General features: G+C 43.8%; 1 protein-coding gene across 2 annotated transcripts; it reads right to left on the bottom strand.

The window, feature by feature from the left end:
- Window positions 1–29,788: 29,788 nt before the first annotated feature.
- On the bottom strand, window positions 29,789–128,398 carry LOC118001969 (fibronectin type III domain-containing protein 1-like). 2 transcript variants are annotated; one of them, XM_034992182.1, is made up of 23 exons: window positions 128,139–128,398; window positions 102,868–103,062; window positions 100,462–100,548; window positions 99,968–100,036; window positions 87,532–87,738; window positions 82,333–82,431; window positions 80,667–80,784; window positions 78,598–78,785; window positions 77,757–77,864; window positions 74,873–75,058; window positions 70,764–73,481; window positions 68,929–69,029; window positions 66,191–66,302; window positions 64,866–65,273; window positions 50,986–51,054; window positions 49,068–49,211; window positions 46,790–47,020; window positions 45,238–45,346; window positions 40,292–40,371; window positions 36,524–36,553; window positions 35,599–35,760; window positions 33,443–33,565; window positions 29,789–30,577 (listed from the first exon to the last, which is right to left on the bottom strand). In XM_034992182.1, the coding sequence occupies exons 1-23, from the start codon at window positions 128,245–128,247 to the stop codon at window positions 30,462–30,464; spliced, it is 5,769 nt and encodes a 1,922-aa protein (XP_034848073.1). In that variant the 5' UTR covers window positions 128,248–128,398; the 3' UTR covers window positions 29,789–30,461. The 2 variants fall into 2 exon arrangements, with proteins under 2 accessions (XP_034848073.1, XP_034848072.1); XM_034992181.1 differs by lacking the exon at window positions 128,139–128,398 and having other exon boundaries at window positions 102,868–106,992.
- Window positions 128,399–144,179: the final 15,781 nt, after the last annotated feature.

The following is a 144,179-nucleotide window of genomic DNA, read 5'->3' as shown; positions in this document are numbered from 1 at the left end:
GGCCCAGGATCCCGTGTAAGGGAGCCAGTTTCTTTAGAACCCTCGTGCTTGGAAAATGTGTTTTGAAATTTACCCCAGAAAGGGTACCCGGGGTCCTCTTTAGATATTAATGAGTGAGCAATCAAAAAGCAGGATTTTGTTAAATGATTTCATTTGTCTTTTTTTCCTTGTGTGATTCCAAGTTCAAATCCGGCAGGACTGAATCCATAAATAGTATGGTGTAAGTAACCCATAAGGCTCTCCAGCACTCCCCCAACCAGGCCAAGGCCTGAGCAGCTCTAGACCCTAGAAGGCAAGGACCCCATCACCAGACCCCTGTTTTGCTATGATTACAGCCAAAGATTCTGCTTCTCTTTACACTTAATTTTTTTTACTCTTACATGTATTTGTATTTAAATTTAAAGATTTAAAGAAGGTGGTCAAACACTAAGTGTCAGAGGCCCTAACTCTGACCTTAATGCTTCAGTGAAGTGCAGGATCCAGTAAGTCTGTTTTATGGCATTTTGATAAATAATGGCCATTGGAAAGTCTTTTACTGTGTTGCTGAACTGGTGTCAAGAAGAAAATGTCAAAATACTAAAAACGGACTGAAGTTAACAATCTGGCCTCCAAGTCCACTAGGAGTTTATTCGTTCTTCTCATTTTACATACACAGAGGTGATCTCACACTGTCACGTGGTAGTGGGAGCAAAGTAATATGAAAACAGCCAGATGGGCTGCACAGAAGGTCCAAAACCAGGACCTCGTGAGTGTGTGATAAAGCGAATGGCCAGGAATGGAGCCAAGGGCTGACTATGAGCTCCATCTCCTCAAATTTTTCCCTGAGATAAACGATTTCCAGGTTTTGTTATTTTTTTTTTTTAAAGATTTTATTTATTTATTTGAGACAGAGAGAATGAGAGAGACAGAGAGCACATGAGAGGGGGAGAGGGTCAGAGGGAGAAGCAGACTCCCTGCCGAGCAGGTAGCCCGATGTGGGACTCGATCCTGGGACTCCAGGATCATGACCTGAGCCGAAGGCAGTCGCTTAACCAACTGAGCCACCCAGGCGCCCCCAGGTTTTGTTATTTTTATCAATTCCCAGTACAACTGCTTGAATCACATCTAGCTGATTTAGGTTCCTTAACATGTGTAGAGCTGGAAGAATAGCCAAAGAAACTCTTGTCAAGGAGTTTTCAAACTTTGTTCTTCAAATTGCTAATGTACCTTACAGATATTCCAGGGCCCTCCAGAAGACTGAGCTGGAGGCTGAGGGGAAGCTAATGGGAGTCAGGGCCCAGGCTCCAAGCCTCAACCCCAACAAGAAACATTGCATTTTTATTTGTTATTTATATTAGGGTACTGAATTCAGATCATTTTGAAAAAATGCTTTAAAAATATTGTACTCCCTAACCCCCATTGTGAAGCTCAAATGTTACAGTTATAGCTCAAATTATACAGTTAATTAGTGGCAAAGCACAATGGAATCTTACTCTTCTGAGTCTCAATACCCTTTGCAGATTTGAAATTTCAATCTCAGTTTCAGATTTCAAAACTCTCTGATTAAGCTCTCAGATGCTTCTTTGCAGTAGTGTATGATTCTATGCTATGAGTCAACTGGAAAAAATTCAGTAAAGATTCATGTTGTCTTAATTCATACTCAACCGACAAATCCTTGTAATTACCAAGCTACTTTATTTTCTTAAGCACAAAGCCTGTAGGCCCAGACCCAGATGAAATTCTCCAATTTGGAATCCATCTGAGCTTTTATATAATTTATTTCAGGGATGGATAAAGGTTTAGTTAACATACCAATACTGATCAATTGGTAGTGACTGAATGAGAAAGATCCTGGGGATACCATTGACTACAGAGAACAATGCAGCAATGATTGGCAATGTCCGCCATGGACATGGGAGGGGAGTGTGGTATGATTGCCTTATCGATGTCATTGCCACCTCTCCTAAGAACCATGCTCTGGCTTATAAACTATCTTGAAATTGTCTCCTTTTCCCAATTAGACTATGAGTTTTCAAATTTAGGGACTGTGATAGAAATTCCTAACAAATTGCTGTATATAAATGTAGGTGCTAGTACATAATGTGATGGAACTGAACTACGTTGAACTGAATCAAATCAAATTGAATCAGGTTGAATTAAATGGTTTATTTCCAAAGGACATCAAAGTGAGGAATGCACATCTATCTATGCAGAGACCAAAAAGATATTTTCATCAATACTTAGAAGTCAAAACATTCTAGGGCGCCTGGGTGGCTCAGTTGGTTAAGCAACTGCCTTCTGCTCAGGTCACGATCCTGGAGTCCCGGGATCGAGTCCCGCATCAGGCTCCCTGCTCGGCAGGGAGTCTGCTTCTCCCTCTAACCCTCCCCCCTCTCATGTGCTCTCTCTGTCTCATTCTCTCTCTCTCAAATAAATAAATAAAATCTTAAAAAAAAAAAAAAAGAAGTCAAAACATTCTATATTTCATTTAAGAATATCTCCCAACAAGTAAATTTAAATTGGCACAAGGTTTCCAAAATTTTTTTTGTCTGGAGGGTATCAAAGCACAGGGTCTTGGAACAAAATTAAATCCAAACAAAATTAAATGTATTTATAATTGTGCTCTCCTTGGCTGCTGAATTTCCAGTAGTCATGAAAAATGGCAATGTAAATAATGGAAAATTGATTCTCGGACAGTTTTTAAAGAATGATTAGAAATAGGAATGAATTAGATCACAGAAGGAAGCCAATTTCACAGAGATCTGCAAGCACCATGAGGATAGGATGTTCTTTCCCGTGATATTATTTTTGAGCAAACTCTCCCTTCCCATAGAGCTTTGCTCTCAGCTCTCCTCAAAAGCTTCCTTTTCTCAGTGCAAAGCAGAGAGTAGAGTGTGTCTGAGTCAGTTCAGGCTGTTATAACAAAATACCATAGACTGGTGGCTTAAACAACATTTATTTCTCACAGTCCTGGATGTTGAAAGTCTGAGATGCAGGGTCAGGTTCTGGTGAGATCTCTCTTTCTGGCTTGGAGACAGACATTTTCTGGATGTGTCCTCACATGGCAGGGGAAAGAGAGAACAAGCTCCCTGGCATCTCTTCCTACAAGCACTCCACCCTCATGACCTAATCACCTCCCAAGTGTCCTACCTCCTGATACCATCACACTGGATTAGGGTTTCAACACACGAATTCTGGAGGGACACAAACATTCAGTCCATGTGTAGTGTGGGAAGGGGGGTGCATCTAAGGCTGACCTTCAGGGCAGTTGAGCTTTTCCCAACTCATTTGAAGAAGGCACATCAGCAAAGGGGCAGAAGAGGCGAGGTCACAGAGGCGGGAGGGAAACTAGAAGGGTGCCATGTCGCAAAGGCCATGGAGAAGCACCTGTCCTTCCCCTTCTTGCAGTGAGCCGGCACACTAAAGCGTCTTCCTGTGCCTTCTTCTGCCTCATCAGTGACAGGCTGAGTAGTATATGAATCTATGCTATGAGTCGACTGGAAAAAATTCAGGAAAGTTTATTTTTACTTGCAGATGTGTTAAATGGGCTTTGCTGGTCTTCAACATGGGTTTCAAATACAGAATATCTCTAGGAAGAAATCTTATTTGTACCTAATAGATACAAATTTTAGCCCAGTGTGTGAACAAAAGCATAGTTTTATTTTAAGCCTTGCTGCACTGACTCCAGTGGGTGGCAAAAACTGAATCTCAATTCATTAGGTACCCCCTCCCCTTTCTCTGGGGTTGTAGCTAAGTTCTATGGGATGTACATTGAAGCAAGCCACCATACATGTGGGAGTGTGACAGAGGACATGCTAGTCTCGATAGGTGCTAATACAGACACTGTCCAAGTGAGTGTTTGCTGAGATAGCCATCTTCCCATTGGGTCTGTGGAGATCAACCCATGTAGGTCCCACTCATCTGACCCATTGTAGACTCAGGAGCTCAGCTGTCACTTCTATCCATCCCTCTGGGGCACTGGGATTATTCTGTCCCTGGCTTGGAAACCTTGATGAGACTTGCTCTGTCTGTCGGGATTTGCTGATCCCTTCCCAAAGTCTAGCCACTTGAGCAGGACTCTTGTAGGGCCAGCGCATAGATTCCTCCTCAGAGTCTTCTGATCTACCCCAGGCTTTGTTGCCTTGCCAGGAAGCAGGGTGTAGAACCACTATCCCGGCAAAGGAGGAAGAAAACCAGCCATATTCTTCAAAGCTCCTGTCCCCAGTGTCTTAGTCATGCTTGAACTCTAATTCCCAGCAGAGATGCTGGAAGCACAAAGCCAGAAAAGAGTATGGGCTCCATTATTCCGAGTTTGATCATTAGAACCAAGATCTGTGTCAGGCACATAGCTCAATAAGTATCTATGGAATGAGTTCATACCTGAATAAACAAGTCAATATCTGCTCTCCACACCACCACACCCTCCTGAAACAATGAACACAAAAGCACCAGCCATGTCAGTGGAGGGGAAAAGAGAAGAAAGAAATCTTGGGGAGGAAGGGAGAGATTAGTATTTCTAAAATATTATCCCATCACATGTACTTTGACCTGAATTTGTAAGAAATTCAAAGACAGATCACTACAATTTAAGATTCCACCTTTAAAATAAATTAGACCTCACCTAGAAAATAGTTTCCTTTTGACTAGGACTTATATTTAGTTGAATTGGGGGCTAATCCTTTCTGCAGTAAAAGTATTAAATGTGGTGAATATAGCAAAGATTGGGTAAAAAGGCCTTGACTGCTAACCAGCTGTGTGAATTCCTTGGGCTCAGATTCTTCATTTGTAAGTAAGAGAGTTGGACTCTTCCTTTTTTCATTCAACAAATGTTGGCTGCCTACTTAGAGCTCCAGGCACTGGGCCGGGTTCAAGGATACTGGCTCCCAACCTAGAGAGGACATCAGCTGTTAAACAAACACCTAATTACAATATGTGTCAGGTGTGAAGAAGAAGTCCAGAGGATTGTGAGGAGACCCAAGGCTCCTCCCAGCTCCAACATTCTGTGATGCCGCAGTGATTTCTGTTGTTTCCCATTCTGGGGTCTCCACATACTCACAGGAGGCTCTTTTTAGGGAGTTATAGGCATGATTAAAGGCATGAAGAGATACTGGGGTCCAGCCTCCTGCTGGGATGTCACCTCCTGCTGGGGTGTCACCAAAGGCACATCTCATGAGGTCATCTTACACATTCCTTTTCCTCAAAGCCTTACAAGGAAGATGAAAGTCAGCTGTACTTAAAATATTTTCTTGGATGAGAATATGGCACTTCTTAGAAGAACTTTTATTCTTCCTTGGCTGTAATCTAAATCTCTCTAGTTATATCATAAACCCATCTGTTGCTGCTTGTCCCTCTCGAGATGGAGAACACCTGGCTTATCATCACCCACAAGATCCTCAAGGCCACACTCCAGGTCGCCCCTCTGCCTTCTCTGCAGAGATGCTCCCATTTCTGTGAAGCTAACTTTACAGGTTTCCTTGTCCCTTCCTTTAGACATTGCTCCCCATCCCCAAATTCTTTCCAAATCTCCACAAGGACAAGAGCAAAACTAAGTCCAAAACGTTGGATAGGCTCTCACCAAAAATAAAGAGTATTAAGTCTTAACTGTCTTCTCTGCCCCTTCTTTTTTCAACTTTGGGCAACAAACATTTCTTGATCTACTAGATTTCAAATAACATTTATACTAGTTGGATTATTATTCATTTACTCATAAATAACCTCCTAAACACTGGCACTTGAAGTTCAAGATTTCAAAATAACATGAAAAGTCAATACAACATAATCGCATCACCATAATGGTATTGGCTTTGTGAGCAGAGGGTGCTCTGGCCAGGTCTATGTTACATTTCTGAGGGAATGAGCACATGAGTAAGTCATCATCTGTTTGTACTGTGAGCCAAAATTTGGTCTCCATAAATGTATCCGAATCAGTTAAGACAATAAAAACAAGGGATCTTTGTTTGGCATAGATTTCATTATGAAATGCAACACTTACATTTTCCCAAAAAAAGTCTCTGGATAAAATCAAATCTTTTTCTTAGTCTGTTTTTTTTAAAAAAAGCTATACTCAAAACTCGGATATTTCTATAGTTTCATATTAGTCCTTCCCTAATTCTGCTTTATCATTCTTCTAAGCATATAAATACTGGGCAACAATGAAGTTTGTAGAATTTTTTAAATTAATTAATTAATTTTTAAAAAGATTTTACTTATTTATTTGTCAGAGAGAGAGAGCACAAGCAGGGGGAATGGCAGGCAGAGGGAGAAGCAGGCTCCCCGCTGAGCAGGAGCCTGATGTGGGACTCAATCCCAGGACTTTGGGATCATGACCTGAGCCAAAGGCAGAGGGTTAACCGACTGAGCCACGCAGGCATCCCTGCCAGCATTTTTTTTTTAAGATTTATTATTTATTTAGGAGAGAGAGTGCAAGAGCAGGGGAGAGGGGCAGAGGGAGAGGAAGACAAGCAGACTCCCTGCTGAGCAGGGAGCCCAACATGGGGCTTCATCCTAGGACCGCAGGATCATGACCTGAGCCGAGATCAAGAGTTGGACGCTTAACCAACTGAACCACCCAGGCGCCCCAAAGTTTGTAGACATTTTTGAAGATTTCTCAAGTCAAAACAAAAGTTGTAAATAGAGGAATTAAAATTGAGGAGAAAGAAAGTATTCTCTGCCCTATAAGCTGTGTTCTACAAATTTAAGCAGCCCTACAAACTGTGCTACACAAAATTTATAAACCTAGAGTCCTATGTGATCCATAAACACGCAATGTCAGGTTCAAGGAGCTCAGTTTAAAGGCCAAGTGCAATTTAAAAAGACTTCCATCCTTCCAGCATCTCTGAGGACATTAAAGAAGATCTAAATACATGGTTTTAGGCTCTAGAATAATTTACTAGAATCCTCCATGTTCTCCCATCCCCTGCTCCCCTCAGCTGCCCCAGGACCTCTGTTCCACTCATGAACTCAGCCCATAAGACTCATCTACCCTAGCTCCACGTCACTCAGCATTCACCATGCCAATGCACTTAACCTCTCTTAATTCTTACTTAATAATGTCTTAGGGGGAGTCTAAGATTCAGGGAAGTCTGTGAATTGTCTCATCAATTATGTATTTCCTAGGTGTATTAGTCAGGATTGTTTTCATTTAAAGTCTCAAAAGTCCAACTTGAATTGATATATGCGCAGAAAGCTAAGCTATTGGCTTGTCCAACTGTGATATTACAGAGTGTGTTCCTACAGACATAATTGGATCCAGTTGCTCAAGCCATGTCTTTAGGAATCCATTTCTCTTGATCTCTTGATTTTGGGTTTTTTTGTGTGTTAGCTTTGATATGTGATAGGCTTTTCCCAGTTGGTGGCAAGATGGCCACTAGCAGCATTAGACTTATGTCCTGTCAGCCTGACAACACTGGTGAAGAGATAACATCTCTTTAAAAAATGTTGCAGAAAAAAATCCTGGGCTTGATGCTCATTAGCCTCCTTTAATTGTGGACACCCTGACTTCCAAAGGATGATATACTCTCCTGTACCCGGCTCTTATCTACCCATTCCTGGAGCCAGAAAATGGTGTATCTCCACATCAGATGGACAGTGGATGGAATCCTGGTGATCTCTTAGGGAAAATGGAGGAGAATTTATCTGAAAAACAAAACAAATACTGGGGATGCCAAAACAGCAGATGCCAGTCAGGATAGGCCCGGCTGGTCTGGGGTAACAAATAATCTCCAAATGGCAGAAAAAAACAACAACAACAACAACAGAAGCCAATCTCTTCCCCTGCTGCACATGCAACATGAACTGGTAGGAAGCTCTGCTCACTGTGGTCACCTGGAGTCCAGGAAGGTCAGGGACCCATGGCAGCACTTGCCTTCAGAATCCCCAAAGAGGAAAAGTGAGAAAGATGTAAGAAACTCTTTTATGATGGTAGCAAAATTCAGGTGGTTTTCTTTAAGCAGGTTCTAGCAGCATTGCTTCACACAGGCAATGAAACACTTTTGCCTGGAGGTGATACACATGACTTTTGCTGGAAGGACCAGGAATTACAATCCCACCAAATGCTTGGAAAGAGGAGAACCAGAATATCCAGGAAGAGCTACAATGATAGCCACTGGACATTAGGACTCTGGACATTATGGACACCTTTCTGCAATGTTCACACATCCCATTGACAGATCTGAGTCGACTTCTACAGCCAGAGACCCAACTCAGAGGAAATGAAAACATCTCACCAGCCAGAACTGTCCTTACTTTCCCCCTGAATCAGCAGGATCCCATGTCCCTACGAGGATTCTCAATGCTTTGTCATATCTGAATTTCCTCCTCTCTCCAAAAGAGCAAAGAAACTTTGGAGGTGATGAAATTTAAGATTTTCCTTGCGATGCCTCCGTTTGGAAGGGCCCCGGGTCCCACTTAGCTCTCTTAGCTCTGGCACCTGATCAGCAGGAAAAGATGAAAGCAATCAGTGGTTTTGGGGCATTTGAGTAACTTCGTACATTTAATGAGCAAAGTACTTTGTATATTCTAGTCTAAGTGAAAGTTAGCAGTTCAATTTTATTTCAAATTTGGCAACAGGTTTTGATTATTTGAAATATGAGAAACTGATATAAAGTGGAGAATAAGTTCTTAAAAATCTTTTTAAATATGTCTTTCCACGTTCTTGCTTAGTGTGCATCCTATACACTGTTACATGCATAACCATAGCAGCAGGCATCATTAAGTATAAGTGCCTAGAAAATTCTCCCAGTGTTCAGGACTGGCTGTATGCTGCATTTATAATGCTGAAGACAGTTATACAAGCAGGATTCACTCAGGGAGGGTTTTCCTCCATGAGACACTGTACAAGTAACTTGATTTTTCTGTAGAAACAGACCTGTGTGGCTTCATAATTCCTAGCTTACATATAATATTTTATTTCCATTTTTAAAAAATGTAAGAAACTCTTTTATAATGGTGGCAAAATTCAGGTGGTTTCTTTAAGCAGGTTTTATCAGCAATATTTGATAAGACTAAGGAAAAGTCTTCCAGGATCTTGGTAGCGTTTTGGAAGAAAACAAAGCTAGAGATGTCTGTTTTGCACTAGTTATCACAGCAGAAAACAAGGAAGATGGACGCTAAGTATGAATCTTCCATAAACCAAGGGCTGCCCATATTGGCCCATATCAGAAACCAGTAAAATTAGTGAGGTCATTGTTTCAGACTGAATTAAGATTTTTGTTATTCTCCAGGTGCAAAAATGTAACTTTTGCTTTTTATTTTCATAGGAAAAGACCATCGTTTTGGCTCCAGCCAAATAGAATTTTAGTCAATGAAATATACATGGATTATCAATGTAGGGATCAAGTTTCTGTTAACAGGTGGATGGCATGCAGAAGCAAAGAAAGGGGCTGCACAAATGTATTTGGGGTTTTAATCAGACCCACAACATATGATAATGCTCTGAGTGATTGATGAGCCCCTAACTATATCAGGGTTTTGTCTAACATGGCAAGAGGCAGGAAACGGCATGCATTTATGAACATGTGGCAGGCTCTGACAGACCATAGACCTGAGCAGAGACTATTCATCTGGTAAGAATAGTTGCAATTTATTGAATAGTTACTACATGAAAAGCGCCAAGTATGGTAGACAGGTTATACCGGGAGCCCTCACCATGGTCTCTTGAGGAATTATCCCAGTTTCACCCCTTCCTACTGTGTCACTTTGGGAAAGTTACCTCACCACTTCCGCCTTGGTTTTTGTGCATGCAGATGGCCTAGAACAGAGTCTGGTGTCGATTCATTCAACTGTGTGCCAGACACCATTCCAGGCACTAAGGTACCGCAGATCCTCCCTGTGCTCTTGGAGTTCCCATTTGAGATGGTTAATTTTACATGCCAGGTTGATTGACCAGATATATCTGGTAAAACATTATTTCTGGGTGTGTCTGTGAAGGTGTTTCTGGAAAAGACTAGCATTTGAATGGGTACACTGAGTAAAGCAGACAATCCTTGCAATGTGAGTGGGTTTGTTCCAACCTTTCAAGGGCCTGAATAGAACAAAAGGGTAAAGGAAGAGCAAAGTTGCTCTCTCCTTGAACCAGGACATCTATCTTCTCCTGTCCTTGGACATTGAGTCTCCCATTTCTCGGGCATTCAGACTCTGAATTGCACCACTGGCTTTCCTGGTTTTCCAGCCTGCAGATGACAGACCATGGAACTTCTTGGCCTCCATAATCCTGTGAGCTAGTTTTTATAATAAATCTATCTATCATCTATCTATCTATCTATCTATCTATCTATCTATCTATCTATCTATCCATCCATCCATCCATCCATCCATCCATCATCCATCCATCCATCATCCATCTATCTCCTATTGCTTCTGTTTCCCTGAAGAACCCTGACTAAAACACCACTCCAGTGGGTAGAGACTGAAAGTAAACAATAAACATAGTATGTTACAAGATGGTAAGCGTTGTGGAAAAAAGAAAAAAGAGCAAGGTAAGGGGTATATGGAGTGCCTGGGTGAATGTAGAGGTGGAGATGGGAATCTTAAATAGGGCTGTAGGGAGAGGCATCACTGAGAAGAGACATCTGAACAAGGACTTAAAGGAGGAGAGGGAGTCAGCTTCACAGATATCTAGGAGATTTTTCCAGAAAAGGATATGCTCTAAAACAATGATTGGGAAGCATTTGCAGCATTAAAATGTCCATATTAAGAAGGAGAGAGGTTCCTGCGTGGCTCAGTTGGTTGGGCATCAGATTCTTGATTTCTGTTCCCTTTGTGATCTCGGGGTCAGGGGATTGAGCCCCGCATCAGGCTCTGTGCTTGGGGCAGAGTCTTCTTGGGATTCTCTCTCTCTCCCTCTCCCTCTCCCCCAACTCTCATGTGTGCATGCTCTCTCTCTCTCTCAAATAAATAAATAAAATCTTAAAAAAGGAGAGATTTCTCAAGTCATTGACTTAAGGCTTTATCTTAAGATGTTAGAACAAGAATACATTAAATCTGAAGCAAGAAGAAATAAAATAATAAATATAAGAGTAGGAATCAGTGAAGTTGAAAACATAAAATAGCACAGAAAATAAAAACAAAAGCTTCTCCTTTATTTTTTTAAATTTTAATTCCACTATAACTAACATATGTTATATTAATTTCACGTATATAGTATAGCAAGTCAACAAATATATACATTACTTAGTGCTCATCACCATAAGTGTCCTCTTAATCCCATCACCCATTTCACCCATCCCCCCAACCAACCTCCCCTCTGGTAACCATCAGTTTGTTCTCTAGATTTAAGAGTCTCTTTTTTGGTATGTTTCTTTTTTTCTTCATTTGTTTTTTTTTTTTAATTCCACATATGAATGAAATCATACGGTATTTGTCTTTCCTTGAGTGACTTATTCACTTAGCCCAATGCTCTCTAGATCCATCTATGTTGTTGCAAATGGCAAGATTTCATTCTTTTTTACAGCTGAGTAATATTCCATTGTATGTATATACCACATCTTCTTTATCTATTCATCTATCAATGGACAAAGGGCTGCTTCCATAATTCAGCTATTGTAAATAATGTTGCAATAAACATAGGGGTGCGTATATCTTTCCAAATTAATATTTTTGTATTCTTTGGGTAAAAACCCAGTAGTGGAATTACTAGATCATAGGATAGTTCTATCATTAATTTTTTGAGTAAACTCCATACTGTTTTCCACACTGGCTACACCAGTTTGCATTCCCACGAACAGTGCAAGAGGGTTCCTTTTTCTCCACATCTTTGCCAACACTTGTTGTTTCTTGTGTTTTTGATTTTAGCCATCTGACAGGTGTGAGGTGATATCTCATTTTGGTTTTGATTAGTGTTTCTCTGATGAGGAGTTATGTTGAGCATCTTTTCATGTGTCTGTTGACCATCTGGATGTCTTCTTTGGAGAAATGTCTGTTCACGTCTTCTGCCCATTTCTTAATTGGATTATTTGTGTTTTGGTGTTGAGCTGTATAAATTCTTTATATATTTTGGATACAACCCTTTACCAGATATGTCATCTGCAAATATCTTCTCCCATTCAATAGGTTGTCTTTTAGTTTTGTTGATTGTTTCCTTTGCTGAGCAGAAGGTTTTTATTTTGATGTAATCTCAATAATTCATTTTTGCTTTTGTTTCCCTTGCTTCAGGAGACATATATAGAAAAATGTTGCTGCAGCCAATGTCAGAGAAATTACTGACTGTGCTCTCTTCTAGGATTTTTATGGGTTCAGATCTCACATTTAAGTCCTTAATCCATTTTGAGTTTACTTTTCATGTATGGTCCAAGAAAGTGGTTCGGTTTCATTCTTTCATATGTAACTCTCCAGTTTTCCTGAAACAATTTGTTGAAGAGATGTCTTTTTCCCATTGCATATTCTTGCCTCCTTTGTCAAAGATTAATTGAACATACCATCATGGGTTTATGTCTGAGCTCTCTATTCTGTTCTATTGATCTATGTGTCTAATTTTGTTCCAGTACCACACTTTTGATTATGAGAGGTTTGAAATATATCTTGAAATCTGGGATTGTGATACTTGTAGTTTTGTTCTTTTTTTTCAAGATTGCTTTGCCAATTTGGGGTCTTTTGTGGTTTCCATACAAATTTTAGGATTATTTGTTCTAGTTCTGTGAAAAATGTTGTTGGTATTTTGATAAGGATTGCATTAAATCTGTAGATTACTTTGGGTGGTATGGACACTTTAACAATATTTGTTCTCCAAATCCATGAGCATGGAATATCTTTCCATTTGTTTCTGTCATCTTCAATTTCTTTCATCAGTGTCTTATAGTTTTCAGACTACAGATCTTTCACCTCCTTGGTTAAGTTTATTCCTAGATATTTTATTATTTTTGATGTAATTGTAAATGGGACTGTTTTCTTAATTTCTCTTTCTGATAGTTCATTATTGGTGTATAGAAATGGAATAGATTTTTGTATATTGATTTTGTATCCTGTGACCTTACTGAATTCATTTATCAGTTCTAGTAGTATTTGGTGGAGTCTTTAGTGTTTTCTATATATAGTATCATGTCATCTGCAAATAATGAAAGTTTTACTTCTTCCTTACCAATTTGGATGCTTACCAATTTGGATGCCTTTTATTTCTTTTTCTTGTCTGATTGCTGTGGCTAGGACTTCCGGTACTGTGTTGAATAGAAGTGGTGAGAGTGGGCATCCTTGTTTTTTTCCTGATCTTAGGGGAAAAGCTCTCAATTTTCCCCCATTAAGGATGATATTAGCTCTGGGTTTTTCATATTTGGCTTTTATTATGTTGAAGTATGTTCCCTCTAAGCCTACTTTGTTGAAGGTTTTTATCATGAATCAATGTTGTACTTTGTCAAAAGCTTTTTCTGCATCTATTGAAATGATCATATGGTTTTTATCCTTTCTCTTGTTGATGTGATGTAGCACGTTGATGGATTTGCAAATATTGAACCACACTTGCATCCCATGCATAGATCCCTCTTGATCATGGTGACTGATTTTTTAAATGTATTTTGGATTTGGTTTGCTAATATTTTGTTGAGGATTTTTGCATCTATGCTCATCAGAGATATTGGCCTGTAGTTCTCTTGTTATGTGGTGTCTTTATCTGGTTTTGGTATCAGGTTAATGCTGGCCTCATAGAATGAGTTTGGAAGTTTTCCTTCCTCTTCGATTTTTTGGAATAGTTTGAAAGAATAGATGTTAACTCTTCTGTAAATGTTTGGTAGAATCACCTGTGAAGCCATCTGGTCTTGGACTTTTGTTTGTTGGGAGTTTTTGATTACTGATTTAATGTCCTTGCTGGTAATTGGTCCATTCAAATTTTCTATTTCTTTCTGATTCGGTTTTGGGAAGTTATATGTTTCCAGGAATTTGTCCATTTCTTCTAGATTGTCCATTTTGTTGGCATATAATTTTTCATAATATTATTTTATAATTCTTTGTATTTCTGTAGCATTAGTTGTTATTTCTCCTCCTTCGTTTCTGACTTTATTTATTTGAGTCCTCTCTCTCTCTCTCTTTCTCTCTCTCTCTCTTTATGAGTCTGGGTAAAAGTATATCAACTTTGTTGATCTTTTGAAAGAACCAATTCCTGGTTTCATTGATCTGTTCTGTTGTTTTTTAGTTTCTATTTCATTTATTTCTGTCTAAACTTTACTATTTCCTTCCTTCTACTAGTTTTGGGTTTTCCTTCTTTTTCTAGCTCCTTTAGGTGTAATGTTAGGTTGTTTATTTGAGATTTTTCTTGCTTCTTGAACTGGGCCTGTATTGCTATAAAGTTCCCTCTTTGAACAGCTTTTACTGCATCCTGAAGTTTTTGGGCCATTGTGTTTTCACTTTCATTTGTCTCCATGCATTTTTGGATTTCTTCTTTGATTTATTGGTTAACTAATTCATTGTTGAGTAGCATGTTATTTAACCTCTATGTATTTGTGTTCTTTCCAATATTTTTTCTTGTGGTTGGTTTCTAGTTTCATAGTATTGTGATCAGAAAAGATACATGGTATGACTTCAGTCTTTTTTAACTTGTTGAGACCTATTTTGTGCCCTAATTTGTGATCTATTCTGAGAATGTTCTGTGGTGCACTTGAAAAGAATGTGTGTTCTGATTTTTTTGGATGGAATGCTCTGAATATATCTGTTAGCTCTATCTGGTCCAATGTGTCTTTCAAAGCCACTATTTCCTTGTTGGTTTTCTATCTGGATGATCTATCCATTATTAAGTGGGATGTTAAAGTCCCCCACTATTATGGTACTGCTATCAATTACTTTCTTTTTTCTTTTTTCTTTTTTTAAAGATTTTATTTATTTATTTGAGAGAGAGAGAGTGAGAGAGCACAAGAGGGGGGAGCGGGAGAGGGAGAGGCAGACTCCCTGCTGAGCAGGTAGCCCGATGCAGGACTCGATCCCGGGACCCCAGGATCATGACCTGAGCCGAAGGCAGTCGCTTAACCAACTGAGCCACCCAGGCGCCCCTCAATTACTTTCTTTATGCTTGTTATTATCTGCTTTATGTATTTGGGTGTTCCCATGTTGGGTCAATAAATATTAATAATTGTTATATATTCTTGGTGAATTGTTCCCTTTATCATTATGTAGTGTCCTTCTTTGTCTCTTGTTACAGTCTATTTTTTTTTAAAGATTTTATTTATTTATTTATTAGAGAGCGAGCAAGAGAGAAACAGCATGAGAGAGGAGAGGGTCAGAGGGAGAAGCAGGCTCCCCGCTGAGCTGGGAGCCCAATGTGGGACTCGATCCCAGGACCCTGGGATCATGACCTGAGCCGAAGGCAGTCGCTTAACCAACTGAGCCACCCAGGCGCCTGTTACAGTCTATTTTAAAACCTATTTTGTCTGACATAAATATTGCTACCTTGGCTCTCTTTTCACTTCCATTGGCATGACAAATACTTTTCCATCCCTTCACTTTCAATCTGCATGTGTCTTTAGGTCTGAAATGAGAATAGAATGAGAGATAAAAAAAAAAATAGGTCTGAAATGAGAATAGAAGGAGAGATAAAAAATTTCTTAGACAAACAAAAGTTAAAGGAATTCATCACCTTTATAAAAAAAAACCTTCTATTGTAGGCAGCATATACATGGGTCTTGTTTTTTAACACATTTCATCACCCAATGTCTTTTGATTATGGAGTGTTTAGTCCATTTACATTAAAAGTAATTATTGATAGTTGTGTATTTATTGCCATTTTGTACTCGTTTTATGGTTGTTTTTGTGTAGTTCTTTGTACTTTTCTTCTCTTGCTCTCTTCTCTCATGGTTTGCTGGCTTTCTTTCATGATATACTTGGATTCTTTTTTCTTTATTTTTTGCATATCTATAACTGGGTTTTGATTTGTGGTTACATTAGGTTTGTATATAACATCTTCTGATATTAAGTTGATGGTCACTTAAGTTTGAGTCCATTCTTTACTCCTCTCCTTCTCACGTTTTAGGTATATGATGTCATACTTTACTTCCTTTTATTTTGTGAATCACTTGAATGGTTTTTTTTAAAGATTTTATTTATTTATTTGAGAGAGAGAGAGCATGAGCATGGGGAGGGGAAGAGGGAAAGAAAGAAGCAGACTCCCCACTGAGCAGAGAGCCTGACTTGGGGCTCAATCCCAGGACCCTGAGATCATGAGCTGAGTGGAAGGCAGATGTTTAACCTACTGAACCACCCAGGCGCCCCTCCCTTGACTGATTTTAATAGGTATACTTAATTTTACTGCTTTTGTGCTTCCTACTTTTCTTACTCGTAATTATAATCTTTCCTTTCCACTCAAAAAGTCCCCTTTAACATTTCTTATAGGACTGTTTAGTGGTGATGAATTCCTTTAACTTTTGTTTGTCTAAGAAATTTTTTATCTCTCCTTCTATTCTGAATGATAGCATTTCTGGTTAGAGTATTCTTGGTTGCAGGTTTTTTTCTTTTAGCACTTTGAATATATCATGCCACCCTGTTCTGGCCACAAAGTTTCTGCTGAAAAATCAGCTGATAGCCTTATGGGGTTTCCCTTTGATGTAACTGTTTTCCTTTCTATTGTTGCTTTTAAGATTCTCTCTTTATCACTGCATTTTGCCATCTTAATTACTATGTGTGTTGTTGTGGACCTCTTGGGCTGATTTTGGGGGTCTATCCCTGCCTCCTAGATTTGGATTTCTCTTTCCTTCCCCAGATCTGCAAAGTTTTCAGCTGCTACTTCTTCAAATAAATTTTCTATCCCCTTTTTTCTCTCTTCTTCTGGTATACCTATAATGTGAGTGTTATTATGCTTGATGATGTTGCTGAGTTCCCTTACCTATTTTCATTTTTTATTTTTCTTTTTGCTCTCCCCTGTTCAGCTTGATTGTTTTCCATTATTCTGTCCTCCATATCACTGATCTGTTCTTCTGCTTCTTCTAGTCTACTATTTCTTCCATTTGGTATATTTTTAATTTCAGTTATTGAGTTCTTCATCTCTAATTGGTTCTCTTTTATGTTTTCTATCTCTTTGTTGAGGGTCTCACTGAGGTCCTCCATTCTTTTCTCCAGTCCAGTGAGTATCTTTATGACCATTACTTTAAATCTTTATCAGGCATATTACTTATCTACATTTCACTTAGGGCTTTCACTGTGATTTTGTCCTGTTCTTTCATCTGGGACATATTACTCTGTGTCCTCATTTTTTTCTAACTCTCTGCATCTGTTTCTATGTATTAGGAAAGTCAGTCATGTCTCTTGTTCTAGAAAATACTGGCCTTATGAAGAAGAGGTTCTGTAGTGCCCTGTAATGCAATGTCTCCTGTTCACCAGAACCCAGGGCTTCAGGGGTGTCTCCTAGTGTGTTGCATGTGCCCTTTTGTGGCTGAGCCTCTTTTGTCTTTAATCCAGCCATCTGCAATGACTCTCTTTGCCTGTTGTAGCCAGGGTTTGGTCGTGGGTTGTTAGCTGGCCAGTCTGGGGCCACCTGAGGCTTGAGTTGAGTCAGACCAGGCATTTGTCAAAACTGTGGTAGCTGAAGGGTGCTCTTCCTATATTGTCCCCCTGAGAAGCTTTTATTGGTGGGTGGAGCTTGCCCTCAGACCAGATGTCAGCCCCCAGCCAACTACTGGAGCCACAGATGAACTGATGTGTATGATTTTCTTTCCTTCTCCCCTTGGCAGGAGTCACTTTGGGGTGGTGCTGACTCCTGTTGGAGTTGCTGGCACACTGCCATGCTTGTGGGGCCGATTTGGGTGGACTCCTGCCAAGGGTGTGTTGGAGGGGGCAGGACCACAGAAGAGTGTGGGGACAGGGCACACTGTTAGCTAGGTGGAGTGATGCACTGTTTCCTGCAGATGTCCAGTTATCTAGGCTGGAGCACAGGGAAGGGAAATGGCACCTGTCGGTCTTTTGTTCTTAGAGAAGTCCCCCAAAGATCCATGACCCTCCAGCACATGCTCTGAGATTAGTAAACAAATCTCCCTCCTATATACCTCAGGCATTTTTCAAATGGCTGCTTGTATGCTACATCTCCATGGGCTGCTTTTTGGGCTAGTTCTTAAAGGAGGGAACTCAGTTTCCTATTCTTCTCTGGCTCTCCTAGAACTGAGCCCACTGACTTTTAAAGTTCTAGGTGTTAAACGCCTAGTGATTTTAAGTTTTCAAAGCCAAATGTTATGGGGATTCATTTTTCCAATGCAGGTCCCTCATGCTTGGGGTGCCTGTTGTGGGGTCTGCTCCTCTCCCCTCTCGACATCAGAGGCATCCTTCCCTCCCTCCCACAGACAATCCTGTGGGTCCTTTTAGTTGTGTCAACTGTGTCTCCACCCTTCTGACCCTCTTCAATGTCACCCCTTCTTTACATTTATCTGTGGGGAGTCTGTTCTGCCAGTCTTTTGGTCATTTTCTTGGTTATTTAGACTGATGTGGGTGTTTTATAGGTGAATCCTTGGGATGAGGTGAGGATCCTCCTACTCCACCATTTTCCCTGGAAGTCTCCAAAAGCTATTCCTTTAAAAATATCAATCAAATTAATAAATATCCAGACAGACTAAGCAAGAGAAAGAGAAAGCAAAAATTACTCATGTTAGAAATGAATGAGAGGACACCACTACCATAGAGATATTAAAATAATAATAAAAGAATGCAATATTGGGGCACCTGGGTGGCTCAGTCAGTTAAGTGTCTGCCTTTGGCTCGGGTCATGATCCCAGGGTCCTGGGATTGAGCCCTACATCTGGCTCCCTGCTCAGTGGAGAGCCTGCTTCTCCCTCTCCCGCTCCCCCTGCTTGTGCTCTGTGTGTGTGTGTGTGTGTGTGTGTAAAAAAAAAAACAGCAGCAACAACCTACCAAATTGAGAAGGTATTTGTAAATCATATATCTGATAAGGGATTAATATCTAAAATATATAAAGAACTTGTACAACCCCATAGAAAAAACTCGAGTATATACTATCTCCAAACTCATGGAGTTCTATACGCTAATTATATGCGGGTTTTTTGTTTGTTTGTCAATCATACCTCAAAATGATTTAAAAACCAAAAAATAAAAAATAATAATAAAAACAAACAAGGAATGAATCTGTATTTGGACGAGTCCTTGGCACTTGGTAAGGACTTACTGAAATTGACTATTATGGATGTGTGTATGGATGCATTAATAATCTATACCTTGTATTTTGACTGTGAAAGAATCTATATACAATCATACAATTTATTTTACAACTCAATAATTGCCAGTTAACTCAGAAATACCCTGACTACAGATAAAACCCTATATAAATACCAAGAAAATCTTCTGGACTGGTCAACAAGTTTTGTACCTCTCAGACCACCATTTGTTTCTCATTAATTAGAGCATTCCCAGTGGGGAAACGGCATTTTCCAATTCAGTATCAAAAACAGAACAGAACGCTGGTCACCAAATAAATATTTCCTATAAAACAAGGCAACCCAAAAAATGCTGTAAATGGAATTTAGAGTCTCAAAGCAGCTGTGCTTCACATAGAACAGAACAATCGAGATGACAGCACAGAGATACAAATAAACACAAAGTATTTAGAATTTAGGTGCAATTTTCCCAATCTTTTAAAAAAGTCCAGCTTTTCAAGTTTTGTTTTAGTGTAGACTCTGAACTCTGAGATGGACAGGAGCTATGTATAGACCTACATTGTATGTATACGTATATATATGTGTATATACATACATGTATATGTACATTCATCCATATCCCCTGGCACATATTGCCTTTGAAAGTTTGTTGAATCAAAGAAGGGATGGATCAACACATTGCTTCTAAACATCATCACATGCTGAGGGCACAAGTCAGATTCACCCACTCTCCCAACATTGCCCTAAGTCTGAAGTTGAAGCCCATGAAATCCTGTGTCAAAGTGAAGTGTAATGCCAGGGACTCCGCACCCACACATGCTCATTCCTGAATGAACCTCAGACTTCTAGAGCAGGACTATCTCCCATATAGAACCTTCAAGATCCATCTTGCAACTCACATCAACTTCCCCTACTTTTTCAACTGAGGCAAATCCATAAATTTCCAAACCTTCAAGGAGGTGGTAGTGGGATGGGGCTTATTAAGGTCTTGTAGGGTGCAGATAGTCTGTATGCCATGCCTGTATAGAGCCAAGTGGGAGAGCAGTGAAGACAATGCCCTGGCTCCATACTGAGGCAGGGACAGAAGGGACGCAAAGCTCCTCTGAATCTGACATCACAGGAGGCGGACTGGAAAAGTGACCAGAAGTAATGCCAGGGTTAACCCAGCCACAGGAAGAGTGGAATGGATGCTTTTTCCCTTAAATTTGACTAAATCTTTGAGAGCAACAAACACACCTCTCTCCCTTTGGTCTCAGCGGCAGCTAGCACAGTTCTGACTACATAGCAGAAGCTTGTGAACAAATCCTTGATAAATTGAACTAAATGAGGACTTAGTGCTGAAAGAAGCCAGATTTGTCAACTAAACCCCAAAACTGGACCCTGCTGGGCAGAAAACACTGATTTGATTCAAACAATCATTTCTCCTCAGTTCTGACCACATATCAGGGAGCCTTGAGAGTAGAAGATTAGTTCTTTTTTTTAAATTTTATTTTATTATGTTATGTTAGTCACCATACAATACATCATTCGTTTTTGATGTAGTGATCCACAATTCATTGTTTTCGTATAACACCCAGTGTTCCATGCAGAAGATTAGTTCTTGCCAAGAATCCAAACGAAGAGACATTTACAATGCAAGATAGCAAGCAGGTTTGAACTTGACTGCTGGCACTGTTCAACCAGAGAAATGCCCAGAAATAGACGTTGACAGTGACGCTCTGGTCAAATGCCGGTTGTTGAGGTAAAACCACCTTGACTGATTAGCTGTCTGTCATGGTTCAGAAGAAGCTGAGTGGTAGCCTCTGTGCTCATATTGTCACACCTGCCAGGGAGAAGAGTGGGACTCGGTATGTGGCTTTGGCAGGTTATTTCAAATTTCAGGGTCTCAGTTTCAACTCTATAATGATTCAGGTGAAATGCCCTGTGAAGTCTCCACCAGCTCCAGGAAGAGGAGGGAGTTTGAAGTCCCTTTCTATTTAAACAAGTGCTCTAAAAATTGCCCTTAACTCATATCATAATGTGCTAAGTGTAACTAATGACTTGGAAAAATGAGTTATCAATTCCCAGGTGTGGTGCATGCTTCCTTCACCCTGCTGTCTACAGCAGAGGTGACCTGCTTCAACCTCATCAGCCAGCCTCCTTACCACCTGGCTTCCAGATGGGTTTGGATGATGGGGAGCTGGCAGGAAATAGGAAGAAGAAGGAAGGGAAAAGGAGGAAACCAGGCATGGTCCCCTGAGGTCATGCTTCTCTAAAACTGGACTTCTCTATGAGACCCTCCCTCTGGATCTGCTAGTCATTCTTTCCTCTGGCTCTCCAGGCTCAGGGGCAGTCACAGTCAATACTGATACAGTATTTCGTGGGGTCCCCACCCGCATCTACATAACCAGTCCCCTTTTTCAACCTCTTGAATGATTCTAATTTGAATGTGACATCTGTTCACTGTTGAGATGCTGATCCACCATCACTGTGGCTTATACAAGTTAGTCAGTAATAAATGTTTGCTTAACTGATGAAATATGTATAAGTCTATGTCTGCTTTGAAGGCTGTATCATCTTGGAAAAGGTCTGACTAAGGTTGTGGGGAGCAAGGATAGAAAATTGTGAGCAAACATCCTGGACCAAATAGCTTAGCTCTTCCCATGTGTCTCTTGCTGTCTAAGCCTCCCTCTTGGTGTCACTGTTGAAGTCATGGTGGGCTTTACTCCCTTTATATCTGTCTATTATCTCTCTCTCTCTCTCTCTCTCTCTATCATCTATCTCTATCTATCTATCTCTATCTATCTATCTATCTATCATCATCTATCTATCTATCATCTATCATCTCCCTAAAGGGATAATCTGATGGATACATTTGAGGGTCCCTACAGGCACCCTCTAATTCCAACATCATTTTTGTCCCATGAGACTTGGGCAGGACAGCTCCTTCACAAAGCTTCTTTTCTCAGAGAAAGACAGCAGGTGGAAGTGTAACTTGCAGGTGATTTGAAGAGTCCTGGCCTGTCCAGTACAAGTGGACTGCAAAGGCATGAAAACAGGTCAGGGGAGGAGTGGAAAGACAAGCAATCAGTATAGAGACCCATCTTTAGAATCCTTTCTAGCCATGCCTTCCCTAGTCTGAGACCTAGCTTCAATGTAGACACTCCCAATACCTAGTGTCAACTGGCCTTCTGGAAGACTAGGTTAGGAGGAGATTTGGGGGGGCTGCTATTTGCATGGAGCTTCCTCCTCTGCTCATTTTTTCTTGCTCCTAATTGCAGTTCCCCTGCTTCTTGGCAAAAAGAAAGGAAGCATAATAGCCTTGAGTCACCAAGACTAATTATATTCTAGGTTCTATGTTACAATGGTATATAATGTATCTCAGGTATCAGGTCTCCAATTTCCAAAGGGAAAACATTGCATAAATGAAAAACATTGTCACAGAACTGGAAATAGTCTAGCTGAAGACTTGGAGGAGATACTAACTGGAGACACTGGAGGGATTTCTCCATGCTAGTGGAACTTTCTTGAGATAATGATCCTGGTCTCAAATTCTCTGTCCTTTGAAAAACGCTGAACAGAGCCAGTATATTGAAAGAAGCAGCATACCTAGAAGAAATGCGATCAGAGGAGAGCAACAGAGAATGCATTCAGTTATTCATTTGCTCATTCATTCTTTCACTGAAGACTTACTTACTGAACACCTGCTACGGGCCAGGCTCTGTGTGTGATGCCAGGACATGAAAGTAAATGCAATAGCAGACATGGCCTCTGCCTTCACGACGCTCATAACTCAGTGGGCGGTGGAGATTGGTATGGCAAGCTTAAGTTTCCAAAAAAAGATGGACATCAATTGATCTCTCTGTTGAAGGGGAGATACCCTTTGTGTTGAGAAAATGACAAAAGAGCCTTCAGTCACCCAAACATAAAATAAGTACCTAGTCAGTGTCTGAAAGGAGAAATGAAATCTAGCTCTCTGGTCTCTGGAAGAAAAAGCCTTGCTGTCCCTCCCCTCTTCCCTGGTGATATCTGGGCTTGAAGATGGGTGACTAGTTGGGTGGGTGGGTTTGGACTGAGGTCAGTAGCCCCTTGGTTGGGACATGATCTAGACTCTCTTATTGTGGTGTTAATGTTATAGCAACATAATCAACTAGGGATTGCCTCAGTGGCTCAGTAGGTTAAGCGTCTACCTTCCACTCAGGTCTTGATCTCAGGGTCCCCTGCTCAGCAGGAGTCTGCCTCTCCCTCCCCCCTGATCATCCTCTCTCTTTCTCTCTCTCTCTCTCTCACACACACACACACATAAATAAAATCTTAAAAAAAAAGAACAATCGGGTGCCCGGGTGGCTCAGTTGGTTAAGCGACTGCCTTCGGCTCAGGTCATGATCCTGGAGTCCCGGGATCGAGTCCCACGTCGGGCTCCCTGCTCGGCAGGGAGTCTACTTCTCTCTCTGACCCTCCCCCCTCTCATGCTCTCTCTCTATCTCATTCTCTCTCTCAAATAAATAAATAAAATCTTAAAAAAAAAAAAGAACAATCAATTAGGGTAATCCTACTGAGTTCAAAGGCCAGGAAATGAGCATTATTTTATTTCTACTTGTACATATCAAGTCTGAGATCCCATATGCCCAGGTAGAAACTCTCCAGGCTCAGTCGTTACTGGTGCTCCCTCCTACGCCCCACTTCCCTTCTCTCCCACCAAATGGTATCCTAGGTCTGTCCCAGAACTGAGCATTTGAGCATCCTGTCCCTGGCCCCCAATTGCCTGTGACACAATCATCTGCTTTATTTATATTCATTCACTTTTACCACCTGACATCTTAATCCTTGTGAGGGCAGGGATTGTGTGTGTAGCCACATTACTTAGGGGAAAGTCTGGCACATATCTTGAATTTAACTGACACTAGCTGGATGAATGAGAGAAGGAATGACTGGTCACTAACTCTGCATTCACTCCCAGGCCAGCATGGCTGAAGGCAAACATGCTCTTGCTCCCTGCTGTGTGTCAGTGGGGGAGGGCTCGGGATGGGGGTCAGCTAGAAAGCTGTGAGCCCTTTGGGAAATTTATAAAAATTTCTCCATGAGCCCAGCTCCAGCTTTACTGGCTTACTATAGTCATCCTCATGCCACCATAGCCCCAGGGAAACGGGTAGGAATGGCCTGCACGGTCCATCTAGCATCTACCCACCATCTTGGGGGAAATGTTTCCTTCTCTACAGTAACTCTCAAAGCATTCATCTCCTGCCCTTGCATATCTCTTTAATGTGCTTGGACTTTTGAAAAGACAGTCAGAGGAGAAAGTTGTCTTCTGGTATTATCCGAAGTCCCTTAAGCAAAAACCAAGAAGACTTGGCTGCCATTTTGGAGCCAGGAAAGGCAGAACCATGTATGGAACAGTTCAGGAAGGACAAGCTGGTGAGCAGCTCACCTCAAAACTGGAAAATACTTACCAGTTTCCATTGGGTTGAGCCACCATAGAGACCAGGGCCTGGGGAAGCTGAGTGTGAGGTGGGTCACAGAAGCCTGGGTATGGTGGTGGTGAGACAAATACATGGGAATGAGGTGGAGGGCTGGGGGTTGGAGTGCAGGTGATTAATTCAGGGACTCAGCTCAAAGCAAAGCACAGTGTGAAGAAGTAGCTGAGGGGGCACCTGGGGTGATGGGAAACATTTTTTTAATTTAAATTAAAAAAAAATTTTAAGGTGAGAAAGACTAGATCATGTCTGAATGTTGGGGAAAAATCTTTCAAGACAAGAGGGAGACACCACAGCATAGAGATCGGGGCACTGGGCCTGGGTCTGGGGGCATCTCAACAATAGGATGGGCATGCTGTAACCTCGTGGGAGACCAGTGCTTCCGCCTGCTGGTTCTGTCTGCCTTGAGAGGTGAGGAGTCTCCTGAATAAGGGGCAGTGGAGGATGTAGGTGAGTGATGATGGGGAGTAGATGTCAGGACCCTGGAGACAGTCTGATAAACCTTTGTGGAAAACTGCAGCTTGCTGAGGGAATCCCAGACAGACTGGTGGGCTGGAGGGGCACGTTTTGCTCATTGAGAATCTTGGATTGAAAAGCTTTGTCTTTTCAATTCCCATCTATATCTTAGCCATATGTTTACTCATTTGATGGATATTTAGAGCCCACTCTGTGCAGGTAGGAGCAGAGAGGGGAGGAGACAGGTCAGAGTCATGGCAGGGTCATTGGTGTCAGTGGGTATGTTGGGGGCAGGAGTGGGGTGACCAGATCATGGGGCACCTTGGAGGCTGTGGAAAAGACCTAGGATTTGACTCTGAAGAAGCTGGGTATCTCAGAGCACTGAACAAAGTGCATCCCTTTGTTACTCCAGAGCCTGGAGTAAACTCCTCCAGCCCTTGTAAGTGTTCAGGGCCAGTTACCTCCAGGGCTTTCAAGAACTTTCTCTCTTTTTTTTTTTTTTTTAAGATTTATTTATTTATTTATTTGAAGGGGGGAGGGGCAGAGGGAGAGAGAGAATCTCAAGTAGACTGCCCTCTGAGCACGGAGCCCAATGCATGGCTCGAGACCACGACCCTGAGATCATGACCTGAGCTGAAATCAAGAGTTGGATGCACAACTGAGTCACCCAGGCACCCCCCAAGAACTTTCTATCACTGGCTAACTCATTGTATCTTGTCCAGCTAGACTACGTTAACATCAGTTATTCATTTCATCATTGGCCTGGTAACAGAAAGCTTCAGAAAGACTGTGTATTGCTCTTATTTCTGTTCAAAATTTTAAAATTTTCTGGAGCATCTCAGACAGCAAAATGAATGAACTCATAGTGAACAAACACGAAATCCTCAATATATCCTAAGTGAAATTTTAAAATGACCAGTTGCCTAATACAATGACTCCTTTTTCTTATTTGATTTCTCATTCACCTATGTGTATTTGTCCTAACATGTCAGTGATTATCTTTTTCCACATGTAAACAGCCCCTGTGTAGGGGGCAGGCATAGGTAGCCTCGTTTCCACCAGGTGACAACCCAACATAGGAACAGCTGATTGGATCAGGATGTGGACCCTTGCCCAAGACATCCAATCAGAGCCTGTCGTGATGGTTAGAACTGGATACCGAGAGACTTGGAGAGCTGGTTGAGAGAAGCAGAGTTACAAGATTTTGTAGACAGATCATTGCACACAGGGCGGCAGATGGACACTTATACACAGCAGCCCTATGTGAAGTCTAGGGGCTGGTGGCATTTGGGCATCATGTGTCTATAGAAAGCCATCCGCAGGGAAGAGGATGCAGCCATGCATGGAAAGCAGGAGAGAGAACAGACCGGAGAGAAAAGGAGGCAAGAGCCACTACTCGCCAACCTGTCACTCTCAGCAACTCCCGTACATTATTTCCTGTCCTGAGACTGCGTGGTCCGACCTTACGCAAACCCTTGATTTAGAGCTCTAGAGTTAGTGCTCTTTTGGGCCATCAGATAATCTCTGCCTGCGACAATACTGTTTTCCCAATCTAGACCAAGCATTTGTGTGTGTGTTAAATTCATTAGCTTCCAACTTTATATCAATTTTATTTCCCTTTTATCATAAACCCTTGTGTGCTTGGCTCTCATTATGATTTTTAAATTTTGTACATTAATAAGCTTATAACTAAGATTTAAAATCACACCTCTGTTCATAGTAAGTAGGCTCTGTGGTTTCATACAATTTTACTGAGCTCTGCCTGATCTGAGAATGGTTGGAAATGGATGGTTGGGAAGACTTCTTACTTTCTAAACTCACTTCTTATCTCCACCTGCAAAATACTTCAAGGAGATGATTTTAAGGCATCCACAATATGCAAGATGCTCCACAAGCATGGCCTGATTGATTCTATCAGCAGAATCCTCGTAATAGTGACTAAGAGCTGATTTCCATGCAGAGAGAGGAACCCCACTGTAACCCCATTCATCATCACATTCCCAAATTCCCCAGCCCCCTGAACTGACCAGGACATGTGGCTTGAGTAGGTCAAAGGGGAGAAAATAAGTCAAAACTCATCTGGTAAAAGCTGGAAATTATGTTTTAACCAGATGGTAATAAATATGCATGAAGCCTCCCAAAGACTCCTGAGACTGTAGCACAAACAAAGGGTTTGTCAAACAGGAAAATTGGGAACCCAGGATCTAACACTCCGAGAATTCAGGCGTTAGGCACTAGAGATGGTCAGAAAAAAATATATAACTCAAGTAAGAGAAAACGGAACAGACATCTATTAAGTAGGATGTGCTAGCTTTTAAATTAGGACTATGCTTTAACCTCCTTTCAACCTCAAGAAAACAAATCCGTGGGGACACAAACTTTTTCTTACAGGGTGAGATAGTATTTTAGGTCTTGCAAACTACATAATATGGTCTCTGTCATAGATTACTGTTTTTTTGCTCATCTGTCTACTCTGTTTACAACTCTTTCAATGTGTAGACACTGTTCTGAGCTCACAGATCATAGAAAAACAGGTGGGGGCCTCCAATGGCAAGTTTAGACATTTCCAGGTATACTCGAGGCCTTTCAGTAATGGACATCGCGCTATTTTCCAACAAGGCTCGTCTGCTAATTGGACTCGTCTAAAACTTCATCACATTGAGCCAAATGTTCGGACGCCTGAGTGGCTCAGTTGGTTAAGCATCTGCCTTCAGCTCAGGTCATGATCCCGGAGTCCCGGGATCAAGTCCTGCATTGGGCTCCCTGCTCAGCGGAGAGTCTGCTTCTCCCTCTGCTCCTTACCCCACTTGGGCTCTCTCTCAAATAAAGAAATAAAAATCTTTAAAACAAAGACAACAACAAAAAACACTGAGCCAAATGTTCTTTTCCTTTAATTCCCACTTGTGCCTACTTCTGACCTCTAAAGTTGGCAAGCTCTTCTTTCTCAGAGCCTTTGAAATAGATGAAGCCTTCTTTAGGGAATCAGTAAATTAATTTCCTCCTAACTGGATATGCAATGGTTTTGAGACTCATGGCATTTCTAGAACATGGGCTCCAGACCTGACACGGGACCAGAAACTTATTGCAGCCACTGTGCACTCAGTTGGACCGTTATGTAACCTCGTTTGGACAGAATATCGGTAAGAATGCCACCTACCTATGCTTACCGTCAGTGTTTTCTTTTTTGTTTTGGCTGCTCTGTCATCTGGAGTTTGTGGTAATCTCTATCAAAAAACCGTCAACATTTATTTTTAATAGAAGTTCAGATTTCCAGAATGAATTACAGTCTAAGGATGTAGGCAGGGCTCGAAAGTCATTGCATGAGTGAATGCCAGGGAATTTCTTTGGCTTTCTGTGAGGTGAGCATAGACTCCTTCTGAGGGACCCATGTCTTTTAGGATGTGGCATGAGCATCCGCCCCTTTGGGGTGAGGCAAGGAACGCTCCCTTTAGGTGTGAATCGCAAAGGGGGTGGGGTGCCTGCCTCTCAGTGCTGATCTGGATCTCTGTGTCTTCCAAAGGGGACCCCATCACCAAGACAAGCTTGTGGAACAGACCAAATGGTTCTTCTCTCGTACATGCTAATGAATTATTTATACCCAAGGAGACACTTTCAGGAAATGTGCAATCTGCTGGTGCTCTCCCAACAGGGGCCTCATTTTGGCATCTTTCTCTGGTCTCTGATAGCAGGCGAATGGAGGCTGAAACCAGACAGAAGTTCGGAGGGGTGGGTGGGAGTAATGAGGGAAGCAACTTATGTGTTTATCAGGGAAAGTCACTATATTTAAAGACCATATCTTTTGCTCGGCATTGTGAAGTATGTTTGAATGTTATCTGTGTGAAATATAAGGTTTTTAGACATCCTTTTTTTTTTTTTTTTTAATAATCCCCTTTTCATGGACGAGAGCCCTAAAAGCTACTTAGAAGTTCCCATCCTGTTTTGCAAACTAAACTGTGAGTGACATATGAACTGGGTATCTAATCTGCTCCCTAAGGAATTCTAGTATCTTCCCAGGCTGTCGGAATGCTGCATTTTCTTTACTGCTGTTTATTGTGGAAAGGGGATCATGGAATCTAAGGAGAACATCAGCTTTCACGGCCTCATGGAAAGGACCCTGCCAAGTTTCCTTGTTAAGTTTTACCTTCGAACCCACCAGATACATCAGGTCGCCCCTCAACACGGTGCTGGCACTGAAAGGAATTGATTCCAGGAGGCTGGACTGCATTCTGCCACTAAATCATTCCACAGTGGCCTGGGGGCCCCAGAAAAGGGTACGCTTCTAGCTCCCTTCCCCACCCCCCTACTTCTCGTATGCTGAAACCTTTATGAAAGCAGACAAAACCTTCATGCCACGGAGCTGCCTGAGGACACGGGATAGCCAAGCACACGGAAAGGCCACCATGTTTGAAAAAGAATTAGAATAATGGGTCTTTAAATAAATGTTCTCGTGTTGCCGTCCAAAGGGATAAGAGGCTCATATTTTGAGGAGGAGCTACTCAGGCAGGCAAGGGGAAAGTATTTTCTTTTTTAAACTGGATTTTTAAATCATTTGGGATCTAAAGTCTTGATTATTCTGAAAACATACTGGACATGTCCCCATAGGGGCAAGTGGTAGTTTTCACCCAGGTCTGGACAGATTGTTTCTTTAGGTAGAAAGCACTCGGTCTGCATCTAGGTCACTGGTTTCAGTTGCTGTCACTGCCAGCTCCCCGTCATTCCCAGAGTCGAGCAGCGTTCACTCTGTTGTTCTCATTACGCAGAGCACAGGTCCTTTGGACACTTCCAAAAGACGTTCATTAACAGCACCTTTGCCCCAAAAAGTCCCACACGCATTTATCTAGTGAACAAGTACAAATGTAGCCACTTTAATCAATGTTCTTGCAGACAAGTGAGGATATGTATATGCCTATATACATATATATATCAAAATTGAGAATTTACAAATATAATTTGATACATTTGGTCTAGCAGTGGGTACACCCACGGGATAAATCTTAAGTAGGATATATTTCCTTTGGTGGTGTTTTTAGTAACTCAGTTCTACTGCACAGTGAGATACCTGAAGCTTAAATTCGGCTACTTTTAGAAGAGTCCAGTGAGAAAAGAGAAAGCGTGTAGCATTCCATGAAGCAAGTCCAGCATGTTTATGCTGTTCCCTGGAGACACTGACATGTCTGAATTTTGTGCCTATAAAGTGTGAAGACTGCAGTGAGTCAGTGGGCATCCCCTGTAGCTCTGTGTTTCTGCTGTCTCTGGCAGGTGCTATTATAATCAAAACATGTGGAGAAGCAAAGTTAACAGCAACATTGAATTCTGTGTGTAGTCGAGGCCAAGAAGTAGGACCGCGTTCCAGACCAGAGATGCCTGAGATGTCCAGTGTCCATCACGTGGCCTTGCCGGCACCCAGGGTCGATGGGGCTTGGGACACTATCTTTTCCTGCTCACAGTCCCTAGTGCAAGTTAGTCAAGGCGGCCGGACGGGTGAGCTCTCAGCATGATCTTCCCGTGGTTACCACTTCCCTGGAATGGAGACCCCACACTCATACCAGCCCACGTAGTAGTAGGGGGTTCCAAAACCAATGTTGCCGAAGCTGACCGGCTCCTGGCGATACTGGCGGAAGTAGCCTAGAAGGGTAAATGGAAAGGGAGGGAAAGAAAATGCATCTGTGATATTGTGATTGATAATAAGAAATCTATATTTGGTCTTTATCCCTGTTCCTGGCACACAACTCCTAAAACCCTAGGATTTTCTAAGTGATAAGAGTGGTAAAAGTATCTCAATATTCCTAACATACCTGGGTTTATGATGATGGGATTACTTTCAGGAAGCATCTATGGATGGAACTACTCACCAGAGAGGCCCGCCATGGGATTAGAGGGTGAGACTTTCAGTCCTACCTACTGGCCTCTGCAGAGGGGAAAGGGGCTGGAGATTGAGTTCAATCATGAAGGGACAATGATTTATTCAATCACGCCTCCACAAAGACCCAAAAGAACCAGGTTCTGAAAGTTCTGGGCTGGTGAACATATGCAGATGCTGGGAGGGTGGCGCTCCCAGAGAGGACACGGACATTCTGTGTCCTTTCCCCACACTGTGCCCTATGCATCTCTTCCATCCGGCATCCCCCAAATTGTATACTTTTATAATAAACTGGTAGGTAGCCTAGTGAGTAAAATGTTTCTCTGAGTCCTGTGAGCTGCTCTTGCAAATCAATCAAGCCCAAGAAGGGGGCAGTAGGAACCTCCAATATGTAGCCAAGAGGTCAGATGCTCAGATGGCACTCTGGACTTGTGACGGGCACTTGAAGTTGGTCGGGGGAGGGTGTCAGTCTTGTGGGACTGAGCCCTTAACCTGTGCGATCTGACGCCACCTCTGGGTACATTGTGTCAGAACAGACTTCAATTGTAGGACACCCAGCTGGTGTCCAAGAATTGCTACTGGTGTGGGGGGAAAACCCACACTTGGAACTGGTGTTACAATTGTAGCATCAAAAGCACTCAAACCAACAGAAAAAATTCTCATCCCTAGAACCTCCATTCAGACGGAAGACCTCTGATAAACTGTTCTTACGACAAACGTTACTTCCAAATAAGCACGACCATTTTTATGTGCGGGGGTCACAATAATCCCTGGGGTTTATCCCAGGCATGATTCGGGGGGATAACCCAGTCCCCACACGTGTATGACACAGATGGGAAAGCGTGTTCATTAGTGCCCTAATTCTCTCTCTCCACCAAAGAAAACCACTGGAGCCACTCGCTAGGGAGACTCCCTGCAGGGCAAAGAACTGTCAGAAAGACCCCCACCTGCTCCTCACAGCACTTACGGCCTTGCGAGTCACCTAGAACCTCAAGCCTCCTGGTTTAATTCTTGAAGTCTGTGGTAGGCTTTTAGATCCTTCCGGGAAATCTCTCAAAGGAAAGAATGCTAGAGCATTTTTGAGCAGGTCTCCCTTAAAGTAAAAGGGAGGCCCCAACCTGTTCAAAAAAAGTTTTTGGCAACTCCTCTCTGGCCCTGTTTACTCTTGCCAGACGGAAGGATACACGCCATCCTATCAGTGAGCATGCTGACTAGGCAGCACCTCTGCTCAGAACCAAAACCACAGTCACAAAACACAGCAAAATATAAATCATGCATAGTAACCTTGGGTCAATGCAAGATCCTGAAAAAATTAAGAAATGTGGTATATTTGGTATACTGATTGTGATGGTTAGTTTTATGTGTCAATGGGGCTAGGCTATGGTACCCAGATATTTGGTCAAATATTATTCTAGATGTTTCTGAAAAATATTTTTAGATGAGATTAACCTTTAAATCACCACACTTTGAGTAGAGTAAGCTACTCTCTATAATGTGGGTGGGCCTCATCCAATCAGTTGAAGGACCTCATAGGAAAAGATTACCCTCCCTGACAAAGTGGGCATTCTGCCAGTAGACTGCCTTCAGACTCAAATTGCAACCCGGACTCTTCCTTGGGTCTCCAGCTTACTGGCCTGCTCTGCAGATTTTGGACTTGCCCGCCTCTATAATCATATGAGCCAACTCCTTAAGACACCTCTCTCTCAATCTCTCTTTCTCTCTGGTTCTGTTTTTCTGGAGAACTCTGACTAATACAATTACTTTTCTGTTCTATTTTACTCTACCTTAATTCTTTGAAAATAGGTAATCTGTGTTTACCAGCCTATGTTAATTTTTTTCCAAATTAAAAAAGTTGATAGGACATCTCATGTCTTGATATTGCCAGATCACTAGGAGTTGAGTGCATAATGGAAACAGTGTTGGACTTCATTCAGTTGTTCTGTTTATTTTTTTGTTCTGGCAGTTGAGGGAGTTAGTAGCATACTGCAAGTTGTTAACCTTTGAGATTAATGTATATGTTGTCACCCTGTGATACCATCATGAACTAGTTGTTATGTTACCTCCTAAAGTATATGATAAGCTATGGTTGGTTTGTATGTTTGTTTACCTTTCCTTCTCTGCACCCATGTTCACATTGTCCTCTGCCCAAAAGACTCTATCCTCTGCATGTCTAGGTTTCTTAATGACTCAGCCCAGACTCCACTTCTTTCTTGACAGCCTCAAGTAGCCTGTCTTCCTCGAACTCAGATAGTGACTACAATCTGCACAATTACCTAACAATAGGACAACTATGTGACATAACTCCTATCATTATCTATACTTTAAGTTGTTCACTCCCAGTTACCTTTCACATATCTATTTTCTCTTCCCAGTAATGGAGCAGAGAAGAGATTTTTCTGAGTGTAAGGACAAGGTCTTATATTCCTTTGTATCCCTGCCTCTCCTAGGTTCACACAATTCCAGCACATGGTTGGAATATTTTGTTGGTTCCTTATTTATATGATCCAAAATGCTGCCAACAATTATCTTTAAAAGATAAACAAAGGGGAGAGCTATAGTGACTTCCTCCTTTTATTAGCTCTCCTCTCCCAACCCTCAGGGTAGTATGATCAGGCCTTTGTTTGAATTACCTTGAATGGTAGGGAGAGCTTCTACATAGGACTGAGGCCCTGTTCTTCCATCAAGGTGTGAATCCACAAACTGGCAATGATCTTCACCTCTTCCCCAGCTGTCCCCAATGCTGTAGAATGAGTCTGCATAAGGGAATATCATGGGTTAGTGACTGGTCAAAAATGTACACCTGTTTTAAGATTTTGCACAAGCTTTGGAGACCATTCGAACTGGGTACTTAAACTTGGTGTGTCATACTTTCCATGTTGAAAAAATAGTGATAATGGCACCAACGTCAAAGTATTGTAAGAATTCAGCAAGATCATGTATGCTAAATACTTAACGAGTCCTCAATAAATGGAAACTATTAATATTATAGGCAGTTTCAACTTATAAGTGGTAGGCCTTTTTACTCCTTGGTTTTATTTATTTTATTTATTTATTTTAAAGATTTTATTTATTTGACAGAGAGAGAGAGACAGCGAGAGCAGGAGCACAAGCAGGGGGAGTGGGAGAGGGAGAAGCAGGCTTTCCACCGAGCAGGGAGCCTATGTGGGGCTCAATCCTGGGATCGTGACCTGAGCCGAAGGCAGATGCTTAACGACTGAGCCACCCAGGCGCCCCTACTCCTTGGTTTTAAAAAAGGGATAGTTGAAACTATGATAGGAATATATTATGAAATAATTACAAAAGGCATGAAGATCTGTAAAAAATAGAAGAACCTATTTTCATACATAACTAGAAGTAGGGTGTGTTGTCAGTGCATGAGCTGCTGTCCATGGTCCTGAACCACAGCTGCACAGTAGGGCAGTTGTTTCTTTTTTTTTTTTTAAGATTTTTTTTTATTTATTCATTTGAGACAAAGAGACACAGAGAGAGAGAGAGAGAGAGAGAGACAGAGAGAGAACATGAGCAGGGAGAAAGGGAGAGGGAGAAGCAAGCTCCCCGCTGAGCCAGGAGCCTGATGTGGGGCTTGATCCCAGGACCCTGGGATCATGACCTGGGCCGAAGGCAGACGCTTAACCATCTGAGCCACCCAGGTGCCCCGGGCAGTTGTTTCTATCGTCCCTGGGACACTGGAGCTGGCTGTGTAATTTCTGCCAGGAGTTCTGATGCAGGGGAGCGCAAGCTCAATAATAGGAGAGGAAAGAAAGAGCAGAAACAGACAGTAGGTGTTGGGAGAGGCATATACACTGAGAAACTGCCAGAGTGGAGAATGGTAGGAAAGAATTTGTTTTGACATTGTCTTTAAATGATCACCACTGGGAAGAAAAAAAAAACCTATAGCAGCTGAGGAAAAGTTTTAAAAATGTATGTACTAAAAAATTAAAAGTGTGCAAGTTTAAAAATAAAAAACAGATTTGTGTAGGTGGCAGAATCAAAGCCAGCTGGGTAGAAACGGCGTTTTGAAATGTTAGTAGTTCAAGATGCTTGTGGTATTCTTTGTTTCAATCCCCTGCCATAATGAAAACAATGTAATTTTTATTCAGACACAGAACAAGTAATACTGAGGTATGTTTCACCATCTAAAGTTTTTTCTTCATTAAGGTATGGCAATGGCAAGGACGGGAGTGGGGGGGGGGGGTCCTTGGTGCTTCTAGCTTACACTCATACCTAATATTATTGAATTAATGGCAAAGAAAATTGGCCCTTACATTTCTAACAGAATTTTGGGCCTCGTTTCTAAAATGTAGTGGATTTCTGGGGCGCCTGGGTGGCTCAGTCGTTAAGCATCTGCCTTTGGCTCAGGTCATGATCCCAGGGTCCTGGGATCGAGCCCCGCATCGGGCTCCCTGCTCGGCAGGAGGCCTGCTTCTCCCTCTCTCACTCCCCCTGCTTGTGTTCCCTCTCTCGCTGTGTCTCTGTCAAATAAATAAATAAAATCTTTAAAAAAATAAAATAAAATGTAGTGGATTTTAAAAAATTATAGATATGTATTTCTGGGTGTCAAAGTAAAAACTAGTAACTCCAAAGTAGAGCCTGAAAAACTGATTTGTGTTCAAGCCACAGTGAGATATGATGGGTCCACAGCTCAAATACATTCTGATGCACCTGCTATGTCAAGTTAGTACCTGGTAAAATATGTCAAGTTAGTACCTGATAAATGTCAAATTAGTACCTGATAAAATAAAAAATTTCCATACCTTCTCATACCACACCATTCTCAAAGACCTACCTTTCAGATTGTCACTAAGGTAGATCTTATACCGCAGTGAATTACAAAGAACAACTCCCACGAATTTTCTATACCACGTCCGCTTCACATACTGCCGGCCATGGCAGTCAGTGTAGCTAGGGTCATGTTTGAAAGCAAATGGGATCCAGATGGGCTCACCACCTTGACAACACAAGACACACTCTCTCAACCATGGGATTCCACGATGTTTATTCTCACCCAAAGTATCAGAGAATTTGACTTATTCATTGGCCCTTTCCCTCCTCTCAGGGCTTTTCCCACCTCCCCAGTGGGCACTCTCTCTCTCATTCCCCTTCTTTCTTGGCACCGAAGTACAACTGAGGAGCTCCTTTTACCTGAACATATTTAAAGTATGTGCATTTCTATAAGGGATTCCTGAAGTAAGAAAAAGCCTTCAAACTTCAAGGAAAATGAGTTATAATGGCATTTTTGATCTTTTGGGATATGCTATCCTACCTGCCCCCTCCAGAAGTCCCTCAGCATAGACTCTCACTGTTCTCATCCCTCCCAAAACCTGTCTTGAACTTAAGAAATAGGGCTTTCACAATTTGTTTGAAAACAAAGTAAAAATTTGTTGTACATTTAATGCATTTTGCTACCTTTTCAGCCATTTAAAATATTTAAAGGGATTAAGTAAATAAAGTTATCTATTTTATAGATATTGGCCACCCCATAATGTTTTCTTTTACAGATATTGGCTGCTAGGGTCCTATAAAAAAAAATTTCCAGACCATTCTTTTCCCTAGATCAGGATAAAGGGGGCAAGGAAACCAAAGAAGTTATCAGAAAATCATAAAATGCAAAAATGGTCTAGGATTTCTACTTGTGAGCAATCATAGCAATCTCATATTCACTATCCAACTTGATTACTAGAATGTCAAGTTTGTCAAGAAGAGAAACTTACCTGGTGGCCTCACAACAAGCAGAGGATTGTCTGTAAAATGAGAAAGAAATAATTGACTTCACTATCCTATTTCACAACCATGCAATTGTTGAAATGTTTATCGTGGCAGAGAGAGCTAACCAATGAGCTCCCTGGAATAGATACAAACATAGTTTATTCAAGCAATGCCAAAGTTTTCCTTAGTTTTTATTTTCTAAGCATTTCCTTTTGAAAAATATCCTTTTCTAGCTAAACTGCCTTGATATTTGTACAGAAATTGTGGGTCAATATAGTAAGACTTTGATTTGGGGTATGACAGAATAATTCAATACTCGTCATTTTTAAAAGATGTGTCTATCTTGAGAAAACAGTTTGGTGGTTTCTTAAAAAGGTAAACATATACCTACTCTATGATCTATCCATTCTACTCCTAAGTATTTACCCATGAGGCATTAAAACACATGTCCATGCAAACACTTATACATGAATGTTCATAGCAGTTTTATTTGTCATAGCCAAAAAGTAGAAGCAGCTCAAATGTCTATGAATAACTGAATGGGTAAGTTATGGCACAGTCATCTGATGAAATACTGCTAAGTACAAAAGATGGATGGATCTCAAAATGATTTTGCTGAGGGAAAGAAGCCAGACAAAAGAGTTCAGACTGTATGATTTCATTTATATAAAATTCTAGAAAGTACAAATCTAAAGTGACAGACAGCAGATGAGTAGTTCCCTGTTAACAGGGGAAAAGATGCCCACATGGGGGGACAGGGGAGCTGGGTTGCATAGCAGCAGTGAGCATGTAGGGGTAACAACGATGTTCACCAGTGTGATTGTGGCGATGGATTCAAGGCGGTAAACATACTTTAAAACCCACTGAGTTGTACACTTACATGCAGCTTACTATATGCCACTTGCATCTCAATAAAGCTGTATGTAAAACATCTATATCTTAGCCCAAGTAATGCCACTTAAGAAAATATGGCAGCACCTGGGTGGCAGAGTTGGTGAAACATCTGACTCTTGGTTTCGGCTCAGGTCGTGATCTCAGGGTTGTGAGATCAAGCCCCGAGTTGGGCTCCACGCTCAGCGAGGAGTCTGCTTGAGATTCTCTCCCTCCCTCTTCTTCCGCCCCTACCCCCAACTCTCTTTCTCTCTTTCTCTCTCTAAAAATAAACAGTGTGGAGGTTCCTCAAAAATTTAAAAACAGAGCTATCCTATGACCCAGCAATTGCACTCCTGGGTATTTACCCCAAAGACACAGATGTAGAGAAAAGAAGGGCCACATGCACCCCAATGTTCATAGCAGCAATGTCCACAATAGCCAAACTGTGGAAAGAGCTGAGATGCCCTTCAACAGATGAATGGATAAAGAAGATGTGGTCCATATATACAATGGAATATTACTCAGCCATCAGAAAAGATGAATACCCAACTTTTACATCCACATGGATGGGACTGGAGGAGTTATGCTAAAGGAAATAAGTCAAGCAGAGAAAGTCAATTATCATATGGTTTCACTTATTTGTGGAACATAAGGAATAGCATGGAGGACATTAGGAGAAGGAAGGAAAAATGGTGGGGGGGGGAATTGGAGGGAGAGATGAACCATGAAAGACTATGGACTCTGAGAAACAAACAGGGTTTTAGAGAGGGGGGAAGGTGGATGGGTTAGCCCGGTGATGGGTATTAAGGAGGGCACGTACTGCATGGAGCACTGGGTGTTATACGAAAACAATGAATCATGGATCACCACATCAAAAGCTCAATGATGAACTGTATGGTGACTAACATAATAAAATTTAAAAATAAATAAATCTTTTAAAAAAAAGAAAATATGGAACTAGCTTTTAAGGAATTCTGTTTTAGAAAAAGTTCATTTTTATAAAATAATTCTCCTTTTTTTTTTTTTTTTGAAAAATTATCATGGAGTAAAACTACTCTTTTATGGTAAATATCCTGTGAGTTTCAACACATGCACTGATTCACAGAACCCTACTACAATCAGGATACAGAATATTTCCATCACCCCAAATCCCCCTTGAGCTGCTCCTTTGTACAGACCATTCACTCACTCCCACAGAAGAGCGACCTATTGTTAGCTGTAAGTGTAAATGCTCATTTTGCTCTCCTACTCTTAAGTTTCAATAGTCCGCTGAAACAATCTCAAATGCTCCAGGCTGGAGGGGAGGGGAGGGGGGGGGACATATAGAACAACAGCGCAACACAAACAACATGGAAAGCTGACCCCTTGCTGCAGCCCGTGCTGACATATGCGTTTACTTTGTGTATTTTTATGTTTGGCAATTACCTGATAATTTTCCTGTTGCTCAACAGCAGGGTTGTGAAAAGTGCAGGAGAAACTTGAACAAACTGACTGAATAAAGTGAAGATGGCCAGGGCAAATAATTGTCAAATTTCAAGTAATTGTCGAATTGTCAACTTTTGACAACTGTCAATTGTCAGATGCACGAGGATCTCCAGGGAGCTGATGGTAAAAGAGGTCTGCATGGGGGGGCCCTGGAATGCTGTCACTCACCCTTTGGAGGCCACAAAAGGATAAGGTGGGAGCATGGTGAGGCTCTTCTTGGGAGGGGGATAGCAGAGAGCCGTATTTTTCAATTTATACTGCGGTCTCAGAAATTACATTTATATTTCTATTCTCAGATTTGGGGCCAATTTCTTAAAGCTTTCTAGATTTGAATTTTTTTTTTTCTACAGACTTTTATCATGTTAATTCTGATAGTCGCCAAAGGTCCATTCTCTTTTTAGGAAATGTAGCCATGAATATAGACACGTCCCCTACATTAGCAAATTAACCCTTGAAAATGGCTTTCTTTGACTTTCTTAATGACTAATGAGGAACACATTTTTTAAATGAAAACACTTTTGAGGTCCTTTGCCAACATTTCCAATATGAAGCATATTCTCACAAAAGATTTTATTTTTTTTCCCACTTATTGTGATTCGGTAGATTTCAAAGCATCACACTTAAAAATATCTTCCAATGATCAATATTCTGGGATCAAGCTATATGTGGGAAATAATCTAACCAAATAGAAGGTAGAGCAAGGTTAGTGCACAGCTGGTTCAGCCCGACCTCTGAAGGTGGCTTGGCTTAGAGGCATAGGGACCAGCTCCCAGTGTGGTTTCCTGTGTGGAAAGGCTGTTCACCCAGGACTGTCCCCATGGCCAGCTCTGGGCACACTGGTCAGACCACGACCACAGGAACATCTTACAGAGGGCTGGAGAGCTCTGTATACCAGCATCCCCCAGAGCAGGGCCATCCTCCGAGTAACACTGCTTGTAAGATTGGGTAATATTCCAATTAAACTCTCCGTATTAGGACATCTTTGTCTCCTAGTGAAAGAACCATCTTGGAGATCTGACTAATTGGAAGAAGCAAATACCTCTGAGGCCACATGGCATTTATGCTCTTCAGCTGTTTTTAATAAAAAAAATTAGCTCTGCAACTAAATCTTTTACAGAGAGATTCAAACTTATCTTTCCCACATGGTTGAAAACTAGATTTTTTCCTTTCATTGGAATGTGACCTTTCCACTTCCCAGGCAGCTCCAATGAAGATTACTTTTTAAATTTTATTATCCAGATTTTAACACAGCACAAAGAAAATGATATTTATTTTATAAAGTGATATCCAATATGAACTCACGAAATAGAAAAATAAGGACTTTACTTCTTCAGTTTTTATTCTATTGTAGTCATGATTCCAAATTATTTGTCTTTGAGAAAAGGCAAAAAATGAGAATGTGAACTCGCAGATACCTGATTCTGTAACAAATGAGACCGAAGGGCTGATGGGTCCGTAGCCATGTGGATTTTTGGCTTGAACTTTAAAATAATACCTGAAATTGGAAGAAAACATTTTTTTGAAAGAGAAGCTTGTTTAATTTCTGTATAATAAGACAGATTCCCAAACTATTGAGCACTTACTCTGTGGCAGGGTTTGAGTGTTATTTTGTAACAAATGCATACATCGCTGCTATTCATATTTTTTTCTGAACTTCCGCATTTTCCAATAACTTTTCAAAATAATACAATTCACAGCATTGACTCACGTGGCTGATGGCATCAGAAGGAGCATATTGGGCAAAGAAGTCACGTAGAGAGCGTATGTTCCTTAGGGCATCACGGCTGCGTGGCCCCATGTGGATGGATGCCTCTCTCGTCCTGCTCTCATCCCACCAGAGTTCCACAGCTCAAGCGGGAGAAACTGAAGCAGCAAAACACTTACAGAGCAAAATTCAAACTTAACCTAATTCTTATCACTGGACTCCGTATGAAAAAGCAGGCTGTTTGACCCAGTAATGATGCAACTCATTGTTGGCGGAAGGAAGGCGAGCCAGTCCCGAGGTTGGCCTCCTCAGTGAAATGAACATGACAATGATGTCTTGGGCGCATGACAAGTGCTATGGTTGGCTCTGGAGCTTTAAAAGTCACTGAGTTTCGAGCTTCTGTGCCTCCAGGAAAGAGAAGCAAGTCCAAGAAGGGGAAGTGGAAAAGACCGGGAGAGGTTTTGCTGTCAAGATTTATCCTTGCCTTGGAACAGAGAATGTACTTGTTTGTCTAGAGGGAGACTGAGAGGCTGAGTGGGTGGGGAGTCCCCAGACATCTTGCTCTGTGCTCTTATGAGATACAGGACAAAAGGGGTGGTTAAGTAATATTAGAGACCAACACCGCAGCTGGGACCCAGTATATGCACTGTTAATCTTCGTTAAACACGAAGATTTTACCTTTACCTCTGGGACACCGGACATTATCTATGCTCTCAAAGCCCTGAGCTACTCACAGGTGAAGAAGAGGGTAAGAAACCCCTGTCAGGGGTGGCTCTCTGCCATTTCAGACAGTTCCTAACAAGTCTTTTCCTATGTCAGTCTTGGCACACAGGTTCTATGCACTAATTAAAATGCACTAAATTTTCAAAAAGGTGGATTATTTATTCGGAGAGCAAAGGCATATGTCTGTTACACCACTGTCCTGGGGCCAAGCCTCCGGAGCTCCTGAGATCACCCAAGGGAGCCTCAGGCTTCACAGTTACACGGAAATATTTGACTTTGGGTTTGATTAAACAGAGAGCAAAGAAATTTGGTAAATGTAGTCTTCTTTTCAGCCTTTCAAGAGTCATTCACATCTCATTTAGAAGAGAATCCTTTTTAAACTGCGTTTTTAAAAAAGATATGCACAATTAAGAACATATGCGTTTCCAAATAATTCGCTCAGCAGTCCGTGTTTTCCCAATTATGCATACTTTTATTCAGTGGTTATGGAGTTATTTAAGGCAAAATTCTGCAGGCAGTGGGCTTGGCATACATCAATGATACTGGTCAAACTTTACAGATACTTTTTTTTTTTTCCCTTAAAAAGGGAAATCAAAACCTAAGGAATGATACATCCTCAGAGGCTGCATGAGACGTTTCTGCTGAGCATTTCTTAAGCCATTGCTCAACTGGTCCTGACACCAGTTCCCAAGGTCCACAGAGGGAATCACGGCTCTACAATTGTGGAGAGGGTAAAGGATGCCTGACCGGTCTGATTCCTTCGCTGTATCAATTCTGTCTCCCCACTGAAACCCAAGTGTTCCTCCTCATCTACTTTCTCTGTACACACAGAGATCTTGAGTTTTGAATGTCAGGAGATGGTTATGTAAGATGAAGGTGTATTCATTCTTTCAGCAGGTATGAAGGAGTGCCCCCAATTCCTTCTATATGTACTTGGTGTTTGCTCTGCACCAGGCACCAGGTTATGCACTGAGGGTAGAACGGGGGTTCGGAGCAGGAGTGGGTGGACGTGGTCAGGGAGGTGGGCTATAAAATACAGAGGAACTGTCCTCACAGAGCTCACAGTTTGGTAGAGACACCTTGTTTAGCAAAAGCATAAATATAATCACCAATCCATACCCTGAGGGAGACCGTTGGAGTTCCTCTGTCCTCCAACGAAGCCCACACGACCCAATTCCAAAGACATAATTCCATTTGAACCTCACCTAATGTGTCAAAGCAAATTTAAATACATGAAGCTGAAAAACACGAAATGATGGGGGAAAGTAAGGTTCCCATTTTCCAAACCACATTAAACTTCTTCTAGAAACTAAAATACAGATGCCATACTCTGAATAGTATCTGCCTCACCCAAGTAACAAGAGCAATCCATGCCTTTCCTTCTCACATAAGCTCTTGCACCTTCTTTTGAATAACCCCCCTCCCCAGTCTCAATCTTTGTGCTTTGAAGTATGGATGAAATATGCAGATTCCAGAAAGTGGTCTGGGACTGAGTTGGGTGAACAAGGTGGGCCATGTCCATGTAAAGTCAAACACAAGATTGAGTTATAAAGAACCAAAGCTGGTGTCTGACATTCTGGTTCATCTTGAGGGGACTGACTTCTTGTGTCTCCCACAGACACTTGGAGGTAGGTTCCTGAGAAGCCCCGAGGACGGTGCTAACAACAGGGACACACAGCCTCTGTGGGAGAAGGACCTGGACCACTAATGTGGGCCCTCCGGAGATGCTCTGTATCAGTGTAAAGCAGGGAAACAATGAGCACCCTTCCACCAGGCTGTTGACAGGGGTTTTGAGGAAATCTGTGTAGAGGAGCCCCAAGTGTTCTGTGCCCCCGTCAGCGCCCTCCATCAGAAGCAGGAATAATCGACAGGCATCCCAGAGAAAAGGCTAGAGTAGCACCTGCTGTTTCCAGCCTGGCTATCAGGGCACTAAATGTAGGTGGAGGGTAGGAGAGAAGCCACAAGGGACTCCCAAGGCCCTCTGGGACCAGCCTGTCCAGGCTCCCACCATCCTGGCCTCCTTTCCTTCCTAGAACACACCATGCTGTTAGATATCCTTTCTGCCCAGAACAACTTGGCCTCACCCCACCCACCTTCTTCAAGTTCACAGCTGCTTATCTATTTCCCCAGGGAAGCTCACCTGACTACCCCACCCCTCCCCACAAGCTCAGGAAAAAGGTCTCCCTCAGGGTATGGATTGGTGATTATATTTATGCTTTTGCTAAACAAGCTGTCTCTACCAAACTGTGAGCTCTGTGAGGACAGTTCCTCTGTATTTTATAGTCCACCTCCCCGACCACATCGACCCACTCTTGCTCCAAACCCCCGTTCTACCCTCAGTGCATAACCTAGTGCCTGGTGCAGAGCAAACACCAAGTACTTATAGAAGGAATTAGGGGCACTCCTTCATACCTGCTGAAAGAATGAATACACACCTTCATCTTATATAACCATCTCCTGACACTCAAAACTCAAGATCAGCCTGGCAGCAAAAGTTGTAGAAAGAACATTGGCCAGAAGGGTGGGGGGGGTGGTCAGGAGACAGGGATTCAAGTTCCACTACAAGGAGCCATGCAGCAAAACCTCTCCTGTGCCTCTTTCAGCTTTGGGATGCTGAGGCTGTGCTGGGGAAGTACCGTCACTCTGCACACAGTAAAGAAAACTGGGTGTCGACTCCACTGTCTTAAATGTGTTGTTTTTGTTTGCTTTAATTAATCCATCTTTCCTCACAATTAGGGAAACATAAAGAAAAGTGCTTTCTCAGTTTCCTGTTTCGCTCCTTGCTTTTTATTTGCCAAATCCTCAAACTGATAATAGTTTGTGAACATTTAGCTCAGATGAGCCCACATGGAACCTCCAATGCCCTGAGGAAAGTTCTCAGCTAGTTCAGAAGTACCCAGGGCTATTAACTAATTTCTATGCCCTTTCGGCACATTTCTGTTTAAGGAGAGTATTTTGTTTCAACCTTCTCCATGTTCCTCCAGCTATACAGGAAATGAGAGTCAGGCCACAGACACACCATTTAGAGCTCTTTGCTCCATAAATATGGGGCTTGATGTGACCTTGGGGGTGCTGCACTCATTTGCACGAGCATGAAAGAGACAATCATTCAAGAATCCAGCAGGCCCCCTGGAAGGCTGGAATTGGCCATGGTGGGAATGCTCACACTACAGAAAATGGTAAGCACCATAAACCAGGGACTTTTTTTTTTTCTCCAGAGAGCTGGTTTACACGCACACCATGCTTGACCCTCACGTGCTTTGCCCATTTTCACCGGAAAGCTTTCCTGATGATCATTACTATCAAAACCAGATAGCGTGAAAGAGGAAACGCACACTCACTCTCTTTGTAACCGTGGGAACAAGTTTTGTAGATTTCACACGAAGCATCACAAACTCTGGCTCCCAGATAGGCCTCTGGCCAGCCGAGCACCGCCCAGCTTAGCAAGACATGTTTGTAACCTTATCAATGTGTAAAATGCATCCTTCTAAATGGTCTGAACTTCCACATCATAGAATGTGAGTACCAGTTAACTAATATGTTTAGCAATTGCTGCCCCATTAATGTCACATATGAAGGTTGTGCTGCCTAATGCCACCACCTGGGTGCCTGCACATGGATCCAAGTCCCTTTCAACAAACAGAACAACCTTTCTTTCCCCAGAGGCAGGTACCGTTTAGTCTCTGGAAAATTGGTAACAAAATATAAACACAATAGACTAACAACTATAATAGAAACAGTAATTTCCTCTAAGAGAAATATAATGACACATGGTGGGTATTCATTGATATTCTATGAAAAGTAAACAGAGACTACAAAAGAAATCATAAAACCTTTTCATTGATCTTTTCACTTTCAACCTGAGGATATCTGTGACCACACACACAGGTTTCTCTCTCTCTCTCTCTCTCTTTAATGACTGACACATCATACCTTGTGTTTGGCTTCAGGTTCTCAATGGGCAAATGAGTTACTGAGGAAGCTTGAGTGGACCACTTGTTCCTAATGAAGTCTTCATAGGATGCACTGTAAACCAGGTAACCTGCAAGAGGAGACAGAGAAGGACCCACTGAGCATCAAGGAACCACATCACCCAAGAGGCATGCCCGATGGAGGAGGATGGGGAGGAGGCCATGGCCCAGAGGCATTGCCATCTGAGGGAAAAGTTCAAGAACGGGACCAAGTTGCATGTTGTGTCGGGGTATAACATTGGTACCTTCTTGTGAATTCAGATGTGGATAACAAAATTAAACACACTTCTTGACAACTACTGGTTCCCTACTTCTCTTCCTTCTCTTTATCTCCCACATTTCCTCAGAACTAATCACCTTGACCAACCTTGACAGCACAGAGTAAAAGGCGGCAGAAGAAAAAGCAGTGACCTCCACACAAGTATTTAAGAATTTCCTGGCAGAGATATATACAACTGTCCTTACATGAAACAACAAAACTGTTGATGGTGAGTGCTGTGCGTGTGTGTGTGTGTGCATGTGCATGCACTCGCACACGTGTGTGGGACTGAAAGACCCCAGACTCGCAGTGGTCTCTTCACCCAGTTGGTGAAGGCTCTCCTTTGATTGCTAGTCGTTGAAGATCTGTGCCTGCCCTTGACCTCGATGTCTAGGGACAGTAGTCAGGCAACTCCTTCTGCCTTTTCTGCTAGGAATGGACCCCAGTGGGCCCTGACACCTGCCCAGCCTTCAAGAAGGCCTCAGAAGGCCAAGTGAAGTCATGGCTCAGCGTATCCTCTACAGTCTCCTATGTTATACACAAAGGAAGAGAACATCCGTCAGGTATTTCCCATGAGCCAAACATTCCAAACACATTCAACCAAGTTTTATTTTGATTAATTCTCCTGCTCCTAGTATGTAAGCATCACTATCCCCATTTTGACACATGAGAAAACTGAGTCTTAGAGAGACGTTAAAGCATGAGATGAAGCTAAAGAAGCACGGAGCAGAGAAAATATTCAGTGCCCTTAGGTCATGCAGGTTTTTGCTTTTCATTCTAAAAGAAAGGGAAAAACATTACAGGGTGGCACAATCAGACTGCCTTCAATGCCTCCTTCTGGTGCAGTGTGAAATGGGTCAGGCATGGGGGGGTGTGGATCGGGTGGCCCAGCCAGCCGGCTACTGTAATATCCAAATGACAGGTGGCAACAGCCCAAGTTAACTTGGTAGTTAATGGAGAGAAATGGATGGGTTCATGAGAAACCTGGAAGGTAAAATTGATAGGATTCAGTGATGAATTAAATATGGTGGGGGAAATTAAAGAAGATTTGAAGACAATCCCATGCTTACAGAAATGAGTTGGGGAGTGCGGTCATTCTCTGAGATAGGAAATGCAGATGAGCAGGTTTGGGAATCAGAAGAGTCATGAGTTTGATTTTGGATATGCTGAGTCTGAGATGCTTTGGAGACATCCTGGGACTGATATTTTCCACCTACAGATCAAAGAGAACTCTGAGCATCTGCCTTGGACACACCTGTTACCACATCTCCTGGGGTGGCTTTGTCCCAGTCTACAATGACAAATGAGTGGCAGCCTTCCATAGCGACCACAGTGATGTTGCGGGGGGGATGCTGAGGAGGCAGGTCACTCTTCCTCATGTCATTTGGAATGATTTCATCCAGGCTATCCACTTGAAAGTGATCCAGAGCATCAGTCAGAGAACATGGGGCTGATGGGTCTTTACTCAGGTATGTCACATAAGGAGCTGGAAAAGAAGACAGACAGCCAATTGTATTGTTAAAGCTTTCTCTAGAGGCAAAAACATAATGTCTACTCCATGGAGCAGACCTACCATTCAGTCTTTCCCTGCTAGACAGAGGCTCCAGTGCCATCAGCCCGATGCTAAACCCAGAAACACATCCTTAGCTCTCGTTAATGGATCCACACATCTTCCAATCTAGTAGTTTCAAAAGATCCTGTTGCCCCATCAACATCAATGACTATGTCTTCAAAGTAATTTTGAAAGACCCCCAAACTATAATTCAATGTAGTATAAGTCTGTGGCATTCTGCCATTTGTATGCCCAGACATTTGAAAAGGTATGAATCGGGCCTAACTGACACTTAACTAGAGCTCTCTCGGCACCGTTCACTCCTTAGACTGTCTTGGAACCAGAAAAAAAAAAAAAAAACCCCGATCAGGATATACAACTTCTAGCCTTCAGTCCTGGGTGACCTTCCCTAGAGCTTCAGAGATACCCATAACCATCAGGGATATTTACACAAGGCCAGGCCTGAACAGCCTTTACAACATTACTGCTAAGTACAATACAGCTACTCACATTTACAGACAGGTTCAAGGTTTTCTATACACATTATCTCAGTGGATACAAGCCCTGGGAATAAAGCAGGACATGGACTGATATCCCATGTTCCAGCTGAGCCTACTGATGCTGAGAGGGCCCATGAAGCTCAGGTCAAACAGGAGACTCTACCTCCAGCCCACACCTCTTTATTATATACGCTCTGTAAGAAAACAGAAATGTCAAGGAATTGGAGCTGGGGCCTCATACATGCAAGATTCTCAAGTGCTTTCAAGTAACAATTTCTATTACTTTCTAAATATTCCATTGCATCTTTTGGTACAGGTTCTCATTCTTGGTGGGACTAAAAGCAATTTTTAGACTCTCTATTTTCCAATAATTTGTATAAAACGAGGCCTTGAGAGCCTGTCGATGGATCTAATCAGGAAGTTCTGGAGAGTAATCTACTATGCTTTGTAGAGTTACAGACATAGGAAAATAGCCGGACAATAGTAAGCCTTTCAATCTTGAGAAGAGTTCTGTGGAACAGCAAACGATAGTGATGAAAGCATTTTCATTCCTGTCAGGGAGCCACAGAGAGGACAACCAGAACATTCAGCAAATTCAGCCAGCCTGCTTAATGCCAGGGGCCAGCATTAGCGATTGCCTCAGGAATGCTACCTCAAATTAATATTCTTGTTCTTCAAGCACATGAGATTTAGACACTCAATACGACATCTCGGCTGGCAAGCGCTGTTCTCTGCTTATGGCAGAACATTTGTTTTGGAAACAGAAAAGTGTTATATTAGTTTAAGCTTTCGCCTGTCTCCACTTGGTAATATTTTTTTCCACTCCATAATACTAATCTAACGGTCTCGTTAGTGAAGTTCATTAAGGGCATGGGAAAAGAAGACTCCCAAAGGGAGTGAAGCACAGTTTAGCGAAATAGAATTTCCTCTTGAAATTGTTTAATAACTGAGAAAGAAGAGTCAAGTAAAATTCTAGGATCCCCAGTCCCCGAGGCTAATGAAAATTACAGGAAACAATGGAAGAACCCAGCTCTGGTTCTGTGGGACCATAAGAAGCACCAGCAGCTCAATTCGGTAAACTGCTCATCTTTGAGGAAGAACTTAACAATGTATGGGTGAGTCTCAGTGGAAGGAAGCCCCATCTTGGAAAAGTTGCTAAAACAAAAACAGTCATGTTCTCTGGTCCTGAAGACGTTTACAAGTGTTCCTTACCCTTGGTCTATACGAGGCGGCCTCTCAAAGCTCTGTTTGGTTGGATACCAAACGGTCTCCCGCACAACCCCCTCCGCTGACTCCTGCAGAAAGCAAGCTAATGTGTCTTCAAGCAGGACTGACTCAGAGTCACTCCACATGGAAACTTCGCTCCGGGAAAACTTCTGCTCCAATGCGCTGCCTCAGCCAGGCCAAGAAATTAGTTACGCTCTTCCTCAAAGAAAAAAGTTAAAAACCCACATTTCTCCAATTAAGGAAGTTCTATTTACCAACAAATCGTTTCTTTCCAGCCAGATCCAACTCTTCTTCAGGAAAGGAGCTAATGGCGCCTTCTGGCGGGATGACCTCAGACACCGCAGCTGTAGTGGAGGGCCTGGTGGTAGCCGGTGGCCTCGAGGTCTCAGATTCATAATCTGAAATGATATGAAGGCTTTGCACTGGGCCCTTCCAGAAAGGGGGCACCATGTACGGCCAACATTCAACCCAAGATTAAAGCGCACACACACACACACACACACAGCCAAAATAAATGCTGTGCTTGAATGTAATTTGGTCCCAATGAAACAGTATTCCTCCTACCTCAGTCCCTTCAGGAAAGCAGCTGCAGAAAAAAGAAAGGAAGAGGAAAAGGAAACACATATGAGCAGAAAAATGAGATCTTACAATCAGAGCTGGACAGAACCTTAGAATTCATCCAGTTTTGCATGTTCCTGTTACTGACAGGCTCTGCCTAATTTTCTCCTTTAGAGCCATAAAAGATTCACATCAGAAAATAAACTTGATTTTTTAAAAAAATTTACCTTCTGTGTATGGGCTTCTTTTCTGGGGAGGGGGTGGGATGAATCCTATTAAAAAAAACTAACCCTTAACATTTAAAAAAGAAGACTCTGCTCCCTTTCAACCGCTCAAAGATAATAAGAAAATAAGAAAGGAGCTTATATTTTCAAAGGTGCTAAGAAACTTTTCTTTTTCTTCTGACATCTGTTGTTTTTCTTTTAAGTCAGGTTTTTCTTAAACTGTGGGATGAAACCAATGTATCGAACTTCACTGTCACTGCATCAAAGGTGACATTATTCTCACATCGGTGTTTTGAGGACACTGGAGCTGCAGGTAACAGCAGAAAGGAAGCACAAAAGGGAGAATATCCTGAGTATCAGAGACCAGCCCTGCGGTGGGGACAAGATGCCCCCAGGAAAACTGCAGAGGCAATTTATAAAACCCACAGAACCATCACAGCGTGGCTCCAGATTCTACCTAAGGCATATTGCATTCTTTTTTTTTTTTTTAAGATATTTAAAATTTATTTGACAGAGGGAAACAGTGAGAGAGGGAACACAAGCAGGGAGAGTGGGAGAGGGAGAAGCAGGCTTCCCACGGAGCAGGAAGCCCGATGTAGGGCTCGACCCCAGGACCCTGGGACCATGACCTGAGCCGAAGGCAGACGCTTAATGACTGAGCCACCCAGGCACCCCAGCATATTGCATTCTTAATCTTATAAGCTTATTCCTGCTTGAAAAGATTCTATGATAAAAACACTTACATAGCACTGCATTTCTTTCTTTTTTTTTTTTTTTAGAGAGAAAGTGAGAGAACATGGGCATGCGCACCAGCAGGTAAGGGTGGTGGTGGGGTGCAGGGGGAGGGGCAGAGGGAGAGAGAGAGAATCTCAAGCAGGCTCCACGCCCAGTGCGGAGCCTGAGGCGGGGCTCAATCTCAAAACCCAGAGATCATGACCTGAGCCCAAATGAAGAGTTGGATGCTCAACTGACTGAGCCATCCAGGAGCCCCCATAGCACTGCATTTTCTTACATAATTAGAAAAGGAGAGAAAAGAGAACAATGAGAGGAGCCAACAGAGGAAGTGGAGTTGTGGGTTGAACCAAGCCTGTTCACAAATGGCAGTGGAAGTGGAAGCCCAGACAAGCAGCTCCAGAGTTCTGGGGGGCGGGGAGAGAATGGGGGGCACAGAGGCTTGTCTGGAGGCTGTATTCACATAGGAAGCCCCCTCTTTTCCCTCGGATCAAATATGTACTGGGCACTAACTTGGAAGCTGGCGTACAACCACCTTCCTTCAGCACTGCCATGCAGCCCAGAGCTCTGAGGGAAACTCGGAAAATTGAGATCATCCACCTAGTAATTAAAGTGAGAGAAACTGTCCAAATCCAAACCGTGTAAAATCAGCTGGTACCTTCGTCATAGATAACGTACGCCTCTTCCGTGGGTATTGCGGTATCAGTCTCCAGTCCTGAGAATTCATCTAGTGAAGAAAGAGGAGAGAAAGGTTTCCTCCCAGCAGCTGGGACCCGTGCCCTAGGCATGGTATTCAGTCCCCACCATTCTTCCACAGAGGTCAGTCACCAGGCCAGGGCCGCCCAGCCTTCTCAGAAGGAAGAGCATTAGAATCCAGACACGAAACCCAGACTTCCTCTCCTTTACATTCAGGGAAGGGCACTCAGAACGTCCCCTGGGGGTCAGAAGAAAGCCACCTCCCCCAGCACACCCACTCTCTGGCACAAAGTGCCTTCTGACCTCCCCTCTGCACACAGTGCCCACTCACCCACCAGCCCAGGCAGCTCTCAGAAGGCTGCAGGAAGGGCCCAGGTCCAGCAGGTCACAGGCCTGAGAACACACATTCTCAGAAAGCAGGAAGGTGGGAGACTGCTGCTCAGGGTGGGGACAAAAATCCCCCCAACTGCAAGCTCCCTTATTCATCAGGCCTTCATCCCCCTACCCCCTCGATCTTGCCACGATCACATGTTCTGGAAGCAGGGTGATTTCCTGCCTCTCCCACATTCTACATTGGCAAACCACACCAACATGACTTCCCTGTGCTTCACTGCTTCCCTCCTAACCTTCCACCCTCTCTGGTGGGAAGCCTGCAGCCCAGGGCCTGTGAGATGCCCCGGCACCAGCTTCGCCATTGAGGTGGTGGCCCTCGGTGTGTTCTGATGGGGCCAATGGATGTCAGCAGGACAGAGGTTGTAAATTACCAACACCCTTCAGGGCTCAGGACTGTCATTTCAAGAACAACTATTAAGACATAATTTTCCTTAGGTCATTCCAATGTCAATATTCTTAGATCCAAGAGGAATTACTTCTGGGTTGGTTCAAATCAGACAGTTTTCAGGTTCACACCATCCAGTTTGGGGCTATCTTGCCATTGCTTCCTTGGGTACTATTTTCCTTCCCTTGTCAATTTAACTTTTAGGAACATGGTCCTGTTTTTCCTCATTCTTGGTTCACATTTGCTTCTTTTCCTTATTATTTTTAGTCAGATCAAAAATGAATAATTTGTATAACTTTTGCATCCCAGAGTAAAGAAGAAAAAGGAAAAAGATAGCATTTCTTGGTGGATTCTCGCTGTTGAGTGTAATTCTTGAAGTGCTGGAGCACTGCAGTGCATGCAGCAGGCCACAGAAATCATGCCTATTACCTGCAAACTGGGATCGCTTCTTGAATGTCAGTTAAGTTTTCTGGCAAAAGTAAACATCCTACTGAGTGATTCAGTGCTCTTTTTTTTTTTTTTTTTTTCTTAAGCTCAGATAAAGTCAGGCATAATTTTCCTAAAATAGCTCCAAGTAAAAGTAACTTCCAGACGTAAGAAAGTGTATTCTTTTTTAAAAATTGGCCATTAGGGGCACCTGGGTGGCTCAATCATTACGTGTCTGCTTTCGGCTCAGGTCATGATCTCAGGGTCCCAGGATCGAGCCCTGCATCAGGCTCCCTGCTCAGCAGGAAGCCTGCTTCTCCCTCTCCCACTCCCCCTGCTTGTGTTCCCTCTCTCGCTGTGTCTCCCTCTGTAAATAAATAAATAAAATCTTTCAAAAAAATTGGCCATTAGAATTTGTCCCACCTGATTGCCATTTGGAAGCATTTGGAACTACAGAAAACTAGATGCATTATACGTCAACTCAGCATCATTGTCAAAAGCTTCCACCTCGTCACATAAAAACCATAGCTGGCAGCCACCAACACGGTGGTATGGTTCATTCTCTTGAGTAGTTTGTCCAAATGGACATAAAAAAAAAAAAAAATGACAGCAAGATGTCACCAAAGAATTAGGGCCTTAGCTCCAGAGATATTTAACAAAACTATTTAAAAAATCCCGAGCAGAAGTTTAGAGAAAAAGTGAAAGACAGCCATTTGAAAACCAAGGATATTCGTAAATTGTACAGTTGGTCCAGCCCAAGTGAATTTTCAATTATTCTCCTTGTATTTTCTGTCTTGAGCCGTGGATGAGTGGAATGGTTTTCCATAATGACTGATGTTTATCTGAACCATGGCCCAGGATCATGTTACAAATTATTGAAGATGTTCAGCTGGCTCAACATTTCCAAACATGCATGATATCATCTGATCCGCTGTAGAAATGGAACCTGAAAAACAAAGACCATTGGCTTTTACTTCTCAGAAAAATGGAGAATGCCTATAGCTTAAGATATTGCTCGGATACACAAAGATGAATAATAAGGTACCATGAAGAATGTGAGATGAAGCAGAAGACACTGTCTCTACTGCAAGGAGTTTATTATTTAATGGGAGAGTCAGATCAAGCAAAAGTGTGTGGGGGGTGGGCGGGGGATGGGCAAGAAAAAGAGAAAAGCTATGAAACACTGAAAACAAGCATATAATATGCATCTATGCTTCCAGGAATATACATACACATATGACATGCATAACAAATGAGGAAGTATGTAAATACTGCTTGAATTACTGGAATGATTGAATGACACAAGGTTATTCCTAGAATATTATTTTAAAGCAGTGTTTTAAAGGAAAGGAGTGCGTGATTTAACCAGGGGAGCCAAGACTTTTAGATTTGAAAAGATGATTTTAAAATTGGAGGGCTAGAAACAAAATTTTTTTACTTCACCAGTGGAATGTAATAACATATGGGTGACTAGGTGGGGTTGTGGAGTAGGGGTCTTGAAGGGCAGGTATTCATTTGCTGATCACGAATGCAGATGCTAGATCATAAGCACTACCATAACAAACATTTCAGGCTACTAGCCTGCAAAGTGCTATGGTCAAAATGTTGCTTGCTAAATACTGACTATGTACACATGGAGCCCCAGCACTTGTGAGTGTACATTATGGACTGCACTAAATACAACAAAAGAGCAGGGGCATGAGAAGAACACAGACTTAAGAGCAGAGTAAGAGGCATAGAGACAGGATACAGGTGGTTCTGCAGTTCATGTGTGAGGGGGAGCCTTGGGACTGTCCCTCAGCTGGCAGAGCTTCTTACTGAAAGCATCTCTCTGCTCTCAGTATCATTACAGCATTTACAAAATAAATATCAAGGCCACTAAGAGATGTTTGCCAACAAATTACAAACTCCATTGTATTTTATAGATAATGCACAGGATTTTCCAGAGTAATTGTGACTGCTTTTCAAATTATAAGCCATCTGTAGAAGCTAATTCCCACCCAAGATGTTTGTTCCTTTGCTTCTCTCCAACACTGGCCCTGGAAAGTTTCATTCCAATGATGAATGAAGCTGGGACTATGTGTGATATCCCCGGGCAAGTAGAAGCTGGTAGAAGGAAGCCCAATAAAGAATAACAAAGAGTATTGGGCCAACAGGGCCAGCCTATAGATGGAGAGAATGAAGCAAATCTAAGAAGTGTGATGAAGTGGATGGACAGATGGTGGTGGAGTAGGAGGACCCTAGGTTTCCCTTGTCCCATGAATACAACTAGATAACTATCAAATATTCTGAATACTCCAGAAATCAACCTGAAGACAGGCAGAACAAACTCTACAACTAAAGGGGGAGAAGAGGCCACAATGAAGAAGGTAAGCAGTGCAGAGATGCATCTTGAAAGAGAAACACATCATGGCTACTGTGGTGGGGAGGGAGCCACGGTCCACAGAGAAGGCCAAGAGACAGACTAGCACACAGGGGAGTACATGGGAAAAACGAATCCCCATAGCAATTGGTTTAGAAAGTGAGAGGGGCCACATTTTGTGACTTTTGACAACCAGGAGGCCTTAAAGCCTAGAGTTTAAAGGTCAGTGGGCTTGGCTCTGGGAGAGCCTGGAGGACACTGAGGCTGCCCTTGGAGAGAAGGTTGGGCAAACAGCCATGACATACAGTATGGAAACAGTGATCTGAAGAGCACCTGGAGCACACAATGAGGAGGTTATTCACTCATCTCAGTGTGTCCCAGAGAGACAGCATTCACAGAGACTGTTCCAGGAACAAAAGAACTGGCAGGCATCATTTCCCTTCTCCACCCCTCAGCATAAGCACAGGGCCACCTGCAGGAAGCAGCACAGTCCTGACACTGGCTACCTAACTTGCTTATACCAAGCCCCATCCCCCATTCTGGAAGAACCACCCCTCCGAGTTACAATTGCTTCAGTCCCAGCATGGCAGGCCCCCTCCACTAGAAGAGCAGCCCAAACACCTGCCAGTGGCGCGAGCCAAGCTACTCATGCTGTTTGACAAAGTCCAAGTGTGGGGGACGATCCTGAAAACAGGAGACTCCACAGCTGGCTCCTGCTATTCTCTTTCATTTTGTTTATGGCAATCTTTATAATTGTGGGAATATTTCTGGGGTTTCATGATAAAGTAACTACTCATCTTAGTCACACCTATCTAAGCAATCATAATGAAACTAATTCCACGAAGAATTAGTTTCTGTAGAACAAAATAACAAGACGGTCACGCTCTGCCTAGCACCTTTCTCTTTGCGTACTGTTTTTTAGTTTTAGCGAAAGCCAATAAGCAGAAATCAATAAAGGTCATGTTAATCATTACAAAGGATAAATGAAAGAAGGCTATGGCTGTAATCCAGAAAATGATCTAAGATTTGGAAAAACAAAAATATCCTAACATATAAATAAAGTTTCTCCGAGGCTGTCAGGAGGAGATGCTTGCAACCTGATCCTGTGTCTGTGTCTCCTCATTCGCCAACGCCGTCCTTTCCTACGAGAGACCCACCCCGGCTGGAGCTGGACTCTGGCATGCCAGCACCACATCTTCTGACCTGGGAGTTTTGAAGGGCCTCAGTTCTGGCAGTGGTGGTGACAGGTCTCATTTCACAAGCAGACCAGAGCACACCTAGTCAAAACTCACACATTCAGGCCAGAGACCAAACACTGCTCACAAAAGGCAAAGAGAACCTCTGCAGATGGCTGGCCTGAAGGATAACGTGGCCAGGACACAACAGCAGAGCACATGCAACCCACATTGAAGATACTCCCAGAATCATCAGGCCCTGGTGAATAGGGGACTCTGTACTGCAGGGTAATACAGGACCTCTTCTTCACAAAGCCATTACTCTCAAGAGCAGGAGACATAGTTGACTTTCCTAACACAGAGAAACAGGCACAGAGACTTAGACAAAATGAGAAGATAGATGAATTTGTCCCTAATGAAAGAAAAGAACAAGGCCACAGCCAGAGATCTAAGCAAAACAGATATAAGTAACATGCCTGATGGAGTACTTAAAGCAGTGATCATAAGGATACTCATCGGACTTGATTAAAGAGTGGAAGACATCAGTGAGACCATTAACGTGGAGATAAATAACAGAGCAGAGATAAAGGGCTTGATAAAAGAAATGAGAAACACACTTGATGGAAGGAGCAGCACGTTGAAAGAAGCAATGGGATGAATTAAAAACCTAGAAGACAGAGTAATGGAAAGTAATCAAGCTGAACAAAAGAGGAGGAAAAAAAATTATACAAAACGAGAATAAACTTAGGGAACTCGGCGACTCCATCAAATGTAATAACATTTGTATTACAGGAGTCCCAGAAGAAAAGAGAGAAAAGGGGTCAGAGAATTTATTTGAAGAAATAAATAATAGCTGAAAACTTCCCAAATCTGGGGAAGGAAACAGAAATCCAGATCCAGGAGGCACAGAAACCCCCCCCCTGCCAAAAACCAACAAAAGCAGATCCACACCAAGATGTATTAGAATTAAATTGGCAAAATCTAGCGATAAAGAAAAAATATTAAAAGCAGCAAGAGAAGACAGTTACATACAAAGGAAACCTGATAAGGCTATCAGCAGATTTTTCAGCAGAAACTTTCCAAGCCAGAAAAGAGTGGCATGATTATTCAAAGTGCTGAGTGGGAAAAGCCTGCAGCCAAGAATATCCTATCCAGCGAGTACTATCATTCAGAATAGAAGGAGAGATAAAGAGTTTCCCAGACAAACAAAAACTAAAGGAGTTCATAACCACTAAACTAGCCCTACAAGAAGTACTAAAGGGACATTTTTGACTGGAAAGACAAAAATGACAGTATGAAGGTAGAAAACACAAAAGCAGTAAAAATGAATATTTCTATAAAAAAATAAGCCAAGGAACTCACAAAATAAAAGGATGTCAAATATGATGCCATGTATCTAAAACATGGCGGGGAGAGGAGTAAAGAATGGGTTCAAACTTAAATGACCATCAACTTAATATAGACTACTATATGCAGAAGATGTTATACACAAACCTAATAGTAACCACAAACCAAAAACCACTAATAAATATGCAAAGAATAAAGAGAAAGAAATCCAAAAATATCACTAAAGAAAACCAGCAAACCATGAAAAAGAGAAAGACAAAAAAGAATCAGAGAAAATCTTCAGAAACAACCACAAAACAAGTAATAAAATGGCAACAAATACATATCTATCAATAATTACTTTGAATGGAAAGGGACCAAACATACCAATCAAAAGACATAGGGTGACAGAATGGATAAAAACAAGACCTATCTATATGCTGCCTACAAGAGACTCATTTTAGCCCTAAAGACATCTGCAGATTGAAAGTGAGGGGATGAAGAAACATTTATCAGGCAAATGGATGTCAAAAGAAAGCCAGAGTAACAAAACTTAAATTGGACAAGAAAGACTTTAAAACAAAGACTATGACAAGAGACAAAGAAGGGCACTACAAAATAATAAAAGGGACAATAAAACAAGAAGATACAACAACTGTAAATATTTATGCACCCAACATGGGAGCACCTAAATACATAAAACTGTTAATAACAAACATAAAGGAGCTACTCGGTAATATTAAAGGACTTCAACACCCCACTTACATCAATGGACAGATCCTCTAAACAGAAAATCAACAAGGAAACAATGACTTGGAATGACACACTGCACCAGATAGATTTAACAGATGTATTCAGAACATCCCATCCTAAAAGAGCAGAATACACATTATTTTCAAGTGCACATGGAATATTCTCAGAATAGATCATATATTAGGCCACAAAACAAGCCTCAACAAATTCAGAAAGATTGAAATCATACCATGCATTTTTTTCCCCACAACATTATGAAACTAGAAGTCAACCATGCACACACACACACAAAATCTAGAAAGACCACAAATACATGGAGGTTAAATAACATGCTACTAAACAATGAATGGGTCAACCAGGAAATAAAAGAAGAAATTTAGAAAGTACATGGAAACAAATGAAAACGAAAACACACATACAAAAAGAAAACACAACAGTTCAAAACCTTTGGATGCAGCAAAAGCTATTTGAAGAAGGAAGTTTATAGCAATACAGGCCCACCTCAAGAAGCAAGAAAAATCTCCAATGAATAACCTAGCCTTATGCCTAAAGGAGCTAGAGAAAGAAGAACAAACAAGACATAAAAATAGTAGAAGAAAGGAAATAATAAAGACTAGACAGAAATAAATGAAACAGAAACTAAAAAACAGATCAATGAAACCAGGAACTGGTTCTTTCAAAAGATCAACAAAATTGATAAACTTTTATCCAGACTCACAAAAAAAAGGAGAGAGAGGACTCAAATAGTCGGAAATGAAGGAGGAGAAATAACAACCAATGCCACAGAAATACAAAGGATTATAAGAGAATATTATGAAAAATAATGTGCCAACAAAGTGGACAACCTAGAAGAAATGGACAAATTCCTGGAAACATATAACTTCCCAAAACTGAATCAGAAAGAAATAGAAAATTTGAATGGACCAATTACCAGCAAGGACATTAAATCAGTAATCAAAAAACTCCCAACACATAAAAGTCCAGGACCAGATGGCTTCACAGGTGATTCTACCAAACGTTTACAGAAGGGTTAACATTTTTTCTCTCAAACTATTCCAAAAAATAGAAGAGGAGGGAAAACTTCCAAACTCATTCTATGAGGCCAGCATTAACCTGATACCCAAACCAGATAAAGACACCACACAAAACAAGAGAACTACAGGCCAATAGCTCTGATGAGCTTAGATGCAAAATTCCTCAACAAAATATTAGCAAACCGAATCCAACAACACATTCAAAAAATCAGTCACCATGATCAAGAGGGATCTATGCCTGGGATTGCAAGGGCGGTTCAATATTTGCAAATCCATCAATGTGCTACATCACATCAACAAGAGAAAGGATAAAAATCATATGATCATTTCAATAGATGTAGAAAAACCACTTGACAAAGTACAACATTCATTCATGATAAAAACCCTCAACAAAGTAGGTTTAGAGGGAACATACCTCAACATAATAAAGGCCAAATATGAAAAATGCAGAGCTATTATCATCCTCAATGGGGGAAACTTAAGAGTTTTCCCCCTAAGGTCAGGAACCAGACAAGGATATCCACTCTCACAACTTCTATTTGATATAGTACCAGAAGTCCTAGCCACAGCAATCAAACAAGAAAAAGAAACAAAAGGCATCCAAATTGGTAAGGAAAAACTTAAAACTTTCACTATTTGCAGATGACATAATACTCTATATAGAAAAACCAAAAGACTCCACCAAAAAACTGGTAGAACTGATACACAAATTCAGTAAAGTCACAGGATGCAAAATCAATATACAGAAATTGTTGCATTTCTATACACCACGATGAAGCAACAGAAAGAGAAATTAAGGAATTAATTTATAATTGCAACAAAAATATAATGTACCCAGGAATAAACCTAACCAAAGAGCTGAAAGACCTGTACTCTGGAAACTATAAAACGTTGATGAAAGAAATTGAAGATGACACAAAGAAATGGAAAGACCTTCCATGCTCATGGATTAGAAGAACAAATATTGTTAAAATGTCTATAGTACCCAAAGCAATCTACACATTTAATGCAATATACACATTTAATGCAATCCCTATCAAAATACCAACAGCATTTTTCACAGAACTAGAGCAAAATATCCTAAAATTTGTATGGAACCACAAATACCATGAATAGCCAAAGTGATCTTGAAAAAGAAAAACAAAGCTGGAAGCATCACAATTCTGGACTTCAGAGTTGTAGTAATCAAAACAGTATGGTACTGGCACAAAAACAGACACATAGATCAATACAATAGAATACAAAATCCAGAAATAAGCCCACAATTTTATGGTCAATTAATCTTTGACAAAGCAGGGAAGAATATCCAATGGGAAAAAGAAAATCTCTTCAACAAATGGTGTTGGGAAAACTGGACAGCAACATGCAAAAGAATGAAACTGGACCATTTTCTTATACCATACACAAAAAGTATGCGCTAAATGCATTAAGGACCTAAACGTGAGACCTGAAAGCATAAATATCCTAGAAAAGGACATGGCAGTAATTTCTCTGACATCGGCCCTAGCAACTTTTTTTAGAAAGGTCCCCTGAGGCAAGGGAAACAAAAGAAAAATAAACTATTATGACCACATCAAAATAAAAACTTCTGCACAGCAAAGGAAACAATCAACAATACTAAAAGGCAACCTACTGAACGGGAGAAGATTATTTGCAAATGACATATGTGATAAAGGGTTAGTATCTAAAATATATAAAGGACTTATATAACTCAACACCAAAAAACAAAATAATCTAATTAAAATGGGCAGAAGACATGAACAGATATTTCTCCAAAGAAAACATCCAGATGGCCAACAGACCCATGAAAAGATCCTCATCATCACTTATCATCAAGGAAATGCAAATCAAAACTACAATGAGATACCACCTTACACCTGTCAGAATGGCTAAAATAAAAAACACAAGAAACACACGATGAGGCCAGGATGTGGAGAAAAAGGAGCCCTCGTGCACTGTCGGTAGGAATGCAAAATGGTGCAGCCACTGTGGAAAACAGTATGGAGGGTCCTCAGAAAGTTAAAAATAGAACTACCCTACAATCCTGCAATTGCACTACTGGGTATCTACCCAAGGAATACAAGAACACTAATTCAAAGGGATACATGCACCCCTATGTTTATAGTAGCATCATTTACAACAGCTAAGATATGGAAGCAGCCCAAGTGTTCATCGATACATAAATGGATAAAGAGAAGTGGACAGATATATAACGGAATATTACTCAGCCATAAAAAGAATGAAATCTTGCCATTTGCAACGGCATGGATGGAGCTAGAGAGTATAATGCTAATCAAAATAAGTCAGTCAGAGAAAGACAAATACCATATGATTTCACTCATATGTGGAATTTAAGAACAAAGCAAACAAGAAAAGTGGAAAAGACAGAGAGAGAGAGAAAGCAAGAAACAGGCTCTTAACTCTAGAGAACAAATAGATGGTTACCAGAGGGAAGGTGGGTGGGGGTGGGGTGGGTAAAATAGGTGATGGGGATTAAGGAGTGAACTTGTCATGTTGAGCAGCTGGTGATTAAAATGAAAACTTAAGAAAAAAAAGGAAGCGTGGTGGAGGAAGAGTGAGCGGGCAATGAGTCCTGGCAATGAGATGAGAGAAGTCCAAGGAGACACCGAGGCTTCAGGCCTGAAGAGCTCTCTGGGTTATTGCAAAACAATCTTTACCCTGCCTTGTGTTATTTTAAAGAGGAAAAATTGGGGGGGCACCTGGGTGGCTCAGTCAGTGAAGTGTCTGCCCTTGACTCAGGTCATAATCTGGAGGTCCTGGGATCGAGCTCCACATCGGGCTCCCCGCTCCTCAGGGAGTCTGCTTCTCCCTCTCCCTCTGCCCCTCCCACCCCCTGCTTTTGCGCGCTCTCTCTCTCTCAAACAAATAAATAAAATCTTAAAAAAAAATAAAGATGGAAAATTTGGTTTTCTGACAAGAGAGTGAGTTGTTTTTATCTACTGTATGTTCAGTAGATAGCCCTTCAGGGGCAGAAGCAGGCCACCTACGGCTCTTCTGTATCTCCCAGAGAACCTGATTCACATGCACTAGATGATTAATCATTATTTGCCAATTTTAATTTATAAAATTTTGAATGAAGCCAGAATAACAAAAACATCCTTTCTAGTTTACCACATGAACTTTCTCGTAATGACATCACTGCCACAATGATAAAGATGAAACATTTGTCAGATGAATTTACTCAATTCTACATCAGGGCTGACCTAAGGCACCAGATGTAATCCTGCTCGCTTTCCCTTTCAGAATCTATCATTGGAAAGTATACAAAGTCACCATGTCAACAGCATTAGTTATTAGGGAACCGGAATTCAGAACCACCGAGAGATACCACTTCACACCCACTAGGATGGCGAGGATCAGAAAGACAGAAAAGCACAGGCATTGGTGAGGATGTGGAGAAATCGGAAGCTTCATATGCTGATGGTGGGAATGTAAAATGGTGCAGCCACTAAGGAAAGCAGGTTAGCAATTCCTACCAAAGTTAAACACAGAGTTACCATGGACACAGCAACTCTCTTACTGAGTATATACCCCAGAGAATTGAAAACAGGTGTTAAAAAAAATTGTACACACCATTCTTAGCAGCATTATTCATAATAAGAGCCAAAAGGTGAAAACAACCCAAATGTCCATCATCCAATAAATGGATAAAATGTGGTTTATCCACACAATGGAATATTGATCAGCAGTAAAAGGAATAAAGTACAGACCTACTCTACAACGTGGATGAAACTTGAACACAAGTCATGCTGAGCGAAAGACACCAGACACAAAGGCCATATATCATATAGGATTCCATTTATATGAAACGTCCAGAAGAGACAAACCCATAGAGAGAGAAAGTGGATTTGTGGTTACCCAGAGGTTAGGAAGACAGGGGAATGAGGAGTGACAGCTGATGGGTATGGAGTTTCTTTTGGGGTGATGAAATTGTTCTAGAATTTGATAATGGTGATGATTGCACAACTCTGAATATACTAAAAACCACTAAACTGTATACTTTAGAAGGGTGAACTTTATGGTATGTGAATTGAATCTCAAGAAAGCTATAATTTAAAATTTTTTAAATAAAAATAACTATGATTAGAATTAATACAAGGAAGAAAATTAAGTTGTTAGTGGAGCAGCATAAATAAAAAAGGAAGACTGGCCATACAGGAATATTTTTAAAATAATAATTATAGTACATTATAACATTATATAAAGATTATATGTTGCTCTCCACGAATCTACTTTGTTCCCAACACTTTGTATTGTTTTGTACTTATTTTGAAAATGCTGCCTAGAGGCAAATTATAATTAATATTTGGTTACTAATTCGGCCTGGGCTAGGGAAGTAGAAAGATGACATAAGTGAAGTGAAAAACATACACATACATCATGATTTTCCAGAAGAAGAAGAAGGAGGAGGAGGAGGAGGAGGAGGGGGAGGAGGAGGGGAAGAAGAAGAAGAGGAAGAAGAAGGAGGAGAAGAAGGAGAAGAAGAAGAAACAAAAATACCAATAAAACCATTGACTTTCATGCCAAATAAAAGCCCAAAAATCCAAAGTAAATGAAAAGAATATGCTATAAGCCCTCTTAGACAAAAGAAAATGAAAAATATTCATAATAATAGTAGTAATTCCATCCAATCCCAAAACAGTCACTCTCCTGTTTGCAAACAATTATTTAGTAAATATCTGTTCCAATTATACTTTGATTTAAAAAAACAAACAAACACATCAATGTATGCAGAAGTGAAAGGTCAAGGAAAGTACATAATATTTTCATACCAGAAGTCCAAAGGTAAATTCCAATTCGTGCTCACTGGGGAAAATGATAGTCTGCAAATCTTCTTCCCAACGGCCCTCCTCTCAGCATGGTTCCTTATCCTTTGGTGTGAATTTTTAGATGGGTACAATGTTCCTGTTTACTTGGAGCTTTTCTGCAGGAAACGGACTTCAAACAGAATTCCCATTTTGAATACAGCATTCAAGTTCAAGCTTATCACGGTCAACAAGGCTATGTAAAGAATTCCAGGTGTGCAAACTAATTCCTGAAACAAAGCGCCTTCACTCTGTATCAGCTTAAAAAGACGTAAGCGTTACAGCCTACATGGTGATTCTTTTCCACCTAAGGGAAAGAAGATGAATTTTTCTCCTCTGAGCCGGACACCAATGCAGGATGACCTCTTCCAAAACAGCCTGAACAGGGACCGAGCAGAAAAGATGATGACTCTGCAGCTCCACGGGAACCTGACCGAAGGTTCCTCGCTTCCATTCTTCAGGGGGAACGGGCCATTCTCAGCGGGAAGACATGGAAGGGGCAGAGGATAGTCCTGACTTGGTGCCCCACAGCGGAGGAAACAGTGCAGTCCTACCCAGCAGAAAGCAGTCCTTCCCTTGCTGCCACCAGAGCCCAGCTACTCAAGGATTAGCATTCTGCAAAGTGGGAGTGGATCAAGAAGGCGTTCATCTGACAAAGGAGCTTAGGACACTCTACTTTCCTTGGAAATTCACAATGAAGCTATTCAAGGATCTGAATAATCCGACAGTCAGAAATCATTAGCCTTGTTTAAATCACATAGCTAATCACAGAACCTTTTTTTTAACTATAACGCATACAAATCTACTAATGTCCAGTAATATACACTTGGAGAAATGCTCGTCCATATTCATAATATTCCATGTTTTAGCTAAATTTTTTGACTTGGGTTGCGGTAAGTGTTGCCAGAGAAAACACAGGATGTCCACTTAGGTTTGAATTTTAAATGAACAGCGAAAACTTTTTCATATTAAGTATGTCCCATGCCGCACTTTTATTTGCTAAATCTGACAACCCTGAACGAAACTTGTGGGACTGGAAATGCCTCTAGTCACCATTCCACTGTGTATCCTACTTACCCCTCCCTGCAGCCTTTGTGACCCGACTCGGAAATGCAGCACGCTAGTTACATGGGCCACCATTACAATGAAGGTCGTTAGTTACCTTCTTCAGGGTAGCACTCGGGGACCCCGCTGGAGCCTGTTACGAGGTTGCCATCTTCATCATGCCGTTCTAGGGTCCCAGGGGGACAGGTGGGAATGGGGGTAGTGGGTTCAGGGGTGGTGGTGGTGGTGGTGGTCGTCTGCGTAGTGGTTCGAATGGTGGTGGTTGGGCGTGTAGTGGGGGCTGTGCGGCGGGTGGTGGTGGTTGTGGGCCTCGGGGTCGTCGTGGTAGGTCGTGCAGTTGTAGTGGGGGCATGGGTGGTTGTTTTGACAACCTCCAAGCCCACCAGAGGCTTCCCTCCAAGACTCAGAATGGGCTTATCCTGGGCACTGGCCACAGGTTTGCCATGCCGCCCCTGCCCAAAGAGGGGCAGGCCATCTGGGCTCACCACCGGGGTCCCTCCCAGATCTGAAACAAAAGCAGACAAAAGCTGTGCAACGAGATGAGATCATCCAGAGGAAGTAAAAACCAAACGCAAAGTGTCTTCTCAAAGCTTATGGATTCTTACATTCGAATCAGTAAAAGGCAAAGGAAGCATTAAAAGGATATTCAGCAGAGGTAGCAATATCTGCTGCCATCCAGAAATTTCTGGGCTTCTTATATTGTCCCTTACTCTATATTACTTTATATAATCCTGTAAATACTTCATTGATATGCCCCATTACCCTGAAATAACTCTTGGTCTCTAGTCAAGAAAGTAACTCTTTCCTCCTCTTGATTCCTACACCTAAGGAGGAAGAGTGTTACATTGTACCTGGGGTGGCAAACTTACTCTGTAAAGCACCAGAGAAGATAGAGGGCCAGGTATTTTAAGCTTCACGTTGCAGCTTCTCAACTCTGCCATTGTAGGGCAAAAAAGCACGGAGTACACAGACAAATGAGTGTGTCTATGTTCCAGTACAACTTGGGTTGGACACTGAAATGTGAATTTCAAATAATTTTCACATGTCACAAATATTATTATTCTGATATTTTTTTCTTGCAATCATTTAAAAGGGAAGAAACTATTTTGAGCTCACAGGCAGTACAAAAACAGGCAGCAGACAGGGTTTGGTCTCCGTGCTGTCGTTTGCAGACCCCTGCTGCTCTGGGCTGCCCTATCTCAAGAAGGAACTCAAGCACCAACTTTTTGTGGAGGATGGAATCTGTAGGAAGAGTAGAACTACAGTTGTATTGGGGGAAAAGCTAAGTTCTGCCCCTTTGGAAAACTCCTTTCCACATGGCTAAAAGTAACTGGACCGAGGGTCCCCATTAAAAATCGGCAGGGGGTTATCTTATAGCAAATTCAGAACACTTTTTGTTGCCTAAAAACCATTCTCACTTACCCACAATGGTGCGACCATCTCCTCCTAGTTTAATCCGAAGAGGATTTCCTTGTGAATCCTGGAGGTACCTTCCTTCTGCATTCAATACTAACCCACGATCGAGATCGACGACCTAAATCCATGACACAGATTAAAGAATATACTGAGCATGAATCCACCTACATGAACATATCCAAGAAGCCTCCACAGAAGGAAACCATAATGTGAGTAGGAAACATTATTTCTGTCCACATCATTCACAAGGCTTAATAAGAATAAAGTGCAGGGCACATGGGTGGCTCAGATGGTTAGGCGTCTGCCTTCAGCTCAGGTCATGATCACAGGGTCCTGGGATTGAGTCCCGCATCGGGCTCCCTGCTCAGCCGGGAGCCTGCTTCTCCCTCTCCCTCTGCCTCTCTCCCTGCTCATGCTCTCTCTCTCTGTCTCTCTCTCTGTATCTCTGTGTCTCAAATGAATAAATAAAATCTTTAAAAAAATAAATAAAATAAAATAAAAGAATAAAGTGCAAAACCGTCCCATTTCATATTATAATTACTTAACCATAGAATATATAAATTAAGTTTCTCAAATATGCAAAAGATGTTCATAATACTGCTACCATTTAGTACGCTGTGTGTAATGTTGAAAAGCAGCAAACAACTTAAGTGTTCATCAATGGAAGGAAGGGATTAAATAAAATATGGCCCATTCACACAGTGGAATGCTAGCAGCCAATGAAAAGGATTTGGAAATTCTACATATATTGACATCAGCTGCTATGAACTGACTATTTTGCAGAAATAAAAATATATTCATTTGTGTATATAAGCTTAAAACTGCAGAGAAAAATAATCTGGACAGACATATCCCAAACTGTTAGCAGTAGTTATCTCTGGGGAGTGGTTTGGGATGTTGATTAGCTTAGAAACTATCTTTCTCAGGGCACCTGGGTGGCTCAGTTGGTTAAGTGACTGCCTTCGGCTCAGGTCATGATCCTGGAGTCCCAGGATCGAGTCCCACATCGGGTTCCCTGCTCAGCAGGGAGTCTGCTTCTCCCTCTGACCCTCTTCCCTCTCATGCTCTCTGTCTCTCTTTCTCAAATAAATAAATAAAATCTTTTTTAAAAAAAGAAACTATCTTTTTCACATATTTCTGAATTGTTTTAACTTCTTGCCATGAACATGTATTGCTAGTGTATTAAAAACATGAAATGTTGGGGCGCCTGGGTGGCTCAGTCGTTACGCGCCTGCCTTCGGCTCAGGTCATGGTCCCAGGGTCCTGGGATCGAGCCCCGCATCGGGCTCCCTGCTCCGTGGGAAGCCTGCTTCTCCCTCTCCCGCTCCCCCTGCTTGTGTTCCCTCTCTCGCTGTGTCTCTCTGTCATATAAATAAATAAAATCTTTTAAAAAAAAAAAAAAACATGAAATGTTTCCATCTGGCTGTTAATGTCAAAAATTGAAGTTGCTATAACAAAAATAATTTAATTTGCAATTAAATTGCCTAATATAGAATACAGGCAAAAATGTCATATTCTCAGGAATTGTAATACTTTGGGGAGGGGGAAAGCTATTATTATCCCTATTAAGGAACAAGCTCATGCTCTACACTGGTGGTTCTCAAAGTGTGGCCTGGACCAGCAGCCTCAGCGTCCCCTGGGAACTTGACAGATATGCTAATTACCTAGCTCCATCCCAGAGCTTATTTGACAAGCCCCCAGAGACTCTGATGCTCTGTAATGTCTGAGAACCATGACTCTGCACAGCAGGCCACTGGAGGAACCCCTGCCAAAAGTCCACTTTGTTGGATGCTAAAATAAAATGTATTTATATAAACCCTTCTTTTGAACTCTACTCCATACTGTTTCAATGCAAAATTGTTTGAATGATATTTCACTTTAATATACATTCTTACTTTATAAATTCCTGCTCCTTTGAAAAATGTTAAAGTGTACCTTGTTACCTGTGACCAAAAATTTTATAAAGTCTCTCAATATGTTTTCCTAAATCTTACTGCTATAAAGGGGAAATTTTGACTGGGAATTCCTAGTCAAAATATGAATAATTTTGTGATTCTCTGAAAAAATCTTTTAAATCCTTGAACATTGTAAAAGTGTTCTGCCCATTACCCTCTAACTTACCAAAAACCCCTAAACATTTAACCCCGGGAAGTTAAAGTCATTTAGCTTAAACGCATTATAAAATACTAATAATTATTTTTCTGTTTCGGTCGAACAATGATCATTGGAAAATTCAAAGGTGCTCTAATAAAAATTGCCTAATTGATCCAGGGTTTTTTGGTTTGTTCATTTGTTTTTACCCTGCTTTCTTTTATGAAGGATATGGGACAATTTACAGAAAAATGTGTATACTAGTTGATCAAATAACAAAGAATAAAGATAAAATGAAGCTATCAGAGGTGGAGAAAAAGAAGTCCATTTAAGGGGCTAAGTATCAGGGTCTATGTAATTGCTGTGGGGTTGGAACATACATTTGTGTGATCTTCCTAACCAGTCAAAGCAAACAGGAAATAAAGGGCCCACTTATCATATTAGCTACGAGAAGAAAGCAAACTAATTATTCAGGAGAATAAAAGATCTTTCTGAGCAATGGAAGAAGCAATATAAGAATATATTGACATATGAGTGGTTAAAACTGGAGAAGAAAAATGAAAGACCATTTCATTTATTGCTACACATGCCCACCATTTTTCTCTTCCCAACAGCGTGAAAACAACCAGTATGTGTAAAGAAGTTTACCCTACCCACTTTGTTCCTTGAGGGCCATTGATAATTCTTTGTCCACTTGGTTTCCCATTACTACCAGGAAGCACTTTCCCTTCTACATTTGGTCGGCCATTGTAACCTACATGGCACACAAAAGAAAACAAAAGCAACAACAACAACAAAAGAATCTGCTAAACTCAACACTCCTGTAAAGTTGGCTTCATACCAAACTCTAAGTAGTAACATATCATTTTGAACAGAAATACTAAACAGAATTTTAAGCCAGTAACTTGTATATATTAGACGACAGTCTTAAATTGTAACTTCTAAATACCAAAAATGAAAGTCTATGAAGAGTACAGTAAAGTCACAGTTTTCTGCCAATACTGGGGAAAGGAGAGAGTCCACGTACGTAAATTTTCTAAATAAAGCTTAGGACGGTAGTGGCTATAGTGTTATTTTAGCTAGTTGGAAGATAGAGGGAAGGAAAGTTGGAAGGATGAACACTCTCTAAAATATACTAGATGCTGTCCTGCTCTTCTCAGCAGATTATACTAAACCCAACAAGTATTTCTAGCTGAATCAGGTCCAGTCGTCAATCGCCAAGTGTAAATGCTCAGTGCTGACCTGTGTGGGGCTGCTTGAGAAGTGTCTGCTCAGAGATGAAGTAGAAGGTCCAGTTAGCTGCCCTTTCCATTGCTGTTCTGTCTGCTCCTAGCACTTGCCCTTCCTCTTCATCTCTCAGCATTTCTGATCAGCTACAGTTAGTCGAGGTCTGCGCTGGGAGCACTCTGGTCCAGCCCCACCCACGGCATAAAGTACTTGGGCTTTCTGACAACTATTTGAGGGTCAGAGACTTACTTTTCTCACTCAAATAGCTAGTGAAAATTAAATATTTATTGATTTTCCGCTATATACAGGGAATGTGGATTTTACATCTATTATCAGGGTCTTAGGTTTGCTCAAAATAGTCTATTTAAATAGTAAACTGACCTCTATATGGGGCATTGTTCTATTTCTTTACATTGGGCTAAGCTAATAACACATAGTACAGACTAACAAACACTAATGCATTCATTCAAGAATCTTCCATTAAGCCCAAATTCCATGCAAGGAGAGTGCAAGATGTCACTAAACCGAATGCAGACCTGGACTAAATACCCTAGATCCTGCCCTGGGGTCCATGGAGACTCCAATTCATAGCTGTCTACATTGTGTTCTCAACGTAAGTCACACATCTGCCTCTTACTCCTCCATGTGACAATCATCTTTAACATGCATTTTCTGGAGGTTTTAAATAACATGCACTGATTGCAATGTCTGAGCAATTCACACCCAAGACATTTGAGTCTGTCCCAGGGTATGTTGAGAGTTTTATATGCAGAATCAACAAGAACAAGATCCAGCTTACGCAGTTACCTAATTCCTTTCTGTGGATTCTTTAAATATACACTGGCAGGTGAGCAACTAAAAATAACCTAAAATACAAGAACCTTAGTTTGGCATCATGACTGTGACGCATTTTCACAGATTAAGAGCCTAAGTTGGGGAATTTAAAGAGGCAGTATGTGATAGAGGAATGGCAGAGGCCTGAGGAATTAGCACATCTGGGATGGGAACTGTGGCTCAGCCACATAGGCTGCCTGACCTCTGGCAAGCCACTCAGGCCCCTGGGCCCTAGTCTGCTCATCTGAAAACCAGCAGAAGCAATGCAAGAGGCAGTTAAGAGGATGAAATCAGTTTCATCTGTAAAGCTCTTAACATAGTGCTTGGACATAGCAGACCCTCGATAATATAAAATAAAAGCCTCTCAAGAATTGCTATGAACCCTCTTGAGAGCCCCAAAGAGAATGTTAAGTTAAAAACGAATTACCTTGTCTGGTAGGGGATCTGGCAGGCTGGCGCGAGAAGGGGTTCCGGAATCTTGAGTTCATCATGCGCTGGCGCAAGGAGAGCATAGGGGTGGTGGAGGAATAGACAGGAGGGGCGTGGGTGGTGTACCGCACGCTGGCAGGGGTGCCCGCGGTGGGGCTTGGGGTGGCAGGGCTGCGGTGGGGGTGTCTGGGCGGGAGGTGTGAGGCTCTCGGGGAGCTGCTGGGAGGGGGGTAAGGAGGACGCTTCACAGGAGTGTCGTTCTTGTCCTGGGGGGAGCTCACCCTGGGAAGCGAGAGCACAATGGCAGGGTCCGTCTTGTCCTTAGCGATGTTCCCATCCACATATTTGCTGCCCCTGGGACTGGAGGAGGAGGGCCACTTTGGAACAGAGGAGGACAGAGGGTCCTCGTCCTTTCCTCTTTTAAAAAACATCGCGTCTTCACCCTCCTCCTCTGCCGAGACCGACTGCTGAGATTTAGAGGTCAGGGGCTCCCTTTTGGACGGCACGGCCTGAGAAGCGCGGTCCTTGCTCCCCACAGCCTGGGGCCCCGCTCGGCCCGGGACCCTCGGGCGGGCGTGGGGGTAGTGGCGGGGGCTGCCGGGCCGCAGCGGGGAGCCTGGGGGTCTGCGGAGATGACTGTCGCCCGCGCCTCCTGCGTGAGCCTCCAGCTGGCGGTGCTTGGGAAGGGACAGGATGGGGTCCCCGGCCTGGGCCAGGTGTGCTGGCGCCCGGGAGCCTCCGGCCTCTGCTTCGGTGCTGTCGTGGTGGTTTCCGCCAGATCTGCCCTCGGAATCCTCGTCCCGATGGTGCGGAGACGTGGGGAGCACCCCTCGGGAGCTTGCCGTGTGGGGGGACTGACTGCCTCTGGCCGCGTAGGGGTCCGAGAAGGAGGCGCTTTCCTGCGCCGCGGGGTGGGGACGCCCAGCCTGGGGCAGCTCGGGCTTGGGTTTGGACAGCGGACGCCCCACTTCCTTGCTCGGGGGGCCTTGGGGCTGTGGCTGCGACACGGAGACCGCAGGGGAAGGCTGCCCTTCCGAAGCGGCGGCCCCCGCACCCAGGCCCTGGCCGGGTGCCATCCTTTTGGGCACGCCGGGCGCGGGGTGGTGCTGGGACCGCGTCGCAGGCCGCGGAGCGGGGGCCAACTGCGCCTTCGGAGAGCCGCCCTCCACACCCACTTCTGTGCTCTGTTGAACATCCAGCGCCTTGGAGGGCAGGGATTTGCCCCGAGGATGCGCACCTGCCTCGGTCCCGGCCGACTTGGGGTTCTCGGCCAGGGGCTCCTTCCGAGGAACGCTCACCCCTCTCTGCGGGCCTTTTCTTAGGTGGTCCACGCCCAGGGAGGCGGGCTGCCTGGAGGAGGAAGACACGCGGTCGTTTACCACCGCGGCAGGCAGCGGCTTCTCGTCCTCTGCTTCGCTCTCGGCGCCGTCTCCATGGATACCGGAGCCACGCCTGGGGTCCGAAGCTGGGTGAGAATTCACCCTCCAGGGGCCTCTGGGGGTTACGGTGGCCGGTGGAGAGCTGGAGGGATGCAACCGGGGTCCTCGGCCACTGCCAAAGCGGCTTGGATATCTCGTGTGGGCAGCAAAGGGCTTGTTTCTGAACAAACTGAAATGTCCAGAGACAGGCGGACCTGCGGGCAGCCGGGCCCGAGACGTGGGGGCCGTGGCCTCAGCCTGCCTGCCTCTAACTTCTGCATCACCGTCACCATCGCCGTCAGAGGCACCCTCTCCCTCAGACACCGGTGTCCTTGAGGAGAGACCAGAAGACGAGGAAGACTTGGACTGTGATGGCGCGCCGGACTTGGGGGCTGGGGCGTCCTGACCATCCTTCCAGCCCCTGGACACGGGAGCCCCGGGGTGTGGCTCTGTCGGCAGCAGCCGAGATGACCCTCCCTGGGGCGGAGAAAGTTTCGAGGGTGAGACTGAAGCACCCGAATTTCCCTCCCTACCCCCAAAATGGGGTGCTCTCCGCGCAGGCAAGGCTGGTTTTGTGCCGTGGTGCACAGGGCCTCTGTCCCGCAGGGCGCTCGACGTGGCCTGGCGGCTGGGCCACAGGGCCGGCCGAGCCTGGGCGGTGCTCTTGGGAGGCAGCCGCTGGGAGGCAGCGTCCTTGGGGTGCCGGGAGTCTGCGGCTGGCTCCTCCTCTTCTTGGCCCACGGAGTCATTGTCAGTAGGGCTGGGGGGCAGGTTGGTGGAGGGCGCCACTGGAGGGCGGTGAGGGCTACCCTCAATGGGTGTGTGTGCTGCAGAGGAGGACGCCCCTGGACGAGGGTGGGAAGCCAGAGAGGAGCCACCCCGGTCTGCCCCTTCCTTTTGGGGCAGCACCCTCACTGGGGTCCTCCCAGGAGCAAGGACTGGGGACACAGATCTACTTGGTGGCCTCTGCTGTGGCTTCTGGTCTTGGGTCTCCGAGGGCAACATTGGTGGGTCCCCCCGGGAATCCAGCCCCTCCTCATCGGTGATTTCTGTCAACTGAAGATCCAACCCCTCAGTCCTCTTAGGGTGAAGCTGGGGTTTTCTGGGCATCCCACCATTAGCCAGTATTTTGTTCTTCAAGTCAAGAAGAGGGTTTTTGACATTTCTGCCTCGCAGAGAAACAGGCAAATGAGTGTGTTTTGAGGAAGTGGGCGCTTTGGGAGAAGCTTCTGGCTTTTCAGATTTCCAGTCATCCTCAGCATGGGTCTTCTGCTGCACATTGGACTCACCAGAACCGGCTATAATAGATTTTAAAGATTCTGCCGTCAAAAAAATTGAAAGCTGAGAAACATCAGGTGAGTATTTCAGATGGCAGTGTGGAGGCATTTATAATTAGTCATTATAATTAATAACTTCTCATTCTTTAGGCATTGAACACATTTTCCAAATTATGGCAACCTCTTTTAAAGACCTCTTTTGCTTTAAGTGATGATATGGTCCCAGAAAATGTGTATTAAATTTCTATAAATTGAGTTAAGTTACAGCTTATTATTTGCAGAACTTTTGAAAGGAGTGCTTTAAAGTAATCCATCAATTTTCTGAATGCAAAATCTTATGTAAGATTTTCTCCATATAACTGTCAGGATACTACAGATGTATTATAGCCACTCTTAGTGATGTAGGGAAGAAATACACACAAGCCTGGCTCAAAGTGCTGAAGGATCTATACTCAAAACTAAATGGGGATGTGTTGTGTGTGATTTGCAGGTGACAGGTGAGGAACAAATCTGTAATTTTTAAGGCATTACAAAGAGTTTCCTATTCCCCCTAACATGTCTAAACTTGCTTTCTCTTTCTTACTTAAAATCCCTTTAATAATGGATACATTTGTAATCCCAAAATAAGCCTAAACTAAAAAGATACCTGGGGTAGGCAAAACATTTTATTACAGGGGCCCTACAAGTTACCCCTTCTTGAAAGCAGGGTTGAATGAAGGAAGGGATGCTGCGGGGGGGGGGGGGCAGTTATATGGCAATGGGGGCCCAGAAGGAGCAAACCTCATCTATTCCAGTTTTTCTAGCACAGAACTGTTTAATATTGCAGTATACTGTGAATCCTCACGGCACACCATGCAGGAGACAGCTACCAATATCTGGTATAAATATGGGGAAGCAGAAAAGAAAATACAGTCCAAAAACACCTCACTCCAATTTGGGATTTTATTAACTTGCTCAATTTTGATAGTGATCAGATAACAAGGTAATTGAAATTCTTCTGACTAAACCTGCACTCCAAAATAATGGAATATAAACTAAAAATCTTAAGTGCTATCTAGAAGTTGAAGAGGGCTAACAATTAAAAATGTCACCTTACACCTGTAAAAATGCTCTTTACCTGTCATCATAAGCCCCAAATTACACAATGATATAAGATCAATCACATAATTAATACATTCATGTTACTGTAATATTGTAATAGTAATTCATGTGACTAGCCATCAATCATCTTTTAGCCTCCAGGGAGACTAATTTCCAAAGGGATAACAAAAATATTTTAGAAATCAACAGGAAAATGTAGCCCCCCAAATCATCAACAAAGCAGTTCTAAATCCATGAGCATGATTCAAAGTAACACACCACAATTAGCGGTAATGAAGAGAGAGAAAGAGCCACAAACACACAATGCTTACTTGGCATAGCGACAATGAAGGCTTTGGAGTGAGGACCCAGTCCTCTCCTGTTTGCGGCCCGGATTTTGAAAAGATAGCGTTCCCCAGGCTGCAGACCATCCACTAGGGCAGAAGTAGTTTCTCCGGGATAGGTGAGGGACTTTGCTCCAAATGGTTTGAGAGCCGGGGCGTATGAAAGAATGTATTCTGAAATGATTTGGCAGACGGTTGGAAGGAGGAAACTGAAAACAGTCCTGTGTCCAGCAGACAGACTGTATGGGCAGGATGAATTAGAACGTGCATTACTAAAATTAATACTCTAGCAATGCACGCCAAGTCAGCAGCTGGAGCATAAAGACACAGAGGAAGGTGAACTAACATTCATTCAGGCTACCAGACAAGGCCATGGGCAGTTTTCCATTCTCAGCAAATTAAACATATGGAACCCAGGAGGCGTTGTCTTCATACAACGTACCAAAACTATTTACACAGCATTGGGAGTTTTTCTTCATTGTGCTTATTTACTAGTTTACTATGTCAGCATTAATATATCCTGAGTAGAAGAAGCCATGGAAGATTTAAATGACAACAGTCATAACTGAATCTGAAAAGCTACCAACACCTTTAAGAGTCTTGGTGTACTGATCTGGGCTATTTGTGCATTAAGCCAGGTAAATTCCATATTTGGAGTATAATTTCACTTTTGCAGGAATTACAGTCCTGACTCAATATATCTGGGTAAGGATATTTCACAGTATTTAAAACTGTGAGGAAAAGTTGCCAGTTCACAGATTTATGTGATGTTTAATGTTTCCATCTCCAATCAGCGATATTTACAAACATGTAATATCCCTGAACTTTGAAAATCAGAGCAAATTCAGTCCAAGGAACTAATATAGCTCTGTGCTTCTATGGAAATGCTGTAAGGTAAGGAAGCCATGTTTTGAAGCAGAATTTCCACCCTCGACGAAAATAGACTCATGTCTATTTTCCTCTCAATGAACTCAAGATTTACAAAACTTATCAAATTAATGTGAGTAGGAGCTAACCACGAAAAATAATTTGAATCACAGAAAAACCAAGCAACTGTCATACTATCTATGTCATATGGAGAGAGCACCGAAGACCTTTTCTCTTCCCTGAGATCTAATCTTTAAAAAGTACATTAATTAAAAAACTTCAACCAAAAATGCCTTTTGCAGCTTTTGTCTGAAAAAAAAAAAAAAAACCCACATTCTTTTCTTTTTGGAAATGAACAAACTAGTCATTTGTGTTGGTCAAAAGTAAGAATTAAAAGAACCCACTGTCTATGAAATCTGGTAATACAGATTTTTTTATGAATTCAATTCATCTGGAAAAAAATGCAACCATGTCGAACTATATTCTTCTTTTATCTTTTATATTTGTCATACATATAAATTCCCCAGTGTAATTACGAATTTTAAGTCCCACCACCACTGCTTTATGAAAACTGCCTAAGTAGGGTTAAGATACATGAGTTCTTTTGGACCCAAAAACTCAGTAGCTATTATTATTTCTGAAAATATTTCATTGACTACCAGGGAGGTTTATTCGCCAAAGAGCTATAAATATAAACTAAGATGTGGGAGAGGGAAAGAAAGCAAATAAGTAGCATGATAATAAAGTCATGAAAGGAGCAACAATTGCTTTTTTATAACTAACAAAAGTCATCAGCCAAAAATGTCTTTATGCAATTTTCAGAATCTTTGCCAGCATCACAACAAACTGTCATAAAAAAGGATGATTTAAAGGGCAACTAAATATTTCTTCTCTTCATTTGTTTCTGATTTATTCCACTGGGGAAAAAATGAGCAAGAATAATACAATATATTCTTTAAAATCTGCAAGCAGATGAGAAAGCATTAAGCTTGGAAACTACTACCCCACATCTGCCTTCTAACTTCCATTGTTCCATGGAAAGATATCCTTACAGGTCCTCAAAGATAACTTAACAGTCGAATACAAGAGAACCTTTCAGTTTTTTCAATTAAGAAATTCTCAAAGGAGGTTAGTGATAATTTTCTCAATTTCTTTACGCTTACACAGACCTTTCATAGTTTCTGGACATAGACTTAAGCTGTCTTCCAAAATCAAGTAATAATAAAACGTACCCTTAGGGTATCTATGTATAGGCAATGTCTGGGGAAAACCACCCTACAGCCCTCTTAAATGTCTCTGAAAAGACTTCTGAAAGGTTCCTGAATGTTTTTACACAAAAAAAGAAGTAATTTGTGTTTTTATTTAATATCCTCAACAGATTATTTTTAAATTTAACTAGCTGTGAATATTTTATCCTATTTTAATTCCGTTTCATCTTTGTTTTTGTTTTTTTTTTCTATTTTAAGGTCATATTTTTTCCTCAACCAAAAAAATAATTAATTAAAAAGGCTGACAAATAGGAAAAAATCCATTTTCATTTAATTTTTATTACTTGGTTTTCAAACCCATTAAATATCTGGTCTTATTCAAGACATTTGTGGTCCCACAGAGTTCCTACTTACTCCCACATTCCATGATCTTATTGGTACAATGAGAAGATCCATAGCATGAAACACAAGCTTGTCACTTGTATGGCTAAAGGTTATGATGTCACACCCATACAATTAAAAACACCCTTCCTGATAGCAGCATCGGAATCGTTGTGGATAGGGAAGATGAAAAGTCATCTTCATGAGTACCTGGATCTTACTGACAATGAGAACCCTACATGAAATACCCTTGCCCGTTGGGTTAGCGCCCCATATACGTATGTTGCTTCCCTATTGCTCTTCCAGTCACCAAGCCTGCTATTAGAACTGGTGTTTATCAGAGTCAATGTACATGGCTCTGTTTGGGGTATGTCACTCCTGTGTGCACCTGATACCTTAAATAATGAGGTTCCTACCTTTCACTTTCCCCTCGGTCTCGGGCAGTGCGTCCCAAGCTACAGTGACAACTGTAGGTTTGCCGTTGACTGGCCAGACGTTTAAGTTTTCAGGAGCTGTTGTAGGAGCTACAAAAGGACAAGGACCCAAGGTTTAAAAATGCCCTTGTGGATATTTTAAAAGTAAGTGACATATGGTCCCCACAGATAGATTTTTCACTGAAACACAATGTTCATTTTTATTATACATGACAGAAAATTCTACACTCTCATTACTCTTTGTGCAATATAGTGATTTATGTCAGTGCTACCGACTCATGTAGTGAGTTTAGACATATCCAGGGAAATGCCTTTAGAAATTTAGAATTTCTTTCATTGCTGAATTTTGAAATATGTAAAAAAGATTAAAATCCAGTTGGAACTTCTTTTTAATAAAGCTTTTAAAAACATCGTTTAAAAGACAATAATTGTACAGAGCACAATTCTCCCCCAGAATCAAACACAAGCCCAGCCTTAGGGAAAAAGAGTCTCCCCTAACCTCCAGAGCCATGCATTACCCAGGGGCATGCACACATCCAGTGGTGATTTATGATTATGCTCCATCCTGGGATGTAATGTACTCTACATGTCAGAATAACATGCTAATGAAGATGGCCAGTGGAGGATAAACATGGACCTAAGGCTACAGTGCCTGAGCTTCTTTGCGTTCGTACATAGAAACACTTCCCAGATTTAGGGTTAATGTTACTTTAAAAAATGCCTCTGCTGCCCTTTGTCACCACTGGCTTCTTAAACTATCTTTAAATCTTATTTTCAGGGCAATTCCCAAATGGAAGATCCGAAGGCCATTTTAAATACAGACCAGATTCTGGTGTTCTCTGGAAGACAGATGTACTCCATTTGCCATCTCTTTCACCCTGTGAAATACGGACTGCGAATTCATACATGGTGTCTGGAATCAGGTTCTCGACCAACACGCGTCTGTGGGAGGTCTGCTTGTGATCCCACCTTGCCAATTCCCCCTTTTCTCGATAGCGTACAGTGTATTGTCTATAAGAAAATGCAAGGCAACAATGCACCCAGTTGACCAATTCTCTGCAACTGAACGCTAGGTTCCTTGCTATTTTCCCTTCCCCATAAGTAATGACTTTTGGAGGTGAGGAGAGAAATTAAAGAGGAGAAAAATCTACATTTTTCACTATGTTATTAAGTCAAAGAATTTACTCTTGTGGTCCAGGAAAGGTGTCTAAAGTCAGTCAGGAAAGATGGAGCTTAGTATCTTACTGCTCACGAGATCAAGCAGAGATTAAGAAGGGAAGGTACAGGAGGGGGACAGGTTTGACCAGGCAGGTGCCTTCTGAGGGGTGTGTGTGTATGTGGTGTGGAAAAAGCAATATTAAGAACTGAAACTGGCCCAAGGCATCCTGACTCTCCAGAAAAGACAAGAAGTTCCACTTCATGCCAAAGCAGGCATGTTTTCTATAGGTTCAGGAGGAAAGCCAACATGTGGTTTTGAGTAGAATTATTACCATGAGAAGGAGCAAAACTGTGTAATAAGCAGAGCAGGAGAGAAGAGCTTACAAAAGGAACCCTACTGTGTGATTATCAGGGAGAGAAACATTGTGAACAAACATGGTAATAACAATCCCAGACAGAAGACATCCTCCCACTCTAAGAGTTGCAAATACCATTTATTGTGTTCCTTTGCCAAGAAATTTTCTTTGCGGCCATTTGGCGGTATAAAGCATGTGAAGCATTAACGAGGCGATATTTAATAAATCAAGATAAGACTTCAGTTGCAGACACAGCCCACCAATTAATACAAGAGTCCTGCTAAGAAAACCCGGGCCCTTTTTCATTTTCATCAAGATATTGGAAATCAAAGTTCAGTGGTAATCAGGAACAAAATGGCTAGGAAGAGAATCACTATGAGCTTTCTCAGGTCTTTCAAACAAAGCAGATGTCTTTTCTTTTTCTTTACTAACAGACAGTAACAGAAACTGTATCTAATACAAATAATGGTGTGTGTGTGTGTGTGTGTGTGTATGTACATACATATATAAAGAATAAATATATATAATAAAAATATATACATAAAATACATATATAATCTTAGCATTATATTCCATTCTTTTTTTTAAAGGATGTTCACTTTTCCTGATTGTAGGAAGGTTCAAAAGCTAATAAATAGTGCCTTAGTGGCCACCAAATCTTTGGCTTCCTCTTGGTAATATAAACAATTCAGTAGTTGAACACATAAAATTTTGACGGTTATATTAATCTACCACTAACAAGGAATGGTATTCACCGCTGGCTTTTTTAAACACAAAAATTACTTTAACCTATGATTGGTTTATCTTCTACTGCTATTGCAAATCAGTATAAAAATCTGAACAGCATAACATCATGGCTTACGAGACAAAACAGTGCCTTCTGCCATGCACAAATGAGCTAGACATAAAACAATTCAGTGTTTGAAGAATAAAGAACTACGGTATGCAAGGCATTCAACAAATGTCCCCTTCTCTACATAAAAATCGTTCCTACTGTCACCCTTCCTGGATAACAGGAGGAAAGGTAAGACTCCTTCTAAGATGGGGCCACATCCTCTGCACACAAATAGATCACAGTGAGACAAAGCAAAACACAAATGGGGCAAAGAAAGAAACGGAATCTAGGGAATTTCCAGACACAAGATAAAACTCTGAGCAAGTGAGAGGTGAGGTCCTGCTGTGTGCGTTACACACGAGGCCTTGTCATATCCGATCTGCGGAAAATGTGTGACCGCACCTGAGACCAGCTAGATTGTCATAGAATAGTCTACCATTCAGCTACAGAAGAGGTCAGCATTCAGATATGTCAGAAGATATGGTCATTCAAATAAACACATGTCTCTGCAGGGCCAGAAAACAAAGAAATAATGGAAAGTACCTTGATGCAACAACTTTCTTCTGTTTTTCCAAAACAGGATCCACCCAGGCTACAAGCACGGATTGGGATGACATGACCCGGACATTGATGTCTTCAGGCACGTCTAGTTCATCCTCTTCTGAAATGACAGTGGGACACATTAAAGACTATCTCTACAGTAGGATCTGCCCTGAGTTCCTCTGGCCTCTAGAGTTCATTATTCATGCTGTATAATTTTTAAATTGCTTACACTTGATGTCGATAAAATGAAATGAATAGAAATCTAAGCAATTGTTTGCTTGGTCAATGTAAAAAAACCAAACTCTCCATTCCTGTTCTTCTTATCCACAGTCTAAGAAATGGGCCATTCACTTGTAAAGTTGCCCAATCCAGCTGACGTAAAGAACAGTGCAAAAGGGATGCTTCGCCTTGGTCCAAGATACTCCAAGTAACTCAGTGTTTTCTTAACACATACTGTAAGTTTCTGGGAAATACAACAAGATTTACAGGAAGCAAAAGTTTTGGGGGAGAAAAGGTCAAGCCAGAGCATTTCCTTAGCGATCATGGCATGAAATGAAATTCAAACAAATGTACAAATCACATTGGGTTCAGTGTCCTCCCATTTTAGAAAATATGGTTCCAAGACACATTAAAAGTTACATTCAGACATAAAATAGAATTCAGTTTGCCAATTTCCAAGAGAATACATCATACTCACAAAGCCTATAGTTTCTGTTCGATCTCCCCAAAACAAAGACCTACAGGCTTCAATTTTGCTTTTAGTATCTTGGGGGTTTTGTTTGTTTTTTTTATTTTCACCTTTCAGGGACCATGTTTCAAAAGGATGTGACTTTTGTTACAAGTAAGGGAAGGTGGAAATAGCCTGTTAGAAAAGCAATGCAGGCACTTTTTCTATAGCAGTAAATAACGAAAAATAAAAATGCAACATCATATATTTGAGACTTCTGTCACACAACGTAAGCAACTATAATCATAAATGTAAAATGATAATATAGAAATACACATAATAATTTAATATCTGCTCTGTAATATTAAACAATAATCACAAATAAATTGTGAATTCATGAAAATAACCATGCTGCAGGCTGCCTCTTTAAATTAAGGTGCAAGACCCAGAATAGGTATGTGTAATTTATTAATATGTAATATAAAAAAATCTGTGAAAGGATGTAGGGAAAAAGCATCCCTTAGTAAATGACCAATGATCAGGTTATGAGCAAGCCTCTGCTACATTTTTCTCACTCTTCTCAATGTTAGGGTTGAGGTGATTTTGGCTAAAATGAAGTATGAGTGCCGATCTTGCACCCTGTCCCCTCCACACCTACTCTTATTTCTCTCTGTTCCCGGGCTGCCACAAAGGGCAACTGATATGTGGGTTAGACTGTGGCTTTAAATGGAGCAAATGCTTGGCTGCTCCTATGGCAGTAAATCCGCTGCACGGGGAAGCCATTCAAAATACACAGAGACATATACTTCATTGGAAGAACACTCTCATCTCTGAGTATAAAAGAAATAAGCTCGTGTCCGAAATGTGACCAAGCCGGTCCTGTGGTTTCCTTCATACTCAGTGAAATCCATGTAATTCGCCACTCACGCAGCATCATTTGGAAACAACCCTGCATCCACACAGACCATGATATGAGCAGGTGCGTCCTTGGAAACATACCTGAAATCTTCCGTTTCGTTAGGGCAGCCCTGTAGACAGGCTGACTCTGCCCCTGTGAGTTCATGGACCGCAGGGAGACCACGTACACCGATTCCGAGGCTGTGAACCAACCAGCAAGGGATGAGGCTCTGCGTTTGGCTTTCCAGAACGCACACCCTCTTTGTCCGCATCCCCCTCCCCTCCACTCCCTTCCCATCTCGTCTTTCTGGGGCATTCCAACTGCTTCAGGACAATTAAAGATGAGACCAAGAACATTAGAAACTAGGCCTAAGAAGAACATTATTATGTGAGAAAATATGGAATGATATTACCCATAATTCTTGAGAAATGGGTTTCTATTTCCTCAACATCAAAGAAAGATGAACAACGCTTTAAAAAAAAAAAAAAGAACAGTATATTTACCCACAGAATTCCCCCAATTTCTTTTTACCTCCAAATAGAGAAGAGGGGTCAGTCTGTTTTTTTATCTGTCATCCAAAAGAAGGGAGCAAGACAAGAACAGTGAGTGTACCAGGTTATCAGTCCAGAGAGGATGCTGGGCCCTCGGAAACTGAAATCCTCAGAACTGAGCCTCCAAAGATTTGCTAAGAGCAAATGTAAGAGTTTAAATATATCTTTTATTTCTGGATTGTTCTTTCCGTTAGTTCCCTCTACCCCACACTCCAAATTGTACATTGGGTCCAGTAGTAGCCAACCGAATCTAAACTTGAAAACTTTATTTGGAAAAAAATTACAATGATGAAATAAAACTTGTAACTCTTGAGTACCATGGAATCATAAAATCTGGGATCCCAATGAAACCTTGATTAAATTCCAAGTTGGCCTTCTTATTTTATAAGTAAGGACATAAAGCCATGAGAAAATTGATTGATTTGCCCACAGTCATGCCCCTAAGAAGGACTCATAATCTTCTCTGAATCCAGAGTCACTAATGCCTAACTCCAGGCTCTATTGACTGGGCTTCCAGCAGCAGCCTTAATTAGTTCAAGAAAAAAATGAGGCAATATGATATATTTCTTTATTTTTAAAATTTTTTTTGAGGTAGAGCAAGCATGGAGAGGGCAGGGAGCAGATGGAGAGGGAGAGAGAGAACCTTAAGCAGGCTCCATGCTCAGCATGGAGCCTGACTGGGGCTCAATCTCACCACTCTGAGATCGGGTGAGCCCAAATCAAGAGTGAGACGCTTAAAGGGCTGAGCCACCCAGGCTCCCCAATATGATATATTTCTAATCATACACCATCAGGTAATACTTAAGCAAGTTAGTAGAGGTGACAGAGATCCTAATGAGAACTTGTAACACTGTAGGTCTTCCTTCAGGCATTGCAAACTTTCACAGTAATGGGAAAATAAACCTTTTGTTTTTACAAACAGCATGTCAGTTAAACATAAAAGGAGACCAGTGTTCAGAAACCTCACCCAGAGAAACTTATAAACTGCTGTAGGCCAGTCACATTTCAGGAGAAGGGGATAATATCTGACAACCTTTGAACAGCCTCTCTCTCTCTCTCTCCACACAAACACACACACACACACACATATAGGGCAGGTGAAACTCATGCTGTGATGAGTAAATTATTATTTAGGCTAAGGCTCTGACATGCTACCACTGAATTTTGAAATGTATGTTTTATAAAAGGGAAAAATCAAGTTTGTAACATTGGGATTCATAGAGCATAAAACTAAGCTTCCAAAAAGAGGAGTCCCTGAAGACGGTCAATTTCTTGGTGCTATTGACAAAGGAAGCAGCCAAAGGTCAACAAAGAAAAACTCTGCCATCCAACCTTGCAATCCAGGACCACATATAAAGAAACTGAAAAAGCAGTGCCCCATCATTTATCAAGAGCCCCCCAAAATTAATAATTTCCACAATTGACATTTTTACATACTTGTGATGTATTTCTTAAAGTTCCTAGGTTGTTAACACCCAGATTCTTGACTTGCGAGCTCTCCACACTCAACCTGGCCCGAGGTTACCATGAAGGAAGAATAAACCAGAACAGCCCACGTGTCTGGGTCTGGTCTCTGCTGTGTTGAGTGTGTCACATCAGCTCCTCATTTAGTCCCGACAGAAGCCCATGAGGAAGCTACTCTCACAGTCTCCTTTTCACAGACGAGAAACCAGGTTCAGGGGGATGAGATGACCCACCCATGGTCCTGGACGAGGTGTCAGGGCCAGTGTGACACCCAGGATTTACTGCAGCAGGTGAGGAGAGAGCAGGGCGCAGAGCCAAGTGCCGGCTATGGAGCAACCATCTCTTTTTCACAGAAATAATGAAGACTCCCTGGGATGATAACACGCTCCATTCTGTGCCCCTGATCATTAGTACTCTGGAAATAAAATTTCTGAAATGACCTCAGCGTCACAGTGCCCCCAGGCACCACGGCCCCTCATCAGAGCCAGCATATCGGCTCACTTCCCCGACCTCAAGTGTGTGACTCGGTAGAAACTCTGGACTTGGGACTGTCCATCCTGACTTCCTGAAGGCCCCCAAACTCATGCACTCCTTCCTTATTACTGTCCCACTCCCATGTGAGCCCCTGTGCTTCCTATGTCCTCTGGCCTCTGTCTCCCATGGCTGCCCGTGCTCCCCTGGATGGGATTCAGCCCGGGGCTCCCACCCCGGCACTTCCGGCCTCCCGGGCCTGCTCTAAGGTCTCTGCTTTCACGACACTCTGTCCCTGGTCTGTCTCTGTGGAGGGCTGCTGGGGCCCCAGCGCCCCCTGGGGAGCCTGACATAGAAGACGTCCAATCATATGCACTTCGGGAATGGCTGGGAGGGTGGGAGTTTTGCTGACAGGACCTCGGGCCCACCTCTCTCCAAGTTTCCTTGGCCACCCTCTGCGGGTACCATGCTCTCGATGGCATCTCGGTCATAAACGGAAGTAAAATCCTATGTAGGATAAAATGAGGACACTGGCCTGCCATGACACAGCAGGCCCCCTGTGATGCCCCCCCCCCCCCCGCCCCGCCCGGGATTCACTGCATCCTCCCCACCATGATCGAGCAAGCATCCAGGGAGCCCTCTCCTTCCTCATGGCAGCCTTGTAGAGCATTGGCAGTGGCAAGTCCAACACTTTTTTGTTTGATGAAAACTCAAAAGCCAACATGTTGTCATGGAGGCACGGGAGGCACTGTTCATCAGGCTGGGACCGGAGCCCAGCTCTGACCTCGGTTCCCACGCTGGCTCAAGTTCAAGAAGCAAACAAATCCTTCTGTTGCCCTCAGATGAGCCAGGGGTCACTACTGAGGAAATGAAGAGACAGCAGAACCAGTCAGATGAGAAACTTGTCCGCACTAAACGAGGTTTAGAACGGACTGGTTCTGCATGGTGTCTACGAAAGACTCAGAACAATGAAAACTTCCTGCTGGAAACACGCTCCCCTCAGTCTCAGGAATGCAGAAGGAGTGACTCTCCTCTGCTGCTGGTATTCTGGGTAGAATTTGGCCCATTTCCCCCCGCACAGTACAACTATTCAAAGCAAGGGATAGCTTGGGAATGAATGACCAGAGTCTCCAGATGCCAGGGCCTCTGGCTCTAGGTCTCGCCGCTAATACTGAAGCCTCACAAAGCACATGCAGTGCCTTCTTCGATCCCATGTGGTGTCTGGTGGCACTGGAGCTGAGAAGTAGCTGGTCTTTTTGTCTGGGAAGTCTGGAGTCTGCATTTTGAGATGATTTGGATGCTCTGCCCAGCAGAACACCCATCAGACTTGTCCAAGGGTCTTCAGCAGGTGGCTGAACAGACAGCAGTGAATAGGATGGTGACTTGCGGGCTATTTCAGGAAGGGAATCCAGCCTGGCCTTCCACTAGTGTCTCCAACCAGATCAAAGTGGCCCCGAGCAGTGCCTGCCATGTGGCGCAGGGGGCCAGCCTTGGGAGTCCTGAGGAACTCAGAGCTGCTTGTCCAAATTCCAGAATCTGTGGTCACACCTTGAGCAGAGGGGACTGTGTTCCCAGAGCACTGGAGGCTCGTGGGGCCAGCAGACCTTATTCCCATAGGGGAGCCCCATTTCCATCACCACCTTTCTCACCGGGCTGCTTCCTGGGCCCCAAACTGCTGGTCATCGCTGCTGCAAGCCTGGAACCCTCACTCTGGCTTCTCCTCTCCCTTCTTTCTCCCATTTCTTCGTTTTGTCTCACCAGTCTCATTTCCCAAGACTTGCCTGTCCCTCACCGTGTCTGACAGAAGACTTAACTGCCTTCTCACCGGTGACTCTGTTCACAGCACAGACCTTCAGCTCTGTGCCCTTCTGGGCTCCTTTGCCCAGATCTGGTCCTCTTTCTCACCTCCAGCCCATCTCTCCGATGCTGGAAGCTGAACGAGGCCTGGCTTTTGTTAGCAAGTGAAGAGATCACCAGGTCCCACTGGAGTCTCTGGGAGGACCCAATAAATCACCCCCCCTTCCTCACCCGAGTACTGATCCAATTAGGAAGCGACTGAAGAAAAGCAGTGGGGCCAGCATATTTATTGCTGGTACCAGCTATGCTGGAGATCACGGAGCAAGCGTGCTTTCTAGTATGAGCCCCAGAATTACCAGGTTCTACTGCCCGGCAGCCCTGGGCCCTACGTTACCTATGCCCAGAGGAGTTGAGCAGATTGTGCGCTCTCTACAGCCTGGCTTAGCTGCAAGAGGAGGACACACAAAGGGGCAACCCACGCTTTCCCAGCACCTCCCGCCAAACTCATCAGGTCAACGGGGAGGCGTGAGGAAAGGGGGAGAAAAGCAGGACTTTGCAGCACCTCAACCCACGCTGGAACCCTGTGCATAATCTCTCCACGTTCCAGCCGATGTCCTGTCTGCGTCCCATGGCCAAAGCTTCCTTCACACAACAAGGGTTTGCAAAGAAGGAGGAAGGCAGGCCTGGCATGCAGGCTCCATCAGCGGCCACCACATTTCATCTTGAAAGGACCCAAGGTCCAGTGTCCTGGGAGCTAAGACAAAACTTAAAAGAACAAAACGGCGAAAGCAGAGACAAGATGAGAAAAGCATCAGCTTCTCCATGTCCAGGGAAATGGCCCAGCTCAAGGAACTGGTGCTATCAGATAGAGCCAAGAACACAGTTGTGAATCATCATCACACCCGGAAAATGAACACTACACCTCAAATATAATTTTCGGTCACAAACAAGCTTCTAAACGTTGACATGATGGCAAAGGTCATCAACACATCCGACACCATTTAACATTGAACTCACCCAGCTTTTTAATTTCGTGCGTCCGCTCATCTCTTGTCAGTGGGACATAATTCATCTTCCGGCCACTTTCCCCGTAGCCCAGAAGAAAACCCCGCGATCTGCGTGGACTCTTGGCTCCCGACAGGCGCGGTGCCTTCCACGCAACGGAGAGCCGGTCGTCTGAGGATCGGACTCGGACACGCAAGGGCTTGTTTGGCACTTCCTTTTCTTAAAGAGGACATGACACAGAAATTATTACACAGTATATCCGTTAGCATGAACCACTGAGTCTAGAAAGTCTGTCCAAAGACGGAGCAGCAACAATTAGCAGCTGGGCTCAAAACATCCATTTTTGGTAAATCAACTCTAGTAGGAACACTTTTCCCCCAAGGGTATCGACACTCGATGCCCCCATTCCTCCCCGCATTTCAGACAGAGGTCTCCAGAACTTAAAGTGAAAACACCCCATTGTGAGCCTGCCATCCGGAAGTCTTGGATGTTTTACAACATTCTTCCTCGTCTATTTTGCCTTCTTAATTAAGTTGGGCGGCGATGATGACCACACAGCCCATTGCTGGCACCAGCCGCACTCTGGCCCGCATCAGGGATATGGTCCGGCTAATAAGCGTCTCTCTGCTTACAGAAGCCGGGTACTTCCAAGCATTGTTCTTCAATCATCTACAGTGACTAATTTTTTAGACTGGAAAATTCCCAGCTAAGTGAAGGCATAGAAACAAAATCCAATGTCATGAGTTAGTGTAAACTTCAATAACACAATAAATCAAGAGCCGTTGGAGATGGTTATTCTGAAAAGCCAGACACATGGCTCCCATGCCTTGAATCTAATCAAAAGGAATATCCTTTTGTACATTACCTGGAGATAACCTGCTCAAGTTACTGGGCACCCCCATTCCTAAAGGCTTCTAAGAGAATACCATGTTATGGTTCAGTAAATATTTTCCCCGATATGCAAAATAGTCATTATTAAGATTTTTCGGTTTTGACCCAATAATGCAGCCAAAGGACTAACCACATGAAACTTGCCCTTACAGCCTGGTGTCATGAGCGTAACCACATTCCCTAGGGTTATACTAAACTGATCTCAGTTTTGTTCCAAGTTAAGAGGTAGGCTCTCAATTTCAAGGACTAGCTTCTATAAAAATTAGGGACCACTAAGTGATTATGGAAATGATAAATATGCTCATTTATATAGTTCAAAAGAAAATAATTTGCCAAACGTGTTCAATACTGACAGCCAACTCATTAATGGCACAGTATTCAGTAACTGTATGAGTTCCTATATTAATCCTATGACTTGGTTATTCTTATGAGTTCCCAATGCGATGCTCCACGTTTCTAGAAAGATCCAGGCTGCCAAAACTTATTAAGGCTTGAGTTATCCACAGGTGACTGTGTCACAAAGGTGGACACGAATTCCCTTTATCAGCATGGGTCACTGATGAATAGACCTTGTGTGGGGTCTGAGTGAGAAGACTTTTTGTAAATACCAGAGGCAATATCTCATAAAAACCACGTAGGAAAAGCAAAATCTGAATAATGAGCAGCATGTTCAGTCTCATTTATCAACAATGATGTTTTGGTTTGTTTTTAAAGTTAGCAGATTTGCAGAGGACATTCATCAGAACAGAACACATAACCAAGTTGACTTGCTCAGGAATAGCGTTCACATCATTTTCAGCTTTGTACAAAGTCATGAAATAGACTTGACATGAGCCACAAGCAGGGGCATAGACGTGGAGAGAGAATTTCACAGGAAGCAAAACCCTTTGCTTCATTGTCTTCACAGCCTCTAAGTCATGTTTCCCTCTGTTTGCCTCCAACACAAACCGTCACCACACGCACAAAAGTCAGTTTTAACAGAAGACCGTCCCGTGAGTGATGACATAGACTCTCCGAGGGTGAACCACCTGAGGCTGGGGTTTGATTTTATGGGGTGCCCAGCTTTGGGCAAGGGTCGGTACTGTGTTTTTTAAAAGTTCATAAGATGAAAATGATCTCTGCCAACAACATATGATGCTTACTTTATTTCTATAAAAAGCTCATACCTCCTCAAGGGAACTTCTCAGTGATGTGGGGCTGAAAATGACACCTGCTCAAGCTGCCACAGGCCATTTGCACTGCTTGTTTTGGGGGCAGAAATGACAGGGTTGCCACCCAACCATGGCTGCCACAGTCTATTTCCTGAGGGGCAGCAGTAAACAGGACAGATGTCCATGGTGCTATTATCAACTTGACTGTCCTCAGTGTTACCCCCCCACCCCGGCACTTGTTCTGTATCCCTTTGTGGCCTATGGCAATGCTCCCACCACTGCAGAAAGCAACACACCAGCGTGGGAGTTCTGGGATGACCTCCAACAAAATGGGCAAATGTACTGAAAACACACACATGGGTCTCACAGGAGTCAGATAAAAAATCAATTATTGAACAGACATGGTATTCTCTGCCCTGTGGCTCTGTTCCAGTCCTGGGACACTTCCGGCCACGCACACTACAGGGCAAAGTGCCCCTGGAGGGCGCACTGTCCCTGCCAGGCTTTGGGAATGTGGCGGGTCTCTGCTCCAAACAAATAACCCCTGACACTCAACAGTAAAGTGCTGACAAAACTGTAAGAAGGAAAAAGACCATTGGAACAGTGACAGGGTCCCTGAGGAGCAGGAAACACTAAGCTTTCAAGGACGTGGAGTTCGGTCGCAGACGGCAGAAGTTTATTGCTTCAGCTGCCCAGCCCCTGGCTCTGTCTAGGCATCAGCCAGCCACACTGCCCCCCTCAAACTGTACGGGCTTTCACCCCAGGCCCCCACCTGCTATGTAGCCATCCCACACCAGGGCTGGAGAATGAGGCCAGGCCTGCTGAGCAAGGGACTCAGGGGGAACGGGGAAGAGGGCTGAGGCTGAGGCCAGCCCCAGCCACCAACCACGCTGCCTACTTTACACAGAACTTCACAGTTTACCACAAGCCCTCACACAGTTTATTTTAATTGTCCTTACAAGAGCTTCAGGGTTAAGTAGGATACATGGCACAACCCCCAAGAGGTTCAAAGAGGTGACGTCGCTGACCCAAGGCCACAAAGCTACCAAGTGCCAAGTGAGGACCTGAATTCAAGCACTGTGGGCTGGGTTCCATTCTCATTTCGCGAGACACCTTCCAGTTCCGCTCTCCCCTCCCCCCACCTGCCATCCCGCCAACCACCTAACCTCTTCTGCCAAGGAATGTGAAGCAAGGTTCTGAGCTGGACAGACCCCTCCTCAGGGGAGCATAATGCCTGGCACAGTAGGCATGAAGCGCACACGCGTGCGTGCGTGTGGTGTGTGTGTGCGCGCGCGTTTAAACAGACCAGACAGTACACACAGCCGGGAGCAAATGAGTAAGAGAAGGCCTCTTGCCACACACAGAAGTCACTGACTCTGAAAACCACAGAGTAAGGTGAAAACAACCCCCTCAACCCAGCCCCCCATCTTTCAAACCTTGGTTTTAGAAAAGCCAACCGTAATTTTTTTTCAAGCATTTTGAAATTTTCCTTTCTTTAATATTCTGGGACACATACCATCAAACATCTTCCATAGATCTTTATAGATCATCTGGTCATCCTCTTTTAAGCTGATGCACACATTAAGAAAAAAAAAAAACTATCCATATGGTTCAAAGGCACTTGCTATGAAATTATTTCAGTGCTTTCTCTAAGTCTTATGTGACAGTCCTGGGATCGAGTCCCACATCAGGCTCCTGGCTCAGCGGGGAGCTTGCTTCTCCCTCTGACCCTATCCCCTCTCATGCTGTTTCTCTCTCTCTCTCTCTCAAATAAATAAATAAATAAATTTAAAAAAAAAATGCCACTTCAATTTTGTAGACTACTCTTTAACATCTCGGGGTTTGTTTTAAAGTAGAAAGTAACATTTTGAAAGATCATCCAGAAAGCACTTCCTGTGGACGTGGCCCATGTCTCCTAAGCCTTTGTGGACTTCCGGCAGGGCAGCGTCCTCCCAGGTTCTGAGAAGCCCAGTTTGAGAAGCCCCAAGGACCACTGGTACATCAGCACCTTCAGGCTGACATCCAAAGTGTCCATTTGTGGCGGACTTTGACCCCAGCAGTGCTATGAATATCAGTGAAAACTACTTCATGCCATTGATTTCACCACCCAGGACTAGGGCTGCAAAATGCCAGGTCCCCCAAGACAGGGTTCTGCACAGGTTGGCCGTGAAGCCCCTGCCACGGATGTGAGAATGAAGAGGTTCAGCAACCACCTGCATGGACATGTCCCTCGGTTCTTACAGATCCTAAGCCTTTTGAGGGGCGTCTCTCCCTACACTAAGCCGACAATCTTACTGTGTAGGCCGAGCGAGGGTCGGCTTCCTACTCATGGCAGCGGCTCATCTATAAGCCCGGAAGAACCATACCAGCCGCCAATGTCCTCAGCCACCTGCGACAGGAGCTTGGGGGGAGCCCAGCCCTGGCCCAGCCCCACGGACACAGCTTGAGGGGATCAGGAAGTTTCTCCAGCTGCGGAGGTCTCCTCCATTCGAGATGGGCAGGTGCAGTCACTGGAAGCATCTGCTCTAGATCCCTCTGGGGGCAGTGTCGCTTCCAGAAGCTCTTCCTGAGGACCCATGAGGGCCACGGAAAGCAAGGGAAGCAACAGCCCTTTCCTGATCGCCTCAGCAGCTGAAATGCAGACACCTGGCATTTCTTCACCCCGCAGTGTAATGAAGGGCTAGCCTCCTAGACTCTGGAAGCCAAGACGAAGGAGTGGGAAATATTCTGAGGAAAACTATGTCTCGGTTCCAAGGTTTGTTTGGTTCAGTTTGTTTGTTTTGGTCTAAAGCTCTTCGGCATTGCTTTCATTCAGGAGGACAGTAAGTAATGCACTTGTTTCCTGGAAATGAAAGACCTTGTTTCTGTTGAGTGGCTACTGATTAATTCAACTTTTTACTGTGACCCAACATACGCTTTGCAAATGGAAGACCCAGTTATGATATATGAGTAGGTTGATAAGTTAAAAGAGAAAGGCTTTCTTTCAGGACTAATATCTGCATTTGCAGGGATCCAATATAAGAACCACATCCCTCATCAGAGACCTCACAAGGGACGTGCCTGGCCTCTTTTTCACTCAGACATGAAAAGAAAAGCCCACGATGGGTCTGCCATCCCCCAAGATGCTGATCTCGTCAGAAGCATTAGGTATATTAACAGGTGCAGGACATGAAGGCAAAGTCGGCAGCCCCTTCACTCAAGGCCACACATGTGGGGACAGTTCATCTCGCCAGCGTTCGGGCCCTGCCCTGCCCACCTGGAGCAGCCACTGAAGTGAGCACCCACCGCACCCCCGAGGAAACGGCCTCACTCCTGGTCGCCGGCTTCCCAGCCACTCACTGATGGGAAAATCTGTGAGCACGTACTCACATTCATCAATACAGAGGAAACACCACAGAATGCGGCGAGAAGCCTCTCCAGTCCGCATCAGCTCCTGATTCCCTTCCAGGGCATTTCTTTTGGGGGCTGGAACCCCTGAGGGCTTTGCTCCGAACCAAGAACATTCGGCTACCGGAGAAGTTACACAGCTCCGCACACAGGCCTCCACCGCCTACTTTTTCATTGTTGAAGAATGGGCTCGAAGGCTGGGGAAGTCTACACTCTAATGGGAGAGGCGACTTCGAAGCAGGCACTCCGATAAGATGGGAGCCCCCAGGAAGAAGGGGCATCCCCACAGCAGACGGATCTTGCTGTGTACACGCCTCGTCTTCACAGACCAGCCGCCTCGAGGAATTCCAATCCACAAATGCACAACATGTCATTCCAAGACACAGAAGGCAAGAATGAGGATCTCTGATTGATGACAGCACCCCTCTGTGGCCGACACCCTGGCCTGCCCAGGACCAGCCCCAGCGGCAGCGGCTGAACTAGCCAGGGTGACGCTCTGCCTCACATCTCACACTGCCTTACCCTTGTCACGGCTCATCTCCTCTGCCGAGGCACAGCCACGGAGGGCGAGCAGCCTCCAAATGCACTTCTGCTTAACAAACATTTATGGAGGGCCTCCGTGTGCTCGCCCCAGGCCCTGGAGATACAAAGAAGAGCCTCTGGGGCGGCTCACCCTGCCTCCGGGCTAGGAAGCAGAACCTGATCTTTGCCCTAAATTGCACTTACTAAAGCTCCTGACGGCACGAGAAAGCCACTGAGAAAATCAGGCCACAGACATCACTAATTCCCGTTGGCCAGGGCGTTCATTGAAACTAGCGTGTGAAAAGAGGACCATCTGATCATGATTATTAAATATTCTGGGTTGGGGTACAGGTTAAGCCCGGGTCTGGCTCCAGCATTTCCGGATGGAGCCCCGGAGGTGGCAGCACTGTGTGTAAATGCTCACGGGTGCGCTACGCCTGCACCGTCGACCCACGGCGACACCAACAGTCTAAATACGTTCACGGAGGGGCGCCTGGGTGGCCCAGTCGTCGAGCGTCTGCCTTCGGCTCGGGTCGTGATCCCAGGGTCCCGGGATCGAGCCCCGCATCGGGCTCCCTGCTCGGCGGGAAGCCTGCTTCTCCCTCTCCCGCTCCCCCTGCTTGAGTTCCCTCTCTCGCTGTGTCTCTCCCTGTCAAATACATAAATAAAATCTACGTTCACGGGGCTTCTTCCTGGCTCACGTGGTGGCACTCGTGCCTTTGCACACAGAGAAGGGGGCGGCACAGACAACGGGGCCATTGGGAGAGGTGGGGCCAGTGGATCACTGGCGACACCTCTTTACTCCGTGCACCTCCCTGCGCTCAGGCACAAATTCACCACCTAGAAACTGCAGCTCAGCGTGTCTCCCTCTAACAATATGATTTTTTATTTTGCTGACCTAAAACAGTCAAAGGGATGGAGAAAAAGGCGCAGAGCCGTTTCTCAGTACTACAAATGGTTCCCAATTGCTTGCAAAGCAATTAAAATTTAGTTTGTTGAATTTATTGAATAAAATTAAGATTAAAAGCACCCAATATAAGTGGTGGAATCGATCCACTTCGTGTCCTAAATTCACAAAATTTCCCAGCTGAAAGGAACCCTAGAACCTTAGAATAAAACTTAGAACCTGAGACGGTTCCTCGAAAGGAGCCTAAAACCTTCCCATCAGGGGCGCCTGGGTGGCTCAGTCGTTAAGCGACTGCCTTCGGCTCAGGTCATGATCCCGGGGTCCTGGGATCGAGCCCCGCGTCGGGCTCCCTGCTCGGCGGAGAGCCTGCTTCTCCCTCTCCCACTCCCCCTGCTTGTGTTCCCTCTCTCGCTGTCTCTCTCTCTCTGTCAAATAAATAAAATCTTAAAAAAACAAACAAACAAACAACCTTCCCATCAAGCCCCAGCATTTCACAGCTGCAGGATTTTACAGCTACAGATTCAGGAATGTGCTGGAGCTGCAGCCCAGCCAGCCGTGCGGGAGTGGACAGGGTGGGGAGTACAGCCTGATGGTGACTGTACCCTCAAGTCAATGGGTCAGGAAAGGGCCCGTCGCAGGACACTAGGGTTAGAATTTCCACTCTCCACGTCAGTCACATTTAAACAAATTGGCAAGAAGATATACCTGAAGGTCAGTGTTTGCTTTGATGAACTATTGATAGAAAAGGCCAGAATTCGTAATTTTAGATTATGCAATATCCATTTCTCATATGACCATAGGTATTTCCTATGAAAGGAATGCCAGGGAAGGAATAAAGATGCCAAACTGTGGTTTGCATAGTTTCTTAGTTTCATCATTTCTCTGTCAAGTAATTTGACACCCATTCAACAGCAGGTATCAGCTTTTAGAGGCAGGCACCGCGGAGAGTAGCGGGGCTCCCGTAATGGACCCGAACCCAGGTCTGCCCTCGGGTCTGACCAGGCATGCTATGCAGCTTCACATCTATGAAGTCAACCTTGAAGAGTCATGGGGACAGCAGTTCCCCTCAGAGCCAAGAGGAGGGAAGGGAGATGAGGGTTTGGAAGTCATGGGGAATAAGAGGAGGGGTGTCATGCTGATAACCTTTATTTCAAAGGGAGGCAGGAAGCAAGGCTAGAAGCAAGAGGAGGACAGGAGGAAGGAGCTCGAGCAAAGTGGCAATATTCTGGACCTGCTAAGCCATGGAAGAAAGGAAGTAATCTGAGTAAGGACACAGAGAACAACTGCCAAGCAGAGCTGAGGACCCAGTTGGAGTTAGCAGACCAGCTGTAAGGAGTCACAGAGGTACCGATCGGCTTAGCTCTTTGCTTCTCCCACAAGGCTCAGCAATTCACATGCAGGAGGGAAGCCAGGGAGGTAGGGGCCCTGGTATGGGGACTAGCAGGCCACAGAGGCCGTCCCATGGTCAGGGGTGCTGGCCGAGCTAACAGGAGGGGGACCAGGAAAGACAAGAAATGAGACAGGAGACAGCACTGGACTGTGGAAATGGGAAGGGTCTATGGACCCAAAGCCCAAGTAAGTCTGGAAGGGAGCTCAGGACAGTGAGGGAGTTGAAAAAGCAAGATGACTGTGGAGAAGAGCAACTCTACCACGGGCAGCAGGTGGTGGCAGCTGGAAACCATGACATGAGGATGTCAGGTGGGCCCCCATCATGGAGGACGCCAGTGTGGACAGGCTATTATGAGCCAAGAGCCAACATGCTATTTGTATTTGGGGAGCAACGTGGAGGTCAGGGAATGGCTGGGCGCAGCTATGCCAGTGTTGGTTGAGAATGGCCAAAGAGAACTGTGAACTCAAGTCGGAGCTATGATTTAATTGTCTAAAAAATGAGCAAACTTCATGGACTAAAATATAATGTAAGAAAATACGAGGCAGAAATCTAAAAGAAGAGACTTTTATCTCAGTACTCTGTCTAGTTTGGGCGCCATAGCTTAAGGACAGCACGAATGACTAGAGTTTTAGAAAACCATCACCTTATTAAAAATACACATGATCCTGGGATGCCTGGGTGGCTCAATAGGTTAAGCATCTGCCTTCGGCTCAGGTCATGATCCCAAGGGTCTTGGAATCGAGCCCCACATCAGGCTCCTTGCTCAGGGGGGAGCCTGCTTCTCCCTCTGCCTGCCACTCCCCCTGCTTGCACTCTCACATGCTCTCTCTCTCTCTCTCTGGCAAATAAATAAATAAATAATCTTTTAAAAAAACACACATGATGCTATTGAAAACTAAAATTTTCCAGATGAAGAGCCGGTGAAAGCAGAATGACCTGCATGCTGAGTCCCCGGGTTGGTTGAAATCAGAGCTGGGCCATGGTCTTGTCCTGACCCCAGTATCTGGCTCGGCACAGACCAGATGACCCCACATCTGATCACAGAAATAAAAAGCTAAAACAACTTCAGAAAAGAAGTCTGCAGGGAAGGTAAATAATAAGATTCCAATAGCTAAATGGACTCGGGACCTCTCTTCCCTGGGGACAAAACAAAGGGATATGGGTTTACATCTCAACAGGAGGGATTTCACATTGAAATACAAAGAAAACTTTCTAACTAAAAGATATAAGATGAGCTACCCAAAGCCAAAGCCAAAGCCAAAGCCAAAACTTCTGCCAGAGTTGCAGTTCTGCTTAGTCCTCCTACTTTCTGAGTCCTGAGGGCTTTCAGATTTGGACGAGTGACTAGTCTGAGAATCACTCGAGTCTGCCTGTCATGTTCTTCCTCCTCCTCACGCTCACCCCGGCCAGCGGTCCCCATACCATCTCAGCCTGGTGCCACCATCTTAGCCCCTCCTGGGCTCCCCCACTCAGCTTAGTCCATATCTCAGTGTTGTTCATTTTTCAAAGAATTTATGATTCTGTTACAGGCTGAATTGTGTCCCCCCTCAAAATCATATGTTGAAGCCTTGACCCCCAATTATCCCAGGATGTGACTGTCTTTGGAGACTGAGCCTTTTAAGATGTGATTAAGTTACAATGAGGCCATTGGGGTAGGGCCTACTCCCATCTGGCAGGTGTCCTTTTAAGAAGAGGAAAGTCAGAGATACATAGAGACACCAAGAATGTGCACTCACAGAGGAAAGACAAGCCAAAGAGAGACCTCAGGGGAAATCAAACCTACTGACACCTTGATCTTAGACTTCCAGACTCTGGAACTGTGAGAGAAAATAAACATCTGTTGTTTAAGCCACCCTCTGTGGTATTTTGTTATGGCAGTCCTCACAAACTAATACAGATTATATGCGTTATTTTTTTGCTTACATGTTTGTCTTTCTTTCCCACTAGAATCCAGTCTTTGTTAAGGCAAGCCCTTGTTTGTCTTACCCCCTATTGTATCTGTAGCATCCAGACCTGCCCCTGGGAAGCCAATGGCACTGAATGAATGAATCTAATAATTAGGGAAAGACAGTGAGGTCAAGATAGGTCTCCGCCACAAAAGGAGGACTTCTGGAATTTGTACTGAAACTACTGTTTCCAGCAGAGCAAAAGGATAGATTTCCCTCTGGTTTCAAGTAAAACACTCAAAGAAAGTGAGATGTTACCATGCAAAACACTAAAAGGAACCCTTGGGGCCTTCCACCAGGAGCCAATGCCAATGTCTACATTTTGAGGACAAATCCTTTCCTTTGAATGAAGATACCTGGAACTCAGAATACTTACTTTGTTTAATGGGATTGTCATTTATTTAACCATTCCTCAGAATAGCAGCATAGCATATTTTCCAAGCCTTATAAAAAAAAAGGCATAGATGCATGCTGATCATTTATTGATAACTTCTCATAAATTATTCTTATTATTTTTATTACTAATGACATGTAATTTTTTTTCTGGAGCACTGTAACCAAGTCTGTGCATTCTGTTATTCATTTTTTTAAAAGAAAAAATTCTGCTTTATATCTTATGCTGGAAATGGTTTCAGCTAGCAATTTCTTCCAGTATCTTTTTTATCATAATATATAACAAATATAGTATTATATATTACAGAAGAGTGCCCTTTGGCAACTAGGGCATACAAAGTCTCCTACAGAGAGAGGTTAAATGATTTCACAGTATGCAAAACCAATAACGAGCTGGAGCACGACTGTCCGTGAGTCCCAGTTCCCAGCGTTTCTGTAACTCGTGCTCACTCAGAAAGGTTGCAGACACACACACACACACACACACACATGTTTTTATTAAAGAAGGCATAAGAAATTAATTACTTAAGAAAAAGCAAAAGAAAATTACTTGTTCTAAAACCACTGTCATTCGGAAAACTTTATCAGAAAGATTATAAAAAATAAAATGGTCATCTAAAATACAAGATTCCAATACAAGGCACTGAACATCTGTCAATAAAAAGTTTACATGTGCCTCTTCAGGGGTGGACAGTCTCGGAATAAACACACCCTTGCATATTTTGCACATTTCCTAGGTGTACTACCATCTTGGCTATTCGACTGTCATCATCCTCTCAGTTTTGACTGTGGCCCTTTGCTCTTGTCCCTCCTGTCACCCTCATACACACTCGGCTTCCACTCTCACTCTGGAGCATGACTCTGGAATCCACGCCTGCCCCTTACTTCTCTCTTCCGACTTTCATCTCCCCACCTCCAATCACCTCCGAGATGTCTCCCTTCCAACACCCCATGGTCGCCCCAAGTCCAACATATTGGAACAAAAGCATATCACCTTTCCTTGAAAGCCAGCTTCCTTTTCTGGTTGTTTCATTTTTTCACCCCCTTTCTGTGGAAAGGGGACTTCGAAACTGCCTACACCCATCAAACCTGACCTGAGAAGCAGATTATGGTCATTGGTTTCAAAGTACTCACCTTCCTCTCAACAACAACACCAGATTGACGGACTTAAAAACAGCATTCATGAAAACAGAATACAGGTCCTCGCCATATTGCCTTTGGGATATTATCCAACCACACTCCAAAATGACTGCATTCATTTTGCATTATTTTTTCACCATTAATTAAATGTATTCAAAAAAGCATACAAGAAATGTTAACACTTCCCTCAACAAGTAAAACAATATGACTAGACAACATCAACATCCAAATGATAAAACAGACATATATACAAATATGGAGCAGAGATGGAAGGCAGGTGCTCGAACATATCACAAAATATCCCATGCTTATGAGAAAAGAGAGAAAGGCTTGATACAGCATATTAGCCAATAAAAGCCACTTCCTGGTGGATTCCATTCATTTATGCCATCCATAGGTAACAGAGCTATAAATATCCTCATCAGGCCAGGGCTGCCATCTCAACCACCATATTTGCCTGTTAACAGTGCAACAGTAACCCCAGATGTAGACAAGGACACTTCCCCACACCAGCACGTGAAAGAACAGTGCGAAATGAGCAACACCGGCTGCAGTCTGGGCCATCGGGTGCAGAGCAGATTGACCAAAACCGTGTGGCATGTGTGTTAGTTTAGCGATGGGAACTAAATGAAGGTTGGTGAGCACATGTGTGTGACAGAAGCACAACCCTCTTGCGAGACGGTGCTTCAGTGAGGACATGAACCGAAGGAGCACGTAGTACCTGTGGTGGTTTCATTAAATGGTCCTGGACCCTTAATGGGAAAACCATCAATCTGGATCCATTCACCTCCTAAATGAGGAAAATGCAACTTCATAGTTAGAAACGAGGACGATTGGATTTTCCACATTTCAGTGCAGCCCTAACACATGTTTAGTGGTCTTTTCAACAGTCCTCAAAAGGATCCGCTCAGGCCACATCCGTAACGAGGCACCTAAGCTTTCTGGACATCACATCTTCTTGGTCTTTTGCACATGGCTTACTCTAATGAGTACTCCAAAAATTTAGGACAAAACGCTAACAACCTACATCAAAATTACTTTAAAAGCAGGGATAAGTCTCTCCTAGTTTTCTATCTTTCAGCTTGCTATACAAGTCATTCTTGCTCAGGAACCCTTTAAAGATTCTAAATCTGTATAGATCCGAGAAAGCAAAGAAGGATGTTTCTCCCCATCTAAGTAACAAAAATACAGCCTCCAATTCTAGGTATGACTTACCAGGTGGGCTTTCAGCTCTGTAAACCGGACGGCTCACTCCACTGGGGTTTTCTGCAGTAACCAGCACAAAGCACACTACCCCCGGCTCTGAAACATATGGTTTACATCAAGCCACCGTTTCAAATCTCCAGGAATGACAGTGTGATTCACTAACTGTCTCCCTTATGTATAACCAAATATAAAAATCTGAATTAAGTGACAAGTCTAACTACAGCTCTCTCTCTCTCTTTTTAATCAATATCACTAACATTCCTCTCATGCAACGAAAATATGCCTGACCCAAAGAACACGAAATTTATTTAGTACAAAGTACATGGCATGTCTAATAAACCTGGATTCATAAGCTGTCAATAGAAAAGGCTTTTGAGCTTTTTAATGTGAAATTAATGTAGGAAATAGGAACGCACCATCCACTAAGTAGGTGTTTTATAGTCTACAGTGTCAGTACCTGCAAATAATATCTCCCCCTGGAAGCTTCAAACAGAAAACTCCAAAGCACAGAAAGAAAATTTCAGGGTAACTCATAAAATTTAGCACATGGGAAATCTTCATTGCAACATGTAAAGCTTCATGAAATTTTTCTCCTTATGACAGTGAATACTCCCTTTACTAGGTCTGCATGTTGTTGTCTTTGACCATTTCAACAAAAACCTAGAGAAACAGCTGTTGGAACCTTGGACATGTTAATCTTGAAATAACTGGGCTTCACTTTGACGTGTATATAGGGGTCAAGGCCAAATAGCCATGGTCTCTTTGGCTGAGCTCCTGAAGTCGGTGGGACGGGAAGGGAAACCGAGAGACCACATTACCGTGTGAGTGTGCCCTGAATTTGCAGCTGCAGAAAGGAAAACTCCAATTGTGCTGGTTTTCCTCAAAATGAATTACTGTGAAAGGTAAGTGAAGGCGCCAGTTCCTTGGAGAGATGAGAGTTTGTGGGCGTTTGATGGGACGGACGGTTGGAGAGATAAGTGTTAGATGTGTCAAAGGCAAGAAGCATATGTACATTTCTCAAGGTGAGAAGTGTTTCTATAACAGAACTTCGGTTCTAGGGCCAGAGGCCCAGCAACAGCGACACAGAGATGCCATCTAGCACCCCTGCTGTGCTCGAGGTCAGTAGGACCTCTGTCTGACTGTGGCAGGGCCTGGTAGCATGTAGGGTTTGGCATGGCCTGCTGGACTAACTGGGAAATGCTCTCTAGGGTCAGACAGCACACAAAATCATGCTTTGCCAGGCACTTTCTCTCTTCATTCTGAGGTTATTCGCATTTCAAGGCAATTTAATCCACATGTCTCTGATTCCCATTAACTCATCAGTGAGTTACTTGGGAGAGACTATTTGTTTTTCAGTGAGTTCTAGGGCTCTCTTTTTGCATGTTTTTCTTCTCTGCAGTGATCATAACAACCTAAGGTTTGAACAAGCAAAGATGACCCTGCTCATGCCTTGGGTCCAACAGATTCTCCATTTAACCTCACTGTCGTACTTAGTAGGGTCATACTGATGTGGAAAAGATTCAGAGAAATGTATGTTTAGCTGGAACTACGAAGAAGGAAATCTGGCTCCTTTGATGTCCCTTCTATATACTTTCTGCTCTGTTACTCAGAAAGTCTAACATTATAATGCAGGAGGTGGAGAGAGAGTAAATGTGTAGACAATGGCCAGGAATCTGAGGAGCCATGAGTTAGTTGATTTTGATCCACCAAAGGAAGGCAGGAAAACGGAAACCCAGTGCAGGGAGACCTGGTTGTCAGAGATGCTGACTTCTGTTACTTCCTTACGATCCATCATGAGGTTGGACTGTAGAATAAATGGGAGTTTCAGGCTCGTAGGATCAAAAAAGCAAAAGATAGAGGGTCCCAAGGAGGCAGCTCAAAGCCTATGTTCAAAACCACCTACACTTGCACTTATAAAACAATATATTTAGAAAAATTTTTAAGTATTACAGACTTCCAGAATCAAATTTAATGGGGAGAATGTCATGTCTTTGAACCAGATGTGTCTAAGCATGACATATCACACACACCCTCACAGGGACATATTATTTGAGTAATCTCTAATTGGTTTATAAATTAGAAATCTCAAGATTAGGCTACAAAGTAAAGTTTCTAGGAAACAAAGAAACAACATGCTTTCCAAAAGCACATTCAGAAACTAAAAACTGGTTTCCTACATTCGTTTGGAGAACTACCCAGAAATACTTGAGTTCAAATGCAGAATGGGAAGTCCAAGGGCAAGATAAAGATTAAGCAACAGCCTCATGACCTCAGCTACCTGTTCCCAAAGAACCATGAGGTCCCTGGAGCCTGGCCACACTGTGTCTCACAAACAGCCATCCTACCTAAGAAGGGAACTGAGAATGTTGGTGTACAGTTAGTTCTGACCGGGAACAAGACCATAGAGTCACTTACCCACATCCTCAATAAGGAAGGAGTGCGTCTCGGCATTCACCTTGATGTATTTAAGACTTTTCAGTGACTTCCCATAGGCAATGTTGTAATGCTCCACGGGTCTACTGGTAGCATCTTTGGGTGGGTCCCACGTGACTTTCAGGCCCATTTTAGTGGACAGCAGTTTCACGTGCCTTGGCTTCAGTGGGTGGTCAGCTATGCAAACAGCGCAACTATCAACTTATGGGAATGGCAGATTGTGAAAAGGAATTTTTTTCCAATGTTCTCTGATATTGTTATCAAAAGAGCAAATGACTTTTAATTTGTCTGGTCCTAAAGACGTTAAGTATAGTCATGTTTGAACATTGTTACAGTATGAGAGAGCAAAACAAACATATCAAACCCACAAGCTTTTATGTATTTTGGATAACTGTGGGTGGTAAATTTAAAACAAAAGTGAAACAAATCAAAACAAACTCTAGGCATTCTCTGGCTTGATTATGTTGCCTTGCTAGTGCAGGAATAACGAATTCATAATTTGACATGTTCTCCAGAGGCATTCATATATCAAATAAGCTCTTAGTATTCTATATGGTACAGTTGGACAATCTTTAAAATACCTCCGAGAAGAACAATATAAAATTGTCATGATGGGGACGACTAACCATTGCATCCAAAGCGAGATAACAGAAGCATTCATTTCCACAAAGAAAACAAATCAAGATCATCAACACCTTAGAAGGGAGGTAAGCTTCTGGTTCATCTGCATAGAGCTAATTTAAATGTTTCCATATTTTGTCCCAGAAGAAGAAAAGCAAGTTATTAAGAAGCACAATTACATTTTTATATTCAGTTATGAGGTCCCATAAACATATTCTTGATTTTGAAAAATAACCCAAATGACACATAACATTTTGTCAAACAAAATCTCTCAGCTCACATTGTAACAGATCCTGCAACATTACATCATATGAATAGATGCTAAACATTCACACAACAGTCAAACAAATTTTAGGCAAACCTGGATCTGAAACTGTTTATTCAATGATACAAGGCACTCTCAGGAAAGAGAAAAGTAATCTAAGAAACCCAGAAACCTTTAAACTGAGTACCATGAAGAAAAATGAGTTTGGAACCTCATGGAAGAAGAAAGGGGAAGGAGTGTTTTGTGACGACACGTGGACTGGTTAGTATGTGATTTTGATACCAGGTGAAAATTCTGAACACCATAACCACAGATGATGCTAGCATACATCACTCATCCCTCCCCAAATTGCCCCACTGCCTCAGGAGTAAAATGATGAAAAAGGAGAACTCATATGGCCTCACTCAAAGAAATCCAAGGAATGAAGAAGAAGAGAATGGATCTGATGATTTCAAAGCAGTAAAGAAAGAGTGCCTGTTTTGGAGACAAAAGCATGTTGTCAGACTCCGGGCAGGAAGCAAAACCCACAAAGCCTCCCCTCCCCAGTTCCAGGGATGAGGGTCCCATAAGCCCATAATGGGAGAAATCATAGACAAGAAACCTAGCGCTCTCTGCAAAATTTTGAGTTGAGGAGATTGTACACACAGTGCGTCGGTGACTTTCTGGGCATTTACTAGCAATCATGGCTACTCTTCAATAATTCTCATGTACCCCTCCCTCCTTGCCCACGAGAAACCTTCCAGGACTTACTTAGCCAGAAGACTGGGGTTCCCTTCTTTCAGTTCCCTTTCTTTCCCCCAAGGCTTCACTACAAAAACCTCTCCTCCTTCTCTGCCATCTGACTAACCAGCTTTTTCTAGTCGTGATCCCTATTTCCCCCAACAGCAGCAATCAGTCCCAGGAATCCAATATTTCACACTGACCAAAAGGTGTGCAAGAGCAAAGCGAGGTTCCCCGCCCCCGTTCCAAAACTGCAAAGGGATGCTCATGGTTGGGCGAGTCTCCCAAGGAAGAAAACAAATGAATGAATATGTGAATAACGTTTTTCTTTACAGTTCGAGTCCAAATCTCCCTTAAGGAAAGTTAGCTCCTGGACAGACAGCCAAAAACAAGAGGCCAGTGACCCCCAAGCACTGTCACATTTTCTCTTAGGCGCTCGTGATTCAATCAGTACAATACTGCCTAGGCTTGAAAATGATTGACTTTCATTACTGATAATCTGAAAAGAAGAACAATTGATAAATATACTCATTGTTCTTCCTGGCCCTGTCTTGCGTCTATTCTTGGACACAGCATAAAAGAGTTTCCAACACAAGTGAGAATCCACATTCAAATGGTTGCATCAGCCCAGCATATGGGGAGATACTTCAAACCTTCAAGGAGCTCCAGTAAGAGATGCACAAAGTAAAAAAGGGCAAGGGGGAAATACCTCTGGGTTGCCAAAACCTAATGACCATCACCTCACTGTGCTTACACAATCGGAGCTTCCAACTGTGTCTGTGCATGAGTTTGTTTGCCCTCCTCTAGCCAATGATCAAGTATCATCAGTGTGTCTCAACTTGATAACTGCCTGAGCCAACATTTGGATGCTGAGAGAAAGGCCATATGGTGCTCAACTACAGTAAATACAAATGGGAGAGGGCAATGGACAGGAGGAGAGGGTTTATGGAGTGTCTACCACCCACCGCCCACGGCTCTGAGCACCTAACCCTACGTTACATGAGGTGCTCAGAACACACACCACCTGGGAGGTGTCATTTACTCCCTCTGTATTCCAGATGAGTAAAGAAGGCCAGGAGCAAGGTTAGGGTTCACCCGGAGTCACACAGCTGCCCCAGAGCGGAGTCAGACGCAAACCCTGCTTCACCCAATTCCAAAGCCCAGCTCTCCCCCTCCCAGCTCACAGACCCTCAGAATTTGCCCCTGCTCAGATATGACCTGTGACCATTGCCATCAAAAATTAATTTAGGAAGCCACCACCATTCTAAAACAAATCACGAGTCCTCCAGAGTTGGGTTTACCATCTCTTCCACCATGCCACTTTCCTCCCTGGGGGGGCACTCCTGCCCCCAATACACTGTTATGGCACCTTGTGCTGGGTGTCCTCATCCTCCCCCCTCTCTGGAAGGAATGGAAGAAGTGGATGATGTGCTCTCTCAGGGACATTTGCATTCTTATGACAAAACCTAAGACCAAATGACTTTTCTAATAGTGACGTCTTAGGCCTCAGAGAGTTGCCTAATGAAGGTCATTAGTGAACACAAAGGCCTCTGGGAGACCTGGAAACCATACTTTCAAGGCAGCCTTACCGTCAATCTCCTTAAGATCCATCCTGAATTTACGGTTTTCCAAAGGCCTTAGGCCAATCTACCATGACCCTTCCTCCCACCCTCCCCCCAACACACGCAACCTGGGTCCGTTAAACAAACCATATGGTGGCTTGATTAGCAGATATTTTCATTCCCTGGATTGTTATCTACTTTGATATTTCAAACTGATGTCATTTTTGATGCTTCCTAGTGAACATCATCTGTGCCCGCTTAGGAAGAGTTGGAGGAAGAAGAAGAAGAGGAGGCCTGGATAGAAAGCAATCTTTTCTGTCACTCCAGCCCCATCCAGAGCCCCTCATGCCTGAGCTCTCAGTGAACTCATCAAACCAGCATCTATCTGAGGAAGAACCAGTCTGAGAAGGCACAAATCAATGCACGTGCCCGTGAATTACTTGACAGAAAGCTGCTTCTTGGGACTAGAAATATGACCGTATGTTCTCTTCCCAATGATTGTTTTGTAGGTCTCCTGATTTCATTCCTTAAATGTGCAGTCAAGGCATAAAGGCTGTGAAATTGGTTTCCAGGTCTGCAGACTGCATTCTGGTTCTGTGTTGTGGGATCAGTATTCTGGGAGCATAAGGATGAAATATGACAAAGTGATTCCTGATTTATTCTAACTGTTCTTAGAAACTTAGACCAGACCACCCTCTCTGCTAGATAAATGCAGCACATAACCTTTTGTAATAGTTTTCTATATTCTTGTCTAATAAAGATGATACTGGGTACATCCTTTAAAGCTATAAATCCCATGAACTGCCTCTCTAAAAAGGAAAAAGGACAAACCCAAAGTCAAGACAACAGGAATTCTATGGCCCAGCAGAGGGAACACGAGGAAGTAACCTCCCAGAGCCTGAATGACAGGTTAAGGCCATGACAAGCTGTTTTTTCCTTTACCCCGGATACAAAATGAGGAAATGAGCTTAAGTGGCAGCCTAAGGGATGTTAGGTTAAGTATAAAGAATTTCCTGTCCATGTCTTTTCTCATTTCTCTCCATTCAAGGTGACTTTGAATGGAGCAGATGGTAAGGTGCTCCAGATAGAAGAAGGAAGCTAGTAGAGTCTGCTACGACTCCAGCAATTTCATACCATGAGAAAGTCATTTCCATAGTTCATGCCAGTAAACATTATCCAGATTCAAGGATATTTTGCCAGGGACCAAGTGGCAATGGTATTTTGGTGATATTTTGGATACCCAGCAACTGCTAGGCTAGACATTTCTGAGCCATAGCTCCTATGAGACCTCTACTGGTTTGTTCAGGAACAGACAATAAGGGCACAGTCAGCACCTAGAGTTGTTACTTTGGTCTAGCTCCAAATTTCAGGTCTTATCCAAGACGGTTCTAGGAGGCCACTTTGGCTCCAGGGCCAAAGTATGGATCCATTTCTGCTCAAGGATGGAGACCAAAATTCCAATGGCTCTGGAATGTCTGTCTTTGGAAGGTCTTCAGCTTCTGCAGAGTGACCTCAAGGGGTTCCCCAGGGCTGAGGATGCCCCCAGGATGCCAGAGCTAGGTTCCCAGGGCCAGGCTGGCCTGACCAACATCTGCAGGGCCCATTTCTCACAGTAGACAAGGGGCATCACACCTCACCTGGCCCTTGCTCACCTTCCCACTCTGGCATCTTTCTTGACACCAGATATTGACCATACACCTGGTGCTCACTTAAATGGCTGATGGATTGAAGAAAAAGATGTTAGGAGGTTTTAGACTCACGAGGTCAACCAAGGATTTCCAACCCAAACACTTCTAAGGACCAGGAAGATCAAGCAAATAGTGAAGACATATTAAGGAGTGTTGTCCACTGTGTCTAAAGGCACAATTTCGTCTCACTTTAGGTACAGATGTGTTCAAGGACTCATATCTCACTGCCAGACCTCCCTCTGTCCCCTGAGAGGAGTAAAGGCTCTGAAAAAAACTGGCCTGGGTTCCAGAGAAGAAAGGAAGTCCCATCCCAGGATGGCTTTGGGGAGGGAACTGTGGGATGCTATACAGGCTTTGGCTACTAGCAAAACTGATGACCGCTACATGTCCAGTGCTGGCCTAACCATCCCAGACCAACAGTCCCTACTGCCTATGTGATAATCCCATGTGAGTTCCAAATGGTTCAAAGTGAATCTCAGTATCTTAACTTCTCATTGTCTTGCTTCAGACATCACCGCCCATCTGTAAGAGTACAGTCATAGCCACAACGAATGAAAATACATATATTCCTAGAAAGGGAATTCCGTGAAGGGCTATTTCTCAGAATAAAGGGAAGGCAAGTTCAGCATCAGTTGATAAAATGAATCAATGGTAAAAGTAATCCAAAATGGACACAATTCAGGGAGAAATCATGCTTTGAGGACTGTGATTCAAAACAGTAACTGAATATTTCTGGATCCAAAGTATTGTTTTTGCTTGTTTCGTTTCATTTTACTTTTAAAAAACAACACAGTGACTTCATTATATTCTCCATATAGGCAAAAAATCAAACTATCGGGTTTATTATTGATAAGGTTACATCAGAGAGGGTGGATCTAATGTGGGACCATCACCATGCTTCCTATCTCCCTCCCCTCTCCACTTGCAGACCCTCAGGTGAACACAGAGGGGAGAGCAGAGCCTACAGAGCAGACAGCGTCAGGGCCACTGCCACAAAGGCTGGGAGAGAGCAACAGGCCTGAGCCCCAACCCAGTGCCCTCCCCTATGGAAGCAGGCCCGAAGAAGAGACTCACATGTCTGTGTCTTCTAACCCATTAATGCCATGGAGTAGAGAAAACAGACAAATGGAGACTGGGCTCTAACCACTCACCCCTCAGATACAGCAAGCCTCAGGGAGGACAGAGGCCAGAAGCAAAACACGAGGAGAGGAAAATGAAAGTCCCCTTAATGTCTCCAGCAGGCTATTCCCTGGCCCCACTGGGCATGACCATTAACCTGAAGTCAAGCTGTAGCTGCCTCTTCTGAGAGAGGATCAAGACCACTTGCCCCACCTTCAGGGGCCTCCCCAGGACTAATCACTGTCCCACTATGATCCTCCTGGGGTGACAGATGGGGATCCTTCCAGCCCCCAAAAGGCTCTGAAATGAGGAAGGCTCATTCTTTAGCCAACTCCAAAGCCACACTGACCTCTAGGCTGAAAATCCACTCCTGCCTGTCCTTCCCCAATCCCATATTTTGCCCAGTCCATGCTATCCAAAATAGCCCACCAGAGTTTAAGCAATGAGATGAAATACCATACACATATTCTGATAATACAATACCACCAATATAAAAATGTCCCAATTGCAATATAAGTCCTTCCCATTATAAAATTCCCAAGGAAAATTTAGAGTCCAAGAGTGAAGCCTTCTGGGTCTTATAGCTTAAAATCTAAAGAAATTAAAGTCTAGGTTTCTTTCCACTCTTACTTCCTGTTCTGTCTAGCCTCAGCCAGAGGAGATTCATCTAGTGCCCATATGGGGTAGCCCCTCGGCCACTGCAGCCCCTGCCATTTTTCACTGAAACTGGTGTGAATTCTTCAGGATTCCCTGACATAAAGATAATTAAATCCAAAGTCTTCCACCTACCTAGATTCTTAAAGAGCCCCAAGACCCGGGGCACCTGGGTGGCCCAGTCATTAAGCGTCTGCCTTCGGCTCAGCTCATGGTCCCAGGGTCCTGGGATCGAGCCCCGCATCGGGCTCTCTGCTTAGCGGGGAGCCTGCTTCTCCCTCTCCCACTCCGCCTGCTTGTGTTCCCTCTCTCTCTCGCTGTCTCTCTCTGTCAAATAAATAAATAAAAATCTTAAAAAAAAAAAAAAAAAGAGCCCCAAGACCCTACAATCTCTATAAGGCAGCAAATCCAAAATGTGCAGTGTAAAGGACACATTATTTTTGTCTACCGGATGAAGCCTCCCCCAGTTCTGGTAACAGATTTCTGTTCATGTGAGCTCAGAGGGCTCAGGAGACTTCACTGGAATCGTTCTAACTGGAGCTAGACCCTGGGCACTGCCTCAGCTTTCCAGTCACGAGGCTGTGGCAGAAGCATCTTAGAATTGTTAGTGACAGCTCTCGTGTCACGTGGAGAGACAGTCCAGGGGCTGTTAGAGCCCTGGATCTAGGGCTCAGTCCCTAAGGTCAGCTCAACCCCCACACTTCTGAACATACAGCTCCACAACGCAATGAATTCTGGTACTTAAATGAGTTCAAGTTGGGTTTTTGGCCACTTGCAGTCAGACCCTGATGGATTAATCAAGATCTTCTATGAAAGTCAAAAATAACTTTCTAAAGCTACCCCAGTAGCCAGTACGTTTAGTCACAAAAGGCTGCCAGTGTGCAGACACACCCCCCAAAAATTAAGGCAAATACCAGCCAGGGATGGCTGCCATTCCTAGCGGAGCGCTGCGTGCAGCCCACCCAGTCTGGTAGTCGCTGCTGAGGGACAGGAGCGGACAACCTTGTTGAGAAGGAAACCCCCAAAGGAATGTTAAGAGCTTCTGAAATAAACTAGTCCCTTAAAACCCCCAAAATTCTAAAATTATTTCTTAAGTATACTAAGGATTGCTCTTTAATGCAACAAAACCTTCATGTTTATGTAAGTCTCCCTACTTCATCTTTGTATGAAATACAAGTTTTACTTTCCACTGGAAACCACCAAATACTTCCCAGACTCTGAAATGAAGAAAACACAGATCTCACTGCAACCATGAGTGTTTGACCAAAAATTCAATCAATAAGCCAGAAAAGGTTAGGATGTAAACCAGTGGGGGGGGGGGGGGGGAGGCTGTGGAATCAACATGATCTACAACTTTGAGACTAATTCCAAGGAAAGGTGGAAAAATTCGGCTCTTGTCCATAAGATACCAGACAGCAAAGGAATAGTCACAAATGTAGAAACATCCAGATGGTTGGCAACACATGGGCAAAACACTGGAACGCCCAGCCAAGTTTTAATAACTTGTCAAATGGATGGAATTATATTTGCCAAATAACTATGACGCTCCCCTCAGAAACAAACAAACAACAACAAACAGGGCAAATACAGGTTGTTTTGCAACAGTGTGAAGTAACACTCTTATGAGTAAAATCTACATATGGTTGACTACATTTTCCACCTGGAAGACTGGGGCTGGGTAGACACAGTCGAATATTAAAATAATGGTCTGGCTTCTCTTCTGACATTTCACATTATGAACGGGGTTCAATAAAAGTGTTTTCCACAATTGGCATGGTTCTCTATGGATAACTGCTTTAAAAAAAATAAAACCAACAGGTCTGGAAGTCTAGGTCTTTGGAGTCTTTAAACTTAAAAAACACTCTACAGAGCTGAACGAACTTTGCAAACAAAACCTCTGACCCCACCACGGGGAAGCCACGCAGTGCTGTTCTCGAGTCAGAGAAACACCAAGGCAAGCAGATGTCCCGGGTCTCCCGGGAGATCGAGGGCAGCCAGGGCTCTCCAGACTTTAACCCTGGCTCGCATTCCTCAAAACCCAATCCATCTTCCCTTGTCACGACGTGCTCAGCATGTCACTGGCTTCCACCCCCATGCCCAACGTGTCCTGTCACGTTCACCTGCTGAGGGCATACACAAGTAGAGTGAGAAACCAGAAGACTCAGAATGCCCTGAGCAGCTCTGGTGGGTGGCTGGAGCACCCTGGCCCTCGCTGCCTGCAGAGTTTCCTAACGAGCAGAGGGACGAGCGAGGCCACTAGGCTCGTGTGTGCTCTGCTCACCTCCCGCAGCCTCAGCTAAACCTGAGTTCCCTGCCCTTGTCCCCAAACCCTCAGGCATATTCCAGTATTCTGATCACAACAAAGCATCATTTTATTCAGACTAAATGGCCAAATTCACAGGCGTACATGCCAATGAGCTTATAAGGGCACTAGATGGTCACTGAATACAATTGTGAATCACATTTTTTTCTCCATCAGCTCAAAGAAGCCAAATGGTGAAGCCATCCAAATCTCAAAACTCAAGCCACTGGCTAAGCTTAAGTAGAGTTTGTCTGAGTCCATTTCTATCCTCTCCAGACAGTTAGCACCTCCATCACCTTCCTCCGCCTCTGTGCAAGCATTCTTTACCTGGGGCGAGTTTCAGGTGGCCACATGTCACAGAAAGAGGCATCCTCATACGTGGCTTCAGTAAACTGCTCCCCTGGGTCGTGGGGTTGGGGAGGGGTGCTGCACATAAGCTGGTCATGCCCTAGGCTGCCCAGTACTCCTGTCAGGGCATGGGAACTTCCCAAGGAAAAAGCCCAATGCTGCATGGGCTGTACTTTCTTTACTGTATCCCTTTCTCCTTAGGAGTTGGCCCCCAAGCTCCCACCCAAGGCCACCTGCACCCAGCAAAAGCTGTCATTCAAATGCCATCTCATTACCCTCAAGGGTTAATGGCTTCCTATGGGAAATTTCTGCCTAGAATGTTCTAGATTCTAGGTTGTTTATTTGTACTGGGGGAGAAAGTGGGGTGAAGAGACAAAGGCAGAATATCTGCTAATATAATTTACCTCACATTATTCCCTTTCATTATCTTCCTTCCTCCCTGTCAGCCACATTGGGGAAGATCTATAAAGCAGAAAAACACACAAAATGGACAACAAAATGAAGCAGCAAGGAATTGTTTCAAAACAAGCAGCAAGTGGCAAAACTAAAATCAAATTCTCAAGCCCAAAGAATACTCTTAAAGTGAATCTGCTTTCTCCTTCAAGATGTCTTGAGATGTTTTAAGTTGAATTTTTATTAGTTTCACTCAAGAATGGCCCGTTTCCCAACTAATTTATGAAAGTTTACAACTTGCATTGAATTCAGAAAGTATCATGGCAGATCCATTTCCGGCTTCTTCCTCCCTTGTCTTCTTCCACAGTAGAAACTGGGATGCTAAATATTCATGGCCCTTCAGCCTTCCCAGTAGCTATGGGTGGTCATGTGATCAATTCTAGCTAATGACACGTATGAGGAAGTTACTGCTATCACTTCCAGGAAAGCATTATAAAGGGGTCAGGATCCGCTGTCGTGTGCTTATGACCTTTTGTTATCTTCCTGCTTTTCCCCACTCTGGGATGTCAACATGACGCCTAGCCATGCTGCAGCCATCTTGGAACACGAAGTGGCAAGCCTGAGTATGATGACCTGGCCTGGGATGGCAGATTGGAAAAATGGAACAATCCTGGTTAGCCTCTCTACTCCTGAGTTTATTGATGAGTGAGATAAACAATTCTCTTACCTGTTTAGCCACTGTTCTTCAGATACTGTGCTATTAGCCACCCAATCCATTGCTACCTGGTGACATCATCTCTGGATCCATACAATCAAGTCACATTTTCTCTTGATCTCTAAATGAGAGCTGCTTTGTTTCAACTTTAATTTATTTCTGTTGTTGTTGTTAAGGGACCTGCTCTGGGAATTTAATTTTGACAATGTCAGTGCTTTATTTGTCCGTATTCCACAGACTTGAGTCAGTACATCTGTCCAGAAAATGACGCAGCCAAAAATGAGAGTGAATTTAACCCACAGAGCTGGCAGAACTTGATCATTAGGATTTAAAGTTTTAAAGCTGTTGGCCATTTTAGTCAGGAACTAATGTAAGCAAAAGCTACTGTTCCAGAGAAAAGACAAGAATGTTTCCCCATCTAAACCACCAGCTTTCCAGAATGATTTAGGGAAATGGAATTGGAGGGATTGGACAGATATATTTATTTTAAAAAACAATAAGAAAACAAGAGACCCGGAAGAGAAAATGCATATGGATTGGAAAGGAATACAGGACTCATGCCTGCTACTGACTGGCATCAGAGATCCCACTAGACACCAGCACTTTCCAGGTTTTTGTGGGATCTTTTGCACATTCTTCAAATTCAATTTGCAACTGAGAAATAGTTTCTCAAAGAATTACCATTGTTTGCCGGTCCAGCTTAAACTCAGCCTACTATAAACTGCTTGATATGCCAGCCAAAAAAAAACTCCCTGAAAATTCATTCCTTTTCCCAAAATGTGAAAGTCATTGTCTAACTATGTTAAACACTTGGGTATTACTGTCACTGAAATCACCACTCATCTTACTCAAAAAGCCCCCTGAAAAATACCCTTAGAAGACAAGCCAAGCAAATGTTGTGGAGAGGCAGGTATGAAACAGAGTAAATGAGACAGACATGACCAGAAGCCAACGACCACACGGACCCAATGACAACCCAGACTGCTAATAATAATCATCTTTTAAAATATGTTTTCATATTTTAAAAATTAACATTTCAGATAATCACTCAATGGTTATGAATAAAGGCATAGGCAAACAATCTATCAATGAAGGGGAAAGAAATGCTTAACACACCTCATGAGCAAGGAGTTTAAGTTTTGTAGTGGGGCCACATGTGATCAAGAAAAAATAGAGAGGGAAATAAAGAAAAAAGGAAATGAATATTTGTTATTTACCCATTTAGTAAGAGCCATACATCTCATTTATTTCTGCAACAGACGTATGTTGAACACCTACTGTGTGTCAGATTCTGAGCTAGGTGCTGGGGACCCAGAGGTGATTAAAAAGAGTTCTAGATTACCATAACTATCAGCTCTTGAACCTCCATAAAACCTATATCAACTGTGCTTTGGTATCCCCATTTTTATAAATGAGGAAACTCAGTCTCATAGAGTTCAGTGACTCTCCAAGGGCACACAGCTAGTAAGTTACATTGGTTAAACCCAGACCAATCCAAAACCAAAGACCATGCTCTTTCTACTACTCTTTGTTGCCTCTCAGCTCTCAGCTGCAGTTATAACTGAAAGAGATGAATGCAGGCCTGGAGAGAAATCAGAACCAAAGGTACAAAACTGTAAGTTATTGGAGCACCTGGGTAGCTCTGCTGGTTGAGTGTCTAACTCTTGATCTTGGCTCAGGTCTTGATCTCACAGTTGTGAGTTTGAGCCCTGCACTGGGCTCTGCACTGGGCATGGAGCCTACTTTTAAGATTTTTTTTTTTTATTTGAGAGAGAATGAGATAGAGAGACAGCAGGAGAGGGGGGAGGGTCAGAGGGAGAAGCAGACTCCCTGCTGAGCAGGGAGCCCGATGCGGGACTCGATCCCGGGACTCCAGGATCATGACCTGAGCCGAAGGCAGATGCTTATCCAACCAGGCCACCACTGGCTTTTCCTTTGAGCTCCATTGTGTCCAACAGTGTACGTGACATCTCCAGTGGAACCCAAAGAACACAGATGTCTGAAGGATGACTGGAAAAGAAGGCATTTTAATTTGAACCATTAGTTATAAGAGGAGAACCAGGAAAAATGTTGCATCATGGAGGACCGAAGTGGAGAGATTTTCAGGAAGAAGGGAATGCTAAGTCAAATAAAGTCTGAGAAGAGCCCACTTTTCTCCACTTAAAATTAGGACAGGTCCACTCCCACTCAAGGCCTAAAAACAAAGCAAATAGTTCATCAAAGTTTCTCCTGGAAAATATAAAACTGAATGACTTCCTTTTCTACAGCTACCCTCAAAGGATTGATGCAAGAATAAAATGTGAAAGAAAATCATAAGGCACTCAGCTAATGTGGGAGGAGGAAGAGCCACAGATGGGCTGATGTAACCAAGTAAAACCCAATAGAAATGACGGGGCATGATTCCCAGTACCTGGGCTCTTGGTCAATTCTCCCTGCTCATGTAGCAGAAGTGGGCTTGGGGTCTTCATTTTCCTCAACCTTAGGAAATAATCTTTGAATTAAATTTTAAAATCTTAAGAGTTGAAAGGAAATTTAGGTAATCTGATCACCTTCCCCTTTTCAATCTGCCTATGGATTCTGTGCCTAAAACGGTCTTCAATAGTTTCCATGATCAGACAGGTCTACCTGGGCAAATTACGCCACGTTCCCCGCCTCTTCAAAGGTGAATCTCAGTGAAGGTGTTCCTCAGCCAGGTGACATAGAGTTAGTATGCAAGATGCTGCCCTGGGAATACAAGTGAATAAATTCACGGCTGTGTAAGGAAGGCAGTGGTCTTTAGGGTTCTGAGGGAAGCACTGTACTGGCAGCGCATGAAAAGAAGAGTAAGGGTATCAGACATTTAATATCAACTGAGTGTTACTAACGATGAACATTCTCAGGGCTCCAAGGGTGAGGAAAGCAAGTCTTTCTCAAGTCAGGATGATCAGAGAACAAAGTACGACATTGGTAGGATTCAAGGAGGGCCTTTGCCAGAGATTTTCCCCAGGTGTGGGAGACTTGGCCAGTGCTTTCCACAGCTTGGATTCTTTTTTTTAATTTATTTATTTTTATTTAAATTCAATTAACATATAATGTATTATGGTTTCAGAGGTAGAGGTAAGTGATTCATCAGTCTTATATAATACCCAGTGCTCATTGCATCCACGTGCCCTCCATCACCCAGTTACCCCATCCCCCCATCCCTGTCCCCTCCAGCAACCCTCAGTTTGTTTCCTATGCTTAAGAGTTTCACAGCTTGAATTCTAAGAGGACATTTGATCAAGTCCTTTCTGTAACTCTAACCCAGCCTGCTCTTTACCCTTGAGAATGCTCTGAATTGCTCCCTAAAATGAAAGCTCATTACAATTTCAGAGCATCAGTGGACCCCACAGAACTCATCCCAGAGACTTCTAAGTCAAAATCCTCATGTTCTCCAAGAGAGACATGTAATCTGCTCAGACAATAGCTCATGTCACATCTCCAAGACTTCTTCCTTCCCAGGTATTAGAGTCAAAATGTGGTGATGACACAACTATAAAATAAGATCAGCCTGGGTCTCAGGGAAGTTGGGGAGCATAGTGTTCTCTGTCCCTCTTTTCTCTTCCCCTTGGCTCTGGTTTGCTCAGATATCTGCAGGTATATATGTGGATTCTGAGAGTTATTAACCACAAGAAGAGGTTTCAATTCTCCCAGTCTATCAGAAAACAATAGAAGGCAATTGTTGGGTGGGTTAGAAAATGTGAAAAAATGGAGCAGGGCCAGCGCATGTGTTACGACAGAAAAAGGACCTGACATTTTTCTATGACATAAAGAATGTCAAAAAGTCAGATACTCTGTGAGAGAGCAAGGCTGCCTCACCTCATCACCTAGAAGTCTCAACTAGAGACTACAATCTAGATAAGAGAAAGACAGTGGTGCATCCAAATTTTATTGAACAGGAAAAAAATATAGATTGAGTGAATATTCAAGTGAGGCCACCAGGCAAAGTCCTCACACAAATTTGCCTATTTCTCCTGCTAATCTAACAATTTTATGTATGTCAATGTAAAAACATTCAGAACTTAACACTATACCTGATGAGTAGAAGTTGATTAGAAAGTACTAGATGATCCTATATATTGCTACACATCACAATCAATGCCATTATTTATTGCTACATCAATCCCGACTTCATTATTAAGTCTTTGTATCCATGTGCCTCAGAGCCTAGCATAGTCACTGGTCACAGAAGATCTGAGTTAATTACTTAATTACTTACTTTGTGAATGAAGGATTCAACCAGGTTTGATCTATGAATTAGGCCTACTGAATGTGCGTAGGCCTTTGGAACTCTGGGTTGATAGTTCAGCACAGAGTACAACACAGTGACTCATGTCTTCCTACGGCTCAACTATGGCCCACTGCTGGAAGCTGCAAGAATTCTTTCACCTACTGAAAAGGAATTGTGTTGGTAGGCATACCATATGTTGTGGGTTGAACTGTCTCCCCAAAAGCTATGATGAGCGCTAATGCCCAATACCTGTGAATGTGATTTGCAAATAGGGTTTTTGCAGATGTAATCAAGTTAAGATGATGTTATGCTCGATTAAGGTTGGCCATAATCCAATATGACCACTATCCTTATAAGAAGACTCAGAGAGAAGACCATATAACGAAGGAGACAAGAGAATGGAGTGACACATCTATAAGCCAAGGAACATCAAGGATTGCTGGAAACCACCAGTCACTAAGAAGAGACAAGGACGGAGTCTTCTCTAGAGGCTTCAGACACGAGTATGACCCTGCCCTACAGACTTCAGACTTCCAGCCTCCAGAACTATGAGAGAATAAATTTCTTTTGTTTAAAGCCACCCAGTTTGCAGTCCTTTTTTACGGCAGCACTAGGAAACTGGTATACCAAGTAAACATAATTCTTTGCTCCAGCTGCTGATGGGACTTCCAACACAAGCCAACACTCTTGAAAACTCACAGACTGACCTCACAGGGTTATGGGAAGAGGGAGGCAGGACACTGTCCCGCACTCGCCACCCCCACATATCCTGCTCTTGTCAGGTCATGTACATAAATATATTTGGTGTATACCACATGTAATCAATATCAAAGAAAGCACACATCCAATCATTCAGCAAATATTTACTAAGTATCTTCTCTTGGCACGCAGCATAGTATTCTAGACAATGAAGAGACTTCAGTGAATAAAACCAACAAAATGTCCTGCTCTTATGGAGCTTATAGTCCAGTGGAGGACAACAGGCAACTATCAACTACAAAAGCAAAATACATGAACTATTAGGTGGGGCTAAAGGTTGTGGAGAAAAATAAAGCCAGGATAAGAAGTGCTGGGGAGTAGGGATAGGATTACACTGTTAAATTGGGGAGTAAGTGGTCATGTAGGGCCTCGTGAGATGTTGCATAAAGAATCCGAAGACTTCGAGGAATGTACCCATAGATATTTATGGAAAGTTGTTTAGGCAGAGGGAACAGTAAGTGCAAAGGTACTGGGGCTGGAAGGTCCCTAGCACATTAGAGAACCAGCAAGGAAGCCAAGGAGCTAGAGCTGCCAGTGAGGGAGGGCGTGGTATAGAAGATGATCCTGTGTAGCCCTGATAACTTGTTAGGATTTGGGTTTTTATCTAAGAGAGATGGAGAGCTACTGTGACTTCTGTGACTTCTTGCACCATAAGAATCACTGTGGCTGCTGTCTTGAAGAGGGTGTAGGGAGAGGGGGCAGAAGCAGGGAGACCAATAAGGAGGTTCTGGCAGTAATCCAGGTAAGGTGGCCCGGACCAGGGTGGCAAGCAGTACCACCCAAATTACATACCATGATATCTCAGAACATACACAAATACTGGCAAGGTAACTGTAGTGATCTCAAGCAGAATGGGCGAAAATACTTCTTAAAAATAGGCTTTTACCAACCTCAAAAGGTGACACATTACACAGTTCCATTCCTATGACATTCTTGAAATGCCAGAATTATAGAGGTGGAGAATGGACTGGTGGTTGCCAAGGGCTGAGGTGGAGGCGAGGAAGGGGAACGTATGTACACACATGACAAAATTACACAGAAACCCACACAACACATCACACTAGTGAGGTGGGAACAGTCCGCGGATCGTAGCAATGTCAGCTGCCTGACGGACCCCGCACTAGATTTAAGCAAGATGTCACCTTTGGGAGACACCGGGGGAAGGGCACAGGAGACCTCTGCATTCTTTCTTACAATTGCATGTGACTACAACTACCTCAAAAATGACACTTTAAAAAGCCGTTTTTCAGAAATAGTCCTTTATGCCTACAGTGGAGTCCAAAATTCTGACCTGGATGCTTGGGGAAAAGAGCATGCCAGGGTAGACTCCTGATAAATGACCACGGAAAGCGCCCTCGGAAACCAAGCCACCACACTGCAGACCACTGTGGGACAGGCAACCCGGAGCTTTCTGTTTTCTAAGTGGAAGCAGCCCAGTGGCACCATCACGGTCTGGAGAGACTGAGCCTCCTCCGCAGCGGATTTTATTTTTTAAAACGCTGCCCCTGTAAGATGGTGCCACTAAGAAGGCTGCCTGCCCAGCCATCGCCCCACCAACAGCAGCCCCTGGCCGGGGTCTTCAGAAGACGGCCCTGGCCTGGCCTGGCTGAGGTGGCTGCTCCCGAGCTCCTAGGAGACCACACCTGACTCTTGGGGTCCCTGGCCTCTTCCCCTGCCCAGCGCTGCGGGTTCTGGCTGCCGTGGCCACCTGTCCACCACAAAACAGCCTTCAGACCCCGGAACGGGTGGATGCTTAGTGGCCTTCCTAGCCGAGCGTCACTATTTAGACTCTAAGGGCCTGCATAAATGATATCCATTGATTTCCTCCTTTCCAAGTTCCCCGCCATCGCCACTCCCACGAACTCCTAAAATTACTCATACGGTTTTTTCCCTTGGAAACCCCACTGAATTCCATCCCCAGAACCACCCTCAACCCCAAAGCCATTGTATTCAACTCTTGAGCACTCCCATCTTAACTATAAAGTCTACCAATCTGCCCACATGTGGACACATGAGACTCATGGTAACTTGGAACCCATTCCAAAATGGGATCGCGCTAGAACACTTCAGATAGGACTGAAGGTAAAGACAGTAGTTAGGAGCTCTCAGCTTGGTCTACAATGTAATGAAGAAACCCCCAAAGCCTCAAATAAATAAGCAGATATCAAAAAACACCCTCCCCTCTGGTCTGACTCCTGCATTGTCCTCCACTCAGCGGCCATGCACCCCCCACCATGGCCACTCCTTCAATGGTCATGACTACTCTGGACTATGGTCAAACTCCAGGACCTTCCTGAGCTGCCTAGCAGGGCTGCCCTTCTAGCCCTGAATGCCACCATTCCCCCAGGGGGGCCACTTTGCAGGAGCCACCAGAAAACACAAGTTTCTTCAAATGTGTCATGATGCTTCTTGCCTCTCTGTGCCTTCACACACACACGGCACGGTGTGCTTCCACCTGAAATGTCCTTCCTTGCCCTCCTTCCCTAACTAATCCCACTCCCCTCCTCAAAACCCAGCTCGAATATGGCTGTCCTGGATGTCCAGTCCGAGTCCCCCCAGGGACTGTCCTAATATGCACCACGTTGTGTGCATCCCCTCCCCCACCCCCCTCTGCCTATGCCTTCTGGACAGAGACTGTGTTTATTGGACTTGGCATCCCTGCATCTGACGTGCATTAATGCTGACTGACTGCCTGAACGGATGGATGGATGGCCTTTAAATGGAGACTCAAACGAAGTTAGAGCCAGAAGGGGCCCTTAGCCATGGTCCATAGTCCGATCTCCTCACTTTGTAGATGAGAAACAAGCCTGCAGAATTATGACCTGCCCAAGTTCACACAGTGCAAATTAGGAGCCGGGTCAGGTGAAGCAAATGTGGGTGAAGAGATGTGACACGATAAAATAATCCCTAAAAAACAAATCCCAGCATTTAGAGAACACTGTTTTCTGAGAAGTTCCAAACACCTTAATGATAATGCCACCCCTGTGAGAGGTAAGGATCTGCCAACCCCACAGATTAACAACTAATGTCTGTCAGCACTGTTCCTTGATTTAAATGGTCTGCTGTAAACAAACTTCAATTCTGGGAACCTTGTGGTTACAGCACAAGGCTGACAGGCTCCATCATGAGGATCAGGCATCCACAGAGAACCACTGTGCGAAACGCTGAAGGGTTTCTGTAACCAGCTAGACACAGAGCACTGATCTCAAGGGCAAGTTTTAACAGGATCCACTAAGAAAGGGACACCGCCTGCCATGAGGATCGTGCTTATACCCAATGCCAAATATATTTTGTAACAGGGAATAGGTTCACTGCAACTTCATCTGAAGTTAAGCCCTACTAGAGTTCAACACGCTTCGGTGTGTGACAGGATCATTTCTCAACAGCCAATGGCAGTGTCACTGGAACGTAGAGTTAGAAGGGCATTCTGAGCAAATCAAAAGTGGTGGGGCCAGCTCCCACCTCCAGCCCAAAGAAGAAAACACAGGGAATTCATCAAACACCCAAACAGGAACTCGTTAGTCTGCAGGAAGCCCAGAAGATGTGGGTCCAGAAGACTGGGGTCCAAATCCTGGGATACTACAGACTACATGACTTTGGGAAAACCAGCTAACTCCTTTGGGAAAACCAGCCAACTCCCGTGAACTTTGGGAAAACCAGCCAACTCCCGGGAACCCAGTTCCCTCACGGTGAGGGGAGGATGCTACCAACTTCACAAGGTTGCCACGAAAATCAGATGACATAACATAGAGAGAAATGGTAAACTCTGTGGCACTTTTAACTGCCAGTTAGTATTAAAAGGAAATTAAAATGCACACCGAAGAACCCCACGTAAAAATGAAAATAATATTGTGTAGGTTATACCATATAGATTATGATGCTATTATAATTTAATCATTTCCTCCCCATGCAAGGGACCACAGCAGAAGTGAGTAATAACATGAGCAGCTCCCCAGCTATTTTGCTAGACTTACAAATCTGCCTTAGAACGCACATTACTCTCCCCAGATACAAAAAGCATCCAGGGAGGTTAACAGGGAGAAACTGAGACTGATTAATCAACTCACTCAAAACAGTGCTCAGGAGGCCCTTGTCCTCCGCCCGGGTCCCTTGTCCCTCCCCGTCTTCCAGCTGCTGCAGCTCTGGGGACCGGCAGAGATGCCAGGAGTCCCCCAGCGCTCAAGAGCTGCCGACCCCTGCTTTAGCTTCAGGCTTTCAAGCTCCTCCTCACCAATGATCAGCCGAAAACTGCTAACAAGCACTCAATGCCACTCTTAATGCATGATCTGTCCTTCCTGACTTACTGTCTGAAGGAAGCTTCAGCGAGGAGCAAAGCTGACAAAAGGCAAACATTAAGGGAAACCCAAAGCAAATAACTGCACGTTTATCCTAAATTTTTTCTCTCTTTAAAGCCACAGCTGCTGGGGCCCGAGTGCAAGGGGCCAGAGGGCGGTGGAAGCGCCGCCGGAAGGCCAGCAGCGCCCTCTAAGGGCCGCGGAGCGCAAGCGCGGCCGCCCTCGGGGCCGAGAGGAAAAAGGAAGGAAAGGGGGCGGGAAATGGGGCTTCCTCATGACGTCACCCAACGCTCAGCGGCACAAAGATATCTTATTAGAAATTTCTAAATTTTAACCATCTGGCCCATACTGGAGAAATTTCCTTAATGTAAAATCAATAATAATACAGTTCCCAAAAACTGAATTAAATTCGTATTCTTTGTAACAAGGATAAATTCTAGAAGGAAGGAAAAGAAGATGTTAGCTCGTATGTATAACAAATACCCCGATCCAAATGCCCTGATATGTGCTTACTAAAACTGATAAAAGAAATAAGGAATACCTGTCCCTACCCCCGGCTACCCAGCTCGCGTCAAAGGCATCTAAAATTTCAAGTTAGGATATATTCTAACGGAAATAGTCAATGGATTAACAAGTAAATATACGTATTTTTTTTCCCTCTCCTTTATTTTTATACCTTTAAATACTCGCCTGTATATTTTCAAGCTGAAATAACATGTCCTGGTAAGAGGTTTAATGATAACTTAAGAAATCCCCGGTTCCATAGGAACAATGAAGGGAGGTTTGCTCCTCATTCAGCGAAGGGTGATGGGGTCCTTTCTGAAATGTTTGCGTCTAGCCTCACCCCACCACCATCACCTGTAATAGCAGGACAACAGCCCCCGATGATGTGCATCCCGCAATCCCCGGACCCTGTGAATATGTGACCTCACATGGCAAAATGGACTTCTTCGCAGATGTGATTGAGTAAAGGACCTGGAGATGGGGAGATTATCCTGCATTATTCCAGTGGGTCCAATATAATCACAAGGGTCCCCATAAGTGAAAGAGAGAGACAGGAAGGCCAGAGTCAGAGAAGGCAATGTGTGGGAGGGAGCAGAGTGACAGGACCGCTGGGAGGGGCCGCTAGAAGATCGTGGGCACCTCTAGAAGCTGGAAAAGGTAAGGATCAGATTCTCCCCCAAGACCCTGCAGAAGGAGCACAGCCCTTCGTTTTAGCCCAATGAGACCCATTTTGGACTTCAGACTTCCAGAACTACAAGATAATAAATGTGTGTTGTTTTAAGCCACTAAATTTGTGGTAATCCATTACAACAGTAAATAGGAAACTAATACATCCCCCCCACACACAAAATCCTCACCTCCTCCCCTGCCTGTTTTCAGGGAATGAGCCTTTGTGACTTAACTAGAGATATGAATGGCCCTGTCAAGAAATATTGATAATGCTCTGGAACCATCCAGTGACAACTCTCCAAAGACATGAATTATCACTCTGCAATTCTATTACAACCTCTGATTTCACAGTAACAAATTGCATGCTCAGTTGATGAGTTAAACAGTTCTTTCATCTGGGTGGGCTCCGATGCACAAGATAAAAGGAAAGGGTATATCCACCCTCTCTTCTCAAAGAGGACAGAAGTAGGAGGGAAACCCTACAGAGCTGGGTGTAGGTTGGGCCACAGGAAAGCCCCTGAGGACTTCTGGAGATGGAAGGAATCTTTCCATTCACTTGGACTAGTGGAGACTGACTAGCTGGCCCAAGGCTGGGCCACACAGCGTGTGAATGAATGATACAGCAGAGACTCAGAGCCAGTCATCTTGATGGGGGACCTACTTCCCCTCTCTATCCCAGTGGTTATCAAACCTCCTGTTCTCTGGATTCCTGTCTACTCTTAAATTAATGAGGATCTCGCAGAGGTTATATTTATGTGGGTTTAATCTGTTGTGATCTACTGACCAGAAGTGTAAACTAAGCACACATTCCGCTGCATGCATTAAATCATTTTAAAATAGCAGCAGTAAGCCATTTCATATTGGCATTAAAAAACCTGTATTTTATGAAAAATAACTGTTTTCCAAAACAAAAAGAAATAGAAGAGTGGCATTGTTTTACACTTCAGCACATCTCTTCAATGGGAGACAGCAGGATCTCTTCTCTGCTTACGCCTTCAGTCTATTACAATATGTTGTGGTTGAAGTGCCTGAAGAAAATCCAGCCTCACACAGGTCTGTGGCTGGAAAAGTATCTTAACCGCCTTATGAATCATTTTGGGAAATCTTTGATACTACACCAAAACTCATCAAGTAGCGGTTTCTTCAAGATTAGCCGTGATGTAGAATCTGAAACCATATGAGGAATTTTTCACATTTTGTTACGTGAAAAATCCACTGGGCTTTCTTGCACTTTGGCTAGATCGTTTAGCCAGGCAAGATTTGGTAACATTATGCACTGGTCACTGGGAATTCACTGGTTCACTTGGTTATGCAGGTCATCTAAATGCTGACATGTTTTTATACGACAATATTTAAGCCATTGCATTCATTTATCTCACCACCGATATTGTTAGAAAAGTTTTTAAGCATTGGGAAGCTTTCAAATGATGTTGGAGATAACTTGGCAAAATTTCTAATTTTCATTTGAAAGCTCAGACTTTATCACTGGCAAGACAGACTATCAGTTATTTTACTAGAAGTGACAGGCCCCCTTGTTCGTCTTGGAGAAGATGTCTGCCAAATACCCAAGTTTGTCTGTGGTCATTCTTTCTGGTAAATATGGTGTGCCATGAAGAAAGAAGCTAGTTCAGTTCACAACTCAAACTATCACACAAGAGGTTTCCTCAGGATTACCAGGATTTTCCTTAGGATTTTTCCTCAGGATTACCACTGAACTTGGGCAGCTCGCAGAAATACTGTATGTCCCTTTCCTGTTCCTTCACACAGAATATTAAAAAGACATGCCTTCCAGGGTAGAGACTTGGTAAAATTAATAATTTTTGCACCAGGACATTCTTAATTGAAACTGACATATCTTTTCTTCACTTCAATGACTACTAGTTCATTATGGCGCCAATGCTTCGATTCACCCAAAAGCACCAGCAGTTTCACCCACCAAGCTTTCCACCCTTGCTGCAAACAGCAACACGGTAAAAAAAGAAAAAAAAAAAAAAGGCAAACAGTATCTGGGCATTTCTTTGAAAATAGTTTTGACCTTGCAGAATCCCTGAAAGGATATTAAGTTCCAAAGAAAAAAATGATAGTCACCCATAACCACCCTAAGATAACTGCTAGAAATGTCTGCGAGTTTGTGTGTCCTCCCATGTTTAGAGATAAGTATCCTATCAGACTGGCAAGTGCCACCATAATCTTAACGGTTGCCTAGCAATTTACTGTAGGGAGGGATGATGGAGGTATCACTTGCTTATTTTGATTTATGTCTTAATGGACCACCAAGGTAAAGGGTTTATTTAGATCTTTAGTATGCCCTGCTTATCTCCTCTGTTTTAAGGAAAGTCCCCGTGCGCTGTGGTGGCCTGTCATTTAGAGTGGCTCTGGGTGCTTTCATTAGAGGGATTCTGGCCCCCAAAGTTTGGGAGCAGGGGAAGGTTTGACTCAAGCAGCTAGCTGGGCCCATGCATTGATTCAACCAGAGAAGGAGCCGTATGCCCATGGCCTTGCTGCCAGACCCAGAATCCAAGTCCGGAGCAGTGACTGTAGCTATGTAGGGCAGGACAGACGGGAAGCCTTCCAGAGGAGCAGATGAAATAAGTTATGTGCCCCATGATCTCTTTCACAGCACCGGGGAGCTATCTGCAGAATATAGCTGTTGCTTTCCTTCTATTAATTTCATTTAAATGCAGTAGATGTTCATTTCAAAACGTGCTGGTCCATTTCTAGTCTGATCGTCATTTTCCTGCAAATCCCACGTCAACACAGTCGAGAGAAGTGCCAGCAAGCATTCCAGCTCCCACATTCCACAGCTCAGTGGATTTACAGAGCAGAAGGCAAGAGAAGGAATAGCAAGGACCATGGCAGCATTTCGGGAACTGCCACAAAGAGCCCTGACTCCAAGCACACGCAAATGTAACCCACTGGGCAGGTGGCAGGGGAATCCACCCGGAATGAAGCTGGAATCATCACGAAGCCAGTTTAGCATTACCTCCAGTTCCAGCCCATTTTCTGAAACAAAACCCCTTTCAACATTCAGAAAATTTAATTTTGGGGGTGCGGGGGAAGCCATGGGTTGTAGGTGGGGAAGTTGAAAGGCTTTAAAATATGTTTTATTCTTGTTAACTACTACACCAAATATTCAGTGAATGATTTCCTAGAGATTGCTAACAGAGGAAAACAAAATCTCCCACTGGTACTGCCTTTTTTATGAAGAAGTGACTTCTGGCTTCCCACTATGTGGCATCAACCCGATGCAGATGTACCCACCAAAAAGAACTGCAAGGCACCGTGACTCCCCAACTGTCCCTTGTTTCCCCTTTCTAAGAGGGCAGTAGGGACACTAAATAGCATCATAACGCAAGTAGCCTTCCTTGGAATCACATCTGAATTTTTATAACCCAGCTGGGAGTGAATAGTATCCACAAAAATGTGGACTCTTGGACTCCTACAAACTGATGACATAAGTAAAAGCCACACCGTTTCAAGTGTGAAAATGCCTGCACAGGAGCTGGGACCGAGGGCTACCAAAGGCTTAGGGATGAAAACCCACCACAAACTTTAACTCTCTGCCGGAAACCTTCAAAAAAGTCTGACACCGAAAAGCGCTGCTCACATTTCAGCCCCGAAAGAAAGCATCCATCCCATCGCCAGCCCTCAGTCTCTTCCGGGAAGGGCGAGCTTCTCCCACTTTCCCGCTCCCTCCTCTCAAGACCAAGGTCTTCTCCCAGCTCCTAAGTTCCCACCGGGAGGTTCTGGCCTCCGTCCGAGCGCCGCTGATGCTTGGGCGCCGAGGTACCCGGCCGCCCCCGGGCGCAGCTTTCCCCCGGGCGCTTCTAGAAGAGTCTTCCCTCCCTGCCTCCCCGCTGGTCTCCCGAGTGCCACCCTCCAACAGGCATCCCTACCTCCGGGCAGGCGAACTGAAGGAAAGAGGGATGCCCACGGGGATATTCTGGGCAAAGGAAAACATCACCCCCACCTCCACCGCAACGCCAAAGGGTCGCTTTCCTTTTTTCTTTTTTGTTGTTTTGTTTTGCTTTGTTTTGCCTTTGCCTGAATCTCTCCGGGAAGTTAGACTGACTGCTCGAGTCTCCGGCCTCCGCGGCGTTCGACGGCAAAGTTGAAACCGAGGGCGCTGAGGTCCCCGGCACCAGTGGTGTCCTGCGCCCGCCTCCCGTGCGCAAGGCGCCGAGTGCCCAGGCCCCGCGTCCCCAGCCGCCCCTCCGCGCCCCGACCCGCGAGCGATGAGGACGCACAGGTTAGTGACACGACACGCACAGCACAGAGCGGGACGGCGGTCCCCGGAGCGACAGGCAGGGTGGATGGTGCATGGAAGGTGGACAGAGAAGCGGCGAGGAGGCGCGGAGAGCCGGGCAGCCGAGCCCGGGACTGCGCGTACCTGGAGCCCCCGCCGGGGACACGACGGGCAGCAGCGCGGCCAGGAGCAGCAACGCCGCCCAGGGCAGCGGGCACCGCGCGCGCGGGGCCGCCCCGGTCTCGGGCGCCATCGGGAGCCCGGGGTGCGCGGCGGGCTGGGCGGGCCGGCTGGCGGGTGGGCGCTGGGAGGGAATCGGGGAGCGCGGAGGCGCCGCCGTCGGGTCCCCGCCGTCCGTGTGGGTGTGCGCGCTCTGCGCCGTGCCCGCGGCGCCCTGGTCCCGCGCTGATCGCTCCGCCCGCGCACCGGCCGCCGCGCTGTGTACTGAGGCCTCGGGCCGCCCGCCGCGCCTTTTAGCCGCGAGCGCGCGCCCCCTGCCGGCGGTGGGGCGGCGGGGCGGCGGGGCGGCGGGGCGGGGGGCCCGGGCGGGAGGGGCAGCGGGTGCCGCGTCAGGACTCCGGGAGCTCGAGCGCCCCGGAGCCCCGCCTGGGGGTTCTGAAAATTCGGTGATTGCGATGCGGGTCGAAGGGGCCTGGGAAGTTCCTCCCATTGTCTAACCTCTCTCGTTTTCTGGCTCGGGAAATGGCTCATCGCTTCCAGTCGCTGCCAAGCCCAAGAGCGCCCTATGGTCCCCTAAGTAAATACCCCTGGTTTTAACGCTGGGGACTGGAGCCAGGTCCCTTCCCCTCTTTCTGCACGTTGCGGCCTTTCCTGCGGCTCACCCCGGCCTTCCCACACCCCGCGCGCCCAGGAGAGGGGGTGGGATGTCCTTAGACACCGCTGCTCCTCGCTGTCATTTCAGGGGAGCGCATCAACTCGTCGCAAAGGAATCGTCTTGAAGTACGGGAAGTCCCAGCCCGAGGACTTGACTGGCCTTGCTTCCTCCAGGACCGATGGTGTGAACCCTGCTCAGGGGCTCCCTGGACCGGACTCCCACCTGTGTGTGGCCGGCCCTCGCCCTCCGAAGCCTCGTGCCCCTCCAAGCGGGAGGGGAGCGCCCCTGGAGGCGACAAGGACACCTGCGCCAGGCAGGGCGCTGGGGCGCCAGTGCTGCCGGCTGCCGGCCGGTTTCCGCGCAACGCTGCTCGCGCTCAAGCTCGCAACCTAACACTGAGTCAGTTCTCCGTCGGGACACCCCAAAACTTGACCAGATTTGTGTCATTCCGCAGAGAGGAAACGATTATTGAATGAATTGTAGACCGATGAAAAAGAGAAACACAGTAGGTCTTTTCTGAAACGAAGCACCAACACATCCTTGCCCTTGAACCCTGGCTGGTGCCTCTTGCCCAGTGATCGGCTATGAACCCGTAATTCCTTCAGCCCTCCTTTCGGGAAAGCTTTCTCCTGGTTCCCAATGACGGTTTGTTTTTCATTCATCCGGAGAGTCCTTTGTACTCCCAGAGCTCTTGTAGTTTGCCAGCATTTTAATGTTGAAATAATGCACTTTCTTACATTGCTCCCTAGTATTGTGATGTTTCCTCCATAAGCCATGTAATGCGGCTGTGGTTTTTGTCAGCCCAGCAGCCCCCCACCTCCGGCTCTTCTTTCGGGAATAGTAGCCCTTTCCCCCACTCCAACCAAGTGGCCCCGGTGGGAACTGTCCCTTCCACGCCACTCTGTTCTCCACTCCAGTTGGTCCAAGGATCCCTAGTGACCCAAGCAGGGTCAGAGTCCTAGCTGGTGGAAAAGTCTTCTTTCTCCAGTCATTCACAGATGTTGAAGGATGGCATCTATGGTAGGCTGAAATATGGCCTTCGAAAGATATCCATGCCCTAATCCCTGGAATCCATGAATGTTACCTTATGGTTGCATATATGATTAAATTAAGCATTTTGAGATGGAGGGATTATCCTGGATTATCTGGTGGGCCCTAAATGCCATCACATGCATCCTTACAAGAAGGAGAAGGGGATTTGACATAACAGAGAAGACAATGTGCCCACAGAGGCAGAGATAGGAGCGATGCAGCCATGAGCCAAGGTAGGAGGCAGCCACCAGAAGCTGGAAGAGGCAAAGAACAGCTCTGGGCACCTTGACCCCAGTGGAACTTATGTCAGGCTTCTGGCCTCCAGAGCTGTGCGAGGATACATTTCAGTGGTTTTAAGCCCACAGACCAGTAGTTGCTACAGCAGCCACGGGAAACTGACACAGTAGCCAGGAGGTGCCTGTGTCTCTGGCTTCAGCCTTGAGGGGCATCATCCAGAGAGAATGAAGCCAACACACGAACAACGGAACAGGGAGATAGAGTCTGCAGGTGCGCAAGTCCTGGGCTCGAGCTCCGGCCCTGCACTTCCTAAGCTCCAGGAGACAAAAATTCCCTTTTGCCAAATTGGAATGGGATTTCCATCCCATGTAACCACTGAGTCCTGACCACCATATTCCTTCCTTCCTTGTGAAATGCATGTGCATAGCACCTGCCTCCCCAGCATGTTGCTTATTAGAGCAGCTTTCTTCTGTGGCCATTTCAGAGTGAAGAACAATGCAAAATTGTCTCCAACTAGATCAGAACAATCAGCCAGGGACTATGAGATATAAATGAAATGGCTAACATTTCTGAGTCCAGATTCTGATTTGATTACAAATTTGAGAGTGTGTTTCATTTTTAAAGTCCCAAAAGGAAACTTCAAACTTGAGGATTAGAAGACTTCAAAAAAAAAAAAAAAAAACAAGAAACAAACAAAAAACAAAAAATGGGGGAAAAAAGACCTCAAAGGAATCTGACCTAAGAATCATAGTCTTCTATCCTCGATGTGACCATTTCAAAAATACAAGCTCTCCAAAGTTTTCTTCCCCTCTATTTTACTATTGTCCTGATAGATGTTTCTGGTAAAATAAAATAATGCTTTACCAAACATGTCTTGAGCAGTATCTCTTTTGTTCTGATTCACACAACAATCTTAGAGGCACTGCTCTAAGCGAGAAAACCAAGGCTCTGAGTGTTTATGTGACTTGTGTACCCACACTAGTGACTGGTGAGGGTGACAGTCTCCCCCATCTGACTCCAGGTGCGCGTCTTTTCCACAATACCACAACACCTCCGGATGTCTCCTATTCGATTTTCGGCAAAAGCATCAGGATCCAAGCAGAGAGTACAAATAAAAGTATATTTTGCATGCCCCGTGTCCAGTACAGATGGATTGGAGACACCTCTTTATCATCCGAATGGTGAGCAATCCTTGTTAGCAGACAATTACACAAGACCTCAGCGTTACATCACCCACCTTCTCAGGGTTTGGAAGATGCAGGAGAGAAGTGCTGGTTACATATGCGTAAATCCATCGTTGCCCGAAACATGCTTCCTCTGTGAAGAAGTTCTGACTAGTTTCCACAGCAGAGCGGTGCCAAGGTGAATTCTCTTCTGTGCAAATATACTGCAAATTAGTGGAACGTAAAGGATTAAGATGTCAGATACCCAACCTAGCCTAAGAATCATCGAAGATTCTAATTGCAAATGTTTTGATTGCCATGATAGGAAAGCCCACAGACCTTACTCAAAGTTTCTGTCTGGTGGCCCCAGGCTGTTAGACAAACACACTGCAAATAGAAGCAGCTAGATATCCCAGTTTATCACCTGCCACTTGTTAATGGGCACAGGACTTGGGCTAGATCAAGAGAAATCATTTATTAATCTATTCCTTTATATAACCTTTGTTGAACAGCTGTTTCTGTGTCAAGTAATGTGTTAGAATCTGGGGATAAAATGTGACTGAGACTCAGGCAGCCCCTTGCCTCAAAGAGCTTTCAAAGACAGAAACACAAAAACGTACAATCCAGAGCACTGTGCTATTTCGGCCATGAAGCTTCCAGACTTCGTTCTAAATGCTGCCTATCCCTTCTCTTACTTTATTCTCTTTTTTCCCCAAGGAGGGCTTTAACCCTGCATGTAATTTCCATAGGCAGACCTCACTCAGGGTGCACTCACTCTAATCCTGCAGAATTAAGAAGTCTAGTTTGGGGAGAAGGCATTAGTAAACCAGGGTGGAATATAAACTCAAAATGTCCAGTCTTCGAGTCACAGTAGGCAGTTTGAGAAGTTGGCTGAGGCATTATGCTAGCAAAACACACGTCTGGCCGCCATCCAGCCTGCCCTGGCCCAGCCCCGCCTCCTGTCGAGAGCAGAACCGTGGGGACTACAAAGCTGTCAAGCATGGAGCATGTCACACCAGCCACACACACCTCAGATCCCATGCGGTTAGGCAGGTACTCATGCTCAAAATGGGGAAACTAATTATTTCTTCAGTAAGCCTTTAATGAGCTCCTACTGCATACCTGGCCTATATTCAGGGGCACAGACCTGTGGTCACCTCTGAAATGGCATGGGCCAGCTGACAGCGGCTTTGCCATCAGCAAAGTGGGCTACCCCCGGGCAAGCCACAGAAAGGCCCAGCATAATCCTGGTGCCCAGCAAGACCCTTCTCTACCCAGGAATACATACCTGGTAGTATCATGCTACCCGGCATGACCAGTCCTGGAGAAGGTGATAAAGAAGAGAGATCGTCAGCAGTGACCCACAGCCCCTTTCCTCCTGGGTGGCACCCCCTCTCATACCGCTTACCCCAGCCCACAGCACCCATGGGCACTCTATCAATCCCTCCCACCACCAAATCTGCCTTCAAGGATGTTCTTATACCTCCTTCTAGCTAAAATGTGAGTGACTGATACGGCTTTTCAGGTACTCTTAACTGTAAGTATGTGGTGCTTTCCAACTCACAAAGCAGGATCTCGTTCACCTTCATGAACCATGAAGGAGGAAAACACACTATTATGCCCATTTTACAGAGGTACAAACAGGTTATGTGTCCAGTCCATGTGAATACAGTTATTAAGTGTCAGACCAGGAGGCAAATTGTGACATTCCCTTTGCAAACTCAGCCCTCTTTGCATTACAGGCCAGTCCCTTAACGCTTCTGTGAATTACCAGCAACAAAATATCAGCAGGGGGAGGGGCATTTAATACTAGAGCCTCTTTTATTTACACTTTAGAAAAGGCACCACTTTTTTGCATCAGCTTCATAACCAATTCTTTCAGGCCACATTGGAGAAGCAAACTAAGCCCATTTTTCTTAAATCCTTCAGAATCTGCACCAAAGTGTCACCCAAGAAGAAACTTTCTATGATTTTGTAACATTCAAATCCATGTGCTTTTCTAACATAATTCATGAACTATACTTGGTAATTACTTATATGATGCTCTTGAAAAGAAAAGGTGTAGTTGAGCTATTTCGTGAGTTACCTCCATTCCTGGAAGGGTCCTTAGTCCTCTGCTCCTGCTTAAGCCATAGTCCCATGACTGCCCAGCTGCATCATCCCGTCTTCTTCCTCCTTCTGGATGCACCCTTCCTTGGCCCCCAACACTCACTACTGTCCTGGCTTCTCTGACTCTCCTACACAATGCCTCGGTCTTCTTCACGGTCAGGGCCTTTTTCGGCTCTCCGTCTCTTCTCTCAGTGGAAGACCTCCCCCCCCCCCCCCCCCCCCCCCCCCCAAAACCCTGCGCACCCCCCCCCCCCCCCCCCCCCGCTGCATGCCCACCTGAAGCACCTGATAACTTTCCTTTGCAAGCCCTTCTCAATGCTGCGTGTTTGCACTTCTCCATGTGGTTCTCCATTGTGCATCGCCACAGCGTGACTGTGAGCTCCACTAGGGCAGAGACCATGCCTGGGTTTGCTCCCCCCGTGGCCCAGGAACTGGCATGTGACCTGACTCACACAGGTGCACAGCAAACATTGGTTGAGCGCATGTAGGCTGAAGGACATTCTGTACTCAGTGGTACAAGCTTGTTGGAATGAGCCTCTGCAAGAAGGAAGTGCAAGCTTGGACTTCTGCCCTGCCGCCACTCCACTCCCACCCAGATCCTGGCTGTATTGAATGCCCTCCGTGCATAACCAGCGATTCATTGAACCAGTGGGCAGACATCCTCAGGCTGAGAGACCCTCCTGCAAGCACAATTTAGAAGGACTAGATTTCCTGGGGCACCTGGGTGGCTCAGTTGGTTGAGTGTCTGAACTGATTTCAGCTCAGGTCATGATCTCAGGGTCATGAGATCAATCCTCCGCATTGGGCTCTGGGCTGAGCCTACTTAAGATTCTCTCTCTCCCTTTGCCCCTCCCCCTTCTCTCTCTTTCTCTCTTTCTCTCTCTCTCTCTCAAAAAAGAAAAAGACTAGGTCCCATTTTGGACGATCGGTGCCATGAGTCTAGTAATCACAAGAAGATACTCATTTATTGTTTCCAAGGTGGGGAAGGAATGAGTGGCAAGTAATTGTGTAACAAGTTCAGGGTTTTTTTAATTATTATTATTAATTGGTGACACACATCCTGTTTGCTGTTTCTTTAATTCATTCAACAGATGGGTGTTGAGTGCCTTGGGATTTGCAGACACCATAATTTCTCCAATCAGCTCGTGCCGCTGGTTGGTATATTCAATGCTACTTGGTGCTGCCAGGGAGGAAGAGTCCACGTCCTTACATAATGTCAGTGATCACCTTGACCAACACCGTCATATCAGAAAGGCAGAGAGAGGGACCCTCTCCACATAATCTCCTTCTCTTCTGGTCCATGACTGAATAACTACCCAAGAGTATGACAGGTTTAGATTTTTTTTTTTTTTTTCGGAAGCCTTGTGTTCCAGTTATTCCAAATAGTGACTTAAAGCAGTGCTCACTTATTGTCCCTCACAGCTTCTGTGGGGCAGGAAGCAGTTTGGTTAGGCAGTTCTAGCTGGAGGTCTCTCATGAGATGCAGTCCGAACGTCAGCTTGGGGTGCCATCATCTGATGGTTTGCTGGGGCAGGAGCACCCACTTTCGAGAGGATTCTCTCACATGGCTGGCAAGTTGGCACTGGCTGTTGGCTGATGGCCTCAGTTCCTCTCCATCTGGGCCTCCAACAGAGCTGAGTGTCCTCAGAACGTGAGGTTGGCATTCCCTGCAGCAAGCAGAGCAGGAGTCCAAGGAAGAAGCAGCACAGCCTTTTATGACGCACCTTGGAAGTCACCTATCGCCACTCACATCATATTCTATCGGTGACTCAGACCAACCTTGATTCAGCATGAGAGCGGGCTTTCACAAAGGTGTGAAAACCAGGAGACGCAGACCATGGAGGGCCGACCTGGAGGCTAGCTACCACAGGTTGATCCTATAGCCATGTCCTCTTTTTCCTGCCAATTCCTAGGTTCACTGACCAGTGATTTGTTTCTCTTTGAATGTTTACTTCAAACTCACTCCCCTTTGTTCCAGCTGAGGCCGTGCTGCTGGGAAAGGCACACCACCTGCCCAGGCCTCCTGCACAGGGTCACCAAACATGACATCCTACCCCCCGTTGCCTGTGGTGTCCTTTGTCAGTGTGTCCCGTAGCTGGGGTCCCTGAGCATGTTTTTTTGCGAGGTGATGACTTCCTGGTTTGCTTTTATGGCAAGGATCCTTGTTGTGAACTCATAAAATATGACATATATTGTAGCTCATAAATTCTATGCAGAGGCCCATCCAGGAAAGATTCCATTTGCAGCCTCATTGCATTTAGCAGGGCCCCCTTATAGCATCCTGTGAATGGAAATGATGCAGCTTCTTTCCTCATTTCTCCTGTTGACCACCCCTCCTCCATACTCCCTCATGCACCTCCCTTAACCTAGAACGCCCCCACCCGTTTTTCCTTCACCTAATCAGTTCACTTCAACAAATGTTTTTTTGCAGCATGTATTCAAATCTTATGCCACCTCCTCCTGGAAGCCTTCCCTGACTAGACCCTCAAAGAATTTTCTCCTGAAAATTCCTTTAGCATTTATGTCTGCATCACATCATTCGTAATCATGTGTTATTATTCCTGGCTTGATGGCAAACTCCTATTCCTCTTTGGTATCCCATGGAACCATGAAGAATGTAGAGAACATTCTAGGCTTTAGAAATCATTTTGAAATACCTTACTTGATTTTTCAACAAACATGCATGGAATACCTACTATGTGTCAAGCACTAAGATAAATACCAAAGGCACAAGTGTGAGTAAGACACAGTGTCTGGAATGATCTTTCAGAAGAATGATATTTTGGTGGCAAATCGCACAAGGTCCAGTCATGTATCATTCACTTTAATGTGTGGCTTATCTGCATGTTTAGTAAACTTTATATCAAATAGAAGTTCAAATGTAGCTATCAAAATGTGGCCACTTTGCATATTGCAGTAGTTAGCAAACTCTTACATAAGGCTAATTAATCAAGCTGGATGTTCTCTTCAGGCACTTGTTTGCTCGGTTTGCAGAGCCTAACATGAAAATGTCACTGGAATGCATTTTTAAAAGCAGGATGTCGGGGCACCTGGGTGGCTCAGTTGTTAAGCTTCTGCCTTCGGCTCAGGTCATGATCCCAGGGTCCTGGGATCGAGCCCCGCATCGGGCTCCCTGCTCAGCGGGAAGCCTGCTTCTCCCTCTCCAGCTCCCCCTGCTTGTGTTCCCTCTCTCACTGTCTCTCTCTGTCAAATAAATAAAATCCTTAAAAAAAAAAATTTAAAAAATTAAAAATAAAAGCAGGATGTCTTGTTATAACTGTTGGCAAGAAAGAAAATATGCAAAATTTCAAATATCACAGGGAAAACTTGAAACTGCTGAGCCACCAAATTACTGCTTCTCTGTAAAGAGAGACTGCCAGGGTTCCTCAGATGAGGATGGAGAATCTCTCTGGCAAGCACGATCCTCTGCCCACTCCCCTCACTCCCCTGCTTTTGCTCTGAGGTCCTTCTGAATGTGGCCACTGGGCTCCATGCACACATTCGGAGATTGAATCATTCGTTCAAGATTGTATCTCTGGGGTTTTTTTTCTCTATTTTCCATATAAAATACACATCAGTGGAGAGCCCTTAGCCTTTTAGCCCTTCAGAATTAAGTCCCCTGAAAGCATCCACTGAATACACCCCACTTCCAGTCCAACCCTCCACCTAGAAAGCCTTCAGGGAGCCACTGGGTGTAATTATGTTTCAACCACCAGTCTTCTCAGGGATGTCTCCACTGGGCTCCCTTTAAAACACATGGGATCCTATAAACACATTTCACCTTTATGTGGAAGAATTATTTAAAGATGGGATTGGAGTGAAAAAACCAGGGGATTGGCTACAAAGATGAAATATAGGGGTGACTGGGTTAAGTGTTTGAGTCTTGATCTCAACTCAGATCTTGATGTCAGGGTCATGAGAAGTAGATGTGGAGCCTACTTAAAAAAAAAAAAAAAAAAAAGATGAAACAGAACCTGACCTAAAAAGTCAGAGTAGTAGGAAAGAGAAGGAAAGAAACTCTGAGACAAAGCACAAAGCAATTAGTTCCTGAGGAAAGGATATGACTGTGTGTGTGTCTGCCTGTGTATGTGTGCGTCTGTGTGTGTGTGTGTGTGTGATGCTTAATGCACAGGAGACATGAGTTTGCTAAGCTGAGGAAACAATGAAAGGTGTCTTAGAAGAGTATTTGAGCCAGACCTTGAAGGAGAGATATCACCGTGGAAATGGTGATAACAGGACCTTCTCACCAGAACAACTGACGTGAGGAAGGAAAAGGAGACCTTTGAGTTCAGGTTGGCTGGACTCGAGGATGCATGAAATACATTCATATACAGGATACTAGGAGGTAGAATTAACAAAACATGGTATATGTGTGATAGGAAGAGGCTTTTAAGGGGCCCCATGATTAATCTTTGGGCTTACCACAAGGCAGAGACTGAGTCAGAACACCCACAAGACCAACAGCAGCCTGGACTCCTGAGTGTCCTAGGTCGCAGACATTTTCTGTCCCTGGCAGAAGCAAACACAAAACCTCTTCAGATGAAAGCATCCCCATTTTAGGCCCTCATGATTTCCACAGTTTAAGGTTAATCAGATAGGAGATCACAAACCCTCAAGGAAACAAACACCATGAGAATAATCAGCAGAAACAAGATTCAGGCTCTCAAGTGCTTTAGATATTGGAATTATTAGATACAAAATATGAAATGACTATACATAATATGTTTAAAGAAATAAAAATAGAATAAAAAATAAATAATAGTTTGGGGGCACCTGGGTGACTCAGTCTGTTAAGTGTCTGTCTTTGGCTCAAGTCATGATCCCAGGGTACTGGGATCAAGTCCCACATTAGGCTCCTTGCTCAGTGTGGAGCCTGCTTCTCCCTCTGCTTGCCGCTCCCCCTGCTTGTGCTCGCTCTCTCTGACAAATAAATAAAATCTTTTAAAAAATAATAAAATAAATAAATAATAGTTTGAACAATAGCCAAAACAACTTACAAATGAAAATATTACCATGAATAATAAAAGTTCAGTGGATGGCTAAATAGTAGATTAGACATGGCAGAAGAGAAAATTAGGCAACTGGACGACAGGTCAGAAGAAATTGCCGATTGTAAAACAGAGGTAAAAGAAGATGGAAAAGATAAAGAAAGAAAAAGACATTAAAAAAAAAGAATGGAAAGAGCTGGCATCTGTCCAATCAAAGTCCTGGAAGAAAAGAGAATATTATGGATTATCATAATTGTTTGCTCATCATCATTATTTGATCTGCTCATAAATGTAATATTAATACATTTGAAAACTCCTATGAAATAAATTCCTGGAAAATTATAACTTATTAAACTTGACTCAAGAAGAAAGAGAAGGCCTAAGTGGTCCTACAGCTTTTAAAGAAATTTCATCTGTAGTTAAATATCTTCCCCAAAACAAAATGGCAGGTTCAGCCAATTTTATGAGCAAATTCTAAGAAAGATCATTCCAGTCTCCTAGAAGATGGAAATGAGGTAGTACTGCCCTAGTAACATTCTATGAGGTAAACAGAGCCTCGATGCTGAAACTAGGCAACGATGGTATGATGAAAGAAAATTGCAGACGTTCTAACTTGTAAACATCGATACAAAAGTCCTAATCAGCAGAACAAATCCAATCCAGCCAAGTATAGGAATGAAAATAGATCTTCTCCAGATTTGCTCTACCCCAGGAATTCAGGGGAGTCTTAACACTAGAATAAATATAATTAACCACATTAATAAATTAGAGGAGAAAAACCATATGGTCTTCTCATTTAACTGGGAAAAAGTATTAGATACATGCCTTTAGGTTAAAAAAAAAATCTTAAGAAATTCAAAACACAAGGGAGACTCCTTAAACTATTGCATACAGCAACACCTTTCTTAATTGTGAAATACGAGAAGCATGGAACGTCCATTCTCATCAGCCCACTACACTGGAGGCCTTGGCAACTAGCCTTTATTTCAGGCACTTGGCAATTTCTCTGCCTGTTGGTTGCAGTGCTTGGCACACGAAAGGCAATCTTTTGCACATATCTTAGTAACAAAACAACACAACTTTATTTACTTACACAATCTTCCTTTCTAAGATCCTATAAGACACATGGTGGTAATTGATTTAATTATCTCCAGCTCCTATACAAAATCCAGCAAAGCCCCTGCTCCCACATTCTAATTCTCTCTCCTCTGGACATTTTATATTCTTTAAATTTCAACAAAAGCAGTTGGAATGAGGAAAGGGGATAAAAGTCAAATGTGTACATTTTTTCCCCTTATTCATGATGCAGGAAATATTTCAAGAAGTTGGTGGTAGGCATGATTCCGTTTCTCCATATTCTTCCTGGTACATACAGTTCTTGGTGATTGACTCTTCACTATCACTCATTTTATGTATGGTTCCCATCGTACATCAATAACCCAGACATTTCTCTTTGCAAAGGGCAATGAACCCTACATGTATTGCTTTTAATGATGGCATTCGCCCAGTTGGAGAATCTGATTTCTTTTTCATATGCCTTCAAGTCAAATCACAAATTATTCTACTTCCACAGCTGGTTTTTCTAATAAATATTTCAGTAAGAATAAAGTAATTGGCAAACATGATGTTAATTAGAGGAACATTTTGTAGCATGCTTGACTGTTCTTTTTGCTGGTATTTGACGATTATGTCATTGTTTACAGTTGCTAAGGTGATCATGTGAGAATACTCAGTTTTAGAACACTTGGGAGTCCAAGTTTGTGGCTCATATCCTTGTGAATCACTCCACTTATAAATAAAATTAATTTGACACTGAGCCATTTCATCAACTTTACCTCTGGCAAGTTAAATACAAGCCAGTTGTATTCTAGCAATAATAAATGAGTTATTTCTTGGCCAACCCTTTGCAGCAAATATCATTTGGCTCATTTAGAAATAGATAGAACCATCCACCAGGAAATCAAAGTGGCATTTTATCAGGAAAATTGAATAAAAGAAGAATCTCTGTGTATACCACCACAGAACTGCTTAAAGCAAATTAAAAAAAAAAAAAAAAGAGGTCCAGAAGCTTCCAACTGTTGGTGGAAGTTTAAATTGCTACCTCAGATTGAAGGGCAACTCAAGATATTTGCCAAAATATTAAATGCACATATTCTTTATACCATCCACAAACAATAGAGACATGCTCAGGTTAAATTAGGTAATAATTTTTTTTTAAGATTTTATTTATTTATTTGAAAGAGAGAGAAAGAGCAAGAGCAGGGGGAGGGAGAGGGAGAAGCAGACTCCCCACCAAGCAGGGAGCCCAATGCAGGGCTTGATCCCAGGACCTGGAGATCATGACCTGAGCCGAAACCAAGAGCTGGATGCTTAACTGACTGAGCCACCCAGGCGCCCCACCGTTTTTTTGTTTTGTTTTGTTTTGTTTTGTTTTTAAGATTCTATTTATTTATTTGATAGAGAGACAGAACGAGCAGGGTGAGGGGCAGAGGGAGAAGCAGGCTCTCCACTGAGCAGGGAGCCCGTGGGGCTCAATCCCAGGACTCCAGGATCATGACCTGAGCCGAAACCAAGAGCTGGATGCTTAACCGACTGAGCCACCCAGGTGCCCCTACATTTGGCCAGCATTATAAGATCCTTTTCAGGACAAATCATCCCCAACCCTTTTCCAATTTTGTGTCACTCTGGTCAAGAATCAAGTTCCCAGGAGGGTGTATCTGATTGGCTTAGTCAAATCACATGACAAGATGCAGAGTTTCCTCTCCAGGAAGGGCAAGGGCTGGCCCCACTTTGTATTGCTTTAAAAAAGTACAGTGGAAGACCACAATCTGAGATGCATTCTTATTACATCTCCCTTTCCCCAAAGGAAATCGAGGTGCTGTTGTCAGAAAGGAGAATCGCAAATAGGCAGACAAAAGCAACACGGGGTCAATCTCTTTGCAACAGTACCTGCACATCAGAGAATCTATTCTTCTACATCACAGAGGTGGTGAAAAATGTTTCTTAATGGAAAAAAAAATAAAAATAATGGGAATGCCCATCAATAAGGGAGTAGTTAAATAAGGTATTGTACATCCAGATGGGAAGTCTAGTTTGTCACTGGTCAGTGAAGTTACAGGACACAGAAAGATCTCTAACATACATTCCTAAGTGAATCAAGGAAGTTCCAGAAGGGGATGTAAAGCATAATAATGATCGCGTACAATTTTAAAAGATGTATATGGAACAGGAAAGATTCATAAGATCTAATGAGAAAACTTCCCTATTTTTGTCTTCCACCAGTCCTTTAAAATATATCCAGTGTTGCTGGAGTGGATGGGGGTGGGAGGGATGGGGTGGCTGGTGATGGACACTGGGAAGGTTACGCGTTGTGGTGAGCGCTGCATGTTGTATAAGACTGATGAATCACAGACCTGTACCCCTGAAACAAAAAATGCATTATATGTTAATAATTTTAAAAAGTTAAAAAAATAAAATAAAATATATCCAGTGGGAAAAGTTTATTCTCTACTTAGGGGAGAAATTTAAGTGGTATCCTGGTCTCTGTGAACTCACAGGTAATAAACAAATGTTATGGTTTGCTTTAAGTCATAAACACAGCATCAACTCAGCAACTGAAGATGCCTAATCCTGTATAATAATAAAAATCCCAAACTTGACTTAAATTAGATTTTCTCCCAACCTGCCCAATCTGGAGCCTACTGAACTTGGAAGCCTGCAGACCCTGAAGCCTCCTTCTTCTGTTTTCCTTCGGTACCACCTTCCAACCCTCAGGTTGGTGAAGGATTCTGACCCCTCCAGGTTCAGAAGCAGAGAATTCTTGCCCAACTGGGGATCCTGTAGGCTCGCATCACTCTCTCTTCTGGGTGCTTTTGGGAGTACCTCACAGGCCTCTTGTAAAGAACACGGAACAGCACTTCACATGATGCTGGCTGCATCTTTTTCTCCAGATGGCTATCCCCTCATGTTTGTTTCTTTGGGAGCTGGAACCACATGGATTCACGTGGTTGACACCCATTGCCCCTCTAGGCAGCCCTCTTGGACACGATTGAAAATGGCCAGTTCTCTCCCCTATGTGGTCCGCAACTGGTCCGTGAGAAGCACTCATAAACCCACCTCCTGCCCTCCCCACCAGCCATCTCTGGATGCATACAGTGCACCCAGGTCCACCTTACTCCGCTGCCTCTCGGTGACAGAACCTCTTCATTCTTAGCTGTGTGTCAGAGGCTGGCCCTGCATTTGGAAGGGCCCCATTAAAGCTCCCATTGGCTTGGGATAAAGGGGAATCACCTCTGTGCTCCCACCCTTAGGAGATAGGATAGATATTCAGAGCAACTGGAGTTAAATCTTTTCAAAGTAATTCTCCTACAAGTACTCTCTAATCTGCAATGACCTAGCTCTACCATACCCTTCATGTGAGCCGTTCAATCAGTTCTTGACATTCGATTTTAAAATGTCTGCACAGTGGTATATTTCAAATACCACCCCGTTGCCTTGTGTTTCTCTGTCTCTGTCTCAATCTCTCTGTCTCCCTGTCTCTCTATCTCTCTGTCTCTGTCTCTCTCTCACACACACACACACACCTTAATCAAGTTCACCATCTTATTTATCATGCATGTGAGCGTTTGTGTGTGTGTGTGTGTGTGTAAAGTCATAGGAAAATGTGGAAGGACACACTCTGTATCCATCAGGGTCCTGGCATTAAAACTGGATAATTTGAAAAGAATTTGATAAAAGTACAGGTGGAATTTTGAGAAAGAATAAGGTTTAGCGCAGTGCCCAGGACTGATAAGAACATGGAACCATTATAACCCCCAAGCCTGACATAACCTGGAGAAGGTGGCTTTATGGAAAAGGTCACTTTGACTTTCGGTGGAGATGCAACCAACCCATGGTAACCCAACAGGGAGGGAACAAGAGGGAATAAATACCCTGACGTCACTCGCCTCCTGCCTTCCCATCTCCTACTAGTGCCTCCCTTACGGCCAAGTCCAGCGAGAGGCCAGAGAGCAGAGCTCATTCGTGCAGTCTGGTATGGGTCAGCCACCCAGAGGCAAGGAGGAGAAGGGTGGGAAGAGATCAGAAGGGCAAATGGAGGTTGCTCAGAAACACCTTCCAGAATGCTAACAGCACTTATCTATGGAGACAGAAGTGAAAGATGACTTTTTGCCCTTTATTCTTTCTAGCTCCGTATTCTGCATTTGGATTTTTTTATAACAACCATATCTTGATGTATTCTTTTTGTAATGTTTTTAAAAAGTAAAAAATCCATTGAGCAGTTATAGTTACAACTGCATGATCTTAGACCGTAGATGGCACTGTGTGTGGCATTAGTAATTCTACTCCGTGAGTTTATTAGCTTCCAGTGATCTAGCTCGTGACTCGTGCCCATAGCTTGTCACTCTGTCAGGGCATACTAGCGCTTAGAGCTGAGTAAGCTCCAGCGACAGCCAGAGCCAAGCACAGACCACTGCGGAGTTCTTCCAGGCAGTGCGACAGAAACAGCTAGATCTCACCCTTTGCAAGAGCAGAACAACTGTCCCCCAGAGATGTCTGTCCACTTCCTAATCTCCGTGACCCATGAATGTGTTACCTTAGCAGGCAAGAGGCCTCGCAGATGTCACTGAAGATCCTGGGAGGGGGACATTACTCTGCATCAGCTGGTTGGGCTCAGTGTAATCACAAGGTCTCTAGAGGGTGGAAGAGGGCAGCAGCAGGGGAGTCGGGGAAGAAGATGCCACCGTGGAAGCCGAGGTCAGAGTGAGGTGGCCACAAACCAGGGACCGGGAGCCTCTAGAAGCTGAAAAAGGCAAGGAACCGA

The sequence above is a fragment of the Mirounga leonina genome, unplaced genomic scaffold (genome assembly GCF_011800145.1).
Source record: "Mirounga leonina isolate KUSES-001 unplaced genomic scaffold, KU_Mleo_1.0 Mir_55, whole genome shotgun sequence".
NCBI classification, from domain to species: Eukaryota; Metazoa; Chordata; class Mammalia; order Carnivora; family Phocidae; genus Mirounga; species Mirounga leonina.
Note: the sequence above shows the minus strand (reverse complement) of the source record. Positions and strands in the feature narration are given on the sequence as shown.

Bases quoted from the DNA above. Each gene is read 5' to 3' on its own strand.
- LOC118001969 (XM_034992182.1), bottom strand. From the start codon at position 128,247: ATGGCGCCCGAGACCGGGGCGGCCCCGCGCGCGCGGTGCCCGCTGCCC. The intron at 100,549-102,867 runs GTAAGTGACTCT...CATATGTTTCAG, and splicing joins CTTCCTTATTGAGGATGTGG to AGCCGGGGGTAGTGTGCTTT. The intron at 87,739-99,967 runs GTACTACGTGCT...GTCCTCTTTAAG, and splicing joins ATTTAATGAAACCACCACAG to AAAAGGAAGTGCCAAACAAG.